Here is a 117583-nt window from a genome sequence, read left to right as displayed (position 1 = left end):
GTTCAGCTGGCGTCAGTTTTCTCTGATTATCTGAAAGACAAAAACAGAGGTCTACCCCTTCTGGGCAGTCAATTATTGCTTAAAATATACAAATACCCTCGTTGATTTCTGGCAAAATAGAGGAATTACCCCATATTTTATTGTATGTGTTTCATAGGCAGCCCAGGTTTCAGTGGCTTCTACCTTATCAGTTAGATAATTTGCATTAATACAGTTGCTTTCTGGCTTGCTTCTGGATCCAAAGCTATTCACAGCTTAAAGATTCTTACCTTAAAAGGGACATAATTAACTTTACCAGAATTTTGATGGCTTTTTTTTTTTTAGTTCTAACTCCTGCTTTCAAACACTGAAAGAAAAGCACTTCTTAGGCCTGGTCTACACTAGGGGAGGGGGTGTAACTAAGGTACGCGACTTCAGCTACGCGAATAGCGTAGCTGAAGTCGAACTACCTTAGTTCAAACTTCTTACCTGTCCAGACGCCGCGGGATCGAAGTCCGTGGCTTCCCCGTCGACTCCGCCACCGCCGTTCGCGGTGGTGGAGTTCCGGAGTCGACGGGAGCGCGTTCGGAGTTCGAACTATCGCATCTAGATTAGACACAATAGTTCGAACTCCGAGAAGTCGAACGCCACCCATCGACCCGGACGGTAAGTATAGACCTACCCTTATAAGGCCCCTTAGTGCCTAATAGGATTTCAATTACATAGCACTGTATACATTTCTTTAGCTAATTCGACTAAATTGTTCATAGCCAAATAATTGCAATCTAATAATTTCTTTGCCTGAATTTATTTACAAACATTTCAAAGACACCAAGAACTTTCCTCTTTAGCACTTTTACAAAGTACAACTGCTGTTCCCTCCAGCAACTACAGAGGTAACATCTCACTTCTTCCTTAAATCACTTGCTTGTCTCCCAACAGCCACTTTTATCAACTCAAACTACCATTTCAAGTATTGTCCTGGGTATTTGAAATCCCCATGCTTATACTTACTTACTCCTTCCTTCCACTACACCCTCAAAATTTTCCAACCTGTTTTCCAATCTCTCTGTCTGTTGCCTGTCCCTCCCTAGGCAATTTATTTCAGTGCTTAACCACTCTGACAGGGAGTTTTTCCTAATGTCCAACCTAAACCTTCCTTGCTGCAATTTAAGCCCTTTTTTTTTTTTTTTGGTCCTGTCTGCAGAGGTTTGGAAGAACAATTTTTCTCCCTCCTCCTTGAAGTGACCTTTTATGTATTTGAAAGTAGATCATGTCACCTCTCAGTCTTCTCTTCTCCAGACTAAACAAATGCAGTTTTTTCAGTTTTCCGTCATAGGTCATGTTTTCTAGACCTTTAATCATTTTTGTTGCCCTTCTCTGGACTTTCTCCAATTTTTCCACATCTTTCCTGAAATGTGACACCCAGAACTGGACACACTACTCCAGCTGAGGCCTGATCAGTGCGGAGTAGAGCGGAAGAATTACTTCTCGTGTCTTGCTTACAATACTCCTGCTAATACATCCCAAAATGATACTTGCTTTTTTTGCAACAGTGTAGCATTGTTGACTCATATTTCGCTTGTGATCCACTGTGACTCCCAGATCCGTTTCTGCAGTGCTTCTTCCTAGGCCGTCATTTCCTGTCTTGCATGTGTGCAACTGATTGTTCCTTCCTAAGTGGAGTACTTTGGATTTGTCCTTATTGAATTTCATCTTATTTACGTCAGACCATTTCTCCAGTTTGTCCAGATGATTTTGAATTTTAATTCTGTCCTCCAAAGCACTTGCAACCCCTCCCAGCTTATCGTCCACAAACCTGATAAGTGTAACACAGAGACTCTGTTACTGGGAGGGTTTCACCATGTCTCAGAGGGTTACACCCTGCTGGGTAGGGACTAGGCCTGTACTGGGATAAGGTCATTCTGTCCTTCACAGTGTGGCAGAACCTAGAATGTCCATTACCAGAGAAAAATCCTGTGGGGAATCGACATATGGAAAGGACAGAAACCCTGTCTGAATTCTCTCACATTGCCCTTCTCGCCCTGGCAGGCTACAGATTGTCCACGTTTCGCCCCAAATCATCCCCTCCTCCCGGCGGGAAGGAAATGGCTGCAATGGAGCTGGCTCAGGTAAGGGATTCTCAGGGAGCTGGTGGTGGGTTCTGCTTGGAGGGAGAGGAGCAGTAAATGTATAGGAGGGTGGGAGGCAGGAACTATCTAGAGTGCGGAATGGGAGGGGAAAGGATGTGACAAACCTGCTGAGACTTGTGTACTCTAGGGTGTGATGGGTTGTCACCCCGGGGTGCAGTCTGGGGAGCTTCTGGGAACCACTGTGCCCTCGAACCCTCAAGCTGGGCTGGCCCTTCTCACGCTGCTTTGCTGGAGATTCAGCCAGCTTCTCCAGGGCCTATCATCACCCAGCACGACAGCAGGTGGCGCCATGCATCCAACTAAGCTACCAGAGTGCTTTACCTAAGCCACTCAAGGAGAGAGAGAAGACAACAGCCAATTTCCCAGCGATAAGTGTTAGCAAACAGATCAAAGCAGATTATTTAGCAAATAACCAAAAACTCAAACTAAGCCTAACATACTATCTGGATAGAACTTGAATTAGCAATTTCTCACCCTGACTGATGACTGAAGCAGTCCACCAAGTTTCCATACACAAGCTAGAAATCCCTTTACCCTGGGACCAACGCTTCCCCGAGTTCAGTCTTTGTTCCTGAGGTGCTTCCAGGAGTTTTCTTGTGTGGGGAATGAGGCCAAGAGATGATGTCACACCCCACCTTATGTAGCTTTTCCATATGGCAGGAACCCTTTGTTCCAAACTCAGTTCCCAGTCCAGTTTGTGGGAAAATACAGGTACCAAAATGGAGTTTAGTGTCATATGGTCTGGTCGCATGCCCTGCTGAGTCATAGTAGCCATGACTCATAGGCTGGCTGAAACATTCACAAGAAGGCTCAGCTCTTCCACGGTCCATTGTCTTTGTCGATGAGCCATGAACACTGTCTGTCTTCTTTCTTGTACCTGAAAGTCTCGTTGTGGATGTTACCCAGAGTAAGCACATTTGAAATACAGATACAGAGTCAATATCCATAACTTTAGACACGAAAATGATACATGCACATAAATAGGACAATCCTATTCAGCAAATCATAACTTTTCCAATGACACTGAACATGACGCATCTTGCACAAAATGCATCATAATTATGTCCTAATCATTTGATAATCATACCACTAGGCTGCATGTGGGGTGTAGTGTCAGGGCCTAATTTCAAGGCACAGGTGTTGGGAATGGAACTTCCCCTCTTTGTGGAACAGGAAATAACCCTCCAGCCAGGGCTGGGAAAACTTCCCAGACTCCCAGTGCTGGAGCCTGAACCTAATGACACTTCATTAGTTACCATCAACCCCGATCTTTGTGGCAACTGCAAACTTTATAAGTGATGATTTTATATTCTCTTCCAGGTCATTGATAAGAATGTTAAATAGCACAGGGCCAAGAACCAATCCCTGTGGGAACCCCCTAGAAAGAAATATACTCAAGCATGGTTCCCCATTTACAATCATAGTTTTTAATCTATTTAATGTATGTTGTGTTTATTTTGTATCTTTCTAGTTTTCTAGTCAAAATGTTGTGCTGAACCAAGTCATATGCCTTACAGAAGTCTAGGTATATTACATCAATACTATTAGTTGCAACCAAACTTTTGATCTCATCCAATAAGGATATCCAGTTAGTTTGATTGGATCTGTTGTCTCTGAACCTTTGTTAATTGGTACTAATTATATTACCCTCCTTTCATTCTTTATTAATTAAATCCATATTCACTGCTCCATTATCTTGCCCAGTATCAGACTAACACTCTTGTAATTAGCTGGGTCATCTCTTTTACTCTTTTTAATATTGGCACAGCATTAGCTTCTGGAATTTCCCTAGTGTTCCAAGTCCTAATTAAAATCACCATTAACAGTCCTCCACACTCCTCCACCAGGTCTTTCAAAACTCTTGGATACAAGTTATCTGGACCTGCTTATTTAAACATGTCTAACTGTAATAGCTGCCGTTCAACATCCTCGTGAGTTATTGTTGGGATGGAAAGAGCGTCGTCAGCGTCTTATATGACTTACATCATCTGTTTTTCTCCAAATCCAGGAGAGAAATATTTATTGAACACTTTTACCTCTTCTGCATTATTTTGATAATTTTGCCATTTCCATCTAGTAATTTACCACTATCATTGTTAGGGATTAATTTTGTACTTAATATACTTTTTAAAAACTACCTTCTTATTTTCATTAATTGGTCATTGATTTCCGATAGCTTCCCTTACCAATTTTCTACAATTCTGACCTTCTAACTTCTATTCTTTACTATTGACTTCCCCTTTCTTCCATATATTTTATTTGGAGAGTGTTGGGATTCCTACCAGGGAGCCACCAGCAGGATCCAGGGACAGCTCCATCTCCTATATCTAGCCCTGGCTAGTGGGTATGTGATAAATGTGATGACCCTGCCTCCGTCTGTCAGCTGGGAGACACAAATGTTCTCTCTTTCTACCCTCTGATGCCACCTGGCTGCTCTAGGCAAGGTGAGGTGGGACTCTGTTAACATGTGCCTCCTGGAGCTTCCATTTACCTGGTGCTGCTGTTCTGTGAACAGTGGGGTTGTGAGTGGGGCAGCAGGTACTGAGTGTTGGACTCTCGCTCTTTCAGGGGCCGGTGACCTTCGAGGAGGTGGCCGTGTATTTCACCAGGGAAGAGGGGGCTCTGCTGGACCCCGCTCAGAGAGCCCTCTACAGGGATGTCATGCAGGAGAACTATGAGACGGTGACCTCGCTGGGTAAGGAGTCCTGTCCCCTGGGTTATTAGAAGCTGTGGGGTCTCTAAAGAACCTGAGTAGTAATAACTTTATTCATCATCCAAGTTTAACAAGTTTCTTTGCCACCTTTTTTTCCTTATCTCCCATAGACTAGCAGGCAGCAGGGAGGGAGGAGGTTGTGGGAGACGAGGAGGGAACAGAAGAAGCTCCCAAGGCGCTGGGAGGTGGTGCCGGCTGCCAGTAATGGGAAGAAGGAGAGGGGAGTGCGGGGGAAGGGCACCCAGGAAGTGGGCTGCGTGGGTCAGTGGGAGGGAGGAGAGGTTTGGGGATCTAGAGCTGTGGGGGATCCCAGACCTTTAACCCCGAATCCCTACCCAAACCTCAGGTAAATCCCAGACTTCAGCATAACCACACTCACAAAGCCTTAGCTTAATATAAGGCCCTGAACTGTAGCAAGCTTAGGCCACGTTTACTAAATCGACCACGGCTAGATCGATCTCAGAGCGTCGATCCCGGCTGTAGTGTCAACCTGCCTGGTAACGTGCACGGACGGAGCGGGGCAGCCGCGGAGAGAGAGAGCCCCCAGGAATGGGGCGGTGACCACGGCAGGGGGCTAGGGAAGGGGAGGAGGGGATGGGAGAGGGTGTGAGTTGAAATTAGAGGGTGGGGGCAGGTTCCCAGATCTCTGACCCCCCCCCCAGCACACTCACTGCAGCCTCCCTGACCAGGGTCACTTCCCTGTGACCGAGGTGAGGAGCAGAGAGAGGAAGAACCAGCCCCGGACTCTCCCTGTTCCCCCTGCGGCAGGAGTGCGCTGCCCTGGGGGCAGTGTCGGGGGATCCCCCCAAGGGGGCTCCTTTGGGTCTGGTCTGGTCCAGGGTTTGATTCACACCCTGTTGCTGGGAGGGCTTCAAAATGTCTTGGTTTGTTACTGCTGCTGGGGGGAGCACAAGGGGGAAAGGAGGGGCCAGGGGCCAGGTCTTTGCTGCACTGTGGGGACTGAGCATGTTCCCAGCCTGGCAGAATCTACAATCTCTGTCCCCAGGGAAAGGGCCTGGGGGAATCGTGATGTGAACTGAACTGAAGCCTGTTCTGAAACCTCCACAACTGCCCTTCTCGCCCTGCCAGGCTGCAGAATGACGCCCACCTCTCACTCCAGCTCGTCCCAGCCTCCCATGGGACAGGGAGGAGAAATGGCTGCAGTGGAGCCAGCTCAGGTAGGGGTTATTGGGGGGTTTCTGGTGGGTTCCTGCTGGAGGGGGAGGGGCAGGAAATACTGAAGATGTGGCAACTTCTGGGAGTTAGGTCTGGAGGGGGGCAGGGAATATCCTGGGTGAGGAAAGGGAGTGGGGACAGAGTGTGACAAACCTGCTGGGACTTGTTTAACATGGGGCTAGATCCTCGGAACAAATTCTTGGATGTTGGGGAAGAAAATTCCATAATTTGTGAAACAGGAAACAGACAAACCAACCCCCTGGGCAGGGCTGGGAAAATGGACCAGACTTCCAGTGCTGAACCCTCAGCCTGCTAGCCAGGGGCTGGTGTGTCATGGAAAGGGGTCACCCACCAGGGAGGCATAGGGAAGATGCCCCGGCCACATCCTGCTGCTGGCAGTGGGGAGGGTGTTGGGGTTACTACCATAGAGCTGTTCCTGGACCCTAGTGGGGGCTCCATCTCCTGTATCAGCCTCTGCTAGTTGGTGTGTGGTGGATCCGCTGGGAGAGACAAGGTGTCTCTCTTTGTTCCCTCACCCTGATGCCTTCTGGCTGTTCTCAGCAGTGTGGGGGTAGGACTCTGCTGACTGTCTCTCTCTCAGAGCTTCCATTTGATTGTCTCCTTTTGCCATGAATAGTGGGGCTGTGACTGGGGCAGCAGGTACTGAGCGTTGGACTCTTCCTCTTTCAGGGGCTGGTGACTTTCGAGGAGGTGGCTGTGCATTTCACCAGGGGAGAGGGGGTTCTGCTGGGCCCCACTCAGAGAGCCCTCTACAGGGATGTCATGCAGGAGAACTATGAGACGGTGACCTCGCTGGGTAAGGAGTCCTGTCCCCTGGGTTATTAGAAGCTGTGGGGTCTCTGAAGAACCTGAGTAGTAATAACTTTATACCTTTATTCCTCATACAAGTTTTGACAAGTTTCCTTGTCCCCATTTTTTTGCCTTTTCTCCCACCCACTAGTATAATTTTTGGACATGTGCCTTTTTGGTGCCATCAGACATTTTAAAATTGCATTGAATGTATCCTTATTGGCTACATTCATAACTATATTAATAATCGTAGCTTTCATGCCTTTTCCTCATTTTAAGAGGAAAATATGCTGCCTGTAGAATTCTAAATTGAGTAAATAGGTGTATGACTCATGCATGGCTTGTGTGACAGTCAGATGAGCTCCTCTTTTGATAGGAGAGCGTATAATGTTGCCATTCAGGACCCCACCGGTGAAGGGAGAACAGAGCTGTGGGAGGGGAGGAGAAGGGGGGAGTAGCTAATTCTGGGGTGCCAGGGTATGGGGAGGGTGTGTGCAGGGTTAGAGCTAAGAAGCAGCAGGGAGGGAGGAGGTTGTGAGAGACGAGGAGGGAACACAAGACTCTCCCAAGGTGCCGGGAGGTGGTGCTGGCTGAGAGTAAAGGGAAGAAGTGGAGAGGAGTGTGGAGGAAGGGCACCGAGGAAGTGGCTCATTCGCAGGTGTTGAAGCTAAGTGGCCTGTCCTTGTGGAAGAGTGGGACCCCTTAGGGGTCTAGTGCACTCAAGGGGCACCTCCCAAGGACTGTTTAAAAGCCAGAGCATTGCACAGATCCTATGGATCCATGACCGTGTGCCGGAGGTTCAGCCTTATGGGGAAAAGATATAAAACAAGAAAAGGATCTAAATGCATATTTACCATCAGCCCCTCATCAGTCCTCATGGGAATCCCTGATCCGTTCCAAAGTGTATTAAAACCTTCCTTAAAGGCTTACCTCTTGGTTATCAGGTCATGTCAGTTTTGTTACAGGGCTTTCCCTTCACCTTCCCACTTCCCTGGTTCTTGTCACGCAGACAGCAAGCAGTGAAAGACCAGAAGTCCAAAGCACAGATAATGCGATGTTTATTGGGGTTATTTCCAAGCAAGCATATTCCACTGCCCTAATGAACTTACACCTAGAAAAATTAATTATGCAGCAGACAGAAACAATTAGGAGCCGGGCAGTGTGAGTGCCACTGAAAATCAGCACCTGTGCCATAGGTTGCCTACCCCTGATTTAGCTTGTAAATTCTTCAGGGCATGGGCCATCTACTATTCTCTGTTTGCACTTTGCCTAGCACAATGGGGACCCACTGTTAGTTGGTCCTTAGGCACTAAGGTAGTGAATATGATTTGTTATAATAGTAACTCTCCTGCCACTTTGAGCCAAGGAAGATGGCCTTGGGATGCGTAGCCTTATTTGGGGTGTGTGAGTAATGTTGATTTGATTTATCAACTTAATTTAATTTGTATTGTAATTATTTTTAATTAATACTAATACTTAATCATTTATATTAATTAATATGGGTTTAAGCTCGCCAATTTGTTTGATCAGATCATAAAAGTTCGTGTTTCGAATCAGGTTCCACAGAATTGATAAAGGGACCTTCAGGGGTATGACAGGAAGCTCACAGGTAGAATTACAGAGTTACAATTGTATTACTGTTATTCAAGAGATTCATGTGATAGTACAATATTATGTGCTGCAAACTTTGGTTAATATTCACCTCCTGTTTTGATAAACGGGCGTTGACCTCGCCTCTGGCGGTTCTGGTTTCACAGCTCTTGCAAGGGAAACTAACCCAAAGAGCTGTCAAAGCTACTTTGGAATTTACTTTTTAGCTCAACTAAATCATCTAATACACAAACTAAAATAAAGTTTAGCGAGACCAAGCTTAGCCGAGTCCCTTTTGAACTTAAAGTTTGAAAAGAAAATAAGTGCGGCCTATTACTGGTTAATAGCCGTCGTAGATGGATAGCATGAATACGTAGCTGAAGATGGTGAAGTGTAGTGAAGAAGGAGGAGGTGGGGGTGGGGATACCATAGTGAGGTAGGTTACCTCTTTTTATAGAAATAAATGCCGGAAATCCTTCCTCTTATGCCCAAATTTCAGTCTTCCCCCATAGAAATGTTAGGGTACGCTTACTCCATAGGCTAGTATGTGTGTGCGTATGGATGGCAGGTATCTGCGCACTTGTGGGGTACTTGTTAAGTCTGTGAGTACAACTTTGAAAAATCCCTTTTGCTATTCTTCATTGTCTGTTGGTCTAGGTAAAGGGTCTTAGACCTAAGCGTAGGCACTTTATTTGGGTATAGGAAAAACAGTTCCTTTTCTGGGTAAAAGGGCACAGGATATAGCTATGCTAACTTTGCTTTAGCTTAAAATGCAGGTTTTTGGCCTGTAGGTTTCTTGCATTACAGCCAAATATTTTTTTAATATGAATTAATAAACCTATCACAATACTGTACTTATAAGAAAAGAGATATTGATGCAGGCAAGCAGATGAATCCTGAGGGCTACAGATGTTACTGCCTAAAAATGAGATGGAGTTAAACCATGGAATATTCTTTGTGACAAGTATCCCACAAATTCCACTGACCTCCCGCGTTTTCTTTGCCTGCAGTAGGGTTTCCAATTTCCAAACCTGATGTGATCTCGCAGCTGGAACGAGGAGAAGAGTCATGGGTCCCGGATCTCCAGGGCTCTGAGAAAGAAGTGCTCCTGAGAGCTGCCTTCGCAGGTGAGGAATTGGTTAAACAACTCAATAATTGTGTGGGAATGCAGGAAACATTTGGGATGCCCTACAAAGACCCTGTGAGCTCTCCAAGTTCAGGATTGTTCCCTGCAGATGTGGAATCATTATGGCAGATGTCACTCATGGCTTCCCTCCTATTCTGACTGACAACTGGCAGCAGGTCCCTCCCTGACCTCACTTTTCCCGACAGTTATGGTGCAATGAGGACCCAAAACTGATCCCTTCCTCTCTTCTCTGTGGAAGGGTTTGGGGAAAATCAGCACCTGATAGGTTTGATCTCTCCCACGTATATTTTGGTTTGTTCATCCCTTTTTCCATTCCTCTCTCTGACATTTCCTTTTTCTCAGGCACAGGGAGTGACCTATGTCTGGATTCTCTCTGTCTCCCATCCGGCGATGGGATGGTGAGTGAGAACGAGGAGGAGAAACCCCAGCAGGAAGACCCTGTGCAAGTAGAACCACATTGGATGTTATCAGGAAGATCCAAAGGGGATGTTTCCAGGAGTTGTGCAGTCCCAGAAAACACAAAAGCCTGTGAGACTCAGCAGAGGCCAGAGGAAAACTACAGTAGCCACTCAGACCTTATTCCACGCAACAGAATCAACTTGGAAGAGACACGCTACATGTGCCATGAGTGCGGGAAAAGCTTCGGGTGGAGCTCTCACCTTATCAGACATGAGAGAATCCACACAGGGGAAACGCCCTACATGTGCTCTGAGTGCGGGAAAAGCTTCAATCAGCGCTCAGACCTTATCAGACATGAGAGAATCCACACAGGGGAGACGCCCTACACATGCTCTGAATGCGGGAAAAGCTTCAGGCGGAGCTCTCACCTTATCAGACATGAAAGAATCCACACAGGGGAGATGCCCTACACGTGCTCTGAGTGCGGGAAAAGCTTCAATCAGAGCTCTATCCTGAGCGCACACAGGAGAATCCACACAGGGGAGACACCCTACACGTGCTCTGAGTGTGGGAAAAGCTTCAGTCAGCGCAGAAGCCTTATTAGACATCACAAAATCCACATGAGAGTGAACTGTTATAAACCCCTTGACTAGCGCTGGCCAAAGTTTTTGGTTTGGTTTTGTTTTGTTTAAAATCACATTTGCTAATTCCCACATAGTGATTTTTGCACCATCTTCACCGTGGTCTCTCAGCTCCACCAGATCAGTTGCCTGCTTCTGCCTTTTGCAGCTCACCCTTCTTTGGGGTCAGTCCTGTGATCTTTTCTATCAACTCCTTTCCTTTTGAGTCGTAGGAGTGTGTGTCCCTCCTGCCAGGAATGTTCATCACCTCCAGGTGGGGGAGAGGTTTGATTCCAACAAGCTACACTGAGGCTAAAACTACCTGTACCTTCCATCCACTAGGACTGTACATGGCATTGGCTGCTCAAGTTAGTGATCTTGGTGTAACAAGACAATTATAGTTGTAGAGCAGATGCAGCCCAGGTGCAGGGGTTGGCATTAGCTTTCCCCTTGACCTGACCTAAACTCCATCACTTTTCCTAGTCTAAACAAACCCTGAGCATCACAGTTATACTGTTCCCCCATTTCACAGCAATTGTTAGTCATCGAGTTCACTCTTGGGGAAGAAGTTGTTTCATTCCCAGTTGCTCTGATGTTGGTTCAGGTTGTGCTGCAGAGCAGATATTTTTACTACCATTTTTCTCACTTAAAATATATTGAACTATAACAAAGAGCAGGAACAGGGCAGGGATAGAGAGTGAAATGTCATTTCACCCTCTGTAACAACAGACGTAGTTAGGGTAAGTCAGAGGGATTCCCTTATTCCCCATCACCATCCCAGTTCCCCTGTTGTGCAGTTGGTTAGGTCAGTATTTTTTCTAAAGGGCTGGGAAGAGGATTCCCTCGTAAATAACTTGTAACTAAATAAAGTGTCCAGGCATTGGGCTCCCAAAGCAGTTGTGGCCCAGGCCCTGCAGGAAGTGGCTCCTGAAGAGATCTCCTTCCTCATTAGCTGCATGTTGCCTATTATTTGGGAAATACAATCCCTATCAAGGTAGAGATGGGAAACATGGAAGTGACTTTTCTCTTCAGCTCACCCCTGGGAGATGCTGCAAATGTGTAGAAAATGAAATCCGTGTTGAATGTGCTATTGCTGCAGTAATATCCTATTTTTAATAGAGACCTGACATTTGTTGTCTTACAGGGATTCTAAGTCGCACCTGAATTTAGTCCCTAATTTAAATCTGTGCCACCAGATTAAAGAAATAAAAGGGCATAGTTGTGGGAGCTGTACCTCACTGTTGCTACTGATCTGTTGTGCGGTTGATGAAGAATTCTACGCCAGAGAATTGTGAAATTACTCCAAGTAAGGTCAAAGATTTGACAAGAACTTAGGTAGAAATTCCAGTACTAGTGGTTGATTTTCACCCCCGAGATGGAAGCTATGGTGACCTGTGGCCCAGGTAAACTATTTTTAGAACGCTGCTCCCTAGTTAAGTGGCATTGGTCACACTCCTGAAGGATGCCATGATTAAATTGGGAAAAACTGTCTTACCATTTGGATCCAAAGTTAGATGAAGCACAGAGAGAAACAGCTGATTCCTTCAGAGCCATTCCATGCCTACGGGTCCCAATCTGGCTGCTTTGTTGGACAAGAAGCACTTCCCTGCTGGCCAAACAATGGTAGCCAATGAGGGAATGTATCAGATACGAAGTTCAGACTGCAGGATACTTGAATGCTGCGTCCAGAGTCTGTGGTTTAGTTGAGGCCTGCACAACTCGTAAAGTGGCAAGGGCAATATTACTCCAAAGAAAACAGCTGAGGGATGAAACCCCCCGGCCTCACCAAACATCACCCCCCAGCGCCGCCGAGCGCCTCCCCGAAACAATCCCCCGCCCAAGCGCCACCCGCCCCATGGAAACAAACCTTCCTTCCCTAGCACCGTCCCGCCAAAACTGTGGTATTGAACCTTGGTAATATGTTATAGCGGGCCTCTAAGGTAGTATAATTAAGGTAAAAGGAAAATGTCTTTTTGCTAGAAATAGAATAAGATCTTCCCCCCCACTTTGTAATCAGTTGCCCTGTGGAGTGAATGAGGTGGGACTGAGGAAGGCGTGGAAGGCAGCACCTCCAGACAGCTGCAACCCTTGGAGAGGGGCTGGGAGCCAGACCAGATCAGAACAGGTCAGCCACTGACTCATAGCTCGTCTCCTAGTCCCCTGCTGTCGGCTCACCAGCCCCTCCAACTCGCCTCCTCAGCCCCCCCCTTCCGTGCTGCTGGCTTACCCACCTCCTTGCCACTGCCCGCCCAGTCGCCTCCTCAGCCCCCCTCCCTCACCTGCTATTGTGTCATACAGGAGGCCTGTGATACGCAGGGGGTCAGATTAGATGCTCTAATGGTTTCTTCTGGCCATAAAGTCGACTAATTTCTGAAAAACTGAGTGTAGCTTTGGGAGCAGCGTCTGATGTTTCCCTGTCTAGCCGGCTTGCTGCCTAGAACGAACGCTCCTTGAGTGGGGTGATCCTCAGGGAGTAGCTCAAACCTCCAAAGTGCCTGGCCAGGGGCAGGACATTAGCCCAGCAAGGGAGGGGTGTGGCAGTGACATCACAAAGGCCTTTTGCAGGACCTCAGCCTATTGGTCAGAGGTGGTGGGGAGGTGGTGACCTCACAGAGAGATGCTGACATCAGCCAGGCAGGACAGGGGCGAGGGGCCAGGGAAACCTCAGAGACCCCTGTGGCTTTGCTTCAGCAAGTCTCCTTCTCCAGGTCTCTCTTTGAGGACTGAGAGTGTATTCGGTTTCACGGACGTGAGCGCTAGGAGGAACCTCTTTCGAGTTTTCTCCTTCCCTTTTAGTGATTTTACTAGAAAACAGCCGTCCCCGTTTAGAAGGTAAGAGCCTCCTGGAGGTTTGAAACCTGTTCAGTCTGATCCATGTGGTGACAGTTGAATTCTAGGCATGGAAAACACAAGCTGAAAGAGGCAGAATTTTATTGCACATCTGGGATTTTGTCCCTTAGAATCACTTGGGACATTAGGGTTTGTCCTTTTTGTTTCACCTTTTCCTCCATCCCTCCTTCTCTCCTTTCTCTTCGTCTCTTGCTTCTTTTGTCCTTTCTCCTGTTCTCCTCCCAACATTAGGAGAGGGGTGTGTGTGTGTGTGTGTTGCGGGGGAGGGCTCTGCAGTTCCCACTGTGGGAGGTGAATCCAAAAATGTGGGGCTGAAATAGTGCTCGGGCAGTGATCCCCACCAGTGACCTGGGCCATCCTTTGGGCTCTCTGGTGAGAACCCTCAGCCTCCCGTTCTCAGTCTCTACACTGATTGGCTGAGCAGGGGGTTATTGACAGGGAGGAGACTCAGGTCCTTGTTCTCTTTTAAGACCAAGGAAATAAGTCAGAACCAGTTCTATGTTTGATGAATTTTGCTGCTTCTCTACATTAATGGTCTCTCAGCAGTTCATGATTCTCTCAAATGTTGCAGTTCTCCTCAAATACTTGCTGAATAATTCCTGTGCACTGTTGTTGGTCTGGAGCTCATCTGTGAGCACTTTATTCAGGTCATTCAGTGTATGAAATTCAAGATCCGATGGTTAGATTGAAAATCAGGGCTTTTGGGTCCTATTCCCAACTCTGACCCTGACTGGCTGAGTTGGGACCTAAGACAAGTCAATTCTCCTTTCTCAGCCTGAGCTTCTCTCTCTTTCGAGTAGGGGTAATAATGATCCGCTCCTACCTAGCTCAACACAGTCACTCTTCCCCAGCACACACACTGTCTCTCCCCAGAACACAAACAGTCTCTACCCCGCCACACACACTGCAGTTGAAAAGCAGCTGGTAATCTAGTAAGATGCCCGTGGAACGGTGGGATAGAGAAACCTGCATCATGTGATGCTGTACCAGTCCGTGAGGCATTGCAAACCCTTCCCAAAACACCCTGCAGCCAGTTGCACAGTGGGATAGTTGCCCACAGTGCACTGCTCTCTGTTGCCATCCAAGAACTGCTAGCAGGGATGTGCTCTGGGGACACAAGGGGCATAGGGAGGACATTCAATAGCTGTTTTAACTAAACATTTTAACTAAAGCAGCAATGCCGGGGGGTTGGTGGCTTCTTTCTTTCCTCACCCTGGAGTAAACTCAGCTTTTTATTCCATTCTTGATGCTTCATGGAATAACAACAGACGACCGAAGAAAGACGTGGACAGGGTGGTCTCAGGGGAGGGGCAGAGGTTCGAGCGGTGGGCAGAGCAGGTCTCGGAGGTGGGGGCAGTGGGCAGGGCAGGTCTCAGGGGAGAGGCAGAGAGGTGTGGGTGGTGGGCAGGGTGGGTTGCAGTGACGGGTCAGAGAGGTGGTGGCTGGTGGGCAGACCTTGTGGTAGGGGGTGGAGAGGCACGAGCAGGAGGCAGGAAGGCCTTGGGGGAGGAGAGGAGCGAGCGAAAGGTGGCTCAGCTGTCCTCAGCCAAAGAGGAAGAGCGGGGGTGGGAAGTGGCCAAATAGGAGCAAGGGGGGAAGCACAGGTGGGGCCTTCACAGAGAGAGAAGGGTGGGGGGCAGTGCCATGGTCTGGGCACCAATGGGCCCCCCACTTCCAGGGAGCTTCCAGTGCTCACACCCAGCCTCCCCAAATGCAAGAGCCATGGGCCACCTATTCTCTTCATCTTCACTAACCAAGCCCCTCCCCAAGCTATGTTGATGGAAGAAGCCCTCCTGTTGGCACAGCGCTATCTGCACCGGGGTTAGGCTGATATAACTGCATTGCTTAGGGAGGTAAATTTTTCACACCCCTGAGTAATGTAGTTACACCGATCTAATTTTGTAGTGTAGACCTGTCCAAAGAACCTTGGGAGTAAAACTTCACCTGCTCCTCTGCTTTACTGAATCCAAACACCAGCAAAGCTTGTCAGGCCCAGATGGAGGTTGGCAGAGAGTCAGGTGTGTGCAGACATGATCCCTTCAGCAGCTGTAGGCACCATGGCTTAGCTGGCTAAAACCACTGTTTTGTATACAGGAGATCCTGGGTTCAAGTTCCAGTGGTACCTTACTGAGTTTCTTTTGGGGCACCTGGTACTGGCTACTGTCAGAAGACAAGATTCAGAGCTAGATGGACCGTCGGTCTAGCCTAGTGTGGTTTTTCTTATGGTTTAAATTACGCTCACAGGCACTGATGATAGAGTTACTGAAAGTTAGGAGCTGATAGGTCAGTGGTCCAGTCCCCTCACAGACGACCCCGTCCCTCTGGGACAGGGTCAGGTCTGAGCTCTCACACCAAATGCTCATTGTGGCTGCCAGAATCTGTGGGCAGCTCGTTTAATTTATGCCGAGGGTTGAGTCCTGTTTTGTGCACCGTGTCCGAGAATGAAAATCCTAAACCGCCCTTTGAAATAACAAAAGCAGCAGGACGTGTTTCTGTCCCTGCCCCAGAGCAGACAGACCAATGGAGAAATGCCATGAGTCCAGGGTAATACTCCCCTGCGGTTTTACCATTTCCACTTGCTAAACCCCCTCCCAACCTTCTGGGCTCCTGGAGCAGGGGACTGAGCCTGAGCCAAGACACGGACACTGCAACTTTACAGCCCAAGCCGCATGACCCTGATTAATGTGACACGGGCCAGTCGTGGGTGTTTCATTGCACTGGAGACGTAGCCTAATGTTATGTCTACACTGTGATTAAAACACCCAGGGCACCTGTCTCAAAGCCTGGTCAGCTGACTCAGGGTTATGGGGCTTGGGCTGCAAGACTATAAAATTACAGTGCAGACAGATGGGCTTGAGCCCAGTCTCTGAGACCCCACGAGGGGTGAGGGTTTCCGAACCCAAGCTTCAGTGTGAACACAAATATCTGCACCACAGTTTTTAGCCTCTCAGCTTTAGCTTCATGAGCCCACGTCAGATGGTCCAGGCCAGCCATGCTGCCATCTTTATCCCAGGAGAGATGGACTCTAAGGGTACGTCTCCATTGCAATGTCAGCCCAGGGGTGGCTCGCTGTGCTCAGAGCAGCACCCTGGAAGCCCCATATTCACCAGTCTCATATAATGATACGGTTTGTACAAAGTCTGCCTGGTGAGGTGTCATTTCAAAAGTCTTGGTCTGTTGAACCTTAATATTGTGTTGGATTGTGTGTGTAGCATTGGTTGGGAAGTTTTGCTCTGTGTGTGTGACTGAGATGAGGTTGGGAAATGCCCACCACCAGCCTTTCAGGTGTGACAATGGAGGAGCCAGACTCGCTGCTGGCCCATTAAAGGGATCCACACTCCCAAGGACTATCCCAGGAACCGGGTACAATGCAGACTTCTCCGAGATAGCATAGCGACAATGGGCACTGCTTGACTCACATCCTAGCAAAGGTACTTCCTAGCCAGTTGGAAGAAACTATAAAAGGGGAGGTAGAGACATGAATTGGCCTCTCTCCCCCACAACTCAACACCTGTAAACACATCTGGAGGACAAACACTGTTAGGTGTGAGAAGTATAAACTGTTCAATATGTTCAGTTAGTTGGTTAATAAGATGTTTATGAAGTAAATTGAAATTTAATGTGGATAAATGTAAAGTAATGCATATTGGAAAAAATAACCCCAACTCTACATACAACATGATGGGGGCTAATTTAGCTACAACGAGTCAGGAAAAAGATCTTGGAGTCATCGTGGATAGTTCTCTGAAGATGTCCACGCAGTGTGCAGAGGCAGTCAAAAAAGCAAACAGGATGTTAGGAATCATTAAAAAGGGTATAGAAAATAAGACTGAGAATATATTATTGCCCTTATATAAATCCATGGTACTCCCACATCTCGGATACTGTGTACAGATGTGGTCTCACCTCAAAAAATATATTCTAGCACTAGAAAAGGTTCAGAAAAGGGCAACTAAAATGATTAGGGGTTTAGAGAGGGTCCCATATGAGGAAAGATTAAAGAGGCTAGGACTCTTCAGCTTGGAAAAGAGAAGACTAAGGGGGGATATGATAGAGGTATATAAAATCATGAGTGATGTTGAGAAAGTGGATAAGGAAAAGTTATTTACTTATTCCCATAATACAAGAACTAGGGGTCACCAAATGAAATTAATAGGCAGCAGGTTTAAAACAAATAAAAGGAAGTTCTTCTTCACGCAGCGCATGGTCAACTTGTGGAACTCCTCACCTGAGGAGGTTGTGAAGGCTAGGACTATAACAGGGTTTAAAAGGGGACTGGCTAAGTCCATAAATGGCTATTAGCTAGGATGGGTAAGGAATGGTGTCCCTAGCCTCTGTTTGGCAAAGGATGGAAATGGATGGCAGGAGAGAGATCACTTGATCATTGCCGGTTAGGTTCACTCCCTCTGGGGCACCTGGCATTGGCCACTGTCGGTAGACAGATACTGGGCTAGATGGACCCTTGGTCTGACCCGGTACGGCCTTTCTTATGTTCTTATGTTCATGGGCGCCAACTTATATGGGCTCGTGGAGCTAAAGCCCCAGGAATATTCAAAATCAGGGGCTCTGCTCCACCAATATTTGGAGCTAGGTTTCGCCCCTTTAAATCCCAGCCGCGGCCGGGAATCAGAGGGCTCTGGGCTGCCCGCTGCTGCAGGGAGCCCAGAGCCTTTTAAATCCCAGCCGCGGCAGGGAATCAGAGGGCTCTGGGCTGCCTGCAACCGCGGGGAGCCCAGAGCCCTTTAAATCCCAGCCGCGGCCGGGAATCAGAGGGCTCTGGGCTGCCCACTGCTGCGGGGAGCCCAGAGCCTTTTAAATCCCAGCCGCGGCCGGGAATCAGAGGGCTCTGGGCTGCCTGCAACCGCGGGGAGCCCAGAGCCCTTTAAATCCCAGCCACGGCTGGGAATCAGAGGGCTCTGGGGTGCCCGCTTCTGCGGGGAGCCCAGAGCCTTTTAAATCCCAGCCGCGGCCGGGAATCAGAGGGCTCTGGGCTGCCCGCTGCGGCAGGGAGCCCAGAGCCCTTTAAATCCCAGCCGCGGCTGGGAATCAGAGGGCTCTGGGCTGCCTGCAACCGCGGGGAGCCCAGAGCCCTTTAAATCCCAGCCGCGGCCGGGAATCAGAGGGCTCTGGGCTGCCCGCTGCTGCGGGGAGCCCAGAGCCTTTTAAATTCCAGCCACGGACGGGAATCAGAGGGCTCTGGGCTGCCCGCTGCGGCGGGGAGCCCAGAGCCTTTTAAATCTCAGCCGCGGCTGGGAATCAGAGGGCTCCGGGCTGCCTGCAACCGCGGGGAGCCCAGAGCCCTTTAAATCTCAGCTGCGGCTGGGAATCGGAGGGCTCTGGGCTGCCCGCACGGGCAGAGAGCCCAGAGCCCTTTGAATCCCAGCCGCGGCGGCTGGGATTTAAAGGGCTCAGGGCTCCCCGCGGCTGCCAGCAGCTCAGAGCCCTTTGAATCCCAGCCCCTGGCCGCTGATTGCCCCCTCCCAGACCTCTGCCCCAACTGCCCCCAGGACCCCACCCCCTATCTAAGCACCACTGGTCCTTGTCCCCCGTTACCCACTCCCGAGACAACTGCCCCTAACTGCCCCTTGGGACCACAGCCCCTATCTAAGCCTCCTTTCTCCTTGTCCCCAACTGCCCCCTCCTGAGACCCCACCCAACTTTCCCCCAGGACCCCATCCCCTACCTGTCCCCTGATAAACCTCCTAGACTCCCATGCCTATCCAATTGCTGCCTGCCCCTGACTGCCCCTTCGAACCTCTGCCCCATCCAAACCCCCTGCTCCTTGTCCCTTGACTGGCCCCTGGAACCTCCTACCCCTTCTCCAACCTTGTACTCTTGTGGCACTGACGCGTTGTAGCTTCATTTTATATCGGCTTACAGGGCGGGAGTGGGGGGGGGCACCACCATTTTGGGCCCCACCAAAAATTATACAAACCTGCCGCCTATGCAAGTTATGTTAAATCACCGGCTTTAAAATAAGATCCAATCTGGAGCATATGAACTATTGACCCCTGGACTCCAGCTCTGAGAGGGGACTTGTTTACCATCAGGGGACAGGCTCAAACCAGTCCAAACCGGTTTTTCCCGCCAAAACCAGCCCTCAGCGTTCCATCTCCTCAGCACTTTTCCCGCCACAGAAGTGATATAAGGACGTGCTCAGCGCCTGCGCGGGGCCGTCCCCCCCCCCCAGCGACGGCCCCTCCACGGTCGGGTCTTCCCAGCGCTCCCGAGCCAGAGAGCGACGAGCCCCCTCGGTCCCGCCGTGAGACTGAGGAACAGGAGGCCTGTCACCCCCATTCCTGCCGTCCTGCATCCCTGGTGTCCAGCCTCCCACAGGGCCTCCCTGCCAGCGACGAAACCCACCCGTCGTCTGGACGCCCCAGGGCTCCTCCTCAACGGCTCTAAACCAGCCGGAGAGTGGGAGGTCCTGGGCCTCGCGCCGGCCCGTGGGACCCGCTGCACCTGCACAGGGGGGAAAGGTTTCTGTGCTGGGACATCGTTTAGTGTTTTCCGGTTTCCAAGGGAGGGTTTCTGGGCCTGAGTGTTAAGCTCCCAAAGCCAGTCGCTGTTTCATTGTATTCATTACGTTTGCATTTTCCCCTCTTCCCCCAGGTTTCTGTACCTTTACCCTGACTACACTTCCCTTTGTTTGTGCCAAACCCCCTTGTCTCCTCTTTATTGTATTTACAGTTCACAAGGAGGGAGGCTAAATCCACTGGTGATAGAGACAGGAGGGAGTCGAGTTTGTATCTTCTGAGAAAAGGGGCTTTTTCCTTTCCTATTTCTCCCCTGCCATTGCTAACGTTTTCCTTTTGAAGCGCTGCCTTATTCAGCTTGAGGTAACATTACCTTTTGAGATAAAAACTACGAAATACAGAACTAGAGAAATTTTTTAGAAATCTGGGATTTAGACATTTTATTTAAAACAAGGGGGGGTGTCGGAGTTTCTGAGAAGGTTTTTGTTTGCAAAAGGCAACATTGTTGGGTCCATTATTGTACCAAGGGGGAAGATGGTTATCTATAAAGGAGGGTGAAGACTAAATGCCTCTAACGAGGATGGGATTTGAACCCATGTGTGCAGAGTACAATGGATTAGCAGTCCATCACCTTAACCACTTGGCCACCTCATCTGAGCTGTAAGAAAAGGGACAGGAGGAGAAATCTAAGGCTGGCAGAGATAGGGACACTAAGGAGTTTCCCAATACTAAGCGTAAGCAGGGACTAAATGAGCTCCCCCCTCACATCTAGTGAGGAGCTGGGGGAAGACTTCAGGAACAGGCCGTGTTTGCATAGACACCCCTACTCTGCCTAGCTATGCAGCATGAGGGGGCCGCTTCCCCAAAATGACCAGTTTGGGATGGTGGTGGGTTGCAAATCACTTTAGCATTGAGTGGAATTAAATGTTATTCTCCTTCCTGTACGAGTGAAGGGCAGCAGAACGTACCTAGGCCGTCCTGATGGAGGGGTGGGTGGGGGAGGAATCGCTTTCATTGGACTGCAGAGAAGTGATTGAGGACGTCACCCTAACCCAGTGGTCCCCAAACATTTCACACTGTGCCCTCGTATCCATGGCTGTGGCCCCTCGGAAGCCACGGTTGAGAACCGGGGCTGGGAGTGGGGCCGTTGCTTGCTGTGGAGAGGGGTGCGGACAGGGGGTCGAGGCCGGGCTGGGAGCCAGGGGCCCAGGCTGAGGGTGGGGTTCGGGAAGAGCTGGGACAGAGTGGGGCTCCCTCCATGGGGGCTGGCTCAGGCCCTGAGGTGCCCCCATCAATCTTCCTCTGTGTCCCCCTAGTCATGTCTCTAACGAGGATGGGATTTGAACCCATGTGTGCAGAGCACAATGGATTAGCAGTCCATCACCTTAACCACTTGGCCACCTCATCTGAGCTGTAAGAAAAGGGACAGGAGGAGAAATCTAAGGCCGGCAGAGATAGGGACACTAAGGAGTTTCCCAATACTAAGCGTAAGCAGGGACTAAATGAGCTCCCCCCTAGTCATGCCCCACATTTTGGGGACCACTGAACCCTACTCGCTAAGCAGGGGCTAGTGATGCCAAAGCCCAGGGAAAGGGAGAACAAGTGCGGGGGCCCCAGCACCGCAACCATGACCCCCCCCACACTTCTGTGTGTGGCTCCGCCCCCTTCCACACCTTCCACCCACGGCCCCACCCACTGTCACCTCTGTTCCACCCCTTCCCCCACTGGCCCCACCCGGTCACTCCTTTACCCCTGCCCCGCTGCGGCCCCGAGACCAGAGAAGCTCTGTGCCCCTGCTGCAGCCCCCGGGCCGTAGCAGGGAGTGGGAGCTCCTCCAGGCCTGGGGCCACCGTGGGGGAGACTTTCCCAGGGGAGCCCAATTTGGCCAGGGCCCCTAGTCATGGGCCCCACTGTCCCCTTGGCGACGCAAGGTTTGGGGAGGCTGAGCCCCCCCCCGAGCCTCCATTACGAGCCACCCAGGCTACCTCTGCTCAGTGGGTGGCCAGTCTCTCTGTTCTCTGCTGTTCGTGCTGGGGAGTCTGGCCGGCCTTACGGGTGGGGCCCCCGGCAGCCGCCCAGGGCTCCAGGGGGTCAAAGGGCACCGTGTGGCCGTGCAAAGGTGCTCACGGCTCTCCCCTGCCCCAATGCTCCTCCGTGGCCCCACAGAGGGTGGGGGGAGCGAGGAGCAACACTACGTGCTCCCTGCGTCCTGGTCACTTTCCCCACCGGGGCTGGGCTGTGAGGGGAGCATCAGAAGCTGCTGCTCTCTGCCCTCCCCTGATGCAGCCCGGCTGAGGAAAGTGACCTGGATGCAGGGAGCTCGGATGATGTCGCTTCTCGCCCCCCTGCCCCTGCTAGGCAAGGCTGCTGTGTGGTGTCTCCATGGCTGCACTTTCAGTGATGCAGGTTTCTCAATCCCATTGTTCCAGGGGCATCCTACTAGATAAAATTGAGCAAGAAATGCTTCCCAGTGGTTTTTAGGACTGGAATTGCTATTTTCAACAGCCATTGCCATTTTTTTTCTAGTTTTGTTTGTTTAAAAGGAAGACAGTGATATTGCACTGGCAAATTCCCCATAGAAACAAAGAATAATAAAGGCACCTCAACTTTTCCTCATTTATAGAGGACAGTCTGATAATATGCATCCAGATCTCCTCCAATCACACAAGCTGAAAATTGTTCCACTTTACTGCAGCTCTGTAACCATGCGGGACCCAGTCCTGTCTGTGTTCTGTGCACATCCAAAATTCCTGCTGAATGATCCGTCCTGGGAGCAAGTTACCAGTGACCCAGGACAGGGGCAGAAGGAGGGTGCAGGTGGTGGGGGGAGCCCAGGGCTGGGGCAGCATGGGGTGTGTGTGGAGGAGAGCCCAGGGCTAGGGCAGCATGGGGGTAAAGGTGTGGGGGGCAGAGCCCAGGGCTGGGGCGGCAGGGGGTGCGGGTGGGGGGGAGGCCCAGAGCTGGGGCGGCAGGGGGGTGCGGGTGGGGGGGCAGAGCCCAGGGCTCGGGCAGCAAGGGTTGTGGGGGAGAGGCCAGGATTGGGGTGGGGGCAGCCAAATTTTTTTCCTTGGGGCGGCAAAAAACCTAGAGCTGGCCCTGCCTCCACCCACCGTGAGGTAGGCAGGAGCAGATCATTATTATCCCTACTCGAAAGAGGGAGAAGCTAAGGCTGAGAAAGGAGAATTGACTTGTCTTAGGTCACACACCCAGCCAGTGGCAGAGTTGGGAATAGGACCCAAGAGCCCTGATTTTCAATATACCTGTCCCTGGAAATTCCCACTACATGCATCCGATGAAGTGGGTATTCACCCATGAAAGCTCATGCTCCAAAACATCTGCTAGTCTATAAGGTGTCACAGGACTCTTTGCTGCTTTTACAAACTAACCATCAGATCTTGAATTTCAGACATTGAATGACCTGAATAAAGAGCTCTGTGATGAGCTCCAGACCAACAACAGTGCACAGGAATTATTCAGCAAGTATTTGAGGAGAACTGCAATGTCAGAGAGAATCATGAACTGCTCAGAGACCATTAATGCAGAGAAGCAACAAAATTCATCAAACATAGAACTGGTTCTGACTTAGTTCCTTGGTCTTAAAAAAGACCAACAAGGATCTGAGTCTCCTCCCTGTCAATAACCCCCTGCTCAGCCAATCAGGGTAGAGACTGAGGACGGGAGGCTGAGGGTTCTCACCAGAGAGCCCAAAGGATGGTCCAGGTCACTGGTGGGGATCACTGCCCGAGCACTATTTCAGCCCCACATTTTTGGGTGGACCTCCCCCAGTGGGAGCTGCAGAGCACTCCCCTGCAACAGATGGATCAGACTGAACAGGTTTCAAACCTCCAGGAGGCTCTTACCTTCTAAACAGGGACGGCTGTTTTCTAGTAAAATCACTAAAAGGGAAGGAGAAAACTCGAAAGAGGTTCCTCCTGGCGCTCACGTCCGTGAACCCGAATACTCTCTCAGTCCTCAAAGAGAGACCTGGAGAAGGAGACTTGCTGGAGCAAAGCCACAGGGGTCTCTGAGGTTTCCCTGGCCCCTCGCCCCTGTCCTGCCTGGCTGATGTCAGCATCTCTCTGTGAGGTCACCACCTCCCCACCACCTTGGACCAATAGTCTGAGGTCCTGCAAAAGGCCTCTGTGATGTCACTGCCACACCCCTCCCTTGCTGTGCCAATGTCCTGCCCCTGGCCAGGCACTTTGGAGGTTTGAGCTACTCCCTGTGGATCACCCCACTCCAGGAGCGTTTGTTCTAGGCAGCAAGCCGGCTAGACAGGGAAACATCAGACGCTGCTCCCAATGCTACACTCAGTTTTTCAGAAATTAGTCGACTTTACGGCCAGAAGAGACCATTAGAGCATCTAATCTGACCCCCTGCGTATCACAGGCCTCCTGTATGACACAAGAGCTACTTTTGGGGCAAACACATTCCAGAAAGGCATCTAGTCTTCATGAAATGACATCAAGAGATGGAGAATCCACCACTTTCCTTGGTAGCTTGTTCCTGTGATGAATCATCCTTGCTGTAGAATATTGTTGCCTTAGTTGTAATACGAATTTGTCTCTTTTCATCTTCAAGCCATTGGGTCTTGTTATTCCTTTCTTTGCTAGATTAAAGAGCCCTTTAATACCCAATCTTTTCTCGCCATTAAGGCACTTAAACATTTCAATGAAGTCACCTTTCAATCTTCTTTTGATAAGCTAAACAGGTTGAGCTCTTTCAATAGCTCACTAGAAGGCATTTTTCTCCAACCCTCAGAACCTTTGGTGGCTCTTTGCTGCCCCAGCTCCAATTTCACAATATCTTTTTCAAATGAAGACACCAAAATTGGAGGCAGTATTCCAGTATCAGTCTCACTGATACCATGTCACCTCCTGTGACGTTATTGACATAATCTGTAACTGTATAGATCACCATTGCGACCACTGTTCTATATTTGCAGCCAATATTGTAGAAAGGTTGTCGTGTAAGGGGTCTACGGAGAGGTTATGATTGGCTGATTATAATGATGCTATCTCTAGATGTGTATCATTTTTGTAGTTGATGTTATGAATATTGGCTCTATGCTGCCCGTATTTCAGACTTGTGCTCTGCTTCTGGGGAACACCCCAGATAAGTTGGTGTAAGTTCTGCCTAGACTGCTTAATGGCCCATTAAGGACCATCAGCTCTACAATCGACCCATTGAGAGAAGGCAGATACGCCTTGTGACTCAGCAAGGTCTGCAGGGACCTGCCTATGGACAGAACTCTAAGGTTTTTCTGTGCCCCGTGATGGATAGAGTGTCCTTGGGACAAAGAAAGCAAAGACCACATGGCAAGAGCCTATAAAAGGCTGATGCCTCGTCTCCATCTTATTTTCAGTCCTGCTTCATGTCTCTGGAGGGACTTTGCTACAAACTGAAGCTCTATACAAAGGACTGAATGACCCATCCCAGCTGTGGATGGACTCCAGAGACTTGATTTGAACCTGCAGTTTATTCCATCACTGCTACAAGCCTGAACCAAGAACTTTGCCATTACTGTGTGTAATTAATTGCTTTAAAATTTTTAACTCTCACCTATATTTCTTTCTTTTTATGAATAAACCTTTATATTTTAGATGTTGTAAGGGAAAATCCAGTGTTATCCAAGGCCTTGTAGGCCCAGGCCTCATGTCAAGCTGCCAGGGCCAGCCAGACAAGCCAAGTAGGGGAGCATGGAGGAGACAGTGGAAAGTCCTAACAGTCCCCAACTGAAAAACAATTTTGTAACATCCCCTACTGTCAACACGTAACCGCATAGAACAGATAAGTAACAACAGGAAAAGCCTAATATGGAAGAAATTTACTCCTGCTCCAATCAGCATTAACTTTGCAATATTTTTTTAGCAAAATAATAAGGAAATTATGTGTGTAACTTGCATATTACGATTGTGGTTTTAAGCTTTATAAGGCTGTCTGTAACCAGCTTCAGGGAGGCCGTTTCCATAACGGTTCTCCCCTGCGTGCTTCTAATCAATAAAAGGCCTCAGGCTGATCTGATTGAAAACACAACACATGGATCAATTTTTCCATAACAATGCTAAAGGATTTGCAAAAGCGTGATTTGTGGGTAAGATCTGACTCATCTATTGACCTGCATCTGGGGCTTGGTCCTTTAAGAGAACCTTTTTTCTTTTACTGGGGTATTGGTTTTCATAACCATTCATCCCCATAAAGAGCGGAGCTGGTGGTGATAGAAGGGAACTGGAATAGCTGAGGGAATTGGTTCTATGACGTCCGATTGGTCAGTGGGGTAAAACCAAAGCCCTCTCTGCATGGCTGGTGTGACGTGCTTTAATAGTAAAGGGCACCCAGCCTCGGGCTCTGACTGCCCTGCTCCAAGCAATTTGTCCTGAATTGATACTCTCAGCAGTGTCCCGCCAGTGGTTGCATTGTTACAGGGGTCGTCTGGGATTACAGCTGGGAACTCTCCGAAGCTCAGGATGCGCTTCCTCAGCTAGGGGAAGTATGTAACCGACACACCTCCAGGGTGTGGTGGTGTGTCCCAGCTAGTGGCACCAAGATCACATAGAGGGAGCAATAGAACATGTTTTCTATACAGCCTTCGCTAACAGCCGGGTGGCTTTTAGTTCATGCTGTAGAGGCCCACACACTAAACTCCAGAGGTCCCCGGTTCAATCCCGCCCACCACTGCGTCACCAACCTGGATCTGTCAGCATAACAGAGGTAGCTGCCACCCCAAGGAGAGAGCTGCCATGCCACGCCCGGCTGAGAAGAGTACCAAGCAGTGAGTTGACACCCTTCAGAGCTTCCTGTGATAAACTGTGAACTTAGGACAATAGGGGGGTGGTAGGAAGTGTTGCCCTCAGAGTGGCCTGGGTCAGAGCCCATGGGAGGCCCTGGGCTCCCCCCCCCCACGCCATCTGCTGCATCCTTCCCCCCAAAAGGGCCAAAACCCTGACCAAGAGGCAACATTCCCAAGAGCGAAGGCCATCACGAGGCATCTGTCTTCGAAAGTTTGCAGAGGATGCGGGAGCAGAAAGGGGAGAGAGGATAAGGGTGACTCTTGGGAAGAGGGAGGGAGGGAGCCTTATGGGAATCTCTTGTTTACCGCCATCAACCCAATGATCAGGTCATTGATGCCTAGAATCTTCCCTGACATGTTGTAATTGATTGGATCTAGGTTTTAAAATGGGTACCACATTTGCAGACGGAGAAATGTCAGAGAGTTGAGTGGAAGGCCATTGCAAGCTCAGCTAATTAGGCAATGTGGCTTATGCCCCATCTAACAAGCTCCTTAAACAATAGCTCCCAGTTTTCATTCGCATTGTTCTGTTTAGTGTTTTTCTCCAAAACACTTTTACTAAACCTTTGGGTCAGCTTTGGAAAGTTAGCCCTTTCAGTGCACCAAATATAAATATTACTGGTGGGGACTGCCCTCTATTGGTCACAAGAACGGCCATACTGGATCAGACCAATGGTCCAGCCAGCCCAGAATCCTATCCTCCCACAGTGGCCAATGCCAGGTGCCCGCGAGGGAATCGACAGAACAGGGAATCATCAAGCGATCCATCTCCTGTCGCCCATTCCCAGCTTCCGACAAACAGAGGCTGGGGACACTTCAAGAGCATGCTTCTGTATGCCTGCCCATCCTGGCTAATAGCCAATGATGGACCCGTCCTCCATAAACTTATCTAGTTCTTTGGTGGACCCTGTTATAGTCTTGGCCCTCACAACATCCTCTGGCAAAGTTTCCCCAAGCTGACTGTGTGTTGGGTGAAGAAATACTTCCTTTGGTTTGTTTTAAACCTGCTGTCTATTCATTTCATCGGGTGGCCCCTAGTTCTTGTGTTATGAGGAGTAAATAGCACTTCCTTACAGATCCAGACTAACACGGCTACCCCTCTGATACTTCCTTATTTACTTCTCCAAACCCGTCATCATTTTATAGACCTCTATGCTAGCCCCCCCTTAGTCATCTCTTTTCCAAGCTGAAAACTCCCCTCAGTCTTATTAATCTCACCTCACATGGCAGCTGATCAAGACCCCTAATCATTTTGGTTGCCCTTTTCCGTACCTTTCCCAACTCCGATATATCTTTTTGAGATGGGGGCCAGCTCCAGTATTCAAGATGTGGGCATACCACAGATTTATACCCAGGCAATATTATATTTCTGTCTTGTTAGCCATCCCTTTCCTAAGGACTTCCCGACATTTTGTTCGCTTCTTTGACTGCCGATGCACATTGAGTAGATCATAGAATCATAGAATCATAGAATTCAAGATCAGAAGGGACCATTATGATCATCTAGTCTGACCTGCAAGATGCAGGCCACATAAGCCGATCCACCCACTCCTTAAGCAAGCGACCCCTGCCCCATGCTTTGGAGGAAGGCGAAAAACCTCCAGGGCCACTGCCATTCTACCCTGGAGGAAAATTCCTTCCCGACCCCAAATATGGCGGTCAGCTGAACCCCGAGCATGCGGGCAAGACTCTCCAGCCATACCCTCTGGAAAAAGGCTAACAATATCCTATCATTGACCTATTGTACTAATTACCAGTGTGGCACTTAATTGACCTATTGACTAAGCCCGTTATCCTATCATACCATCTCCTCCATAAACTTATCTAGCTTAATCTTAAAGTCATGGAGGTCCTTCGCCCCCACTGTTTCCTTCGGTAGGCTGTTCCAGAATAGATGTTTTCAGAGAAGTATCCACAGTGACTCCAAGATCTCTTTCTTAAGTTGTAAGAGCTAATTTAGACCCCATCAGTTTAGATGTAGAATTGGGATCATGTTTTCCCATGTGCATTACTTTGCATTGATCCACATTGAATTTCATCTGCCTTTTTGCTGCCCAGTCACTCAGTTTGGTGAGATCCCTTTGTCACACTTTGCACTCTCTTTTGGACGTAACTAACTTGAGTTGGTTTGTATCATCTGCAAATGTTGCCACCTCACTGTTTACCCCTTTTTCCAGATCACTTAGGACTATATTGAACAGTGCTGGTCCCAGTACAGACCCCAGGGGGACACCACTATTTACCTCTCTCCATTCTGAAAATCAGACCCTTTCGTTCTTGTCTTTGAACCAGTTACCTATCCCAGAGAGGACCTTCCATCTTATCCCATTTTGCTTCAGAGCCTTTGGGGAGAGACCTTCTCAAAGGTTTTCTGAAAATCTAAGTATACTATATCCACGGGATCACCTTTATTCACATGCTTGTTGATTCCCTCAAAGAATTATAGTAGATTTGTGAGGCATGATTTTCCTTTACAAAAACCATGTTCATTCTTCCCCAATGTAAGCGGGGGCAGACTCACCTGACGGCGCCTCCTGCTGGTCATTTTGGGAATTAGCTCTCCAGCCGTCAGAGCACCCTCTTCAGGCCGGTGATCTGCCTTACCGCAGCTGGCCCCCTGTCCCTCCCAGGACCCCGGTGCCCCTTTTACCCTGGCAGTGCCCCCTGGCAGTACCCCCCCAGTTCTGGGTCTCCCCCACCCACTATCCCCACATCACCTCAGTCTCGGCTACTGCCCAGTCTCCATCCAGCCCCCGTTCACTGGGGAAGACTGCAGTATGAGCCACTCATCACAGGCAAAGGGGTTTGGACCTGCCCCCTCCGCTTCCCCCTGGGCTGCCCCATTGCAGCCCTGCACCTATTCAGCCTAGAGTCAGGCCTGCAGCCTGGGGTTTTCCAGGCCAGAGCTCCCAGCTCCTCTGGCCCTTCCCCAGCCCTGCTCCCACTCTAGGTGTCTTGCTTGGGTCCCTGCAGCCAGGCCCTTCTCTCGCTACAAGCAGAGGGAGACTGACTGGGCTCCTGGCTCACAGCCTCTTCTAGGGGCCAGCTGGGCCTGACTGGGGCATGGCCACAGCTGAGCCTGCTTCCCCCAATCAGCCCAGGCTCCTTGCCCCAGCCCCAGCCCTCTCCTGGGCTGCTTCAAGCCCCGCAGGGCAGGAGCAGGGGACCACCCCACTACACCCAACAAAGTGGAGACCCTGGCACACATTTATTTAGAGTGCGCCAGGCTGCAGCCCCTATACCGGCTCCTCACCAATATCCTATTGCGTTTCTGGCTGCACTTTTCCCCCTACCTCCTTCTCCATGCACTCCCTATCCCTGGCCCCACAAAGTCGCGGGACCTCCTGGTCAACCTCCTCCTCGCCCTGGCTAAAATGGCCATCTACACGACCAGGGAGAGGCGGTTGGCCAACAGAGACTCCTGCGACTGTGGGGATTGTTTCCGGTCCTTAGTCCGTTCACGTTTCCGGGAGGAGTTCCTCTGGGCGGCGTCCGCTGGCTCCCTTGACACCTTCGAGGAGCAGTGGGCGCTGTCCGGGGTTCTCTGTTCGGTGTCCCCATCAGGCTCCCTTCTTATGACCCTTTGACCGCACTCCTGTCCCTGTTATTTTCTTAGTTGTCCCCCACAATTAGTGGGTTTCTGAGGCCCTGTGGATCCTCCCCTTAGGCTGAGGGGGGGATCCATTAGCATTGCGTGGGCTTCCGCCCGCCCCGTTTCCCGGAAACCCAATAGATACACCCAGCAAATCCTGGCTAGCTATGAGTCTAATCATTGGGCTCTACAATTCCACCCAATTTGCCTGGTACTGACGTTAGCCTTAGTGGCCTGTAATTGCCAGCTGCGTCTCTGGAGCCTTTTTTATACACTGCTCCAGCTAGGGACTAAAGGCAGCCCCAGACTTTCCCTTTCTCCCTTCTGGGAAATCAAGTTCATGTTCTACAAGTTGCTAAAGAAGCCTCAACCCTGCATCTGAATTAATGTCACATTTCTCACTACCTGACGCAAACAAATGTCATTTCAATCCCAGGTGAGTCCACTTCAGTCATTCCTCAGCCCCATTCCTTCACCCTCCTGCCTTAGCTTAGGGCATTGCGCCCCCCTGTGGGCGTTTCATGTCCCTCCTCAGTTTCACATACAGACACAATTTCCTTTGCTGTTCAACGAACTGCAAAACCTTTGTGTGTCTCTAGTCTGAGCCAGGGCATTCAATTCCATTGAAACCTTCTCTCCTGCAATGGCAACGGTCAGACAGAGGGGACGTGGCCACCTTCAGCCCTGAGAGTGAGATATTCACTCTCCTCTTTCTTCAAGCTGCTGTTGTTAGTCCATAAAACATGTACCATGGAATAAAAAGCTGCATTTACTCCAGGGTGAGGAAAGAAAGGAGCCACCAACTCCCCAAAAAATCTCTGTGCCTCAGAGAGAACCTGCCCCTGCTATTGGAATCACTGATGTGCTTCAGCTACAATGGGGAAAGCATCTGCTCTCAGGGGGGTATAGCTCAGAGGTAGAGTGTTTGACTGCAGATCACGTGGTCCCTGCTTCAAATCCAAGTGCTCTCTAATAAGCCTCTTATTTTTTTATTTTTATTTTTGAAAAAAAGGGAAAACATTTTGATTTCCATTCTCCATTATGTTCAGGAGCTCCACTATACGGGGATGCTTGAAATGAACGTAACACTCAACATTTCACTGTCCAAATGCCTAAAAACCTAGCAAACCTGCCCATCAGCTGAAATCAGTTCCAATCCTCTAAGTGTCTAGTTTATGTTTTCGTCAATTAAACAAAGGGATCATATGAATGTACATTTGCAGATCCCTCCTCTCCAGGGCTGTGCTGTGCAGAAGAACAAGAACCACATCCAGTTGGGGTTCAGGAGTCTGACGAGCAAAGGCCACTTGGTGCAGGGTAAAGTCACCAGCACTTTGGCTCCTTCCCATTCAACCAGCAGCTGGGCCCCCAGGACAAGGCATGAGAAGAAGACAGTGGCGGTGAGCAGGAAAATAGCCACCAAGAAGCTGGCTAAAGCTGTCAAGATCCCCAGGGAGGTCACCATGCCCATGTCTAGAATGTACTGACTGCAGCAGGGACCAAAAAGGCAGAGAAAAGCCCTCAAAAGTTCTAAGCTGCCAAGCCCCAGAAGGTGATCAAAATCCTACCTAAAATCAAGACAGGATAAGGCTAATGTCATCTCCAAAGCCAGGGCTAAGAAGGTAACACTGAGAAAGAAGTGGAGAGATTTCCATTGGGATGACTCCTGCTCCCCTAATGGCTCTGTTATGAATCACCACGGACCACCCGGAGAGATCAAAGTCCTGCAGGACAAACAGCCGCATGGACAGTATAATGAAGTGGTGGCAGTGGGGGGAAGTGCTGTGTTGTGTGTAACACCTGCCAGGTGAGTGATGCACTGACAGGGCAGCTGCCCATGAGCTCATTCTCTTTGATCTGCTTCTGCTGTTATTTCAGAGCCAGCACTACTGGGAATGTGTCCCTGTCACTTCACCAGCTCTAGAACAGGCTCTGTCTGCAGCCCAGCTCTGATTAATCCCACTCTTTAATGTATTCCTACTGCGATACTTTCCCAGTTCTCTGCCTCATTCGAACATTCCGGTCAGAGACTGAATATGGGGAGGGATGGACTAATTTGTGTGACATTCGGTAAGTTGCCATCGTATGTGATTGAAACCTCTGCTGCAGGTGAGCAGGAGCCTGTTACACACATAAAATAGCTAAGCTTTACCAAACTACCTGCTACACATTCAAACCTTCCTGTACACACACAACAGAAATTGGGGCTCTGAGAAATGGCAACTTTTCTTTAACACAGATCATTGTTTTCTGTACTTTCAGAGGCATTGAAATAGCAGCTGTTTAAAGGTAATGTGCTTCTATTTCATGATCAGCAGCAGAGCCTCTGTCAATTTACCACCCGTAGAGCTGATTGTTTCTAACTGCAGGGTTAGCCAGACCATTCAGTAACATTATCGCTCTGTTCACAAAGCCTTTGGTTAGTGACGAATCATGAGACTTATCCCTTCCTGCTGTAATTCCACTGACTCCAGTGTCTCTTTCCCCATTTCTGGTTCCAAGAAAATAAATTAAAACAATCTTCAGAACTAACATACTGTGGGAAAGTAGAAATGTTGATAGCTCAAATAATTCAGTTTCTTCTGTATCTTGTGTGTGTCTATCTGCTTTGTGTGTGTGACCAGTGGGGCTTTTTGTTTGCTCCTGGCAGGTGCAACCATGTCAGATTTGTCTGTGGGGAGGGGCCAGAGAAAACAGACACCCTGGCCTTCCAGCTTGGGGTTAGGCAAAGGAACAACAACCCTGTCCCATAAAAAAACAAAAAATGTTACAGAAACAGTGGTAGGAACAGTGCTAGAGAAACTGGTAAATAATCACAGTGCCCAGGCTTGAAGTAATCGGAAACACAGAATTCAAAAAGCAAAGCTCAGGGGCTATTTGGGATTTATTCTCTGAGCTTAGCCATGTGCTATAGCACAGGGAGCACTTTTGGAAGTCTCCCATCCCACAACGGGGGAAAGGAAAAGGATTCTTAGGCTCTAGCACGGATTGAAGGAGGATGGTGATGGGGAATAAGGGAATCCCTCTGACTTACCCTAACTACATCTGTTGTTACAATGGGTGAAATGACTTTTTTCCCTATCCCTGCCCTGTTCCTGCTCTTTGTTATAGTTCAATATAGTTTAAGTGTGGAAAATGATCGTAAAAATATCTGCTCCCCAGCACAACCTGCAGCAACATCAGAACAACTGGGAATGAAACAATTTGTTCCCCAAGGGAGAACTCGATGACCAACAATTGCTGTGAAATGGGGGAACAGTATAACCGTGATGCTCAGAGTTTGTCTAGACTAGGGAAAGTGATGGAGTTTAGGTCAGGTAAAGGGGAAAGCTAATGCCAACCCCTGCACCTGGGCTGCATCTGCACTACAATTTTTTACATTAAGATCACTAACTTGAGCAGCCAACGCCATGTACAGTCCTAGTGGATGTCAGGCACAGGTAGTTTTTGCCTCAGTGTAGCTTGTTGGGATCAAACCTCTCTCCCCCCACCTGGAGGGATGAACATTCCTGGCAGGAGGGACACACACTCCTGTGACTCAAAAGGAAAGGAGCTGATAGAAAAGATCACAGGACTGACCCCAAAGAAGGGTGAGCTGCAAAAAGCAGAAGCAGGCAACTGATCTCGTAGAGCTGAGAGACCACGGTGAAGATGGTGCAAAAATCACTATGTGGGAAATGAGCAAATATGATTTTTTAAAAAAAATTTTTTTGGCTAACCCTAATCAAGGGATTTATTACAGTTCTCTCCTGTGGATTTTCTGATGTCTAATGAGGCTTGAGTGCTGATTGAAGCTTTTCCCACACTCAGAGCATCCATAAGATTTCTCACCCATGTGGATTTTCCTATGTTTGATAAGGTGTGAGCTCTGATTAAAGCTTTTCCCACACTCAGAGCATGTGTAGGGCCTTTCTCCTGTGTGGATTCTTCGATGTTTGATAAGGGCAGAGCTCTGACTAAAGCTTTTCCCACACTCAGAGCACATGTAAGGCATCTCCCTTGTGTGGATTCTCTGATGTAAGATGAGGCCTGAACGATTAAAGAAACATTTCCCACACTCAGAGCATCCATAAGGTTTCTCACCTGTGTGGATTTTTCTATGTTTGATAAGGTTTGAGCTCCTACTGAAGCTTTTCCCGCACTCAGAGCATGTGTGGGGTGCTTCTCCTGTGTGGATTCGCTGATGTGAGATGAGGGCTGAACTATCGATGAAGCATTTCCCACACTCAGAGCATTCATAAGGTTTCTCTCCAGTGTGGATTCTCTGATGTCTGATAAGGGCAGAACTCCGACTGAAGCTTTTCCCACATTCATGGCATGTGTAGCGTGTCTCTTCCAAGTTGATTCTGTCACTTGTTATAAGGTCTGAGAGGCTACTAAAGTTTCCCTCTGGCCTCCCCTGAGTCTCACAGGCTTTTGTTTTTTCTGGGAGTGCATAACTCCCGGAAACATTCCCTTTGGATCTTCCTGATAAAGTTCCATGTGGTTCTGCTTGCTCAGCATCTTCCTGCTGGGGTTTCTCCTCCTCATTCTCACTCACTCACCTGATGGGAGACAGAGATAATCCAGACATAGATCACTACCTGCACCAGAAAGAAAGAAAATCTCAGAGAGAGAAATGGAAAAAGGGATGAACAATCCAAAATATGTGTGGGAGAGATCAAACCTATCAGGAGCTGATTTTCCCCAAAACCTTCCCCAGAGGAGAGAGGAAGGGATCAGTTTTGGTCTGCATCTCATGAGAACACTCAGGGGAAAGAGAGATCGGGGAGCGACTGCTGCCAGTTGTCACTCATGGCTTCCCTGCTATTCTGACTGACATCTGCCATAATGATTCCACATCTGCAGGGAACAATCCTGAACTTGGAGAGCTCACAGGGTCTTCATAGGGCATCCCGAATGTTTCCTGCATTCCCACACAGTTGTTGAGTTGGTTTAACCAAGTCCTCACCTGTGCAGGCAGCTCTTGGAAGCACTTCTTTCTCAGAGCCCTGGAGGTCTGGGACCCATGGCTCTTCCCCTTGTTCCAGCTGGGAGATCACATCAGGTTTGGAAACTGGAAACCCTACTGCAGGCAAAGAAAACCAGGGAGGTCAGTGGAATTTGTGGGATACTTGTAACAAGGAATGGTTTTAACCCCAGCTCATTTTTAAGCAGTAACATCCCAAGACCAACTTCCTTGGCTCAAAGTGGCAGGAGAGTTGTTGTTATAAATCATATTCATTACCTTAGTGCCTAAGGAGCAACTAACAGCGGGTCCCCATTGTGCTAGGACAAGTACAAACCCAGAACAGTAAATGGCCCATGCCCTGAAGAATTTACAGTCTAAATAAGGCCTTTGGCTAAGCAGCAGGGGCAGCCATAAGCTGGGAAACGAAGGGTCACATCCTCACGTCCCAAACCAGTCACACTGAAATAAGGTGCTATTGGGCTGTTAGGAAGACGATCCTGTCCTGATAGTGCCCATCACCACCAGATAAAGATACAGATCTTAAGATGGTTAAAGAAAACTTAGTTTGACAGCAGCCTGTCTGGCAAGAAATCACTTCTCAATGCTTGTGGCTGTGAAACCCTCATTTCTGTATTATTTTATCTTTATGGCCACCACTCTTCTATTGTTAATCTGTCTGGTTCTCTAATTGTTTCATTAGGGCAGTGGAATATGCTTGCTTGGAAATAACCCCAATAAACATCGCATTATCTGTGTTTTGGACTTCTGGTCTTTCGCTGCTTGCTTTCTGCGTGACAAGAACCAGGGAAGTGGGAGGGTGAAGGGAAAACCCTCTAACAAATGGACATGACCTGATAACCAAGAGGTGAGCCTTTAAGGAAGGTTTTAATACACTTTGGAATGGATCAGGGATTCTCATAAGGACTGATGGTAAACACACATTATGCTGTATAATTAATTTTGCTAGGTGTAAGTTAATTAGGGTGGTGGGATATAATTGGTTAGATAATTATGTTACAATATGTTAGAATTGGTTCGTTACATTTCAGTAAAATGATTGGTTAAGGTATAGCTGAGAATATTACTATATAAACGGGGTCAAACAGGAGGGGGAAGGGAAATTGGAATCATGTTTGTTAAGGTGTGTGGGGGGGGAACAGGAACACAGGCCAGGCTCAGCTGCATCAGAGCTGGGAAGGGGGACACGGGATAAATGCTCTGCGGCATCAGAGCTGGGAAGGGAACACTGGGGAACAGACTGTATCAGTAGATCGAGATAAGCCCGACCGGTGTGAAGGGCTTCAGAATATGCTTCCTTGGAAACTAACCCCAATAAACATGGCATTGTCTGCGCTTTGGACTTCTGGTCTTTTGCTGCTTCCTGTCTGCGTCACAAGAACCAGGGAAGCGGGAGGGTGAAGGGAAAACCTCTAACAAAACGGACATGACCCGATAACCAAGAGGTGAGCCTTAGAGGAAGATTTTAATTCACTTTGGAACGGATCAGGGATTCCCATGAGGACTGATGAGGGGCTGATGGTAAACACACATTTAGATCCTTTTCTTGTTTTATATCTTTTCCCCATAAGGCTGAACCTCTGGCACACGGTCATGGATCCATAGGATCTCTGCAATGCCCTGGCTTTGAAACAGTCCTTGGGAGGTGCCCCTTGAATGCACTAGACCCCCAAGGGGTCCCACTCTTCCACAAGGACAGGCCACTTAGCTTCAGCACCTGAGACTGAGCCTCTGGCTTCAATACTCCTACTTCAACCTGTGAGCTCTGCCAGCAGGTCCAGCTGAACGACACTCCTGTTCAGAGACTGTTCCTCATTCATGCTTCAATGCACCTCAGCAAGTTTTTGCTGTGACACTGGGCAGACTTTTAAAACATTGCAGGGTTTATTAGTCAACCGAGACACAGCACTGGAAAGTCTTTTCATTAGCACAGCGAAGCAATGAAGACAATATAGTCCACACTGGCCAATGCCCTTGAGCCAGGCTGCTGTAGAAAACAGTTTGGTTTCTTTTCACTGTGTCTGTCCATTTGTCTTCACTCTGGCAAAGCTCCCTGTGTCCGCGAGCCCAGGTCTTCCTGCTCTCAAAAACATAACGAGTCCATGTGTGCTTCACTCAGCCAAGCTGAGATCCTCCCATGGACAGGTGACAATTATTCCCTTGTCTCTGTCGGGTATCCCATTGATCTAAGTTGGCCCCAGCCAGTCCTTAATGACCCATTCATATCACCCCATGACAGCTGTGTGACAAAACACCTTATGTCTCCTGCTCGTTCTAATCATAGCAATACCAATCACAGAGGGAAACTGAGATGCGTATTGGCAGGGCCACCCAGAGGATTCCGGGGGCCTGGGGTCTTCGGCGGCGGGGGGCCCCCGCTTCGGCAGTAAGTCAGCGGGGGTCCTTCCGTTCCGGGACCCGCCGCCAAAGTGCCCCAAAGACCCACGGCGGGGACCCCCCGCCGCCGAATTACTGCCCAAGCGGGACCCGCCACCGAGGTGCAGCCCCCACCGCAGGTCTTCGGGGCACTTCGGTGGCGGGTCCCGGAACAGAAGAACCCCCCGCCGCCGAATTACCGCCGAAGACCCGGCGGCGGGTCCCGCTTTGGCAGTAATTCGGCAGTGGGGGGTCCCTCTGTCCCAGAGCGGAAGGACCCCCGGCCAGCGAAGATCGGGAGCGAAGAAGCTCCGGGGGCCCGGGCCCCGCAAGAGTTTTCCGGGGCCCCCGGAGAGTGAAGGACCCTGCTCCAGGGGCCCTGAAAAACTCTCGTGGGGGCCCCTGCTGGGCCCGGGGCCTGAGGCAAATTGCCCCACTTTCCCCCCCCCCCACCCCGGCCCTGCGTATTGGCATCATACAAGTATCACCAAAAGTCCCACCTCTGTCTCAGACACACTGCTCACAGCCCCCGGAGAGAAAGCAACGCACAGGAACTGGACGTTAGTCCAGCAAACACAGTGGAGGACAAGCTGCAATCCTCACACACTGATCAAAAAGGAGAGACATGTGGGTTCCTGCCCATAGAGAGGGGCTGGCTACAGGCCTGACACCTGAGGGGCCATTCCTTGAGCAGACCATGGAGGCAGGTCAAAGGCTTCGCTACCCCAGAACTGTGACATTGCAAAAGCACATTTTGGGGAATTAGGAAATCTAGTGACTCAGGGGTAATGGGAGGGAGAATTAAACTCCCCCAGTGTGAGGAGAAGGCTGGGGAATTACACACTAACATTCAGGAGCAACAGCCTCTAATTCTTCCGGAAAAGGAGAAGGTCAGAAACAAGAACTGGGCCACACAGCCTCAGGAGGGACAGGCTCAGAGATCCAAGGAGCCGGGAGGGAAGACAGCTTGTGGCTGCTGCAGATGGGGAGAGGGGGGACAAGACTCTCTCCAAACTCTCACTCTTCTTGACCCCGACCTGATTTTACGATCTATGACCCAGTCTCACGTCTTGTGGGCAATTTCATACTCACTAGAGGTAAGATGTCATGATCAGAGTATTGCTTATTAGCTTGGACCGTGTGTGGAGGGGCAAGGAGGTGAACATAGATAAGTGGGTTATTCAGCTTGCTACAGTTAAGGGCCTTATATTAGGCGGAGGCTTTGTGGGAGAAGTTATGCTGAAATCTGGGATTTACCTGAACAGGCCCCTAAGGAGAGAATCCCAGGTCAGATATTTTACATCCTCATTTTGACAGACTAACGAGGAACCACAAACAGGTGCAACACGCCACAGGATTCTGAAAGAAGGAAGTTTGGGGCGGGCTTTAGCAGTTAGGTTGCTATGCAGGATCTCAGCAGTTGGTCGCATTCATATCTTGGAATTAATAACTAAGTGATGTAAATCATGAGTATTAATGCTTGATGCTTAATTATGGACTTTCCAAAGGCCACATACGGGTTGGGGCAGCTATTGACATTCTTGTAATTACAGTTAAGGAGCAGATATGGTATATAGCCATCCTATTACCATAAGGAAGTGGATAAATTACCTCGCCTAGTGACCATTTTTTCATTTTGTCAGGTCCCCGAGACAGTGTAAACTGAAGCAGGGCCTCCCTTCTGATGGGCTCCTTGCCCCTTGATCTTTGTTTCCATTGGTGTCATAACTTGCAAGTCCGCACAGTGCAAGCCCCTCTTTACTATACTTCTCTAAGGGCTAGTCTACACTTACCAGCCGGGTCGATGCGGTGAGTTCGACTTCTCGGAGTTCGAACTATCGCGTCTAATCTGGACGCGATAGTTAGAACTCCGGAAGCACCAAGGTCGACTCCGGTACTCCACCACTGCAAAAGGCGGTGGCGGAGTCGACCTTGGAGCCGCAGACTTCGATTCCGCGGCGTCTGGACGGGTGAGTAGTTCGAACTAGGGTACTTCGAGTTCAGCTACGCTATTCACGTAGCTGAATTTGCGTACCCTAGTTCAACCCCGCTTCTTAGTGTGGACCAGCCCTTAGTCTAACTGTTATGTGGATTGATCCTTGCCTGTGATTTCAGTTATAACTGTCTGTATTAAATCAAATTTCAGTGTGTTTCACCAAATTTCATCTTCTCAATTAACTTTGCGTAGCCATGTACAAGGGTGAGCTGAATCCCAATACGTCATCTTATAGGTGTAAAAATTGTACAGGCTACACCACCAGCCTGTGACATCATCAACAAAGTGCCCATTTGTGTCTGGGAAGGGGCCCTGCTCTGGGAGGGAGGATGCAGCAAGGACTCAGGATCGGTGGCCAGGGTCTCTGTGCATAGAGATAGGGAGGTTATGTGGGAGGGGGTAATGAGCGGAGAGGGAGGTCAAGAGTTAAAATAATAATATTTGGGGGAGGAAATGTATAATGAAGTGAAACTGAACAGAAAGAAAACTGGAGTGGAGGCTCTAGAACAACAAGGCTTGGGTAGGGATTCGGGGTTAAAGGTCTGGGATCCCCCACAGCTCTAGATTCCCAAACCTCTCCTCTCTCCCACTGACCCACCCAGCCCACTTCCTGGGTGCCCTTCCCCCACACTCCCCTCTGCTTCTTCCCATTACTCTCAGCCAGCACCACCTCCCGGCACCTTGGGAGCTTCTTGTGATCCCTCCTCGTCTCTCACAACCTCCTCCCTCCCTGCTGCTTCCCTGCACACACCCGCCCCATGTCCTGGCACCCCAGGATTATCTACCCCCCCTTCTCTGCCCCTCCCACAGCTCTGTTCTCCCTTCACCCGTGGGGTCCTGAATGTCAATGTTATACTCTCTTCTATCAAAAGATCAGCTCATCTGACTGTCACACAAGCCATGCATCAGTCACACACCTATTTTTATTAATTAAATTATTTTTTAATAATTTTAAAAATATTTTTTTTATTTATTTATAATTTTATTAATTAATTAAAAAAACATTTATTAATGTAGTTACTAATATAGCCAATAAGGATACATTAAATGCAATTTCAAAATGACTGATGACAAATGTCTAAAAGTTATTCCAGTAGGTGGGAGATGAGGCAAAAAAGGGGGGGCAAGGAAACTTGTCAAAACTTGAATGACAAATGAAGGTATAAAGTTATTACTACTCAGGTTCTTTAGAGACCCCACAGCTTCTAATAACCCAGGGGACAGGACTCCTTACCCAGCGAGGTCACAGTCTCATAGTTCTCCTGCATGACATCCCTGTAGAGGGCTCTCTGAGTGGGGTCCAGCAGAGCCCCCTCTTCCCTGGTGAAGTACACAGCCACCTCCTCGAAGGTCACCGGCCCCTGAAAGAGCAAGAGTCCAACACTCAGTACCTACTGCATCACTCACACTTTCAATCAAATGGAAGCTCTGGTGGATGATAGTCAACAGAGTCCCATCCCACCCCGCTCAGAGCAGCCAGGAAACGCCAGGGGGAGGGACGAAGCGAGAGCCCCTTGTCTCTCCCAGCAGATCCACCCCCCCCCACTAGCCACAGCCGGACACAGGAGATGGAGGCCCTGGCAGGGTGCAGGGAGAGCTCGCTGGCAGGGAGCCCAGTGCTGTTCTCATTGTGAAGAGCTGGACGGGGCCAGACTCAGTGGGGGGCAGATGACACGACGGTCCAGGGGGGCCGTGCTGAAGGGGTTCCTCCAGCAGGGGTGTCCTGTCTCTCCTCCCCCCACTTCTCTTCACCTCATAGAATCATAGAATTCAAGATCAGAAGGGACCATTATGATCATCTAATCACCTGCCTCCCCTGCAACTGTTCCTGCAGCCCTGCCCCCCCCCCACTTGGAGCTGCCCCGACCAAGCTGCTCCCAGGAGCCTCCTGTGCTGTGCGGGGGCAGGGGGGGGGTTGCTGATGTCGGGGTGGCCCCACCCTCCTGCCTCTGTGCCCAGTCTCTGCTGAGCTGAGGTGGGGGGACAAGATTCTGTGCTGCTGCCTCTGGGTCAGGAGTGGGAGCTGCTGGCCCCTGCTGCCGTGTGAACGAGCCTTCGGACTAGTGAGTGCCGCTGGGCTGGAAGTGACAGCGGGTGTGTCTCACACTCCCCCACCACACACACTTCAGTTACTGTTGTTACTTCCTTTTACCTCCTGTCAAAATGCACAAAGTACATATAGTCTCTGTAATTTTATTCTTTCACATTCGGTCAGGATGACAGTGCTGGTAGTTTAGCTTTTTAACTGATCTCTGAATTTCATCATTTTATTTCTGTCTTATGCTTAAATTCAGTTCTTTGAGTAACGAGTTCTAAAATGCCTCACCTGGCCTGGCTGGAGTAATTATCATTATTACTGTTATTGCCGTATTGTGCTTTGTCATTTGCTATTTACAATATTTACAATCAAATAACAGACTGTACATTTTGCTTGTACTTACCTTCATGAGGGCTCGTTTGAAAAAAAAAATAGCTAAACTCAAAACTTTAGACACTGTGCAGATGAAGATCATTTATCTTCAAACTGTATTTTTAAATCTGTCTGTAAAGTAACTTAAAATTTCTATGAAAATAAACGCAGCTCCAAGTATGATACTAATAGCAATGATGGAGTCAAATCTTAGTGAATCACATACATGATCGTGATATGCAGAGAACCAGGCACATGCAGGGCCGTGGAGTTTTTATAGCACGTTGGGGGCCTTAGAAAGAAAAAGGTTAAGAACCTCCCCCCCCCCAGCCTCCCTGGCGGGTGTCCCCTCACATCTCACAGCAGCCGCTGGTTAATCAGGTCAGGCTCCAGCCCTGGGAGTCTTGTCTGTTTTCCTAGCCCCACCTAGGCAGGTTGTTTCCTGTCCCACAAATTTTTCCATGTATAAGACGCCCCCACATTTCTAACCCCAAATTCAGGTTTTTGTTTTTTTTTCTCCCCTGCTTTGCCGCTCCGGCCATGCCCCAGGTTTTTTTGTTTTGTTTTCTTTTCCCTCCAGCCGCACTGCAGCTGTCCCCCCCGACTTTGCTGCTCAGGCCCAGGAAGAGGACGCGGAGGTAGGGGTAGAGGGAAGGAGGAGGGCCGTGCGCCCGGCTGGTCTCCGGCAGCAGCCCTGCCCGGCTCCTGCCGCATCCCTCCCCGGCCGCGCAACTCCTGCCGCCCGGCTCCCCGGCTCTCCCGGTCCCCAGCCGCCCGGCTCCCCGCGTCCCCAGCCGCCGCTGTGCCCGGACCGCACTACCTGAGCCGGGCAGCCGGGGACGCGTGGAGCCAGGCGGCTGGGGAGGCGGGGAGCCGCCTGGCTCCCTCGGTCCCCAGCCGCCCGGCTCCCCGTGTCCCCGGCTCCCTCGGTCCCCAGCCGCCCGGCTCCCCGTGTCCCCGGCTCCCTCGGTCCCCAGCCGCCCGGCTCCCCCAGTCCCCAGCCGCCGCAGTGCCCGGACCGCACTACCGGGCCGGGCGGCTGGGACGCGGGAGCCGAGGAGCGGCTCCTCCCGCGTCCCCAGCCGCCCGGCTCCCGGCTCCCCAGCCGCCCGGCTCCCCAGTCGCCGCAGTGCCTGGACCGCACTACCGGGCCGGGCAGCCGGGACGCAGGGAGCCGAGTGGGCAGCTGGGGAGCCGCCCGGCTCCCTGGCTCCCCAGCCGCCCGGCTCCCCGCGTCCCCGGCCGCCCGGCTCCGGTAGTGCGGTCTGGGCACTGCGGCAGCCGCGACCCCGGATGCCCGGCTCCGGACACTGCCCGGCCCCGCGCTCCCAGCTCCAGCCGCGGATTGATTGTAGTGCCACCAGCCACGTGCAGGCAGCGCGGTAAGGGGGCAGGGAGGGGGTGTTGGAGAGAGGGCAGGGGAGTTCCGGGGTGGGGGGGGTGGATAGGGGTTGGGGGGGTCAGAGAGCAGGGAACAGGAGGCTTACTTCCGTGTATAAGACTACCCTCTATTTTTAGGCTAAGGATTTTAGGAAAAAGTATAGTCTTATACACGGAAAAATACGATAGAGCATTTCCACCCTCTAACCTCATGGGTCTGTTCCTAGAATGGAAACCACATATTAAACAAGTCCCAACAGGTTTACTACACCCTGGCCTCCTCCCATTCTCCACCCTGGGAATTTCCTGCCCCGCTCCAACCTCCAAACCAGACTGCCCAAGCCTCCCTCCTCCGGTGCATTTGCTGCCCCTCTCCCTCCAGCAGGAACCCACCAGCAACCCCCCCAATAACCCCTACCTGAGCCGGCTCCACTGCAGCCATTTCCCTTCCCTGTCCCATGGGAGGATGGGATGAGCTGGAGCGAAACATGGACGACATCCTGCAGCCTGGCAGGGCGAGAAGGGCAGTTGTGGAGGTTTCAGAACAGGCTTTAGTTCATGTCACATCACGACTCCCCCAGGATCTTTCCCTGCAGAGACACAGCCTAGGTTCTGCCATGCTGGGAACATGCTCCAGCTCTTTATTGCAGGGGAGACCTGGACCCTCCTGCCAGGCTAAGCCCACAGGGAGATTTTTCAGCCTCCCCAGTAATAAAGTCTCTGAACAAAATGCTGGAAAGGAGCAGAACCAAAGGGGCTGGGCAGGCTCCATAGGGACACTGGCTCCTCCCTTCCCCTCCTGTGCGGCCATGTCCTGTCGCTGGCAGAGACCGGCCCCCCCATCTCCCCCCCAGAGGCAGCCGTGTCTGCGGGCTCCCCCAGCCAGCACCTACTAACCACCACCCACGCTGGGGGAGTGACACAGGACAGCAAATTGCACCTACCCAAGGACAAATTGCTGCAGATAAACGGGCTGGGTTCATGTCCCAAAGCTGAGGAGAATTTAAGAATTACAGAGAAAATAAGGAAAATAAGAGACTAGAGAGTCAATAATTTTAGGGAAAATGAGGGAATCTCCTTGGGTTTTCTAGCCACATGTGGGGAGGGGAGAGAGAAGGGGAAGAACTAGAGAGAATTGTTCTCAGGTTTGAGACGGAAAGAAATGGCACAAACAGGAAAAGGATGCAAGTAGCTCACCCCCGTGACCATAGGCGTGTGCAGCACATTTCATTAGGGTGTGCACCCAGGGAGCCCCCCCCCAGCCCCACCCCATCCACTGCCTCCCCCTTCCTGCCCCCTGGCTGCCCCTCAGAACCCCCAACCCCTGCTCCTTGTCCCCTGACTTACCCTCCTGAGACCCCCACTGTAACTGCCTCCTAGGACCCTACCCCTACCTGTCCCCTGACCCTTATCCACACCCCTGTCCCCAGACAGACCCCCGGGACTCCCACGCCCCATCCAACCGCTCCCCGCCCCCGGACCGGCCCCCCAGAACTCCCGCCCCCTCCAACTCCCTCTGCTCCCTGCCTGCCCCGACCCCGCTGCACCTCCTGAACCCTCAACCCATCCAACCCACCTGCTACTTGTCCCCTGCCCGCCCCCTCCAGAAACCCTCCCCACCCCCCCAACTATCCAACCCCCTTCCCCACCTCCTGGCAGCTCTGTCTAGTGGCTGCTCCCACCCACACACTCAAAGTGGCGGAGGAGGTTCCCTCTCCTTCGGGGGGAAGGTTGCCTAGTGGTTGAGGAACAGGACTCAGGGTCAGTTGTTCTGGGTTTGAGTCTCTGCTCTGCCACAGACTCCCTGCTCAGCCTTGGGAAAGTCACTTCACCTTTTTGTGCTCTCGATCCCGCCTGCCCAATGGGGCCAACACTGACCCTGCCTCCTGGGCTAAATCCATTCATGGCTGGGTGATGGTGGGGAATGGAGATACCAACATGGGGAGAGTTGGGCTGAATTTCTCCACAGCCAGAGAGTGGGAGCCAGCTCCACAGGGGGGATGGGAGCGAGAGGGGCTCAGGCCAGCTCCACACAGAGGGGGGGGGGGGGGTCAGGGCTTCAGCTCTGCAACTTCTGCCACTACGGTGTCTGGGGCTCCCGAGCCGGGGACTTCAGCCCCGCATCTTCTACCAGGGTCCGGGGTTCTCCTCCCAGCCCCAGGGTGGCTCCTCTCCCCCTCCATCCCCCCCGCGGCTTCTGGCGGTATCTGGAGCTTCTCCTCCCCCTGCCCCAGCCCCAGCCCAGCTGGGCTCCCCGGGGCACCCGCCGCTGCTGTGGCCGGAGCCGAGCCTGGCGGGCAGGGAGCAGCGATTCACGCGGGGGCCCTGGCAGAGCCCCCAGCCCGAGCGGGGCGGGGCAGCCCCAGAGGAGCGGGGGGGCTCTGCTGCTGCTGGCCCCGCCCCCCCACCGACCCCTGGGGCTGTTTGGGGGGGGGTCACTCAGCCCCCCAGGAGCGGGGGGGGGGGGCAGCGGAGCGGAGCCTGCCCAGAGAACAGCTGATCGCAGCTGCGCCCAGGCCACCCCCGGGGAAAAGCTCCACGGAGGAGGCGCCACAAGCTGCCGGCAGCGGGTCATTCCCGGGGGGGCCGAGCACCCGCCTGCAGCCGCCGCAGCCTCCCTCCCCCGGAGCCCCCACGGGAGGGGGGGAGCAGCCTCCCCAGACGGGGCTCAGGGCATTGGGGTGCCGGGGCTCCCCCCACGCGCACGCCTGGGCCCGGGACACTCACACACACTCTCTGCCCCGGGGCTCCCCTGGGGCCCAGAGACCGATCAACCCCCCGCCTGCCCCCCCGCCCCGCCAGCCGCCCCCAGGGGAGCCCCGGGCCCCAGGCTCTGTCCCCCCCTGGAGCCCAGCGGGGCCGGGGGCAGCTCCTGCTGCAGCTGAGAACAGCGGCTCCGCTCCGGCCCGGGCGGCTCCAGCGCTGCTGGCAGCACGTGGCCACCAGGGAGCAGCTGCTGGGCCCGGGCTCCTGCGTCACAATGTGCCAGAGCCCCGCCCCCAGGAGCTGCCCCGCCCCCAGGCTGTGCCAGAGCCCCGCCCCAGGAGCTGCCCCGCCCCGGGCTGTGCCAGAGCCCCGCCCCAGGAGCTGCCCGCCCCCGGCCTGTGCCAGAGCCCCGCCCCAGGAGCTGCCCCGCCCTGGGCTGTGCCAGAGCCCCGCCCCAGGAGCTGCCCCGCCCCGGCCTGTGCCAGAGCCTCGCCCCAGGAGCTGCCCCGCCCCGGCCTGTGCCAGAGCCCCGCCCCAGGAGCTGCCCCGCCCCGGCCTGTGCCAGAGCCCCGCCCCCAGGAGCTGCCCCCCCTCCGCGGGATTTGTTCTCCTGCCTCCTACTTCCCAGCACCCACCGCTCCCAGCTGCTCCCTTCCTGTGTCTGCAAACACCCCCCCCCCCGCACCCGGGGCGGGCTGCAGCGCTCGCTGGGGCTGTCTCCAGTGGCTGAAATTGCCTCCATCTCTAATCACCTGGGGCGGGGGTAGAGGGAACGAAGGGAGGAGATGGGCCCAGGGTGTGAAAGCAGAATTAGGGGGCAGGGAAAGAAGGACTGTTTGGAAAGGTGGAAAGGAAACCCTGTCACCGCTCCTGGGTGATCCAGATGGAGTCAGAAGAAGTTGGGCAGCAGAGGCTCAGATAAATTGAGGAACCCCTGGGTGTCCCAGTGTTGGCCAGGGATTGTACAGCACCTAGCGCAATATGGGGTCCCGATCTCAATCATGGTCTGTGCAGCACCTGGGAGCCCTAATGTCTGTTTCCTGATCACAGGCACTGGGGATGGAGTGAGGGAAACCTCAGCACCTGAAGGGTTAATGCAGCCCTGTGTACAGCCCCTGCTAGGGTGACCAGACAGCAAATGTGAACAATCGGGACAGGGAGTGGGGGTAATAGGAGCCTATATAAGAAAAAGGCCCAAATTTCGGGACATCTGGTCACGCTAGTCCCTGCTGCTCTGATGAGGGGTTGGCTTAGAGAGTTGTAGTAATAACAGCAGCAAAGAGTCCTGTGGCACCTTATAGACTAACAGACGTATTGGAGCAGGAGTTTTTGTGGGTGAATCCCCACTTCGTCAGCTGCACCAATAGTCCCATATGGGCTAGTGGTCAGGATTCCTGGTTTTCATCCATGGGGCCTGGGTTCAACTTCTGGTGTGGGAACAGTGCAGAGCTTTTGCCCAGAGTGGAGACAGGAAATGAAAGGAACAGGAAGGGATCCTGCCAGCAGGGGAGTTAGACAGTGTGGGGAGGGGATCCCAGAAGTGGGGTGGGGGGCAGAGGTCTGAGGGGAGACCAGGGAAGGATCCCAGCAGTGTGGGAAGTTGAGAGCACAGGCCTGACCTGGAAGAGTGAATGTGTCCCTCTAAACCCATCAACTGCAGACTAGGCAGGACTGGAAGAATTACGTATTTATTGGTAAATGTCAATTTCTGTGTAAACGCACAACCCAATGGCAAAATATTTCCATCGATAATCATCAAAATTGGCAGATGGGCAAAGTAAGAAACATGCTGCTTGAGAACTTACCCTGTTGTAGGAGCAGCAGTGATCTGTGTGCTCCATATAACCTGTATGCCCAAAAGGTCGGTTACACTCCCCCCCCCCGCCCCGCCCCGCCCCATCTCCTCTCCCTCTCTGAATGCCTGTGAAGTGGCTTTCCCCCTCCCCTCCCTCCTGCAATGCTTGTGGGATGAAGGGGCTGGTTGAACAGCTGGAAGATCAGAAGAGCTCCTAGATAGACAAGGTGTCTGGGACTCTCATTAGGCAGCATTGTGAAAGCACAGCTGAGCATAGAGACCCTTCCCCTTTTAAGGACCTGAACCTCATGGCCTGTTCAGTCTGATCCATCTGGTGACAGTTGAATTCTAGGCATGGAAAACATGAGCTTAAGGAGGCAGAATTTTATTCTGAATTTTATTTGATCCCCACCAGTGACCTGGGCCATCCTTTGGGCTCTCTGGTGAGAACCCTCAGCCTCCCGTCCTCAGTCTCTACCCTGATTGGCTGAGCAGGGGGTTATTGACAGGGAGGAGACTCAGGTCCTTGTTCTCTTTCAAGACCAAGGAAATAAGTCAGAACCAGTTCTATGTTTGACGAATTTTGCTGCTTCTCTGCATTAATGGTCTCTGAGCAGTTCATGATTCTCTCTAACATGATTCTCCTCAAATTCTTGCTGAATAATTACTGCCACTGTTGTTGGTCTGGAGCTCATCTGAGAGCATTTTATTCAGGTCATTCAGTGTCTGAAATTCAAGATCCGATGGTTAGTTTGAAAATCAGGGCTCTTGGGTCCTATTCCCAACTCTGCCACTGACTGGTTGTGTGACCTCAGACAAGTCAATTCTCCTTTCTCAGCCTTAGCTTCTCCCTCTTTCAAGTAGGGATAATAATGATCTGCTCCTACCTACCTCACGGTGGGTGGAGGCAAGGCCGGCTCTAGGTTTTTGCCGTCCCAAGCAAAAAAATTTTGGCTGCCCCACCCCAGCCCTGGGCTCCCACTGCACCTCCCTGCCACCCCAGACCTGGGCTCTGCCCCCTCCACCTGCACCCCCTGCCACCTCAGGAGGTGGGGAAATTCCAGATCTTTCCACCTTCTTCCAAATTCCTCCTAAGGCGCCACTTTGGGTGAATGTGCTCAGTGGGGTAGCGTCAGCCCCCCTGCTCCCCAATAGCTACGCTCCTGCTTGTGGGGGCCCCTGCAAGACCCAGGGCCTGGGGCAAATTGCCCCACTTGCCCCCGCCTCTGGGCAGCCCTGCTAGCAGCTCTTCTGGGAGCGCAGGGAAGGAATGACTCCCCCTTCTCTAGCTTCTCCCCGTGGGGCTCTGGGGAGCAGGGAGGGTTGGGTGATAAATTCCATCCAACTCCCCCTTTGATCCAAGCCGAGGGGCGTCTCAGCTCTGCACGATCCCCTTGGCAGGGCCAAACAAGGGATGTTTTCCACTGCCCAGGAGACCCAGCCAGGGACTCAAGGCCGCCCCAGACTTTCCCTTTCTCCCTTCTGGGAAATCAAGTTCAAGTTCTACAAGGAGCTAAAGAAGCCTCAACCCCGCATCTGAATTAATGTCAATTTCTCACTGCCTGACAGAAACAAATGTCATTTCAATCCCAGGTGAGTCCACTTCAGGGCCGGCTTTAAGCCGATTCGCCCGATTCCTGGGAATTGGGCCCCGCGCCTAAGAGGGCCCCGCACCTTTGGCGCCTTTTTAATTTTTTTTTTTTTTTTACTTACTCCAGCTGCCGTCTCTCTGCTCCGGGGTCTTCTGTGGCCCCGCTCCCCTGACCAAAGCGCAGGCGGGAGAGCGGCTGCCCCACAGCCTCGCTCTCCCGGCTGCAGCTCCGGCCGGAGCGCGGCAAGCCCCGCGGCCCCGCTCTCCCAGCTGGAGCTCCGTCCGGAGCGCGGCAAGCCCTGCAGCCCCGGCTGGAGTTCCGTCCGGAGCGCGGCAAGCCCCGCAGCCCCGCCCTCCCAGCTGGAGCTCCGGCCGGAGCGCGGCAAGCCCCGCAGCCCCGGCTGGAGCTCCGTCCGGAGTGCGGCAAGCCCCGCGGCCCCGCTCTCCCAGCTGGAGCTCCAGCCGGAGCGCGGCAAGCCCCGCAGCCCCGGCTGCAGCTCTGGCCGGAGCGCGGCAAGCCCCGCAGCCCCGCTCTCCCAGCTGGAACTCTGGCTGGAGCGTGGCAAGCCCCGCGGCCCCAGCTGGAGCTCCGGCCAGAGTGCGGCAAGCCCCACGGCCCCGGCTGGAGCTTCGGCCGCAGTGCGGCAAGCCCTACCCTGCAGCCCCGCTCTCCCAGTTGGTGCCCTGGGGTAGCTCCGGGGACTATTTAAAGGGCTGGGGCTCCAGGTGTCTCTGCCACCCCGGTCCTTTAAATAGCCGCCGGAGCCCCGGGTTGCCCCTATGCATTCATCAGGGCTCCCGCGGCTATTTAAAAGGTCTGAGGCGGGGTAGAAGCAGGGGAGCCCCGGGCCCTTTAAATAGCCCCCAGAGCCCTGGGATAGAGGGGGTCTTGGGGGCTATTTAAAGGGCCAGGGCTCCAGCTGCCTCTGCTGCAACCCTTGCCTTGCCCTGCCTGCACCAGCTCTGCCCCCCCATGCCTGCAGCCAGCTCTGCACCCTGTGCCCACAGCCAGCCCCTGCCAAACCCCCTGCCCTGTCTCCAGCCAACCCCTGCCACACACCCCTGTGGCCCTGCCCAAAGCCGGCCAGCCCTTCACACACCCCTGCCCGCACCCAGCCCTGCACCCCCTGCTCTGTCTCCAGCCAACCCCTGCTGCACCCCCCTGCCTGAAGCCAGCCAGTCCCACAATCCTCTGTCTCCAGCCCTGACAACCCCTGCTGCACTCCCCTGCGGCCCTGCCTGAAGCCAGCCAGCCCACCCCACACCCCCATCTCCAGCCAGCCCCACACCCCTTGCCTTGCCTGCAGCCAGACCCTACCTCCAGTCAGCCCCTGCCCTGCCTCCAACCAGCCCCATGTCCACTGCTGCCCTGCAGTTCCCAGGGCAGTAACCCTGCATACCTGCTTCAATGAGGGAGGGCAGGGAGCAGCTGGGACCCACACATGTGCACACCCCCAGGGATTGGCGGTGACCCACACATGTGAAACGGCGTTCATTAATAACCAATCAACAGCATATATGAAACAATGTACATAATATATAATTTTATTATTTATATAGTTATGGAAAGTAAATAATAGAAGGAAGAAATGAAAGGCTTTTTTTTTAGTCATCCCTGCCAGGGCCCCGCCAAAAATGTTCGAATTGGGCCCCGCACTTCCTAAAGCCGGCCCTGGTCCACTTCAGTCATTCCTCAGCCCGATTTCTTCACCCTCCTGCCTTAGCTTAGGGCATTGCACCACCCTGTGGGCATTTCATGTCCCTTCTCAGTTTCACACACAGACACAATTTCCTTTGCATGGATCCATGAACAGCAAAAACTCCCTGTGTCTCTTGTCTGAGCCAGGGCATTCAATTGTATTGACACCTTCTCTCCTGCAATGGTAATGGTAAAACAGAGGGGACGTGGCCACCTTCAGCCCTGGCAGTGAGATATTCCCTCTCCTCTTTCTTCATGCTGATGTTGTTATTCCATAAAACATGAACCATGGAATAAATAGCTGAGTTTACTTCAGGGTGAGGAAGGAAAGGAGCCACCAACTCCCCAAAAAATCTCAGTGCCCCAGAGAAAAGCTGCCCCTGTTATTGGAACTAATGATGTGCTGGAGATATGTTGGGAAAAGGGACTGTCTGAATTGCCAAGGCAGGAAACGAACAATCTACAGCAACATCATTAACCACAGACACACTCTAGCCATGCTCCAGCCAGTGGGGAAATGGGCAGGAATTCATAATGTCAACTATAAAAATGATACACATCTAGAAATAGTATAATTATAATCAGCCAATCAGAACCTCTCCATAGACCCCTTATGCGACAACCTTTCTACAATATTGGCTACAAATAGAACAGCGGTCGCAATGGTGATCTATACGGTTACAGATTATGTCAATAACGTCACAGGAGGTGACACGGCATCAGTGAGACTGATATTGGAATAGCCTCCAGTTTTGGTGTCCTCATTTGAAAAAGATGTTGTGAAATTGGAGCTGGGGCAGCAAAGAGCCACCAAATGTTCTGAGGGCTGCAGAAAAATGCCTTCTAGTGAGCTACTGAAAGAGCTCAACCTGCTTAGCTTATCAAAAGAAGATTGAAAGGCGACTTCATTGAAGTGCTGAAGTGCCTTAATGGAGAGAAAGGACTGGGTATTAAAGGGCTCTTGAATCGAGCAGAGAAAGGCATAACAAGACCCAATGGCTGGAAGGTGAAAAGAGACAAATTCATATTACAACTAAGGCACAAATATTCAACAGTCAGGATGATTCACCACAGGAACAAGCTACCAAGGAAAGTGGTGGATTCTCCATTTCCTCATGTCATTTCATGAAGACTAGATGCCTTTCTGGAATGTGTTTGCCCCCAAAGTAGCTCTTGTGTCATACAGGAGGCCTGTGATATGCAGGGGGGGTCAGATTAGATGCTCTAATGGTCTCTTCTGGCCATAAAGTCAACTAATTTCTGAAAAACTGAGTGTAGCATTGGGAGCAGTGTCTGATGTTTTCCTGTCTAGCCGGCTTGCTGCCTAGAACGAACGCTCCTGGAGTGGGGTGATCCCCAGGGAGTAGCTCAAACCTCCAAAGTGCCTGGCCAGGGGCAGGAGATTAGCCCAGCAAGGGAGGGGTGTGGCAGTGACATCACAAAGGCCTTTTGCAGGACCTCAGACTATTGGTCCAAGGTGGTGGGGAGGTGGTGACCTCACAGAGAGATGCTGACATCAGCCAGGCAGGACAGGGGTGAGGGGCCAGGGAAACCTCAGAGACCCCTGTGGCTTTGCTTCAGCAAGTCTCCTTCTCCAGGTCTCTCTTTGAGGACTGAGAGAGTATTCGGGTTCATGGACGTGAGCGCCAGGAGGAACCTCTTTCGAGTTTTCTCCTTCCCTTTTAGTGATTTTACTGGAAAACAGCCATCCCTGTTTAGAAGGTAAGAGCATCCTCGAGGTCTGAAACCTGTTCAGTCTGATCCATCTGGTGACAGGTCACTTCCCTTCTCTGTACCTCAGGCTCCTCCCCATCTGCCCTATGGGAACAGGGAGAGTTCTCAAACTCTGGTCAGTTGTGAGCCTGGTTCTGACCTGGGTCCCACCTCCTCTAACACAGGATCATGTGCAGAACATGGGAGCTCTGGCTTGTCCTAAATGCTGTAGAGTGTGAGTTCCTGGGAAAGGGCAGGGGGGTGGGAGCAAGAGGAGAAAGGCAGAGACATTGGAGACGAGGAATTGGGGGGGAGAAGAGAGAAAATAAATGATTGAAGCAGAAGAGGTGTCCCAACTCCATCAGGCTCATCACAGGTGTTCACAGAGCTGGGTAGCTGCAGGTTTTCCTGTGTCAAGTCTGAACTTTGATTCTAACAATGTGCGTTGAAATATCAAGGGGATCTCCACATACCTGATCTCTTCCCCCCTCCCCTTTTTTGTATTAATTTTTATTTTTACGTGTTTGGCTTAACTGTGATCGTCTCTTTCCCCACCTGTATTGCAATTTGGGGGTTATGTTTATTGTGCCTCCCTTTTGTTCATGTCATCATAACTGTAACAGCAAAGGAATCTGCAGGAGCAAAAACTGACTCAAAACTTCATTTCCCCATCATGCCGGAACATCCTACAAACAGCTCACGCAGCTGGAATCATAACACGCAAGGCCAGGGGATGGGAGATGCAGGTTTCCAAGTGTTCTGTCTTTCTCAGATGACACATTCCAGCCCCTTGTGTGCCTCCATCCTGTATGACCTGCTGGACTTCGACACATTTATTGTCTCATTCTCTAGATAATGTGATTGTAACACAACGTGACTGAAATTAAACCACTTCTAGATGAGAAAACAACAAAGGAGAAAAGCCATTATTGCATTGGCTGGGAATCAAACCCAGATCAACTGCTTGGAAAGCACCTACGCACACCACTATACCAATGCATCGGGCAGGAGTAGCTTTCCTGCAGGTTGTGTGTGCTGGCAGAGGGAGTAACACATGACCACAGAGTTAGTGAGCAGGGTGGATGGGCTGGAAGCTGCCTGACAGCTGGGAGCAGAGTTACCATCCCAGAGTGACTGAAAGGGGGCAAAGGTGAAAACAGATCTCATTGGGAGCTGGCCCCACACCCGTCCCACCCCTAGGAGAGGGGAACTGAAGCTCAACTTCAATCACAGAAAAATCTTCCCTGAGAAGGAAGGGGACAGCTTGTGTTAAAGACCAGGTTTGTGTTTGTTCCTGCTACATACGGAGGGGCTGGGTAGTGCTGATTCCAGCCCCCAGACTCTGGGAGGATAAGGAACAAATTCAGGCTGCCAGTGAGGGAGGGAGATGATCTTTTGACAGTGACGGACGCCTTGTCCTAAAGGCCTTTGTCTGCCCCCTTCCAGTGACTGTTTGGTACTGGAATGCAGCCCCCACTCCTGGGTCTCTCCTGGGGAAATAATGTTTCTGTGCAAAACACCAAAGCTTTTAACAGAAAGGAAGAAAAGGAAATGGCCACATGATGGGACTAGGACATAAGGAATGAAACACACATGGGCGGCGAGTTATATACCCACGTGGTGCCCGGGCACCAGCAATATTCAGAGCCCTGGGGCCCAGCTCCACCAAAGTTTGGGGCCGGGTCTCCCCTCTGGCCCCACCTGCCACCCCCCGTGCTTCCCCCGAGTGTCCCCCGGACCCCCTTGCTGGCCCCATGCATGTCCCTGGGCCCTGGAGGGAGCAGAGCGTCCCTGCCTCTTCCATGCAGCTCCATGCTGCCTCCCTGCAGCAACTGCTGCCACAGGGTCCTAGTGCCCCCCCTTCCAAACTCACTGCCAGGGCAGACTGACTCTGAGCCTGCCCTTCCACCTCAGACCCTTCCCTTTTCCAGCGGGACCCTCCACCATCACAGCCCCCCCCCCCTGCAGTCACCACTCCTGCCCCATGCTGGGCAAGGAGACAGCCCCATCCCCCACCCCCAGTGAGGCTACAGTCAGGGGCAACAGCAGGGGAGGAGGTGCATGCAGCACCCCCCAGCCCCCATAATGGGGGAGGCAAGGGAGATTCCTGGACCTGAGAAGGGCCCTAGGAGCACCTGCAGTGACAGTGGTGGGAGTGAGTGTGCTGCTGGGGGGGGGGGGAGAATGAGGGGTTCCTCCCCCAGAGCTTGCTGCTGCCAGCAGGGAAAGGGCTGGGGGGAGTCCTCCTTTCTGGCCCTTGTCCCGGAGCAGCCTGCCTGCACCCCAAACTCATCCCCAGCCCTGCCCCACCCCAGAGCCCACACCCCCAGCCAGAGCTTTCACCCCCCCCACCACATCCTCAACCCTCTGCCCCAGCCCTGAGCTCCTCCCACACCCCAAACCTCCCATCCCCAGTCCCAGCCAGAGTCCTCATCCCCCCCGCACACCCCAACCTTCTGCCCCAGCCCTGAGCCCCCTCCAACACCACAAACCCCTTATCTCCAGCCCCAGATAGAGCCCTCACACACCCCTGCACCCCAACCCTCTGCCCTAGTCCTGAGCCCTCCCAAACCCCAAACACCTTATCCCCATCCCAGACACAGCCCTCATCCCCCTGCACCCTAACCCTCTGCCCCAGCCCTGAGCCTCTCCAACACCCCCAACCCCCAGCCTCAGACAGAGCCCTCACCCCCCACACCCCTACCCTCTGCTCTAGCACTGAGCCTCTCCCACACCCCAAACCCATCATTCCCAGCCCCAGCCAGAGCCCTCATCCCCCTGCACCCTAACCGTCTGCCCCAACCCAGAGCCCCCTCCTGCATCATGAACCCCTCATCCCCAGCCCCACCACAAAGCCATCACCCCACACCCCAACCCTCTGCTATAGCCCTGAGCCCCCTCCCACACCCCAAACCTCTCATCCCCAGCCACACCCCAAACTCCCTCCCAGAACCTTGGGCGGGTGGAGGGCGGAGTTTGGGCAGGTTCTGGGCACCACCAAAATTTCTACAAACCTACCGCCCATGGAAACACAAGATGCTTCTCCCATGTGCATTGACTTTTAACCTTCTTTGTGGTGGTGTTGTATCCATGTTGGTCCCAGGGGTCCTCTGGAGCGCCGGGCATTAGCCACTTTCGGGAGAGTGGGCTACATGAACTGGTCTGACTCAGTGTGGCTGTTCTTATGTTCTAACTGCTGGTTATGGAGGAGACGACCTTCCAGGCTACACAGAACTGAAGAAGTGTGTGGGGTTAGCTCCACAGCTTGTCTCTTTCACCAACAGAGGTTGGTCCTCTGCAAGCTCTTACCCTCACCCGCCTTGTCCCTCTTGGACTCTGAAAAGTGTTTTCTCTCCACTCCCCTTGGAGAGACGTTAAGTTTCCCTTTGGGCAACTATCAGGCTGAAGCAATTGTATTGACTGTGACACTAGAATTGAAGATTTAATATTATAAATAAATGAGTCTAAACCTGAGGTTCTGGTTTTCATATTGGTTTTTCTAACTCTGTTCCCAGTGCTCTTCTAGAAAGGCCTCCAGGCTGCCTGCCCAGCCCAGCAAAAGTGGCCAGGAGAAAGCCCACACTGCTGCTCTTTCAGGTAGTTGAAGGCTGCTATCAAACCCCCCTCACTCACTCAGTCCCCAAGCTGTGGCAGTGCATAGGATTCTTCCATCCTAAGTGCAGCACTCTGCACTTCTCCTTGTTGAACCTCCTCAGATTTCTTTTGGCCCAATCCTCCAATTTGTCTAGGTCACTCTGGACCCAAACCCTGTCCTCCAGCGCTTGGATTCTTTACCTGCTTTCACAGAGCAAAGAGCACATGTTCCATGATTTCATAGGGCAGAGTTTTGTGCTATCGGGAGCTTTCTCTGTGTGGATTTGACAGGTGGATCAACACAGAGACACATTGTGACCCTTCTCAGGGTGCTGAGGACTGTGAGTCTCCTTGTTGCCACCTGCCACAAGGAAGAGGGAGTTTTGCATTTGGCAGCTGGATGTTAGTGACCAAACTCACCAGCCTGCTGGAACTCAGGGACCCTCCTCTGAGCTACAGCAGCGACCTTAACCCTTGAGTTCCTTCAATATGTCCCCCTCTGGGGTCTAGCCCGGACCACCAGATCCCTGGTGAAATCCCAGATCCTCTCTTCCCCAAGTATCCCAGGTTACTAGTTTTACTGTGGACCATTGCTACTGTATCTCACACAGCACCTAGTACAGTTATCAAACAAGCAAAAAATTTATTTCACAGTGGATAGAGATTTAAACAAACAAACGTGAGTGATGGAAACCAACTGTTACCAACTAAACAAAGGCAGAAAGTGATAGAATAGAAAGGCCAGCACAAAAAACAGAGAGAGGAACAATAAGATACTAAAAGGATAATGGTTGGAACTCTCCATTTCTTTCAGTCTTTGGACTGATGGGTAGTAGAGCTGTAGCAACAGTTGAGGAACTGTTTAATTAGTAAATTAAATCTAAGGTTTGAGCTGCTAGTGAAGCATTTTCCACACTCACGGCATTCCTAGCGGCTCTCTCCTCCATGGATTGTTTGATGCCTAATAAGGTGCGAACTGCGATTGAAGGTTTTCCCGCACTCAGTGCATTCGTAGGGCCTCTCATCTGTGTGGATCCTCTGATGTACAGAAAGGGCTGAGCTGTGAGAGAAGTTTTTCCACACTCAGGGCATTCAAAGGGCCTTTCCCCTGTGTGGATTCTCTGATGTTTAGAAAGGTTTGAGCTGCTAGTGAAGCATTTCCCACACTCACGGCATTCAAAGGGCCTCTCCCCTGTGTGGATTCTCTGATGTTGAGAAAAGTTTGAGCTGCTAGTGAAGCATTTCCCACACTCACGGCATTCAAAGGGCCTCTCCCCTGTGTGGATTCTCTGATGTTGAGAAAGGTTTGAGCTGCTAGTGAAGCATTTCCCACACTCACGGCATTCATAGGGTCTCTCTCCTCTGTGGATTGTTTGATGACTAATAAGGTGCGAACTGCGATTGAAGGTTTTCCCACACTCAGTGCATTCATAGGGCCTCTCCCCTGTGTGGATTCTCTGATGTACAGAAAGGGCTGAGCTGTGAGAGAAGGTTTTTCCACACTCCCGGCATGTATTTTTTCTCTTTCGCCTGAGGATATCCTGCTGTGTTGTGGTTTCCATGAGGACCTTCTGAGTTCCCCAACAGGAAATAAATTTATCCACTTTCTTCCCTGGCTGGTTTCCTTGATCTGTTTTTGGTCTGTGCTGAATCTCCCAGGATCTTCCCTGCTCATGACTCCTAGACACATTCCTTTTCGATCTTTGAGATAATGCTCTGTTTTTACCCACTCAACATTTCCAGGCTGAGAATTCCGCTCCTCTTTCTCACATGCCATTGCATCAACAGCTGTGATAGAGACAGAAACCTCAAACAGGGATGGAAAGGGGAAGACCAAACAAAAACAAGTGCTGAGGACAGGTCAAATAAAAATCAGGAGCTGAACTCCCCCAAACTCTTCCCCCAAACAGGAGAGAGGAGGGGGATGAATTCAGCCTTCACATCCCATCCAAATACGCAGGGGGAAGGGAGGAAGCTACTGCCTGGTGTCTGCTAGGAGCTATAGGAAGCCATGAGCTATATTTATCCTGAGGATATGACCCCTGCTAGGGACAATAATGAACTGAGAGACCTCCCCAAGAGCTTTGTAGGGCATCCCAGATGTTTCCTTCAGGCACTTACAGATTCTGAGGTGGTTTAATGTTTCCTCACCTGTGCAGGAAGATCTCAGGATCTCTCTTCCCTCTGAACCCTGGAGGTCTGGGACCCATGGGTCTTCCCCTTGTTCCAGCTGGGAGATCACATCAAGTTGGAAAACTAGAAACCCTGCTCAGATGAAAGAAAACAAAGGAGTTCAGTTGATTTCATAAGACTTGGTCATAAAAAAACAAACATTCTATTAATTTAACTTCAGTGCTTAGTGTGACCTGGTGGGCCAGGGGAAGTTCTCACTGAAAATGCCAAAGTTAGGACAGGCTGAAAAAGGGAGAGCAGATGCTCCCAAAACTGATGGTTAACACTGAAGTTAAACTCACCGACCAGTCACAAACTGTGCTTCTGATCCCCCACACGGTTTATCGAGAAGCTGAAAAAAGAAATCACAAGGCCCCCTTTATTGCATCCCTGTTCTCTGACTCCCAATCAGCAACTAGGTCCAGTACAGTGAGAGGTTATTTAAAAACTCTGCTCACATAAACAGTGTTCCTCTGACCCCAAAGAGTCACCCACATCACCAGGTCAGTATAGGTTTGGATAGTACCCAAAATTCCATCCTTCCAGCCAATCCTTTAACATCTAAACTAAAGGTTTAAACGAAAGAAAGACAGAAAGAAGTTAAATGGGAACGCAGTCAGATACATTCCAAAATGGATATATCAGGTTCTTAGCAGTATTGGTGAGTTGCTGGCTTGAAAGTCCGTCTGGAACACATCCATAGCTTGGATGGGTCATTCAGTCCTTTGTTCAAGGCTTCAGTTTGTAGAGAAGTTGCTCCAGATGTAGAAAGGGGGATTGAAGACAAATGGAGATGATGCAGCTGCCCTTTATATTCCTTTTGCCATGTGGCCTGTACCTCCTGTGTTCCAAACACAAGATTCACAGCACATGGCATGGAAAAGCCTTGGAGTTCTCATTACACAGGCATACCCCGGCATGTCTTGCTGACTCAATAGGTGTATCCCCTTGGTCCTTTCCATGGGCTCATTGTACAGCTGATGATCGTCAATGGGCCATCAAACAGGCTAGGCAGTGTTGATCCCAATATGTCTGGGGGTGTCACCCAGAAACACTGCACAAGTCTGGAAATACAGACTACATATCTATAACTCACAATACAAAGGTGATACAAACATAGAAATAATATTATCATACTTGGCAAATCATAACATTTTTACTGACACCTTACATGGCATATCTAGCACGATTCATTGCAATTTTATCAGATTATATTATTATTTTATTATTAATACCAAAGTGTCTCACAATTCCATACAGTGTCACACTTGGTAAACCAGTGAATTCCCAGGACCAGTTCCCTAGGGCCTTGAAGATGCCCAACACTATGCTTATAAGGGACTGAAATACCCACATATCTGCTGGGAACACACACACAGACACTGTGTCAGTCTACACCCCTGTGTTCACTCTTCTAGAAAATTATGATCAATTTTGTACGCAGTATGGCTTGTGAGGTATCATTTGAAAACGCATAATCTACTGAATATTATCCTCCTGTTAAAATGTGTAGTAACACTGTATGTAAAGTTATGAGATTTTACAGTATGATATTACTGAAAATGTTACAATTCTGGGGAACACCCACAGAGCAGTTCCTCAGAGACAGCAAGGCAAACAGCTGGTCAAACAGCCAGTCTCCTGCAGGGGGAAGGTGGGAAGAAGACATTTACATTCCATCACAGGGACCTCTTGAAGCTGTTGTGGAAAACGACCACACGATTGATTTTGAATCAGCTCAGCCTGAGGCTCTTCTCTTAGTTAAAAGTGCGCAGGGGGAGACAGCTATTGGAATACTGTCCCCCTGAGCTAAAAATCACACAAGCCTTTTAAAGCTTAAAACCCCAAACAACGACACATATGTTGCACGTTAATTACCTTATTTGGAATATATTGCAAAATATGATGCAAGCAATGTTGGAAATAATTAAGAAAGGGATAGATACGACAGAATATATCATATATCATAATTGTAAGAACAGCAAATAAATCCATGATAGACCCACATCTTGAATACTGCATGCAGATGTTGTCGCCCCATCTCAAAAAAAGATATATTGGAATTGGAAAAGGTTCAGAAAAGGGCAACAAAAATGATTAGGGGTATGGAACAGTTATGCCAGACCTAACCCCCAGTTTCACTTGAGCAAACAGGAGCTATTTGACACTGTGCGATACGGCTCCTGTGCTCTGTTCCCAAAGTGTTCTGCAGCAGGGGAGGGTCTCTGGTAGTGTGTGTGTGTCACTGGCATATTGGGGTGATGCTGCAACAGGACAGAGTAGAGGTGGCATTGTGGGGCTGGCATGAACCTTTTCTCTTCATTTCCCCTTCCAAGAACCGAGGGGACAGGAACCCTTACCCAGTGAGGTCACAGTCTCATAGTTCTCCTGCATGACATCCCAGTAGAGGGCTCTCTGAGCGGGGTCCAGCAGAGCCCACTCTTCCCTGGTGAAATGCACAGCCACCTCCTCGAAGGTCACCGGACCCTGAAAGAGCAAGAGTCCAACACTCAGGACCTCTTTCCCCACTCACAACCCCACTATTTGTGGCAGAGAGGAGCCAATCAAATGGAAGCTCTGGGTGGAACCCACTCAACAGAGTCCAACCCCCACCCCGCTCAGAGTATCCAGCAAATACCAGGATGAGGGGTCGAAGAGAGAGCCCCTTGTCTCTCCCTGCAGATCCATCACACACCTAGTAGCCACTGACCGATACAGGAGATGGAGCCCCTAGCAGGGTCCAGGGAGAGCTCCCTGGTAGGAAGCCCAACACCCTCCCAATTGTGAGGAGCGGGATATGAAGGGAGAGGCAGCTCCAATAAGCCTGACTCATGGGTGCCCCCTTCATATCTCACAGCAGCCGCTGGTTAGTGAGGTCAGGCTCCAGCACTGGGAGTCTGGTCAGTTTGACTAGCTCCATGTAGGTGAGCTATTTTCTTTCTTCACAAATTAGGCACTTCCACCTCCGAACCTCCTGGGTCTGTTCCTAGAATCTAGGGCACTTATTAAATAACTCCCAGCAGGTTTGCCACACCCTGGCCTAATCCTTTCTCCACCCTGTGCATTTCCTGCCCTGCTCCAACCTCCAGACCAGACTGTGCAAACCTTCCCATCTCCGGTGTATTTGCTCTCCCTCTCCTCCAGCAGGAACCCACCAGCAACCCCCCGATAATCTCTACCTGAGTTGGCTCCACTACAGCCATTTCTCTTCCCTGTCCCACGCCAGGCTGGGATGAGCTGGAGGAAAACATGGACACCATTCTGCAGCCTGTCTGGGGGAGAAGGGCAGTTGTAGGCGTTTCAGAACCGGTTTTAGTTAACTTCACATCAGAATTCCCCCAGGCCCCTTCCCTGCACACAGACACCCTAGATTCTGCCATGCAGGGAAATGCTCAGTCTGTTTATAACAATGTAGACCTGGCCCCTCCTGCCATGCTAAGCCCAGACACATTTTTAACCTCCCTTCTCCCTCCTCACCCCTAACAAAGTCTGTGAACACAAGGCTAGAAAAGAGCAGAACCAAAGGAGTCACTGTGGGGGATTCCCTCAGACACTGACCCCACAGCAGCTACACCCCAGCAGGGGGAATATGGAGTCAGGAACTGGCTTTTCCTCTGTCTGATCCTTGTTTTGTTCACTGGAAAGTGGTTTTGCCCAGGATGCAGCAATACATGTGTCTGGGTGGAAATCTCTCCCCCCTCATTTCTCCCACTGCCCCTTTCAGTCTCTCCTTCCCCTGTCCTCTCTCCCTGCCCCTCTGGCTGGGAAAGTCCCATTCTTGGGGGCTTTGTTCTCCCACGGCTGGATTTTCTCCTGGCAATTGCTAATGGGAGGAGAAATAGGGAGGGGCTGTTTGTGCAGAGTCACTTTCTTGCCAGACCCGAAGACTTTCCCTGAGGTCTTTCAGTTACCTGGAGACTCTGGCTCAGAATTTAGTATTAACAGGGCCCAGGGCTGCCCTAGGGGGCTAGGACCAGCTGGAGAAAGTCATCCCCTGGGCCAGGCAGAGAAGCAGCTTTAATTCAGGTCACTTCCCAGCACAGAACCCCGCTGGGGGAGCAGCAGCTGCTAAGCCTGGTCTCCCAGATCACAATGGAGGCTGCAGCGTCTGACCCAGGAAGCTGAACCCCAGTATCCTGAGCAGAGAGGGACAGAGCGTTTGAGCAGCTTCCCTCCTTTAGCTCTCTGGGGAGATCAGCTAATGAGAACCCTCCTCACAGGGAGAATTGCTGATCTCATTTGCCCCATTGTTGATCCGGAGTCACTCCTTGTCTTTCCATACAGTGACTCTGGATTAACAATGGTCTCAATGAAACCAGAGTTCAGAAAGAATGAGTCCAGAATGCTGTGGAAGGGACCATTGTGCGGCAGTGCTGACCCCCTTCCCACCTCCCTCACCCCCAGATCCAGGACAAGGACTGGACAATCTAGGAGAATGGAACTGGAACTCCCACCTCTTGCATCCGACGAAGTGGGTATTCTGACTTGCATCCGAAGAAGTGGGTATTCACCCACGAAAGCTCATGCTACAAAACGTCTGTTAGTCTATAAGGTGCCACAGGATTCTTTGCTGCTTTTACAGAACCAGACTAACATGGCTACCCCTCTGATGAGTGTTTGATAAGTGGCTAGAAAGTTATCACAGTGACTGGACCTGGCCGGGGAATGTCGGGCAGTGCTTGGAGCCAGGATTCTGGCATAAGCTAATCACGGAGAAGAAGATGGGTCAGGAGCAGCCCCCAGCGCCCCAGCCAACCCCCCCCAGATATTCCCTGGGACCCAGCCCCCAGAGTCCCTGGCCAGGGACCTCAGATACCCCTCATACCCCCACCGGCCAGAGAACCCCCACCAGACCATCACTGCCAGGTTGGGAATCCCAAAGGGTTCCCCCCACCAAAAGACCCCAACAGCCAGAGACCCCCCAAAAGGGACCCCCACTGGGAACTCAGTCCCACACTGCCTACCTAGATCCCCTCCCCCCCACCCTCCAGCAGGATCTGCTCTGCCCTTTGCCTGGCACCCCCTCCTCCCCCCTGCGGGATCCCCTGATGCTTTACAGGGGCACCCCCTGGCCTAGCGCCGGGATTCTCCCACACACACTCTGTGCACTGGGGACGGCAGCGATCCCAGGAGTCTGCGGGGAAGCCCAGACAGAGCCCTGGCACAGCACCAGGCTCCCTCTAACCCCCTGTCCTGCCTCCCCAAGAGACGCCCACCCCGGCTGTTCTGCAGCCACCAGGCCCCCAGCGATACCCACCTCCAGGACCCACAGCCTCAGGGCTGGGCACATCACACCCACCCCCTGAAACCCCAAATCTCCAGAACCCACCAACCGCACAAGGGTACCCCCGGCCCAGCCCCCCCGAGGCCCCCGCCACAATACCCCATCAGCTGCTATCTCCCCACACAGCCTCACCCCCACCCTGCAACACTGTTACCTCACAGTGCCTGAGAAGTGGATAGAAAGTGACCACCGCCCCCTGCTGGCCAGTCACACAGGCAGAGGGAGCCCTGGGGGATGCTTCTTGAACAGGAGAATGGAAGGCCTGGAGGGACAAAATAGATAAGAAATGTCCATGCCTGTCACTCGCAAATAATGACCACCCTGGATCCACCCCAGAGGTGGCTGCATCTTAGCACTGCGGGAAGCAACCCCTCACCGAGGCCATTTGCCATGGGGTTTGGGATACTTCTCAACTCACACTGCACTCAGAGTGACCTCATCATCCCGTGCCAGCTGGAGAAAAGAAAAGGGTCCAGCCAACTCTCCCGTTACCAGCAGGGAACCACTGATCCCCAAACAGGGGGAGGCCTCTGGCTTTGATGGCTATTAAATATCTGGCTGGTCTCCTTCTTCGGCAAACATTTTAACAGAGGTAAAGGAGGGAACAAATGATTCTCAAAGGAGTCGGGAAAGATGATCTCTGGGCAATTTAACCCCCTACAACATCCAGGATGGAGAAGAACTCAGGGCAACAGGTTCCCTCGAAGGAAGAAATTGCTGGGATTTAGAAACACGGAGAACAGCCCCAAACCCGATAGGATTTTTAACTGACATTTGATAATGACACAGAAAGAGGCAAAACCTGAGCTTTGAGAGCAATGTTCAGAAATGAAAGAGTTCCCAATCTGAGACATTTTGGATCCACTTTGCAAATTATAGAGAGGAAAGTGGAAAATCAGAGGGATTTTATATCAGTTGTTGATAGGAGGTAAAATCTGAGTGTTTCACATGAATATCTGATAAATGAATAAAGAGGAAATGGGCAACATTTGCAAACATTTTATATCCAGGTTCAAGAATCTGAGCAAAGGTGTAAACCTGAGATTTTCTTGGTATTTTATAATTAGAGAGACAGGGGAAAATCTCAGGGCATATTCAATTAGAAACAGACAACTAGAGAGCAGTGGGGCAAATGTTTAGGGTATTTTATATGAACCTTTGAGATTTGCACAGAAAATGTGTCACAAACTGCGTATTTGATAACATGAGAGAAAAACACCAAGATCTGAGGGGATTTTATATTGCTGTTAACGAACTAGTGGTAGAAGATGACAGAACAAGGAGTAATGGTCTCAAGTTGCAGAGGGGGAGGTTTAGGTTGGACATTAGGAAAAACTTTTTCACTAGTAGGGTGGTGAAGCACTGGAATGGGTTACCTAGGGAGGTGGTGGAATCTCCTTCCTTAGAGGTTTTTAAGGTCAGGCTTGACAAAGCCCTGGCTGGGATGATTTAGTTGGGTTTGGTCCTGCTTTGAGCAGGGGGTTGGACTAGATGACATCCTGAGGTCCCTTCCAACCCTGAGATTCTATGATTCTATGAAAACGGGAACTGTTGGACTGGATTTTATACGACTGTCCAATACATAAACACAAAGTGATGGTTCCCCCACCCCCACTATTGCCATGGGCAGCAGGGAGCCCTTTGAGGAGCTGATTAAAAGGGCAAGGGAGGGGGAGCTGGAAGGTCCCTGGATAAAGGAAGGGGGCAGCAGTGGGGGACGGGTGGGTGACTGGCAACTGATGGTTGGGGGTTACTGTGTTGGTAGTTAGGGGGAAGCAACTGGGAGTGGGAAACGGGGGTCTGGGCAGTCCCCATGGGGGACACGTGCGCCTCCCTTCCCTGCCCTGGCAGAGACCCGGCATCTCCTAGAATATCAGGGCTGGAAGGGACCTCAGGAGGTGTCTAGCCCAACCCCCTGCTCAAAGCAGGACCAATCCCCAACTAAATCCCCAAATGGCCCCCGCAAGGAGTCAGCTCCCAGCCCTGGGTTTAGCAGGCCAGTGCTCCAACCACTGAGCCATCCCACCCCCACTCCAGGGGCAGCCATGTGCTGGGGAATGACTCAGGGCAACAATTTCCCACCTGAACAAGGACAAATCGCTGCAGATCAAATGGGTGGGAAAATGCCCCTCACTAGAGAAGATTTTAAACTGATGTTTGAGACTCATGGGGAGAACGGGGGAAATCGGGGGAGACGGGAGAGCTGATCATTGGAGGGGAAAGGGGGGGGAATCGCCCCAGATTTTATAGCCCGTGTGAGATACTGAGCGAGAAAAGGGGCAGAACTAGAGAGAATTTCTATCGGGCGCGAGAGGCAAGTGACACAAACAGGGACAGGATCCAATTAACCCCCCTCCCCCCTTCCCCCGCCCGCCACTCCCGGGAATTTCCTGGCTGCCCAGAGACAGTTCAAACCCCGCATCCCACTGACCTTCCTCCTACAACTCCAGCTTCTCCCCTCCCTGCCTGATACCCCCCATCCCCCCCACACCACAGGGGATCCCCCCCCGCCAGGCCCCAGTCTGTGCCCCCAAATCCCACTGGGGCTGAGGCAGCTCTGAGGCTTCTCCCAGGTTCCCCGGGGCAGAGTCACTTTCCTTCCCAGCCCCAGTGCCCCCCCCGGGGTCTCTCACTCCCCGGGGGCTCCGTGGGAGGCTGGACACCAGGGATGCAGGACGGCAGGAATGGGGCTGACAGGCCTCCTGTTCCTCAGTCTCACGGCGGGACCCAGGGGGCTCGTCACTCTCCGGCTCGGGAGCGCTGGGAAGACCCGACCGTGGAGGGGCCATAGCTGGGGGGGGCGGCCCCGCGCAGGCGCTGAGCACGTCCTTATATCACTTCTGTGGCGGGAAAAGTGCTGAGGAGATGGAACGCTGAGGGCTGGTTTTGGCGGGAAAAACCGGTTTGGACTGGTTTGAGCCTGTCCCCTGATGGTAAACAAGTCCCCTCTCAGAGATGGAGTCCAGGGGTCAATAGTTCATATGCTCCAGATTGGATCTTATTTTAAAGCCAGTGATTTACTTCAGCAACATCTTATTAACCAACTAATTGAACCTATTGAACAGTTTATACTTCTCACACCTAACAATGAGATAATAAAAGAACACAGACAAACCTTGTCAGTAACGGCTAATGTCCCAACTCTGCGCTTGTTGCAGGGCTGCTGCTCAGGGACAGGAACCTCCTGGCACCCAGCCTCCACAATCACTCAGGCTGCACTTTCTGCACGACTAGGTGCTGGCTGAGGGGGGCATGAGAATTGGTGGCCTCTGCTGCAGGTGATGGGAATCTCAGGTATTTAAAGCCATGGCCTAGAGGAGGGAAGTGCCTAACTCCAGAGTCTGCAGCTGCCTAGGGCCAGGGCTGAGGATTTAGAGTCCCTAGTGCTGCCGTTGCAAGGTTGAAGCAGGCTCAGCCCTGCCATTGCCACCCCTCCTGCGGCTAGTAGCTGCAGCTGGCTAAGGCTGGCCTCTGGGACCTGGCCCCATGGCCGTAGCCAGAGAAGCTACAAGTGGCTCTGTGACTACTGGGGCCATTAAGCTAGAGCAGCTAAAGACACTGGAGTTCACCTCAAGGAACAGAGGTCACCAGTAGGACAGGAATGTCAAGGGGAGCAGGGAAAGAGGGAGCAGGTCAGGCTGGCAGAGGGAGCTTCCAGCTGGGTGGGAGCATGTCCAAAGTAGAAAGGAAACAAGGGTGGGGAGAGGTGGTGGTGACCAGGTAGCAGACTAGCATGTAGATGGGAGCAGAGGGAGAGAGGCTGGTGGCTTCAGATTCCCAAGGGCTAAGTCCTGACTTTGGGGAGATGGTGTTTGCGGGTGGCTGGCTCACATGGCAGGATGGAGGCTGAGGGGGGGATCTGTCAGAACTGAGCAGGTATCTGCTGGCTTTAGAACTGTGAGCTGAGACTAGGACCACATGCCGTGACTGGTGACATGGGGGGTACTGGAGACATGGCTAGAGAAGGTCTGAATGAGGAAGGAGATAAATCTGTGGGGAGTTTCCTTGATCACTATGAAAGTTCTGCTCACTGTGGACACTGGTAAACCCACATGGGTGTACAGCTCAATAAGAAAACCCGGGGGCTGAGGGAGCTGTGTATGGCAATGCGTACAGTCATGGAGAGGTGTGTGATCAAAATGAAAAATGTCTCTGAGGTTCAGTAGCGGGTATGCTATGGCACCAATGGCACTGCCCCACCAGGCCCACACTCGGAGTCCACAGTGACTACATACGGCCTACAAATATGTTTGGTACCAGGACCCACAGAAGGTTAATCTGGCGCTGATTGCCCGAGCACTATTTCAGCCCCACATTTTTGGGTGGACCTCCCACAGTGGGAGCTGCAGAGCCCTCCCCCGCAACACACACACACACACACACACACACACACACACATATCCCTCCTGGTGTTGGGAGGGGAACAGGAGAAAGAACAAAATAAGCAAGAGAAGAAGAGAAAGGAGGGAGGGATGGATGGAGGAAAAGGTGAAACAAAAAGGACAAACCCCAATGTCTCCAGTGATTCTAAGGGACAAAATCCCAGGTGCGCAATAAAATTCTGCCTCCTTAAGCTTGTGTTTTCCATGCCTAGAATTCAACTGTCACCACATGGCTCAGACTGAACAGGTTTTACACCTCGAGGAGGCTCTTACCTTCTAAACAGGGACGGCTGTTTTCTAGTAAAATCACTAAAAGGGAAGGAGAAAACTCGAAAGAGGTTCCTCCTGGCGCTCACGTCCGTGAACCCGAATACTCTCTCAGTCCTCAAAGAGAGACCTGGAGAAGGAGACTTGCTGAAGCAAAGCCACAGGGGTCTCTGAGGTTTCCCTGGCCCCTCGCCCCTGTCCTGCCTGGCTGATGTCAGCATCTCTCTGTGAGGTCACCACCTCCCCACCACCTTGGACCAATAGGCTGAGGTCCTGCCAAAGGCCTTTGTGATGTCACTGCCACACCCCTCCCTTGCTGTGCCAATGTCCTGCCCCTGGCCAGGCATTTTGGAGGTTTGAGCTACTCCCTGGGGATCACCCCACTCAAGGAGCGTTCGTTCTAGGCAGCAAGCCGGCTAGACAGGGAAACATCAGACGCTGCTCCCAATGCTACACTCAGTTTTTCAGAAATTAGTCGACTTTATGGCCAGAAGAGACCATTAGAGCATCTAATCTGACCCCCTGCATATCACAGGCCTTCTGTAGGACACCATAGCTACTTTTGGGGCAAACACATTCCAGAAAGGCATCTGGTCTTCATGAAATGACATCAAGAGATGGAGAATCCATCACTTTCCTTGGTAACTTGTTGCTGTGGTGAATCGTCCTCACTGTTGAATATTTGTGCCTTTGTTGTAATATGAATTTGTCTCTTTTCACCTTCCAGCCATTGGGTCTTGTTGTGCCTTTCTCTGCTCGATTAAAGAGCCCTTTAATACCCAATCCTTTCTCTCCATTAAGGCACTTCAGCACTTCAATGAAGTCACCTTTCAATCTTCTTTTGAGAAGCTAAATAGGTTGAGCTCTTTCAACAGCTCACTAGAAGGCATTTTTCTCCAGCCCTCAGAACATCTGGTGGCTCTTTGCTGCCCCAGCTCCAATTTCATTGATGCCGTGTCACCTCCTATGACATTATTGACATAATCTGTAACTGTATAGATCACCGTTGCGACCACTGTTCTATATTCGCAGCCAATATTGTAGAAAGGCTGTTGTGTAAGGGGTCTATGGAGCAGTTCTGACTGACTGATTATAATTATGCTATCTCTAACTGTGTATCATTTTTGTAGTTGATGTTATGAATATTGGCTCTATGCTGCCTGTATTTCAAACTTGTGCTCTGCTTCCAGGGAACACCCCAGCCAGCCAAGTTGGTGTCAGTTCTGCCTAGCCTGCTTGATGGCCCATTACAGACCATCAGCTCTACAATCGGCCCACTGAGAAAAGGCAGATACGCCTTGTGACTCAGCAAGCTATGCAAGGACCTGCCTATGGACAGAACTCTAAGGTTTTTTGATGCCATGTGCTTAGGGAGATGTATTTTCCATGCCCTGGTTCCTCGCTGACCCAGAGAGAACAAAGGAACACGAGAACAAAAACCTTCCCCCACAGATTTGAAAGTATTTTCTTCCCTTATTGGTCCTTTGGGTCATGTGCCAACCAGGTTATCTGAGCTTTTTAACCCTTTACAGGGTATTTTATGCTACCTGTAGCCAGTGGTGAGCTGCAGCCGGTTCGCACCGGATCGCGCGAACCGGTTGTTAAATTCAAAAGCCCCCTTTAGAACCGGTTGTTCCCGGAGGGACAACTAGTTCCAAAAGGGCTTTTAAATTTAAGAAAAGCTGTAGCAGCTCCCTGCCCTTCCCCCAGCCCCAGCTCACCTCACTCTGCCTCCTCTTCAGAAGCTTCTGGCTTCTCCTCCCCCTCCCAGGCTTCCCACGAATCAGCTGTTTGCGTGGGAAGCCTGGGAGGGCTGAGAAGAAAGCAGCGGCTTCCTGCAGGTGAGCTTGAGCTGGGGCGGGGAGCGGGGATGCCAGCGGGAGGGGAGGGCTCCAGGCGCTGCGCCGCCCGGTGAGGTCGCGGCCGGACCCTGGGGATGGGCGGCGCAGCTCCTGCCTGCCGGGGTCGGGTCCAGCGGGGTGGGGCGCGGCTCCTGCCTGCCCGGGTCTGGGTCCAGCCGTGGGGTGGGGGCTTGGCTCCTGCCTGCCCGGGTCCGGGTCCAGCCAGGGGGGCCCGTGGCTCCTGCCTGCCCGGGTCAGGTCCAGCGGGGGGGGGCGCGGCTCCTGCCTGCCCAGGTCGGGTCCAGCCGGGGCGGCTCCTGCCTGCCCGGTCAGGTCCAGCCGGGGCGCGGCTCCTGCCTGCCCGGGTCGGGTCCAGCCGGGCGGGGTCGGCTCCTGCCTGCCCGGGTCCGGGTCCAGCCGGGCGCGGCTCCTGCCTGCCTGGCCCCCGGGTCCGGGTCCAGCGGGGGGGGGCGGCTCCTGCCTGCCCGGCCCCCGGGTCCGGGTCCAGCGGGGGGGGGGGGGGGCTCCTGCCTGCCCGGGTCCAGCGGGGGGGGGGGGGCGCGGCCTGCCTGCCGGGCCCCCGGGGATGGGGCCACCCGGGGGGTGCAGGACCTGCCGGCCCGGCCCCCGGGGCGGGCACCGGGTCCAGGTAGGACGGTAAGGGAACAGGGAGGGTGTGTTGGATAGAGGGCAGGGGAGTTGTGGGGGGGAATGGATTAGTGTCAGAGCGGTCAGAGGGCAGGGAACAGGGGGATTGAACGGGCAAGCGGGGAGGCAGTCAGAAAGGAGAAGGGGTTGAATGGGGCAGTTAGGGGTAGGGATTCCCGGGACAGTCAGGGGACAGAGAGAAGGGGTGGTTGGATGGGGTAGGGGCCCAGGGTGCCATCACAAATCAGAGAAGGGGTTGGATGGGGTGGCAAGGGGCAGTCGGGACAGGGAAGGGGGTGGATAGGGCATGGGTCCTGGGGTGGGGGCTGTCAAGGAACATGGGGGGGTTGGATGGGGCAGGAGTCCCGGGGGGGCATGACCCCTCATGGGGTGAGGAGGAGGGAACCGGTTGTTAGCATTTTGGCAGCTCATCACTGCCCGTAGCTATACATTTATGACACCCTGTAAATAGCAATCTGCAGAATCTGATTCTGAGAAAGGGCAGGGTGAAGGGAAGTGGCTTCAGCAGATTTACTGAGCATGCTCAGTGCACCATAAGTAGCAAATTCCTACACGCAGCAGTTTCTCACACTACACCTGAGGCAGCATGAGGCAGGGGCTCCATCGCTGTCCAGACCCCACCCAAGAGCAGATCCCCAGGGGCTGCGAGACCCTCAGCTTCTGGGACCTGTGTGTGGAGTCTCTCTTCTGCCCACCCAGGGCTGCCCCTGGGATCCCTCTGGCCCCTGGTGCCTGCAGCCTCTGGCCACTGCTCCAGCCCCTTCCTGGCTCCTTCAAGCCCAACCCAGGCTGCAGCTGCCACACTCACCGGGCCAAGGACTTTCTGAGGTGGGAACTAGCCCCATCTCTGCCAAAGCCCCGCCCCCAGGAGCTGCCCGCCCCCAGGCTGTGCCAGAGCCCCGCCCCCAGGAGCTGCCCCGCCCCCGATCTGTGCCAAAGCCCCGCCCCCAGGAGCTGCCCCGCCCAGTTTGGTTTGTTTTTGCCGGGTGTGTGTGTGTGATCCAGATGGAGTTAGAAGAAGTTGGGCTGCAGAGGCTCAGGAGATGGAGGGGAACCCCCTGGGTGTCCCAGTGTTGGCCAGGGATTGTACAGCACCTAGCGCAATATGGGGTCCCAGAGCTGTAACTAGCTATTTTTGCACTCAAAGCAAGAATATAAAAGTGCCTCCCCCCACTGTGCCACCCAGCCCCCTTGAAACACCTCCCCAGCACTGCCCAGCCCTGTGGAAACAATGTCCCCAGCACCGCCCGCCCCAAAGAAACAAACCCTCCTTCCCCAGCACCGCCCCACTGAAACAGGTGTGGGCCAAAAAGGAAGGTTGGGGGGAGGGGGAAGAAATGGCCCCCATAGGGTGACCAGATCACAGCAGTAAAATAGGACCTGCCCCCTCCCTGCTCGTCCCCATCATCACACCCCTCTTCAACCCCTAGCTCCCCGCTGGCCTGCTGCGTTCCTCCTAGTCAGTCCCCCACCCACCACTCGCCTCCTTTCACCTCCTCCCTCCCCGGCCAGAAACCCCCATCCCTGCCCCTTGAGCCCCTGCTGGCTCACTGCTCACCTCTGTGCCCACCTGCCACTTGCCAACCCGCTCGCCTCCGACTCGCCCGCCCCCCAGTATAAAGCCTCATTCAAAGACCCAGGGGTCACCATATTACTGCACCCAGCAGTCACTCAGTGCAGTTGTAGATAAATCTCTGCATTATGCATTTTTGTATAACTTGCCTATGACTTTGTATTGAACCTTGGTAATATGTTATAGCGGGCCCCTAAGGTAGTGTAATTAAGGTAATAGAAAAATGTCTTTTTGCTAGAAGTAGAATAAGATCTTCCCCCCACTTTGTAATCAGTTGCCCTGTGGAGTGAATGAGGTGGGACTGAGGAAGGCGTGGAAGGCAGCACCTCCAGACAGCTGCACCCCTTGGAGAGGGGCTGGGAGCCCGACCAAGGCCAATCAGACTTGGCAAGTGGGCTGGCTAGAGAAGAGCTGACACACTGACGGCCTCGGGGGTTAGGAGCAAGCACCTTCCTGTGGGAACCCCCTCTGTGCAGCACTGGGACAACCCCCAGCCCAGAGAAAAGCAGCAAAAAGGACCAACAGACACTGTCCCAGATTTTGAATCTGAGAGATTTGCCCCTCTCCATCCGCCGACTCGCAGCTGACCTCCTCACCCCCCCCCCCGAGTATGGACCCCCCAGGGGTCACTATATTACTGCACACAGCAGTCGATCACTGCAGTACCCAACAGTAAAATACTGACAATGGCGCCCCCTCCATCCACCGACTACGCTCGCCTCCTCAACCCGCCCCACGTATCAGTGGCAGCAGGTTTGTAGAAGTTTTGGTGGTGCCCAGACCACTCAGAGCCTGCCCCCCCCCGAACTCTTCCCCACACTTGCCTAAGGCTCTGCAAGGGAGTTTGGGTTGGGGGAGGAGGTCTGGGGTGCAGGCCCTGGATTGGGGCAGGGGTTTGGAGTGTAGGATGGTTGAGAGGTTGCGCTCTGGGATGGAGTCAGGTGCAGGCTCTAGAATGGAGTTTGGGTGCTGGATGCAGGCTCCGGGCAGGGGCACAGGGTGGGGGTGGCTCTAGGCACCAGCAAAGCAAGCAGGTGCCTGGAGCAGCCCATTTGCAGGGGCGGCAGCCAGCAGGGATCGAGCCTGGGAGCGGAGAACCAACAGGGAGCCCTGGGAGCTGTAGTTCCTTGGTTAGCTCCCTGCCTATAGAGCCAGCCCTGGAGCAGGGAAAGAACCAAATTTCCCAGCATTCCCTTGGCTGCTATCACCTGGAAAGGGAGGGGGAGGGAGTATGGTAGCCGAAACCTCATGCTGCACCTCGCTGTGAATGGAGAGGGGGGTGGCACTGTGAATGGGGAACAAATGTGCCCAAGGAGTAGGCGGCTTTGGCCCAGAAGCAGCAAAATTCATCAAACATAGAACTGGTTCTGACTTATTTCCTTGGTCTTAAAAGAGAACAACAAGGACCTGAGTCTCCTCCCTGTCAATAACTCCCTGCTCAGCCAATCAGGGTACAGACTGAGGACGGGAGGCTGAGGGTTCTCACCAGAGAGCCCAAAGGATGGCCCAGGTCACTGGTGGGGATCACTGCCCGAGCACTACTTCAGCCCCACATTTTGAGCACTCTCCCGCAACACACACCCCTCTCCTGGTGTTGAGAGGGGAACAGGAGAAAGGACAAAAGGTGAAACAAAAAGGACAAACCCCAATGTCCCCAGTAATTCTAAGGGACAAAATCCCAGGTGCGCAATAAAATTCTGCCTCCTTAAGCTCATGTTTTCCATGCCTAGAATTCAACTGTCACCAGATGGATCAGACTGAACAGGTTTCAAACCTCCAGGAGGCTCTTACCTTCTAAACAGGGACGGCTGTTTTCTAGTAAAATCACTGAAAGGGAAGGAGAAAACTCGAAAGAGGTTCCTCCTGGCGCTCACGTCCGTGAACCCGAATACTCTCTCAGTCCTCAGAGAGAGACCTGGAGAAGGAGACTTGCTGCAGCAAAGCCACAGGGGTCTCTGAGGTTTCCCTGGCCCCTCGCCCCGGTCCTGCCTGGCTGATGTCAGCATCTCTCTGTGAGGTCACCACCTCCCCACCACCTCTGACCAATAGGCTAAGATCCTGCAAAAGGCCTTTGTGATGTCACTGCCACACCCCTCCCTTGCTGGGCTAATGTCCTGCCTCTGGCCAGGCACTTTGCAGGTTTGAGCTACTCCCTGTGGATCACCCCACTCCAGGAGCGTTCGTTCTAGGCAGCAAGCCGGCTAGACAGGGAAACATCAGACGCTGCTCCCAATGCTACACTCAGTTTTTCGGAAATTAGTCGACTTTATGGCCAGAAGAGACCATTAGAGCATCTAATCTGACCCCCTGCATATCACAGGCCTCCTGTATGACACAATAGCTACTTTTGGGCAAACACATTCCAGAAAGGCATCTAGTCTTCATTAAGTGACATGAGGAGATGGCAAATCCACCACTTTCCTTGGAAGCTTGTTCTTGTGGTGAATTATCCTCGGTGTTGAATATTTGTGCCTTAGTTGTAATGTGAATTTGTCTCTTTTCACCTTCCAGCCATTGGGTCTGGTTAGGCCTTTCTCTGCTAGATTAAAGAGCCCTTTAATAGCCAATAGTTTCTCTCCATTAAGGCACTTCAACACTTCAATGAAGTCACCTTTCAATCTTCTTTGATAAGCTAATCAGGTTGAGCTCTTTCAATAGCTCACTAGAAGGCATTTTTCTCCAGCCCTCAGAACATTAGGTGGCTCTTTGCTGCCCCAGCTCCAATTTCACAATATCTTTTTCAAATGAAGACACCAAAACTGGAGGCAGTATTCCAATATCAGTCTCACTGAGGCCGTGTCACCTCCTGTGACGTTACTGACATAATCTGTAACTGTATAGATCACCATTGCAACCGCTGTTCTATATTTGCAGCCAATACTGTAGAAAGGTTGTCGTGTAAGAGGTCCATGAAGAGGTTCTGACTGAATTATTATAATGATGGTATCTCTAGATGTGTATCATCTTCATAGTTAAAGTTATGAATATTGGATTTATGCTGTCCCTATTTCAAATTTGCTCTCCTTCCGGGAAACACCCCAGCCAGACAAGCTGGTGTCAGTTCTGCCTAGCCTGCTTGATGGCCCATTAAGGACCATCAGCTATACAATCGACCCATTGAGCGAAGGCAGATACACCTTGTGACTCAGCAAGGTCTGCAGGGACCTGCCTATGGACAGAACTCTAAGGTTTTCTGTGCCACGTGCTGGATAGAGTGTCCTTGGGACAAAGAAAGCAAAGACCACATGGCAAGAGACTAGAAAAGGCTGATGCCTCGTCTCCATCTTGTCTTCATTCCTGTTTCATACCTCTGGAGGGACTTTGCTACAAACTGAAGCTCTGCACCAAGAACTGAATGCCCCATCCCAGAGGAGGATGTACTCCAGAGACTTGATTTGAACCTGCAGTTTATTCCATCACCGCTACAAGCCTGAACCAAGAACTTTGCCATTACTGTATGTGAAGGGTTAAAATCCATGTGCGTTTTGTATAACAACCTGATCTATGGAGTGTGCCAGCTCTTTTCCAGACCCAAAGTCCAGAGTATGGTCAAGGGACCAGAGGCCTAGCAAATAGTGATCAGCTAAGAGAAAGCTGGGTAAACAGAAAGCCTTGCTTGCTAAGATAGGGCTGGTCAGCAAATTGCCAGGTGTTGGAGCTAAGAACTAAAGAATTGTGTCTTATTCAGAGTTGCAGATTGAACAAAGAATCCCTATTCCTATTGTGTTTGTTTCTTCTGTAGGGAGACGTTCTTCCCACAGATCCAACCTCGAGTTTATGAAAAGTTGGCACACGTCAGTATAAGATATGGCATCCTTCCACCTCCCTTCCAAGGGACCAATGCCTGCCTTAAGACACACAGAAAACAATCTTTATTGCCATATACTTTAACTGTTTCTTTTCTGTAACCCCTAGGAATGTACCTGTTGGACAATCAAAGGAGTTGCTCCTTCCTATGGATCCCAAATCAGAATTCAACATATATATTTTATACTAATAACATTTTATCAAAGTATTAATGAAATGTTAACTTGCTAACTTGAGACCATGGGTGGAGACATTATCTAATCTGTTAATCATTGGCTAATGTGCTTATCCTGTCTTGCAAAACCTGTCCTGGGGTATGGAACTACCTAGCCTCTCACTTTCCCCCGCCCGTGGAAAATCTATATATTCTATTGTAATTAATTAATTACCAGTGTCTCTGAGCCTAATATGCCCACTCCGCCAGCACTGTGTGTAATAAACTCCTATTCTTGACCTCTACACGGTGGAGATTTGTGTCCTTCACAGACACCTGCTGAATAAAGAGGAGATTCAGCATCCATCTTGGCTGAATGTGTCTCCTCTCCCCACAGCTTGGTGATTTTGAGGAAATGGAGAAGACTGCTGTACATCGCTTGCAAAAGAAACAGGTCTTTTGGTGACAAGTGTTGAAAGGAGCCATTAGACAAATCTGGAGACAGTAAAAATGTCCCCCAATTGAACTGGCATCTGTGGATGCTGAAGCCACAACACAGAGCACTAAACACTATATGAGAACGGGTGGTGTCAGCAGAGTCTCTACCAAAGCCTTTTCCCACCAGCAGGGGCCTCTCTGTGCACAGAACTCCTGGTAGCGTGATGGCTGCAGGCAATGGAGAACTCCATTTTGGCATCTCTTTTGTGGTGAACATCTGCAGTGGCTATTAAAAGGTCTCTAGACAGTGATCTTTGTGAAGAGCTGGCTGAAGAACCTTCCTACTAACCAGGAGAGCCTGGCTTGGCCTGCCAGTTCTTCCTCGCCAAACCTAGTGTGTCTGTTGGCTCCTTTTTTTGTATCTCTTTTCAGAAAAAGAAAAGATCTGTCAGCAGAATCCTTCTAAGTGCTTGTTCAAGACAGAGAGAGCCTTCCTTGCGGCTAAGTCTTGGTGCCATGGGGCATGCCTCACTGCTGCACCTCCTGCTGACCATCCTAGCAATTAGCTCTGGTTCACCGGTGCGCCTTCATCTAGTAGCGTCTGGCCACCATCGGTTCTATCATTAGGACCCATGTTGCTCTCAGGACTTCAGTGTCCTCTTACGGACACAGCCCTCTGGCTGTGCCCCACTCAGTTCTCTCCCCCCTGCTGGGGGGGGGGGGGGATGTCTTCTACCCAGACACTTGCCTCAGTGGCCGGCTGCAGTCCAGGGTGTAGCCACCTGTGTCAGTGGCTACTGAGGCAAAAGGTGTGAACCTCCAACCCTGCCATCTGTTCCCCTGGACCATTTCCCAACAGACCTAGAACCTTCCTCCACCTTTGTATAGGGCCTTAGTCTGGCAGTAGTCAACCAGGAGGTCACTCATGTACCCCTTACCCCAGCACTACTCTGATCATGGTGCCCTCCCGGCTCCTTCCTGGCAGCCAATCCTCCCTCCTCAAACTCCAAGGAGTGACTAACTCTTGCTGTGCTGAGCAGCTCTTTATATATGGGCTGCTCCAGCAAGCCTTCTCCTGATTGGCTCTCCCAATAAGCCCTTTCTTGATAGGCTGGGTTCTGCACAGCCTCTTCAAGGCTGCCTTAATCTTTCTCCTGCTTGTTTCAGGCAGACAGCCCACCACACATGGAAAGTGGCAAATGAGAAGTCTGGAGCTGAAGGAAAGGTTACCATGACTCAGAACTGAGCCGAGGTTGCTGCAACTGAAACACAGATCACTAACCATTATCTGATCACAGTGACTGGTGGGAGAGGCACATGTTAGAAGCCCTCTGTCTACTCAGCTGTGGCTTTGTGTGTACAGAGAGCCAGACACCTCAAGGTCTGCAAGTCTTGAGGGAAATGGGGAACGTCTGTACTTTCAAATTTGCAGGTGTTGACTTGAACCATCAAATGAAACAGTTGCAAATACTTTCTTCAGGCAGGCACCATGGCTTAGCTGGCTAAAGCACCTGTCTGGTAAACAGGAGATCCTGGGTTCAACTCCCAGTGGTGCCTTGGTGTATGGCTTTTGTCTCCTCTGCTCACATTTTCCTGCGTCTTCCTAGGAAACAGAAGAGGCCTCCCTTGGTATCCAAGTCATTGCTTGCTAAGGAAAAGGCTTCTTTGGAGAGAAGCATTGGAAACAATCAAATCACAAACCTGGAGTTGATGAAAACACTGCTATGACTGGCATTGGCATGGCGGTTGCTTCGACTGCAATTGCTGCAACACGAGAGCCTGCGCCACACATCCTTGTGATTCCCTGGAGATGTTCACACACACATGTCATGTCACCTTCCTTTTGATTGTCATTTGATGAAAAATGGAGCGGTTGGGAGAAAAGTCCCAGAGAGTCACACCGTGGCTAAGCTGGGTGACTCACCTGCTGGGTGGAGTTAGGGATGCAGCTCCCAGTAGTGCCTTAACAAATGTGTCTGCTCTTCCCACCTTTTGGTGAATCTTTTGCGGAAACAGAGAAGACTGCCTCTGCCTTGCAATGCAAAGGCTTGCAAAAGAAACCAGTTGTTTTTTCTGACAAGTGTCAGAAGGAGGCACATAAGAAATGTGGAGACAAGGAAAAGGTCATCGTAACTCAACATGCATCCATGGCTCTTGAGGCCAGAACGCAGAGCACTAAGCACTGTATGACCACAGCAAAATCTAAACTTTACACCTTATTACACTAGGCTGTAGTTAGGTCAAGCAATTTTCTCATCCTACTGGATGTTACCATCCTTAATACATAGAATTCCCCTAAAACCTGGATTACTGTCCTCAGATGACCTTCATTTTCTCAGGATTCCTGCTGCTTCCAGCATAGGTGGGGGAGGAGAAAGGCAAAAACATGATGCCACAGTCTCCTATTTTATATCCTTAGTTCAAGTGTCTAGAAGACACTTGCCCAGACGTGTCCGGGTGGGCTCTGCTGAGTCACTAGGATGGGGAATCCTCCTGGTGTGGTCTCATAGACTTGAGCGGTCCCCACAGTGTTGTGTTTGGGCATCTGTCACTGAATTGGAAATCCCTTAATTACAATTCCTCTGCTGATTCATGGCTGTTGAACACCCTCCTCGGCAGGGGTCACTAGCAAAATTATAGCCTATTTCAGTAACAACCATACAGCAAAATGCATAACTTCACACACCCTCATGCTATACACATTTGGACAGAATAACCGATTTCAGCAGATCATGACTTTTCATACGATAACTTACATGGAATGGTTGGTAGGACATATCACAGCCATATAGGAATGATGACTATGTGAGCTACAGGGAGCTATTTTGAAGTACATCATGTCACAAAAGCCGATAGAGACTGGCCTTTGGGAAGAGCTGGCTGAAGAGCCTTCTGAGTAACTGAAAGATCCAGGCTTGGCCCTGCCTGTTTGTGCTTGCGAACTAAACTTGTCCGTTGGGCTCCCTTTTTTGTGTCTCTTTCACAGAAACAGAGCAGAAGTTCTTGGCCAATCCTTGAAAGTGCTTGTTCAAGACACAGAGAGCCTCTGTGCTGGGGCAGGGGTAGGGCTGCAGGAGGTGGTCGGGGGTGGAGGTGCTTACCTCGGGCAGCACAGATCCCAAAGTGACTGGCACACACTCCCCTCTGGCAGTGGCTCCTAGGCAGTGGGATACGGGGGCGGGTCAGCTGTGGCGTTTGCACTCAGGGCTGCAGAGATATGCCGGCCACTTCCAGGAGCAGTGTGGCAGGGAGGGAGGGGGCAGAGTGGGCAGGGAGCCACCTTAGCGTTGCTGGCACATCTCCGTGTATCACTTGGGGAGGCATCAGGTCTCTGTGGGCTGCCTGGGGCAGGGGCAGTGGCCAAGGGGGCTCAGCCACCCCTTTGCCTCCTCTCACCAGGCTCCCAGCCCATCTTGCCGGCCGACAGGGATTTTAGGGTGCAGCAGCGCGAGCAGGAAGGGCGAACCACAGCGGCTGCCTGCCCCACATGCAGGAAAATGGCTTGACCTGCTGGCCCCACGGACTAAGGCACCAGGTCTCCAGCTTGCCCCATTCGACCCAATGGGTTGATCTTGTGGCCAGAATTATTTGCAGTCGGGATTTCCCCCAACAGTGCCCCACAGGGGTCCAGGGTCAGCTCCAGCACAGGCCGCACAGGAAGGCTTAATGCTTGAGCTGCAGTGCATGCTGGGCAGGCTCTAAGCCGGGCTCCCCATGGCAGGAGAGAAGAAGACTGGGCCCCTGGAGGGGCAGGCTGGGGCTTCCTGGATCCCATTTGCTCACAGCCAGCGCCCTGCCCCCACTCCCATGTCATCAATGGCGCCCCCAGGTCAGCCAGAATGGAGCAGCGGTTTTCACTGCACCAAGTCCACTTATGGCTTACAGGCAACTCCCAGACCCACCACAGCCCACCATGTCGGCCAGAAAGGAGCCCACTCAGCCTCGCCATTGCTGCTTTTCTGTCCCCCCAGAACCCCGCTTCTCCTGGGCTGCAAGGAGCCACCCCTGGGAAGCCAAGAGGCAGGCACATGATTCTGCCTCCCAGCAGCCAACCGCACCTCCCCCGGCTTTGCAGAACGAATGGTGATGCTCTACTAACCCCATTTAGCCGCAATGAGGTGCTTAGCTTCTGCCCTGCCTTCCTCAGCTCGACTTTCCTCTTTTGCCCCATTCCTGCCTCACTTCCTCCTTTGGCAAGTCACGCAGAGGAGGCCAGCAGGAAGAGCCGGCCTCCACCGGCCAACCTCCAACAGCAGAGGAGGCCGAGCCACAAGCCTCCAAAAGGTGACACGCCGCACTCCTCTAGGTTCTCCAGCCTGATGCCAAGGTGCTTTCTCCACTGCTGTCAGCACCCTCTGTCATGCAGGGGTTGGAGTTATCCCAGGGACAGGCCAATAGGAGGAGGAGGAGGCCTTCCTGAACAGCAAGGGGATCTGGGAAAAGGAAGCCAGCATGTTTCTGTCTGGTTTTGAACCAGGGACCTTTTGCGTGTTAGGGAAACATGATAACCACCACACTACAGAAACTCCACCTGCTTGGCTGTTGCTCACTCTGGCACAGACCGATGGACAAACCTGGAGAAAGTGGTGGCAGCCCTTCAATGGGTCAGCTGGCAGAGCAGAGGACTGGAGCCGGCACTCAGGAAGTCGTCTTACGTCACCCTTGTGACTCCAGCTTGAGGGAGAGCTTCTTTTTCTTCCCCTTGCTGACAAAGAGCAAGAGAAGAATGAAAGGTCAGGTGGGCCAACTCGGTGCAGAAGCCCATGCTGCCTTTTCCTGCTGCATAGCCTGAAATGAGGGACTCGTGGCAGTTAAAGAAACTGCTGCACTTTCAGAAAACGTCCCACCCGTGCACAAAGGGGTATAGAACAGCCTGTTAGTCTCGCACGCTCCCACCTGAACTACTTCAGCAGCTGCTCGGTTTCATTTTGGCCTCCTGCTTTTCTGTCTGGGATGTTGTTGTCAGCTATGGCACAGAAAAAGGACGCCATTGCGAGCGGCTCATGAAGACAAGATTCACTTTTGCCTTCCTTGCTCGGCTTTACTCGCTTCCTCGCCCTATTCCTGCCTTAGTTCCTGGGTTACTTGAAGGCGACGGGGGCCAGCAGTACCAGGAGGAAGTTGGGCAGCTAGACCATGGTGGCAGAAGTCCTGCCGCCACTTGCCACCCCACTCTCTTCTCCCAACCAGGGCCGGCTCCAGACCCCAGCGTGGCAAGCACGCGCGTGGGGCGGCCTTTTCCCGGGGGGGCGGCAGGCTGGGCCGGCGGACCTGCCGCAGTCATGCCTGCGGGAGGTCCACCGGAGCCCCGGGATGACCGGACCTGCCACAGGCATGACTGCAGACGGTTCGCTGGTCCCGCGGCTCGGCTGGACCTCCCGCAGGCATGACTGCGGCAGCTCAAGCAGAGCCGCCGGACCTGCGAACCGTCCGCAGCTGCGGGAGGTCCAGCTGAGCCGCGCGACCAGCGGACCCTCTGCAGTCATGCCCGCGGGAGGTCTGCTGCTCCCGCGGCTCCGGGGCACCTCCCGCGCATGACTGCTTGGGGCAGCCAAAAAGGTAGAGCCGCCCCTGCTCCCAACGTCACATATTGGCCACCAGGGACTTGGGGCCCAGCAGCGCAATGGAAGGCAGTGGACAGAGCCACCCTCACCTTGAAGCTCCGGCTCATTAAACCACATCTTCAATTGCTGATGGCCAATGAGAGACCGACATCGCTTGCTATTTTAGCACTTGGAAATGCCATTGGCCAATCTTTGGATCTCTGTAATGCTGCGCTTCAGTTCATGGGGGAAAGGTGAGAGAAGCGACCTTTGAACAAAGGGCCTGGGGTTAACATCCTAACGCTGTCTGTCTCCGACTGTAACACTATTTAATACTGGCCCACGCTGTGCTAGTGACAGTTCCATTTCTAGATGTTAGTACATTTCAGTTACTGTCAAAATTAAAAAGTTTCTATATGCTCAGAGGAAATGCATTTGTTTTATTTGCTTATATATGGCATGAATAAATACAGGTTTACAGAACCTAGCCTGCAAATTTATCATCTTATATGACAGAGAAAATCATGCGTCGAAATTGTGCGTCAAAATCATGAGCTGAGCTACAAATGCAATGAAAAATAAGATATTCAAAATTTTAACATATGGGGGGGGGGCACCGAAGACACGTCTTGCCTGGGATGCCACTTGGTCTAGGGGAGGCCCTGTCAGGGAGAGCAGGAGTTAGTCTCACACGCCTATTTCCAGGCTGTAATCTGTGGGCGCCCTGCTCTGGGGGAGGGATCGCAGCAGCCCAGTCTCAGGACTGGAACAGGCCCCGGATTGAGGTGGTGGCTGCAGGGTTTACAGCGCTCTGATGTCTCAGACAATGTGTCTCTCCCAAAGCCTCAGATCTGCATCCCCAGAAGGCTCCTGCGCTGCCTCCGCTCCTTTCACAGTCTATAGCAAGGAGCAGCAGCAAGGGTCAGGGATGAGCCATAGGGCACTAGGTGGGGGGCAGAGGGTTCAGGAGCCCAGAGTGTTTGCCTGTCTGGGCATTTTGGCTGAGACCTCAGGGACACATTGTGAGGCAGAATCCCAGGCATCTTATGAAAGGAGCATAAGGACGTAAGGACATACGAACGGCCAGACTGGGTCAGACTGGGTCCATTTAGCCCAGTATCCTGTCTTCCCATAGCGGCCAAAGCCAGGTGCCCCAGAGGGAATGAACAGAACAGGGAATCACCAAGTGACCCATCCCTGTCACCTATTCCCAGCTCCTGGCAAACAGAGACTAGGGACACCTTCTCTGCCCATCCTGGCTCAGAGCATGTCCTCCATGAATTGATTTAGCTCTTTTTTTGAACCCTGTTATAGTCTTGGCCTTCACAACCTCCTCTGGCAAGGAGTTCCCGCAGGTTGACTGTGCGTTGTGTGAAAAAATACTTCCTTTTGTTTGTTTTAAACCTGCTGCCTATTAATTTCATTTGGTGACCCCTGGTTCTTGTGTTATGAGAAGGAATAAGTAACACTCCTTATTTACTTTCCCCACACCAGTCATGATTTATAGACCTCTAGCATATTTCCCCTTAGTCAGCTTTTCTCCAAGCTGAAAAGTCCCAGTCTTATTATTCTCTCCTCATATGGCAGACACTCCATACCCGTTTCTGAACCTTTTCCAATTCCAATACATCTTTTTTTAAGATGGAGCGACCATATCTGCATGCAGTATTCAAGATATGGGCGTACCATGGATTTATACAGTGGCAATAAGATTTTCTCTCTTATTCTCTATCCCTTTCTTCATGATTCTCAACATTCTGTTCGCTTTTTGCCTGCCACTGCCCATTGAGTGGATGTTTGCAGAGAACTATCCACAGTGACTCCGAGATCTCTCACTTGAGTTGGAACAGCTATTTTACATCCCATCGTTTTATATGTGTAGTTGGGATTATGTTTGCCAATGTGCATCACTTTGCATTGATCAACATTGAATTTCATCCGCCGTTTTGTTGCCCTTTCACCTAGTTTTGTGAAATCTCTTTTTAGCTCCTCCCAGTCTGCTTCGGACTTAACTATCCTCTGTAGTTTTGGATCATCCGCAAATTTTGTCACCTCGCTGTTCAGCAGGTCGTTTATGAATATGTTGACTAGTCCCAGTACAGGCACCACTAGTTACCTGTTTGCATCCTGAAAACTGTCCATTTATTCCTACCCTTTGTTTCCTGGTTTTTAACCAGTTATTGATCCACGTGAGGACCTTCCAGAAGTGAACGTAAGCTGGTACATTCCGGTATGGGGTACTGGCAAGAGCGGGTACGCTGTGCCAGCCCAGCCCGGCTTCCCCAGGCTGGTGATTTAAAGGGCCCAGGGCTCCCTGCAGCCTCCCAAGCGCCCCTGGCGGAGCCCCGGGGAGCAAATCACTGCCCCGGAATGCTGCTCTCTCCCGTGCTACGAACACAGAGCAGGGGCGGCGGGAGCTTCCTTACAGTGGGGGGGTCACTATTGTCTGAACTGTGACACTCCCATGAAAACCCTTCCCCAAGGACCCACACTCACACCACCTCTCCCCCCGAGGCCACTCCCACAGAATTCCTCTCCCTCCCCAAGACTCCCCCTTTCCCTCCTCCATCATTTGTCCTAACAGCCAGTTAAGAGTGGTGGAGCCACGGCCCTCTAAACCCCCTGTTCCTGCACCCCTGACACAGAGCTCAGCAGCAGCGGTGTGTGTGTGCGTGTGACAGAGGCTGCTGTGCTGAGCTGAGCCAGTGAGGGAAGCGGGGGCTGATGTTGGGGCTGCCCCCTCCCCCTGCCTCAGGCCTGGTTGCTTGCAGCAGCTGTCTGAACATAGAGACAGTGTGCCGACACACTCACTCTCCCCCCACACACACTCCCTCTCCCCACACACACACAGTCTCTGCCCCGCCACGCACACTGCAGTTGAAAAGCAGCTGGCAATCTAGTAAGATGCCCATGGAACGGTGGGATAGAGAAACCTGCATCATGTGATGCTGTACCGGCCCATGAGGCATTGCAAACCCTTCCCAAAACACCCTGCAGCCAGTTGCACAGTGGGATAGTTACCCGCAGTGCACTGCTCTCTGTGGCCATCCAAGATTCTAGCGTGGATGTGCTCTGGTGACACAAGGGGCATAGTGTGGACATGCAACATCTGTTTAATTAAAACACTTTAAAGCCACATTACTGAATAGTGTAGACAAAGCTTGAGAGTGAGACAAGACCCAGCTCCCTTGAAACTAAAGAACCACAACTTTATCCGAAGTTGGCAGGAGTCAAACCTGCGCAGGGAGACCCCAATGGATTTCTAGCCCACCACCTTAACCACTCAGCCACAACTACTGGGTTGAGATGTGTCTCTCACTGCACTCTAGTTCTGTTCTCACTGAGTGATCAATTCCAGTTGTTTCCTCAGACCAGCTTCCACAACACACACACTGCTGTGCCATTGTGTAAGTGTGTCCATGCCTGAACTGCAAGAATTCCTGCTCATTTCCCTTCTGGCTGGAGCATGAGGCGAGTGTGTTTGTGGTCAAAGACATTGCTGTAGATTGTTGTCCATTTCCTGCCTTGATCATTCAGACAGTCCCTTTCCTGCCATATCCCCAGCACAGCAGTGATCGCAATAGCAGGGGGCAGGTTTTCTCTGGGGCACTGAGATTTGTCAGGGGGTTGGTGGCTCCTTTCTTTCCTCACCCTGGAGTAAACTCAGCTTTTAATTCCATCCTTGGTGTTTCAAGGAATAACAACAGACGACCGAGGAAAGAGGTGGACAAGTGGGTCTCAGGGGAGGGGCTAAGAGGTGGGGCGGTGGGCATGGCGGGTCTCAGGAGGGGCAGAGAGGGGGGGGCGGTGGCCAGGGCGGGTCTCAGGGAGGGGCAGGGAGGTGGGGGTGGGCAGGGAGGGTCTCAGGGGAGGGGCAGAGAGGTGGGGGCGATGGGCAGGGCGGGTCTCAGGGGAGGGGCAGAGAGGTGGGGGCGGTGGGCAGGGCGGGTCTCAGGGGAGGGGCAGAGAGGTGGGGGCAGCAGGCAGGCCTTGGGGTAGGGGGTGGAGAGGCACAAGGAGGCCTTGGGGAGGAGGAGCGAGCGGAAGGTGGACCAGCAGGCCTCAGCCACAGTGGAAGAGCGGGGCTGGGAAGTGGTCAAATGGGAGTGAGGGCGGAGCACAGGTGGGGCCTCAGAGGGAAGAGAATGAGTCAAGGAGGTGGAGTGGGCAGGGCCGCCCAGAGGATTCAGGGGGCCTGGGGCAAAACAATTTTGGGGGGTCCTTCCATAAAAAAAAGTTGCAATACTCTAGAATACTGTATTCACATGGGGGCCCTGCAGGGCCTGGGGCAAATTGCCCCCCCTGCCCTCCCTCTGGGCGGCCCTGCCCTCAGCCTCTCCTCGTAAGTCCCCTGCCCCCTAATCATTTTTGTTGCCCTCCCCTAGACTCTCTCCAATTTGTTTCTGTAGTGGGGGGGACGAAAATTGGACTCAATGCTCCAGATGTGGCCTCACTAGTGCCGACTAGAAGGGAATAATCACTTCCCTCGATCTGCCAGCAATGCTCCTACTAATCCAGCCAATATGACCAGGTACACATATTGAATGCAGACCCAGCAATATTTGATAAATTGGTTACTGTCCATTCAGGAGTTTATTTCCCACCTATTCATAAATAATGAAGATGCTCTAAGCGGAGGGGAGAGAGCTGTCCCGTCCGTGTAGTTAATCCATCTCCCCGAGAGGTGGTAGCTCTGTCACTGGGGGAAGCTATGGGGGTGGGTGTGCAAGCTGTGGTGTTTACATGGATCTATAAATTTAATCAAACTCCATTTTTAAAAGCATTGTGGTCTGGGAACAGAACAGGAGATCTCTGAGGCAGGGCCTGTCCTTCAAAGTCTTTAAGATCTCTGACTTACCTACACAGCAGTCATGGGGGTATAGCTCAGTGGTAGAGTGTTTGACTGCAGTTCAAGTGGTCCTTGGTTCAAATCCAAGTGCCCCCTTACAAACCTCTTCCCTCAACAAAAATAATGGCATTTCCATTATGTTCAGGAGTTCCACTGAATAGGGATTCCTGAAATGAATAGAAACACTCAATGTTTTCCTGTGCAAATGCATAAAAACCTAGCAAACATGTCCCTTCACTAAAATCAGTTCCAATCCTCTAAAGGATTAAAGAATCCTTATTGAGGTTGCAGGAAAAAACCATCCCGATGTGTAGAAAGAATAGTAAATATGGCAGGCGACAAGCTTGGCTTAACAGTGAAATCCTTGCTCGTCTTAAACACAAAAAAACAGCTTACAAGAAGTGGAAGATTGGACAAATGACCAGGGAGGAGTATAAAAATATTGCTCAGGCATGCAGGAGTGAAATCAGGAAGGTCAAATCACACGTGGAGTTACATCTAGCAAGAGATGTTAAGAGTAACAAGAAGGGTTTCTTCAGGTATGTTAGCAACATGAAGAAAGTCAAGGAAAGTGTGGGCCCCTTACTGAATGAGGGAGGTAACTTAGTGGAGAGAGGATGTGGAAAAAGCTAATGTACTCAATGCTTTTTTTTGCCTCTGTCTTCAAAAACAAGGTCAGCTCCCAGACTGCTGCACTGGGCAGCACAGCATGGGGAGAAGGTGACCAGCCCTCTGTGGAGAAAGAAGTGGTTCAGGACTGTTTAGAAAAACTGGACGAGCACAAGTCCATGGGGCAGCAAGGGTCAGGGATGAGCCATAGGGCACTAGGTGGGGGGCAGAGGGTTCAGGAGCCCAGAGTGTTTGCCTGTCTGGGCATTTTGGCTGAGACCTCAGGGACACATTGTGAGGCAGAATCCCAGGCATCTTATGAAAGGAGCATAAGGACGTAAGGACATACGAACGGCCAGACTGGGTCAGACTGGGTCCATTTAGCCCAGTATCCTGTCTTCCCATAGCGGCCAAAGCCAGGTGCCCCAGAGGGAATGAACAGAACAGGGAATCACCAAGTGACCCATCCCTGTCACCTATTCCCAGCTCCTGGCAAACAGAGACTAGGGACACCTTCTCTGCCCATCCTGGCTCAGAGCATGTCCTCCATGAATTGATTTAGCTCTTTTTTTGAACCCTGTTATAGTCTTGGCCTTCACAACCTCCTCTGGCAAGGAGTTCCCGCAGGTTGACTGTGCGTTGTGTGAAAAAATACTTCCTTTTGTTTGTTTTAAACCTGCTGCCTATTAATTTCATTTGGTGACCCCTGGTTCTTGTGTTATGAGAAGGAATAAGTAACACTCCTTATTTACTTTCACCACCAGTCATGATTTATAGACCTCTAGCATATTTCCCTTAGTCAGCTTTTCTCCAAGCTGAAAAGTCCCAGTCTTATTATTCTCTCCTCATATGGCAGACACTCCATACCCGTTTCTGAACCTTTTCCAATTCCAATACATCTTTTTAAGATGGAGCGACCAGATCTGCATGCAGTATTCAAGATATGGGCGTACCATGGATTTATACAGTGGCAATAAGATTTTCTCTCTTATTCTCTATCCCTTTCTTCATGATTCTCAACATTCTGTTCGCTTTTTGCCTGCCACTGCCCATTGAGTGGATGTTTGCAGAGAACTATCCACAGTGACTCTGAGATCTCTCACTTGAGTTGGAACAGCTATTTTACATCCCATCGTTTTATATGTGTAGTTGGGATTATGTTTGCCAATGTGCATCACTTTGCATTGATCAACATTGAATTTCATCCGCCGTTTTGTTGCCCTTTCACCTAGTTTTGTGAAATCTCTTTTTAGCTCCTCCCAGTCTGCTTCGGACTTAACTATCCTCTGTAGTTTTGGATCATCCGCAAATTTTGTCACCTCGCTGTTCAGCAGGTCGTTTATGAATATGTTGACTAGTCCCAGTACAGGCACCACTAGTTACCTGTTTGCATCCTGAAAACTGTCCATTTATTCCTACCCTTTGTTTCCTGGTTTTTAACCAGTTATTGATCCACGTGAGGACCTTCCAGAAGTGAACGTAAGCTGGTACATTCCGGTATGGGGTACTGGCAAGAGCGGGTACGCTGTGCCAGCCCAGCCCGGCTTCCCCAGGCTGGTGATTTAAAGGGCCCAGGGCTCCCTGCAGCCTCCCAAGCGCCCCTGGCGGAGCCCCGGGGAGCAAATCACTGCCAGAATGCTGCTCTCTCCCGTGCTACGAACACAGAGCAGGGGCGGCGGGAGCTTCCTTACAGTGGGGGGGTCACTATTGTCTGAACTGTGACACTCCCATGAAAACCCTTCCCCAAGGACCCACACTCACACCACCTCTCCCCCCGAGGCCACTCCCACAGAATTCCTCTCCCTCCCCAAGACTCCCCCTTTCCCTCCTCCATCATTTGTCCTAACAGCCAGTTAAGAGTGGTGGAGCCACGGCCCTCTAAACCCCCTGTTCCTGCACCCCTGACACAGAGCTCAGCAGCAGCGGTGTGTGTGTGCGTGTGACAGAGGCTGCTGTGCTGAGCTGAGCCAGTGAGGGAAGCGGGGGCTGATGTTGGGGCTGCCCCCTCCCCCTGCCTCAGGCCTGGTTGCTTGCAGCAGCTGTCTGAACATAGAGACAGTGTGCCGACACACTCACTCTCCCCACACACACTCCCTCTCCCCACACACACAGTCTCTGCCCGCCACGCACACTGCAGTTGAAAAGCAGCTGGCAATCTAGTAAGATGCCCATGGAACGGTGGGATAGAGAAACCTGCATCATGTGATGCTGTACCGCCCATGAGGCATTGCAAACCCTTCCCAAAACACCCTGCAGCCAGTTGCACAGTGGGATAGTTACCGCAGTGCACTGCTCTCTGTGGCCATCCAAGATTCTAGCGTGGATGTGCTCTGGTGACACAAGGGGCATAGTGTGGACATGCAACATCTGTTTAATTAAAACACTTTAAAGCCACATTACTGAATAGTGTAGACAAAGCTTGAGAGTGAGACAAGACCCAGCTCCCTTGAAACTAAAGAACCACAACTTTATCCGAAGTTGGCAGGAGTCAAACCTGCGCAGGAGACCCCAATGGATTTCTAGCCCACCACCTTAACCACTCAGCCACAACTACTGGGTTGAGATGTGTCTCTCACTGCACTCTAGTTCTGTTCTCACTGAGTGATCAATTCCAGTTGTTTCCTCAGACCAGCTTCCACAACACACACACTGCTGTGCCATTGTGTAAGTGTGTCCATGCCTGAACTGCAAGAATTCCTGCTCATTTCCCTTCTGGCTGGAGCATGAGGCGAGTGTGTTTGTGGTCAAAGACATTGCTGTAGATTGTTGTCCATTTCCTGCCTTGATCATTCAGACAGTCCCTTTCCTGCCATATCCCCAGCACAGCAGTGATCGCAATAGCAGGGGCAGGTTTTCTCTGGGGCACTGAGATTTGTCAGGGGGTTGGTGGCTCCTTTCTTTCCTCACCCTGGAGTAAACTCAGCTTTTAATTCCATCCTTGGTGTTTCAAGGAATAACAACAGACGACCGAGGAAAGAGGTGGACAAGTGGGTCTCTGGGGTGGGGCTAAGAGGTGGGGGCGGTGGGCATGGCGGGTCTCAGGGGAGGGGCAGAGAGGTGGGGGCGGTGGCCAGGGTGGGTCTCAGGGGAGGGCAGGGAGGTGGGGGGTGGGCAGGGAGGGTCTCAGGAGGAGGGGCAGAGAGGTGGGGGCGATGGGCAGGGCGGGTCTCAGGGAGGGGCAGAGAGGTGGGGCGGTGGGCAGGGCGGGTCTCAGGGAGGGGCAGAGAGGTGGGGGCAGCAGGCAGGCCTTGGGGTAGGGGTGGAGAGGCACAAGGAGGCCTTGGGGAGGAGAGGAGCGAGCGGAAGGTGGACCAGCAGGCCTCAGCCACAGTGGAAGAGCGGGGCTGGGACGTGGTCAAATGGGAGTGAGGGCGGAGCACAGGTGGGGCCTCAGAGGGAAGAGAATGAGTCAAGGAGGTGGAGTGGGCAGGGCCGCCCCGAGGATTAAGGGGGCCTGGGGCCAAACAAATTTGGGGGGTCCTTCCAAAAAAAAAAGTTGGAAAACTCAAGAATACTGTATTCACATGGGGGCCCTGCAGGGCCTGGGGCAAATTGCCCCCCCTGCCCTCCCTCTGGGCGGCCCTGCCCTCAGCCTCTCCTCGTAAGTCCCCTGCCCCTAATCATTTTGTTGCCCTCCCTAGACTCTCTCAATTTGTTTATGTAGTGGGGGGGACGAAAATTGGACTCAATGCTCCAGATGTGGCCTCACTAGTGCCGACTAGAAGGGAATAATCACTTCCCTCGATCTGCCAGCAATGCTCCTACTAATCCAGCCAATATGACCAGGTACACATATTGAATGCAGACCCAGCAATATTTGATAAATTGGTTACTGTCCATTCAGGAGTTTATTTCCCACCTATTCATAAATAATGAAGATGCTCTAAGCGGAGGGGAGAGAGCTGTCCCGTCCGTGTAGTTAATCCATCTCCCCGAGGTGGTAGCTCTGTCACTGGGGAAGCTATGGGGGTGGTGTGCAAGCTGTGGTGTTTACATGGATCTCTAAATTTAATCAAACTCCATTTTTAAAAGCATTGTGGTCTGGGAACAGAACAGGAGATCTCTGAGGCAGGGCCTGTCCTTCAAAGTCTTTAAGATCTCTGACTTACCTACACAGCAGTCATGGGGGTATAGCTCAGTGGTAGAGTGTTTGACTGCAGTTCAAGTGGTCCTTGGTTCAAATCCAAGTGCCCCCTTACAAACCTCTTCCCTCAACAAAAATAATGGCATTTCCATTATGTTCAGGAGTTCCACTGAATAGGGATTCCTGAAATGAATAGAAACACTCAATGTTTTCCTGTGCAAATGCATAAAAACCTAGCAAACATGTCCCTTCACTAAAATCAGTTCCAATCCTCTAAAGGATTAAAGAATCCTTATTGAGGTTGCAGGAAAAAACCATCCCGATGTGTAGAAAGAATAGTAAATATGGCAGGCGACAAGCTTGGCTTAACAGTGAAATCCTTGCTCGTCTTAAACACAAAAAAACAGCTTACAAGAAGTGGAAGATTGGACAAATGACCAGGGAGGAGTATAAAAATATTGCTCAGGCATGCAGGAGTGAAATCAGGAAGGTCAAATCACACGTGGAGTTACATCTAGCAAGAGATGTTAAGAGTAACAAGAAGGGTTTCTTCAGGTATGTTAGCAACATGAAGAAAGTCAAGGAAAGTGTGGGCCCCTTACTGAATGAGGGAGGTAACTTAGTGGAGAGAGGATGTGGAAAAAGCTAATGTACTCAATGCTTTTTTTTGCCTCTGTCTTCAAAAACAAGGTCAGCTCCCAGACTGCTGCACTGGGCAGCACAGCATGGGGAGAAGGTGACCAGCCCTCTGTGGAGAAAGAAGTGGTTCAGGACTGTTTAGAAAAACTGGACGAGCACAAGTCCATGGGGCCGGATGCGCTGCATCCGAGGGTGCTAAAGGAATTGGCAGATGTGATTGCAGAGCCATTGGCCATTATCTTTGAAAACTCATGGCGATCGGGGGAGGTCCTGGATGACTGGAAAAAGGCTACTGTAGTGCCCATCTTTAAAAAAGGGAAGAAGGAGGATCCGGGGAACTACAGGTCAGTCAGCCTCACCTCAGTCCCTGGAAAAATCATGGAGCAGGTCCTCAAGGAATCAATTCTGAAGCACTTAGAGGAGAGGAAAGTGATCAGGAACAGTCAGCATGGATTCACCAAGGGCAAGTCATGCCTGACTAACCTAATTGCCTTCTATGAGGAGATAACTGGGGCTGTGGATGAGGGGAAAGCAGTGGATGTGTTATCCCTTGACTTTAGAAAACCTTTTGATATGGTCTCCCACAGTATTCTTGCCAGCAAGTTAAAGAAGTATGGGCTGGATGAATGGACGGTAAGGTGGATAGAAAGCTGGCTAGATGGTCGGGCTCAACGGGTAGTGATCAACGGCTCCATGTCTAGTTGGCAGCCAGTTTCAAGCGTAGTGCCCCAAGGGTCAGTCCTGGGACCGGTTTTGTTCAATATCTTCATTAATGATTTGGAGGATGGCGTGGACTGCACCCTCAGCAAGTTTGCAGATGACACTAAACTGGGAGTAGTGGTAGATACGCTGGAGGGTAGGGATAGGATACAGAGGGACCTAGACAAATTAGAGGACTGGGCCAAAAGAAACCTGATGAGGTTCAACAAGGACAAATGCAGAGTCCTGCACTTAGGACGGAAGAATCCCATTCACTGCTACAGACTAGGGACCGAATGGCTAGGAAGCAGTTCTGCAGAAAAGGACCTTGGGGTTACAGTAGACGAGAAGCTGGCTATGAGTCAACAGTGTGCCCTTGTTGCCAAGAAGGCTAACGGCATTTTGGGCTGTATAATTAGGGCATTGCCGGCAGATTGAGGATGTGATCATTCCCTCTATTAGAATCATAGAATTCAAGATCAGAAGGGACCATTATGATCATCTAGTCTGACCTCCTGCAAGATGCAGGCCACATAAGCCGATCCACCCACTCCTTAGCAAGCGACCCCTGCCCCATGCTTAGACATTGGTGAAGCCTCATCTGGAGTACTGTGTCCAGTTTTGGGCCCCACACTACAAGAAGGATGTGGAAAAATTGGAAAGAGTCCAGCAGAGGGCAACAAAAATGATTAGGGGGCTGGAGCACATGACTTATGAGGAGAGGCTGAGGAAACTGGGCTTGTTTAGTCTGCAGAAGAGAAGACTGAGGGGATTTGATAGCTTTCAACTACCTGACAGGGGTTCCAAAGAGGATGGATCTAGGCTGTTCTCAGTGGTAGAAGATGACAGAACAAGGAGTAATGGTTTCAAGTTGCAGTGGGGGAGGTTTAGGTTGGATATTAGGAAAAACTTTTTCACTCAGAGAGTGGTGAAGCACTGGAATGGGTTACCTAGGGAGGTGGTGGAATCTCCTTCCTTAGAGGTTTTTAAGCTCAGGCTTGACAAAGCCCTGGCTGGGATGATTTAGTTGGGGATTGGTCCTGCTTTGAGCAGTAGGTTGGAGTAGATGACCTCCTGAAGTCCCTTCCAACCCTGATATTCTATGATTATATGATTAGATGCTCTAATGGTCTCTTCTGGCCATAATTTCTGAAAAACTGAGTGTAGCATTGGGAGCAGCATCTGATGTTTCCCTGTCTAGCCGGCTTGCTGCCTAGAACGAACGCTCCTTGAGGGGGGTGATCCACAGGGAGCAGCTCAAACCTCCAAAGTGCCTGGCCAGGGGCAGGACATTAGCCCAGCAAGGGAGGGGTGTGGCAGTGACATCACAAAGGCCTTTTGCAGGACCTCAGCCTATTGGTCCAAGGTGGTGGGGAGGTGGTGACCTCACAGAGAGATGCTGACATCAGCCAGGCAGGACAGGGGCGAGGGGCCAGGGAAACCTCAGAGACCCCTGTGGCTTTGCTTCAGCAAGTCTCCTTCTCCAGGTCTCTCTCTGAGGACTGAGAGAGTATTTGGGTTCACGGACGTGAGCGCCAGGAGGAACCTCTTTCGAGTTTTCTCCTTCCCTTGTAGTGATTTTAATAGAAAACAGCCGTCCCTGCTTAGAAGGTAAGAGCCTCCTCAAGGTTTGAAACCTGTTCAGTCTGATCCATCTGGTGAGAGTTGAATTCTAGGCATGGAAAACACGAGCTTAAGGAGGCAGAATTTTATTCCACACCTGGGATTTTGTCCCTTAGAATCACTGGGGACATTGGGGTTTGTCCTTTTTTTTTACCTTTTCCTCCATCTCTCCCTCCCTTTCTCTCCATCTCTTGCTTCTTTTGTCCTTTCTCCTGTTCCCCTCCCAACACCAGGAGGGGTGTGTGTGTGTGTGTGTTGCAGGGGAGTGCTCTGCAGCTCCCACTGTGGGAGGTCCACACAAAAATGTGGGGCTGAAATAGTGCTCGGGCAGTGATCCCCACCAGTGACCTGGGCCATCCTTTGGGCTCTTTGGTGAGAACCTTCAGCCTCCCGTCCTCAGTCTCTACACTGATTGGCTGAGCAGGGGGTTATTGACAGGGAGGAGACTCAGGTCCTTGTTCTCTTTTAAGACCAAGGAAATAAGTCAGAACCAGTTCTATGTTTGATGGATTTTGCTGTTTCTCTCCATTAATGGTCTCTGAGCAGTTCATGATTCTCTCTAACATTGCAGTTCTCAAATACTTGCTGAATAATTCCTGTGCACTGTTGTTGGTCTGTAGCTCATCTGAGAGCACTTTATTCAGGTCATTCAATGTCTGAAATTCAAAATCCGATGGTTAGTTTGAAAATCAGGGCTCTTGGGTCCTATTCCCAACTCTGCCACTGACTGGCTGTGTGACCTCAGACAAGTCAATTCTTTCTCACACGTAGCTTCTCCCTCTTTCAAGTAGGGATAATAATGATCTGCTCCTACCTAGCTCAACACACTCAGTCTTCCCCAACACACACACTGTCTCTCCCCACACACACACAGTCTCCACACTGCAGTTGAAAAGCAGCTGGCAATCTAGTAGGATGCCCATGGAACAATGGGAGAGAGAAACCTGCATCACTGAAAGTGCAGCCATGGAGACACCACACAGCAGCCTTCCCTAGCAGGGGCAGGGGGGCGAGAAGCGACATCATCCGAGCTCCCTGCATCCAGGTCACTTTCCTCAGCCGGGCTGCGTCAGGGGAGGGCAGAGAGCAGCAGCTTCTGATGCTCCCCTCACAGCCCAGCCCAGGAGGGGAAAGTGACCAGGACGCATGGAGCACATAGTGTTGCTCCTCGCTCCCCCCACCCTCTGTGGGGCCACGGAGGAGCACTGGGGCAGGGGAGAGCAGTGAGCACCTTTGCACGGCCACACGGTGCCCTTTGACCCCCTGGAGCCCTGGGCGGCTGCCGGGGGCCCCACCCCTAAGGCCGGCCGGGCTCCCCAGCACGAACAGCAGAGACACAGGGAGACTGGCCACCCACTGAGCAGAGGTAGCCTGGGCGGCTCGTAATGGAGGCTCGGGGGGGCTCAGCCTCCCCAAACCTTGCGTCGCCAAGGGGACAGTGGGGCCCATGACTAGGGGCCCTGGCCAAATTGGGCCCCCCTGGGAAAGTCTCCCCCATGTCAGCCCCAGGGCTGGAGGAGCTCCCACTCCCTGCTACGGCCCGGGGGCTGCAGCAGGGGCACAGAGCTTCTCTGGTCTCGGGGCCGCAGCGGGGCCGGGGTAAAGGAGTGACAGGGTGGGGCCAGTGGGGGAAAGGGTGGAACAGAGGTGACAGTGGGGGGGGCCGTGGGTGGAAGGTGTGGAAGGGGGCGGAGCCACACACAGAAGTGGGGGCAGGGTTCGGTGCTGGGGCCCCCGCACTTGTTCTCCCTTTCCCTGGGCTTTGGCATCACTAGCCCCTGCTTAGCGAGTAGGGGTCAGTGGTCCCCAAAATGTGGGGCGTGACTCCTAGGGGGACACAGAGGAAGATTGATGGGGGCACCCCAGGGCCTGAGCCAGCCCCCATGGAGGGCGGGGAGGGAGCAACACTCAGCCCCACTCTGTCCCAGCTCTTCCCCAACCCCACCCTCAGCCTGGGCCCCTGGCTCCCAGCCCGGCTTCGACCCCCTTACCCCTGTCCGCACCCCTCTCCCCAGCAAGCAACGGCCCCACTCCCAGCCCCGGTTCTCGACCGCGGCTTCCGAGGGGCCACAGCCATGGATACGAGGGCGCAGTGTGAAATGTTTGGGGACCACTGGATTAGGGTGACGTCCTCAATCACTTCTCTGCAGTCCAATGAAAGCGATTCCTCCCCCACCCACCCCTCCGTCAGGACGGCCTAGGTACGTTCTGCTGCCCTTCACTCGTACAGGGAGGAGAATAACATTTCATTCCACTCAATCCTAAAGTGATTTGTAACCCACCACCATCCAAAACTGGTCATTTTGGGGAAGCGGCCCCATCATGCTGCATAGCTAGGCAGAGTAGGGGTGTCTATGCAAACACAACCTGTTCCTGAAGTCTTCCCCCAGCTCCTCACTAGATGTGAGGGGGGAGCTCATTCAGCCCCTGCTTACGCTTAGTATTGGGAAACTCCTTAGTGGCCCTATCTCTGCTGGCCTTAGATTTCTCCTCCTGTCCACTTCTTGATAGCTCAGATGAGGTGGCCTAGTCGTTAAGGTGCTGGACTTCTAATCCATTGTGCTCAGCACGCATGGGTTTGAATCCCATCCTCATCGGATGCATTTAGTCTTCACCCTCCTTCATAGACAACCATCTCCCCTTTGGTACGATGACAGACCCAGCAATGTTGCTTCTGTTACCCAAAATAGGGCCAGCTAGTAAGTGTAGGGAGAACTAATAACCCCCAGAGTTTGGCAAAAAGCAGCATGTTTATTATACTGACAGCTAAGCTCAAAAGAAGGGATAGGGGGGTGTCATACTCACGCTCCCAGGACAGGCCTGGCACTGGAGATGTCAGGATCCTTTAAGGTAAGTGTCCCCCAGCGCCGCGATGGACGGTGTGATGAAGGTAAGTCTTCCCGAGGCACGATGAACTGCAATGCAGCGAACCACTGGCCAGGCGGTCGGGGCGAAGGGCATTCACTGGAGGTACAAGCTTGTGAGTGACTCCTGAGCACAGGGCCCCTTCCCCTTTTAAGGACCTGCTCCTCATGGCCTGCGACTGGAGATGACTTGGCTGCATCTGGTGGGTCACACTCCACCTCGGCCAGTGTCCATGCAGTGTCCCTGCTCTGGGTGTGTGAGTGCTGCCTAATGAGAGTCCCAGACACCTTGTCTATCTAGGAGCTCTTCTGCTCTTCCAGCTGTTCAACCAGCCCCTTCATCCCACAAGCATTGCAGGAGGGGGGGGAGGGGGAAAGCCACTTCACAGGCATTCAGAGAGGGAGAGGAGACAAGCAGGGGATGGGGAAGTGTAACAGACCTTTTGGGGATACAGGTGATACGGAGCACACAGATCACTGCTGCTCCTACAACAGGGTAAGTTCTCAAGCAGCATGTTTCTTACTTTGCCCATCTGCCAATTTTGATGATTATCGATGGAAATATTTTGCCATTGGGTTGTGCGTTTACACAGAAATTTACATTTACCAACAAATACGTAATTCTTCCAGTCCTGCCTAGTCTGCAGTTGGTGGGTTTAGAGGGACACATTCACTCTCCCCACCCCCCAGACCAGGCCTGTGCTCTCAACTTCCCACACGGCTGGGATCCTTCCCTCATCTCCCCCCCGCCCACTGCCCCACCCCACTTCTGGGATCCTCCCACACTGTCTAACTCCCTGCTGGCAGGATCCCTTCCTGTTCCTTTCATTTCCTGTCTCCACTCTGGGCAAAAGCTCTGCACTGTTCCCACACCAGAAGTTGAACCCAGGCCCCATGGATGAAAACCAGGAATCCTGACCACTAGCCCATATGGGACTATTGGTGCATCTGATGAAGTGGGGATTCACCCACGAAAGCTCCTGCTCCAATACGTCTGTTAGTCTATAAGGTGCCACAGGACTCTTTGCTGCTGTTATTACTACAACTCTCTAAGCCAACCCCTCATCAGAGCAGTAGGGACTAGCGTGACCAGATGTCCCGATATTTGGGCCTTTTTCTTATATAGGCTCCTATTACCCCCACTCCCTGTCCCGATTGTTCACATTTGCTGTCTGGTCACCCTAGCAGGGGCTGCACACAGGGCTGCATTAACCCTTCAGGTGCTGAGGTTTCCCTCACTCCATCCCCAGTGCCTGTGATCAGGAAACAGACATTAGGGCTCCCAGGTGCTGCACAGACCATGATTGAGATCAGGACTCCATATTGCGCTAGGTGCTGTACAATCCCTGGCCAACACTGGGACACCCAGGGGTTCCTCAATTTATCTGAGCCTCTGCTGCCCAACTTCTTCTGACTCCATCTGGATCACCCAGGAGCGGTGACAGGGTTTCCTTTCCACCTTTCCAAACAGTCCTTCTTTCCATGCCCCCTAATTCTGCTTTCACACCCTGGGCTCATCTCCTCCCTTCGTTCCCTCTACCCCCGCCCCAGGTGATTAGAGATGGAGGCAATTTCAGCCACTGGAGACAGCCCCAGCGAGCGCTGCAGCCCGCCCCGGGTGCGGGGGTGGGGGCTGTTTGCAGACACAGGAAGGGAGCAGCTGGGAGCGGTGGGTGCTGGGAAGAAGGAGGCGGGAGAACAAATCCCAGCGGTGGGGGGCAGCTCCTGGGGGCGGGGCTCTGGCACAGCCCGGGGGCGGGGCCGCTCGTGGGGGCGGGGCTCTGGCACAGCCCGGGGGCGGGGCAGCTCCTGGGGGCGGGGCTCGGGCACAGCCCAGGGGCGGGGCAGCTCCTGGGGGCGGGGCTCTGGCACAGGCCGGGGCGGGGCAGCTCCTGGGGGCGGGGCTCTGGCACAGCCCGGGGGCGCGGCAGCTCCTGGGGGCGGGGCTCTGGCACATTGTGACGCAGGAGCCCGGGCTCAGCAGCTGCTCCCTGGTGGCCACGTGCTGCCAGCAGCGCTGGAGCCGCCCGGGCCGGAGCGGAGCCGCTGTTCTCAGCTGCAGCAGGAGCTGCCCCCGGCCCCGCTGGGCTCCAGGTGGGGACAGAGCCCGGGGCCCGGGGCTCCCCTGGGTGCGGCTGGCGGGGCGGGAGGGGAGAGGCCGGAGCTGCCGGCGGGGGGTTGATCGGGCTCTGGGCACCAGGAGCCCCGGGGCAGAGTGTGTGTGAGTGTCCCGGGCCCAGGCGTGCGCAGGGGAGCCCCGGCACCCCAATGCCCTGAGCCCCGGCTGGGGAGGCTGTTCCCCCCCTCCCGTGGGGGCTCCGGGCGGGGGGGGGGAGGCTGCGGCGGCTGCAGGCGGGTGCTCGCCCCCCGCCCCGGGAATGACCCGCTGCCGGCAGCTTGTGGCGCCTCCTCCGCTGAGCTTTTCCCCGGGGGCGGCCTGGGCGCAGCTGCGATCAGCTGTTTGCTGGGCAGGCTCCGCTCCGCTGCTCCCCCCCCCCCGCTCCTGGGGGGCTGAGTGAGCCCCCCCAAACAGCCCCAGGGGTTGGTGGGGGGGCGGGGCCAGCAGCAGCAGATCCCCCCCGCTCCCCTGGTGCTGCCCCGGCCCGCTCGGGCTGGGGGCTCTGCCAGGGCCCGCGCGGGAATCGCTGCTCCCTGCCCGCCAGGCTCGGCTCCGGTCACAGCAGCGGCGGGTGCCCCGGGGGAAGAAGCTCCAGATACCGGCAGAAGCCGCGGGGCGGGGCGGGGGGGGATAGGATCCGCGCTGGGGGGGGGGGAGGAGCAGCCCCGGACGGGGCTGGACCCACGCTGGGGTTGGGGTGGGGAGGACAAGCCCCGGGCCCCTGCAGGAGCTGGGAGGCGGCGGGGAGAGAAGCCCCGCTGGGTTGGGAGGCGGGAGCGGGGGGGAAGCCCAGACCCCAGCAGGAGTTGCGCTGGGCGGGGGGTGGGGGGGAGAGAGGAGCCACCCTGGGGCAGAGGGGAGAACCCCGGACCCTGGCAGAAGATGTGGGGCTGAAGGCCCTGGCTCGGGAGCCCCAGCCACTTTAGTGGCAGAAGTTGCAGGGCTGAAGCCCTGACCCCCCCCCCTCTGTGTGGAGCTGGCCTGAGCCCCTCTCGCCCCATCCCCTGTGGAGCTGGCTCACTCCGGCTGTGGAGAAATTCCGCCCCAATCTCCCCATGTTGGTATCTCCATTTCCCCCCCCCCCCCCATCACCCAGCCATGGATGGATTTAGCCCAGGAGGCGGGGTCAGTGTTGGCCCCATTGGGCAGGTGGGATCTAGGGCACAAGGCGGTGAGGTGACTTGCCCAAGGCTAAGCAGGGAGTCTGTGGCAGAGCAGAGACTCAAACCCAGAACACCTGAGCCTGAGTCCAGTGCCTTAACCACTAGGCAACCTTCCCCCCGAAGGAGAGGGAACCTCCTCTGCCACTTTGAGTGTGTGGGTGGGAGCAGCCACTAGACAGAGCTGCCAGGAGGTGGGGAGGGGGGTTGGATAGTTGAGGGGGCTCTGGAGGGGGCGGTTAGGACAAGGAGTGGGGGGGTTGCATGGGTTGAGGGTCTGAGGGGTGCCTGTTGGGGTGGAGCGGGGTCAGGGCAGGCAGGGAGCAGAGGGAGCTGGATGGGTCGGGAGTTCTGGGGTCCTGTCAGGGGCGGTGTTACCAGATTTGCCCATTACTTGGGGTACGCTCATTTATTCGGGTTACTTTTCTGGGAGGGATTCTGTGATTCTATCAATGTGCTGCTTGTCTCACGTGTGTTTTCACACGGAGCTCTGCTCCTCCCTTCTGCACGTCCCTCCCAATGGAGCTCTGCTCCTCCCTTCTGCACGTCCTCCCAATGGAGCTCTCCTGCAGGACCTCGGTTCCCTAGGGCTGGGTTTTCCAGCCCCAAAACCGGATGAGCCCCACCCACCCACCCGCCCCTACGGTAACAGAGCAAGTCTGAGCGGACCGGGTCAATCAGCACTGCCACGCTGACCCCGTATCTGCCCCTGGACTCACTGGGCTGGATGAAGCAGCACTTTCAAGCTGTTACCCATATGTGTCCCAGATTCAGCACGGCCCTATCCCCACCTTCACATCACAATTGTACTGGCAGGAACCTCCTTGATGAGCAAACCCCACAGGATTCTGGGCGCTGCAGGGATCTGTAGCTTAGGTAAGAGACGCGTTGCTGCAGAGTGACTGGGGGAAGCTAAAACACAAAAGAGTGAGGTTCAGCAAGAGAGAGAAGCAGCCAGCTGAACCATGCAGGTTATGTATTGAATACTGGTGATCACTGCACAAGGAGCCTAAACCAACCTAACATCCACTATTAAAGGTTAATAGCTACGGTAGAAAGGAAAACAGAGAGAAAGTGGGGGGGGTGTCTCTCCCACTCCATGAGGCTTGAACTGGTCGGGGTTCCCAGGTGATGCTGGTAGCTCAGGGTCTTGAGGGCTGGAGACAGGCAGAGCCCCCAGCACGATCAGCCAGGAGAAGATGGAGTCCCAGTGGAACTGATGCCTAGTTTGAATCTAAGCATCAGCACCCTGACTGGAGGGTGAGTGGGGATTTTTGTAGAGAAAATACAGTGGTTCAAGGGAGAACAATGCATTTGTTTATAGGTAAGGCTGATAACTCAAGGGTTTTCTGTAGACTAGACAATAGGAGCTGATCACTCTTGGCTATGGGTGGTGTTTTCTTCCAGGGAGCTCACAATGCAACTAGGCAGCTTCACTATTTGGACATCAATTAAGGATCCATTGCGATAATTGGTCTGATAATTGCTGAGCTGGGTGTGGGCAGGTGTAGGTTCATTAGCATCTGGAGCAGAGATTCCCATGATGCAGTGCTTCCCTGCTTTTTCTGGTCCCAGAATTCAGTGTGGTTCTCTGCTCTCCATTCTGTATGTAAATTGAGATGGCTTCCTGTCCCATCTTTCATGCAGATGAGGCTAGGGGAGTCGTCTCCGCTCTCCATTCTGTATGCTAATGGAGATGTCTTAATCTTGTCACCCTTGTCAGGAGGGGTCTAGGTGTGTCTCCCAACGCCCTTCACTGCTCTCTGCAAGTGTTTTTCTCTGATGGGTTTTGGTTTAAGCAGAGGCTGGGGGGTGTCTTTCATAAGTCAGGCTGGATACTGCACCCTGCTTCCCCAAGAACACAGAGGTGTCTGGGATCAGCGGGGAGCGGTTGGATGGGGCGTGGGAGTCCCGGGGTCTGTCTGGGGCGGGAGGGTGGATAAGGGTCAGGGGGACAGGTAGGGGGTTGGGTCCTAGGGAGGCAGTTACAGTGGGGGGGTCCCAGGAGGAGGCAGTCAGGGGACAAGGAGCAGGGGGGGTTGGGGGTTCTGAGGGGGGCAGGAAGGGGAAGGCAGTGGATGGGGTGGGGCTAGGGTGGACACCCTAATGAAATGTGCTGCACACGCCTATGGTCACGGGGGTGAGCCACTCGCATTCTTTTCCTGTTTGTGCCGTTTCTTTCCATCTCAAAACCTGAGAACAATTCTCTCTAGTTCTTCCCCTTCTCTCTCCCCTCCCCACATGTGGCTAGAAAATCCAAGGAGATTCCCTCATTTTCCCTAAAATTATTGACTCTCTAGTCTCTCATTTTGCCCTATTTTCTCTGTAATTCTTCAGTTCTCCTCAGCTTTGGGATGTGAACCCAGCCCGTTTATCTGCAGCAATTTGTCCTTGGGTAGGTGGAATTTGCTGTCCTGTGTCACTCCCCCAGCGTGGGTGGGGGTTAGTAGGTGCTGGCTGGGGGAGCCCGCAGACACGGCTGCCTCTGGGGGGGAGATGGGGGGGCCGATCTCTGCCAGCGACAGGACATGGCTGCACAGGAGGGGAAGGGAGGAGCCAGTGTCCCTATGGGGCCTGTCCAGCCCCTTTGGTTCTGCTCCTTTCCAGCATTTTGTTCAGAGACTTTTTTACTGGGGAGGCTGAAAAATCTCCCTGTGGGCTTAACCTGGCAGGAGGGGCCAGGTCTCCCCTGCAATAAAGAGATGGAGCATTTCCCAGCATGGCAGAGCCTAGGCTGTGTCTCTGCAGGGAAAGATCCTGGGGGAATTGTGATGTGACATGAACTGTTCTGAAACCTCTGCAACTGCCCTTCTCGCCCTGCCAGGCTGCAGGATGTCGTCCATGTTTCACTCCAGCTCGTCCCATGCTCCCATGGGACAGGGAAGGGAAATGGCTGCAAAGGAGCCAGCTCAGGTAGGGGTTATGGGGGGGTTGCTGGTGGGTTCCTGCTGGAGGGGAGGGACAGCAAACACACAGGAGGAGGGAGGTTTGGGCAGTCTGGTTTGGGGGTTGGAGTTTGCCAAAAAAATCACGGGGGGAGAATGGGAGGAGGCCAGGGTGTAGCAAACCTGTTGGGACTTGTTCAATATGCAGCTTCCATTCTAGGAACAGACCCACGGGGTTAGAGGGTGGAAATGCTCTAATTTGTGGAACAGGAAACAACCCCCCTCGGTGGGGCTAGGAAAACGGACCAGACTCCCAGGGCTGGAGCCTGACCTGATTAACCAGCCGCTGCTGTGAGATGTGAGGGGGCACCCACCAGGGAGGCTTGGGGGGGGGGTTCTTAACCTTTTTCTTTCTAAGGCCCCCAACGTGCTATAAAAACTCCACTGCCCTGCATGTGCCTGGTTCTCTGCATATAAAAGCCAGGGCTGGCGTTAGGGGGTGGCAACCAGGGCAGTTGCCTGGGGCCCCATGTGACAGGCCCCCCCCCCCCCCCCCGCAAAGCTAATTGCTCAAGCTTTGGCTTCAGCCCCTGGTGGCAGGGCTCATGGCCCCAGGCTTCAGCCCCAGGCTGGGAGGTTTGGGCTTTCTGCCCTGGGTCCAAGCGAGTCTGACACGGGCCCTGCTTGGAGGCCCCCCTGAAACCTGCTCACAGCCCCCCAGAGGCCCAGGGACCCCTAGCTGAGAACCACGGCCTTAGGGGATGTGCCCCTCCCCCACACCCAGCTCCAGGGCTGGCCTTAGAGAAAATGGTGCCCTGGGTGAACTTGTATTTTGGTGCCCCCCATCCCCCCTGGCCCCCACGGGCTCCCCACCATCATGTCCAGACCCTGGTGCCTCCCTCTAGGGCTTAGTTTGTATTGAAAGAGGCGCCAGAGCTCAGCCGTGGCACAAATTCAGCACTGGCTGGGCGGCCTCACAGCAGCGGCTGCTGGCCGAACGCCCAGCTCTGAAGGCGATGCCACCGCCAGCAGCAGCGCAGAAGTGAGGGTGGCCTGGTGTGTGGTGTATTGTGCAGCCTTTGATTTTATGTAAAGTGCAGTTTGCAATGTGGCATTACACCACCGCGGGGTCAGCTCTGGTGGCGACAGTTTCAAACTTAACAGAGTGAAAGTCGCCTCTGCTACTTGCTTAAAATGTACAGTCTCTAGGAACACACAAAGACCAAGGGTAGTGACCCCACAGACATTCACAAGCACAAGGTCTAGTCGGTTTTACAAGTTTTATTAAAGTTACAGTTAAGGTTATGACGCCCCAAGCGCACAGAAATTCTATAAAGAACTGTGCAAAAGTTACAACTCTAGTTCCACTCACATCCTGACAATAGTATTAGGGTCTGATGTGTCTCTCATGGATTGATCGTCAGTAGAGGGATGGTTCCTGCTGGAGTTTCCCACAGGGAGCTCAATTTTCCCGCTCTGGGCACCCCCTTTTTATAACGTGATTCTGATTATACCTCATTAGCATTGACGCACCACCTGTATCCTGTGGTTAAGGCACATTTGGAAACAGGTGTCTTTACAGAATTTTTTTATTTAAAATTAATCTTCCGGCTAATTGTTCAGCCTGTTACCACTTGGTACCTCTTTTCCCATAATCTTAGGGCATCGGGTTTTTCCTCAGCCATTTACTTCTGTCAGCATTTCTTAGCTCCAAGGCCTAAAACAGTGAAGCTAAAATCTTGCAGGTCTCAGCCTACAGGCCTTGCGTGTCAGCCCTATTTACGTAGATACCTAATACATGATTATTCTCGCTACAGACCGATCAATCGATTCTCTATTTAGCATACAGTGATTCCATGTGACATAATGTGTTAGTTATTTATAACACCACACAATAAATGAACGGTAAACTAAAATCACTGGCTGCCATTCCCACCCTTCCTCCTACACTGCTGCTGTGGCCTGTGGTGCCCGGCGCTCTGCCTGCAGCTCAAGATGAGCTTTGCGCGCTCACACGGGGGCTGCATCTTGCTGGAGCCCCACATACCCTGCAGCCCTGTGGCCGCTCCTGGCTCACCAGGGGCCACTTCAGATTTTGGGGAGGGTGCAACTTTAACTGTGATCCCAGGGGCTACTGAGGCACCTGAAAACTGGAGAGTTTTTTGCAGAAAATAATTTAGAAATTCACTGATGAGCTCTGTATCTAATTGTTATATAAAGAAAGATAAATATATACTGACTCCAATTACAGCCACATATTCAATTTAAAAGTAAATTTAGAACAATCAGCAGATAATACAGGAAGATATTCCCTATCCCAAGCCTTGAGGTATCAGTTCTGGAGCTTTGATGCAGGTATCAGAAACACAAGTTGGATACTTTGCACCTTATTTTATTTAACAGACACACTCTGTGTTACTGCCATTATCTCCTCTATTTTAGTCAATTGTTTTTCACTCCACGGACAACATATTTATTTAATTTTATATACGTGATTAAGGTTTTTTCTCTTTTACTAAGAACAGGAATTTATTTTCTAGTTATTTTAGCCTTTATGTTTACTGATCACAATCATGTATGTGACTCACTAAGGGCTAGTCTACACTTACGAGCCGGGTCGATGCGGTGAGTTCGACTTCTCGGAGTTCGAACTATCGCGTCTAATCTGGACGCGATAGTTCGAACTCCGGAAGCGCCAAGGTCGACTCCGGTACTCCACCACTGCAAAAGGCGGTAGCAGAGTCGACCTTGGAGCCGCGGACTTCGATTCCGCGGCGTCTGGCCGGGTGAGCAGTTCGAACAAGGGTACTTCGAATTCAGCTACGCTATTCACGTAGCTGAATTTGCGTACCCTAGTTCGACCCCGCTTCTTAGTGTGGACCAGCCCTAACATTTGACTCCATCACTGCTATTAGTATCATACTTGGAACTGCATTTATTTTCAAAGAAATTTTAAGTCACTGAAAAAAAACCCTCCAGCTGTCTCCTCCAGCCACACACCCCGGCTCCTCCTCCAGCCTTTGTCCAGTTTCCCGGGCAGAAGGTGTCACCTGGCCTCATCCCTCTTCTGGGCTCAGGTCACATGCTCAGCTATTGTCCCTCAAGTGAAGTCACACCCTGATATCCCATCCCCAATGCAGACAGTCCCAGTAAAACTCCCTCGCAACATCCCCAGCTCAATCCTCCCCACTCCCTGCTTTGTCACAGACTAAAAATACAATCTGAAGATAAGTGATCTTCATCTGCAGTGTCTGAAGTTTTGAGTTGAGCTAATTATTTTTTTAAATGAGCCCTGCTAAGGTAACTATATGCAAAATGTACATTCTATTATTTGATGCAAAATGTACAGTCTGTTATTTGCTAGTACCATTTCAATAACGAATGACAAAGCACAATACGGCAATAACAGTAATAATGATAATTACTCCAGCCAGGCCAGGTGAGGCGTTTTAGAACTCGTTACTCAGAACTGAATTTCAGCATAAGCCAGAAATAAAATGATGAAATGCACAGACCAGTTAAAAAGCTAAACTACCAGCACTGTCATCCTGACCGAATGTGAAGAATAAAATTACAGAGACTACATGTACTTTGTGCATTTTGACAGGAAGTAAAAGGAAGTAACAACAGTAACTGACGTGTCTGTGGTGGGATGAATGTGTGTGTGTGGGGGGAGGGTGAGACACACCCGCTGTCACTCCCAGCCCAGCCGCACTCACTAGTCCGAAGGCTCGTTCACACGGCAGCAGGGGCCAGCAGCCCCCACTCCTGACCCAGAGGCAGCAGCACAGAATCTTGTCCCCCCAGCTCAGCTCAGCTCAGCAGAGACTGGGCACAGAGGCAGGAGGGTGGGGCCACACCCCCCCACCCCCGCACAGCACAGGAGGCTCCTGGGAGCAGCTTGGCCGGGGCAGCTCCAAGTGGGGGGGGGGCAGGGCTGCAGGAACAGGTGCAGGGGCAGACAGCTGAAGAGAAGTGGGGGGAGGAGAGACAGGACACCCCTGCTGGAGAAACCCCCTCAGCAAGGCCCCCCTGGACCGTCATGTCATCTGCCCCCCACTAAGTCTGGCCCCGTCCAGCTCTTCACAATGAGAACAGCGCTGGGCTCCCTGTCAGCGAGCTCTCCCTGCACCCTGCCAGGGCCTCCATCTCCTGTGTGCGTCTGTGGCTAGTAGGGGGGGATGGATCTGCTGGGAGAGACAAGGGGCTCTCGCTTCGTCCCTCCCCCTGGCGTTTCCTGGATGCTCTGAGCGGGGTGGGGTGGGACTCTGCCTGTGAGCCACCCAGAGCTTCCATTTGATTGAAAGTGGGGCTGTGAGTGGGGCAGCAGGTACTGAGTGTTGGACTCTTGCTCTTTCAGGGGCCGGTGACCTTCGAGGAGGTAGCTGTGTATTTCACCAGGGAAGAGTGGGCTCTGCTGGACCCCGCTCAGAGAGCCCTCTACTGGGATGTCATGCAGGAGAACTATGAGACGGTGACCTCGCTGGGTAAGGAGTCCTGTCCCCTGGGTTATTAGAAGCTGTGGGGTCTCTAAAGAACCTGAGCAGTAATAACTTTATACCTTTATTCATCATTCAAGTTTTGACAAGTTTCCTTGCCCCCCCTTTTTTGCCTTATCTCCCACCCACTAGAATAATTTTTAGACATTTGTCATCAGTCATTTTAAAATTGCATTTAATGCGTCCTTATTGGCTACATTAATCACTGTAGCTTTCATGCCTTTTCCTCATTTTAAGAGGAAAATACGCCTCCTGTAGAATTCTAAATTGAGTAAATAGGTGTGTGACCGATGCCTGGCTTGTGTGACAGTCAGATGAGCTCCTCTTTTGATAGAAGAGAGTATAACATTGTCATTCAGGAGCCCAAAGGTGAAAGGAGAACAGAGCCATGTGAGACGAGGAGAAGGGGTGGGGGGAGTAGCTAATTCTGGGGTGTCTGGACATGGGGAAGGTGTGTGCAGGGTTAGAGTTAAGATGGAGAAAGGAGAGATGAGGTTGTGAGAGACGAGGAGGGAACAGAAGAAGCTCCCAAGATGCCGGGAGGTGGTGCCGGCTGAGAGTAATGGGAAGAAGGGGAGGGGAGTGTGGGGGAAGGGCACCTGGGAAGTGGGCTGGGTGGGTCAGTGGGAGGGAGGAGAGGTTTGGGGATCCAGAGCTGTGGGGGATCCCAGACCTTTAACCCCGAATCCCTACCCAAGCCTTGTTCTAGCGCCTACACTCCAGTTTTCTTTCTGTTCAGTTTCACTTGTATACATTTTTTCCCCAAATATTATTTTAACTCTTGACCTCCCTCTCCCACTCATTACCCCCCTCCCCATATAACCTCCCCATCTCTGTGCACAGCAACCCTGACCACCGATCCTGACTCCTTGCTGCATCCTCCCTCCCGTAGCAGGGCCCCTACCCAGGCACATATGGGTACTTTGTTGATGATGTCACAGGGTGGTGGTGTAGCCTGTGCAATTTTTACACCTACAAGATGACGTATTGGGGCACAACTCGCCCTTGTACATGGCTACTCAACGTTAATTGAGAAGATGAAATTTGGTGAAACACGCAGAAACTTGATTGAATGGAGACAGTTATAATTGAAATCATAGCCAAGGATCAATCTACATAACGTACCCGTCACCGAATTGCCGCCGAATCCATGGGACCGGCGGACCTCCTGCAGGCAAGCCGGCAAAGGCTGCCTGACTGCCGCCCTCACAGGGACATCCAGGGCGGCCCCCGCGGCTTGTCATCCCGGACACACGCTTGGATAGGGACCCACATGCCTCTCCTTTTCCACCAGGGTTTGAGGATTGCAGCTTGTCCTCCACTGTGTTCACTGGACTAACATCCAGTTCCTGTGCGTTGCTTTCTCTCCAGGGCTGTGAGCCGTGTGTGTGTGAGAGGTGGGAATTTTGGTGATACTTGTATGATGCCAATACACACCTCAGTTTCCCTCTGTGGTTGGTATTGCTATGATTAGAACGAGCAGGAGACATGAGGTGTTTTGTCACGTAGCTGTCATGGAGTGATATGAATGGGGCATTAAGGACAGGCTGGGACCAACCTACATCAATGGAATACCCCACAGAGACAAGGGAATGATTGTCACCTGTCCATGGGAGGATCTCCGCTTGGCTGAGTGAAGCACACATGGACTCATTACATTTTTGGGGGCAGGAATAACTGGGCTCGTAGACGCAGGGAGCTCTACTGGAGCAAAGACAAACGGACAGGTGCAGTTAAAGGAAACCAAAGCATTTTCTACAGCAGCCTGGCTCAAGGGCATTGGCCAGTATGGACTATATTGTCTTCTTCACTTCCCTGTGCTAATCTAAGGACTTTCCAGTGCTGTGTTTCGGTTCACTAATGAACCCTGCTATGTTTTAACAGTCTGCCCAGTGCCACAGCAAAACTTGCTCTGTGCATTGACTGAGGAACAGTCTCTGAACAGGAGTGTCGTTCAGCTGGACCTGCTGGCAGAGCTCACAGGTTGAAGTAGGAGTGTTGAAGGCAGAGGCTTCCCAAGCACTGTTTAAAAGCCCAGGCATTGCACAGATCCCATGGATCCATGACAGTGCCAGTGTGCCTAATGGGGAAAGGATATAAAACAAGAAAAGGATCTAAATGCATATTTTGCATGGTCCCCTCATCAGTGCTCATGGGAATCCCTGATCATTTCCAACGTATATTAAAATCTTCCTTAAAGGCTCACCTCTTAGTTACCAGGTCATGTCAGTTATGTCAGAGGCCTCCTGCTTCCCTGGTTCTTGTCCCGCAGACAGCAAGCAGCAAAAGACCAGAAGTCTGAAGCGCAGACAATGCCATGTAAGAGAAGGCCCTTACAAATACAGACAGTGATTTTGATTCTCTCTTTTCCCACTCCTGTAAGTAGCTAAGTGATAAAAAATACCCCTAAGTTCTTAAACTATAGGCTTTACAGGCAGGCCTGAATATCTCTATTCTAACAGTGGGTTCTACCCCTTCCCCCATTCTGTGTCTGTCTGGTCTATTTAGATTGTAAATTCTTCAGGGCATGGGCCATCTACTATTCTCTGTTTGTACTTTGCCTAGCACAATGGGGACCCACTGTTAGTTTGTTCTTAGGCACGAAGGTAATGCATATGATTAACAACTCTCCTGCCACTTTGAGCCAAGGAAGCTGGCCTTGTGATGTTACTGCTTAAAAATGAGCTGGGGGTAAAACCATGGAATATTCTTTGTGACAAGTATCCCACAAATTCCACTGACCTCCCTTGTTTTCTTTGCCTGGAGTAGGGCTTCCAGATTCCAAACCTGATGTGATCTCGCAGCTGGAACGAGGGGAAGAGCCATGGGTCCCAGATCTCCAGGGCTCTGAGAAAGAAGTGCTCCCGAGAGCTGCCTTCACAGGTAGGGAATTGGTTAAACCAACTCAAAAACTCTCTGTGAATTCAGGAAACATTTGGGATGCCCTACAAAGACCCTGTGAGCTCTCCAAGTTCAGGATTGTTCCCTGCAGATGTGGAATCATTAGGCAGATGTGACTCATGGCTTCCCACCTATACTCTGACAAGTGGCAGCAGGTCCCTGCCCAATGTAGCTTTCCCCAGAGTGTTCTGGTGAGATGCGGACTAAAGCTGATCCTTTCCTCTCTCCTCTGGGGAAGGGTTTGGGGAAAACCAGCTCCTGATAGGTTTGATCTTTCCCACACATATTTTGGTTTGTTCATCCCTTTTTCCATTCCTCTCTCTGACATTTCCTTTCTCTCCGGTGCAGGGAGTGACCTATGTCTGGATTCTCTCTGTCTCCCATCAGGTGATGGGCTGGTGAGTGAGAATGAGGAGGAGAAACCCCAGCAGGAAGATGCTGAGCAAGTAGAACCACATGGAACGTTGTCAGGAAGATCCAAAGGGAATATTTCCGGGAGTTGTGCACTCCCAGAAAAAGAAACAGCCTGTGAGACTCAGCAGAGGTCAGAAGAAAACTTAAGTAGTCTCTCAGACCTTATTCCACACGAGAGAATCAACTTGGAAGAGACACGCTACACATGCCATGAGTGTGGGAAAAGCTTCAATGGGAGCTGAGACCTTGTCACTCATCAGAGAATACACAGAGGAGAGAGACCCTACATGTGCTCCGAGTGTGGGAAAAGCTTCAGTCAGAGCTCTACCGTTATCACACACTGGAGAACCCACACTGGAGAGAAACCCTACATGTGCTCTGAGTGCGGGAAATGTTTCAATCAAAGCTCTGCCCTTATCACACATTGGAGAATCCACACAGGTGAGAAACCTTATGGATGTTCTGAGTGTGGGAAACACTTCATTGATAGTTCAACCCTCATCTCACATCAGCGAATTCACACAGGAGAGAGACCCTACACGTGCTCTGAGTGTGGGAAAAGCTTTAGTCGGCGCTCACACCTTATCACACATCTTAGAATCCACACAGGAGAGACGCCCTACACATGCTTTGAGTGCGGGAAATGCTTCACTGATAGTTCAGCCCTCATATCACATCAGAGAATACACACAGGAGATGCCTATACATGCTCCGAGTGCGGGAAACGCTTCAATTGGAGCTCACACCTTATCACACACAGGAGAATCCACACAGGTGAGAAACCTTATGGATGCTCTGAGTGTGGGAAAAGCTTCAGTCAGCGCTCCCACCTTATCACACATTGTAGAATCCACACAGGAGAGAAGCCCTACACATGCTCTGAGTGTGGGAAAAGCTTCAATTGGAGCTCACACCTTATCAGGCATCAGAAAATCCACGTAAGAGAGAACTGTAATAAATGCCTTGACTAGGGCTAAGCAAAGATTTTTTTAAATCACATTTGCTAATTCCCACATAGTGATCTTTGCACCACCTTCACCGTAGTAGCTCAGCTCAGCTCCCCCAGATGAGTTGCCTGCTTCTGCCTTTTCCAGCTCACCCTTCTTTGGGGTCAGTCTTATGATCTTTTCTATTGAGTCGTAGGAGTGTATGTCATAGAACCATAGAATATCAGGGTTGGAAGGGACCTCAGGAGGTATCTAGTCCATTCTCCTGCTGAAATCAGGACCAACCCCAACTAAATCAACCCAGCCAGGCTTTGTCAAGCCAGGCCTTAAAAATCTCTCAGGATGGAGATTCCACCACATCCCTAGGTAACCCATTCCAGTGCTTCACCACCACCTTAGCAAAATTAGTTTCCTAATATCCAACCTAGATGGCTCCCACTGCAACGTGAGACCATTGCTCCTTGTTCTGTCATCTGCTACCACTGAGAACAGCCAAGCTCCATCAGCTCCAGGTGGGAGAGAGGTTTGATTCCCAACAAGCTACACTGAGGCAAAAACTACCTGTGCCTGACAGCCACTAGGGCTGTACATGGCATTGGCTGCTCAAGTTAGTGATCTTGGTGTAAAAAGACAAGTATAGTTGTAGAGCAGATGCAGCCCAGGTGCAGGGGTTGGCATTAGCTTCCCCCTTGTCCTGACCTAAACTCCATCACTTTCCCTAGTCTAAACAAACCCTGAGCATCACGGTTATACTGTTCCCCCATTTCACAGCAATTGTTAGTCATCGAGTTCCCCCTTTGGGAACAAATTGTTTCATTCCCCGTTGCTCTGATGTTGCTGCAGGTTGTGCTGGAGAGCAGATATTTTTACTACCATTTTCCACACTTAAACTATATTGAACTATAACAAAGAGCAGGAACAGGGCAGGGATAGGGGAAAATGTCATTTTACCCTCTGTAACAATAGAAGGAGATAGGGTAAGTCAGAGGATTCCCATCACCATCCCAATCCCCCTGTTGTGCAGTTGGTTAGGTCAATCTTTTTTCTAAAGGGCTGGGAAGAGGATTCCCTCGTAAATAACTTGTAATTAAACAAAGTGCCCAGGCATTGGGCTCCCAAAGCCATTGTGGCCCAGGCCCTGCAGGAAGTGGCTCCTGAAGAGATCTCCTTCCTCATTGGCTGCATGTTGCCTATTATTTGGCAAATACAATCCCTATCTAGGTAGAGATGGGAAACATGGAAGTGACATTTCTCTTCAGCTCACCCCTGGAAGGTGCTGCAAATGTGTAGAAAATGAAATCCGTGTTGAATGTGATATGGCTGCAGAAAGATACCTATTTTTAATAGAGACCTGACATTTGTTGTCTTACAGGGATTCTAAGTTGCACCTGAATTTAGTCCCTAATTTAAATCTGTGCCACCAGATTAAAGAAATAAAAGGGCATAGTTGGGGGAGTTGTACCTCACTGTCGCTACTGATCTGTTGTGCGGTTGGTGAAGAATTCTACGCCAGAGAAGTGTCAAATTACTCCAAGTAAGGTCAAAGATTTGACAAGAGCTCAGGTAGAAATTGCAGGTACTAGTGGTTGATTTTCACCCCAGAGATGGAAGCTGTGGTGTTTTTAGAATCCTGCTCCCTAGTTAAGTGGCATTGGTCACACTCCTGAAGGATGCCATGATTAAACTGGGCACAACTGTCTTTTACCATCTGGCTCCAAAGTTAGATGAAGCACAGAGAGAAACAGCTGATTCCTTCAGAGCCATTCCATGCCTACGGGTCCCAATCTGGCTGCCTTGTTGACAAGGAGCACTTCCCTGCTGGCCAAACAATGGTAGCCAATGAGGGAATGTATCAGATGTGAAGTTCAGACTGCAGGATACTTGAATGCTGAGTCCAAAGTCTGTGAAAATAGAGCACAGGTGGTTCTAATTCCTCAGCATCTTCCTGCTGGGGTTTCCCCTCCTCATTCTCACTCACGGTCCCATCACCCAATGGGAGACAGAGAAGAATGAGACATATGTCACGCCCTGATCTTGTGAGAAAGGTTATCTATGTAACTGTTTGCTTAACTGCAGCTACAGTTCCTACTCCAGGTGAATCCAAAGCCCGAGAGGTGCAGAGATCCAACCCCTTATTATCTTAGAAACGTTTTGTTCCTTTTTCTATTTTTTGTCTTTCTTTTTATGAAGTTGGAGAACTCCCAGTCTTTCTATTCGATTGGGGTGTAACAGTGCGGCTCGGTGAGGTGTGAACACCTCTGAAATCTACAAGGGAAGATGCTAGGAAGAATAGTTCCCAAATCTTAATAGCCTTAAAACCCTGCCCTATGAAATGACTGAACGCATGCTCCTCACCTGTACAAGCATTGCAAGGAATTGAGCGGTCAGATACGTATTGTTCAGCGAGAGCTGTTTGAATTCTTTTACTAATGTGTCTCTTAAGGTCTGTATGTGTTTTGGGGCGAGAGGGCGAGGAGAAGTATTAGCTACAGAATAGTGAAATCTAAGGAGAAAACTGTAATTAGCGTTGAGGTTGTGGGCTAAATGTCAGCAATAATTAGGTTTCGGCATTGAAATATTCAGCTGGCTAAATCTGGGTTGCAAGGCCTGGGTGAAAAATCTCTGGGGTTTCGGCATCACTAAATGTGCACCTGCCTCCTTGGGTTGCTCTTTTAGGATTTACAGGGGTTGGTTTTTCTGCTGTATTAATCTGATGGTTGGACTAAATTGACGACTTGATTCCAGCACAATATCCTTGTTAACTCATTGATTTCCTGATTTGACCTGAACTTTATCACTATGTTTAACTCTTAGCGGAGTGGTGTCTATAGTCATTTAGCCTTAGTGACGTGCACTCTTGGGATTATTTGTTCATGTTAATAAAACCTGTAACTGGGAAATTGAGTCATTTCTTTCAATAAGCAACAGGGGCTGGAACTTTTCTTTGTGTATTTCCCTTTAATTCACTCTCCATTTTCTTCATTTCACACTGTTCTAAGTTAAGGAATGAGGAGCAACAAAAACTGACACAATCCTGTTGCTGCCCCATTCTGTGCCCCTCCAGCAGGAGCAGAGAACAAACCCCTCCTGGAGCTAGGATTGTCACACTGGACTGGAAATACAGACGCGTGTTCCCAAGCTTTGCTTTCTCCAATCCTGGCATAAGGGTGACACCTACACCTACTTGTAATCACGCCTGGCAGGAAGGAGACCCCTATGTGCATTGCCTTGGGAGCAGGGGGATCTGGGAGACACTGGGGGCTATTTACCCAGAGCTCAGGAGCAATCTACTCAGGGGTGATGCAGTAGAAAAGAGCTGGGTGCTGCTTTTCTCACTTATTTCTCCTTAACCCCTTTCAATCTCTCCTCTTTCCCTTTCTTCCTCTTCCTCCACCCTCTGGCAGGGAGACTTGGTCACTTCCCTGCTCCCAGGGGCGCTCACTCTCCCGTAGCTGGATTGGCCCCTGCGAGTGCTAATAGGAGCGAGAGCCTGGGTGCGGGTCAGTCCCTGCAGCGGCTCTGGGACACACGGGGGCAGGAGGAGGAGCAGAGATGGGGCTAGTTCCCACCTCAGACAGTCCCTGGCCCGGTGAGTGCGGCAGCTGCAGCCTGGGTTGGGCTTGAAGGAGCCAGAAAGGGGCTGGAGCAGTGGGGGGCTGGTAGGAAGGAAGCAGGGAAAACAAGATAAAGAGCCGTGGGGCAGCTCCTGGTGGCCGGGCTTTGTAAGGTACCAGACACTGCTGGTGCTGCTGCCTCCAGTGTGCGCTGGGAGCCGGGGCTGAGCTCCGGGCAGCTGCGGCGGTGCCAGAGGGGCTGAGCCAGGGACAGACTTTCACTGAAGCACTTTCTGTGCCCATCTGAGGTGGGGCAGCCCTGGGTGGGCAGAAGAGACTCAACACAAAGGTCCAAGAAGCTGAGGGTCTTGCAGCCCCTGGGGATCTGCCCTTGGGTGGGGTCTGGACAGCGATGGAGCCCCTGCCTCATGCTGCCTCAGGTGTAGTGTGAGAAACTGCTGTGTGTAGGAATTTGCTACTTATGGTGCACTGAGCATGCTCACATGAACTGAGCATGCTCAGTAAAACTGCTGAAGCCACTTCCCTTCACCCTGCCCTTTCTCAGAATCAGATTCTGCAGATTGCTAATTACAGGGTGTCATAAACATATAGCGACAGGTAGCATAAAATACCCTGTAAAGGGTTAAAAAGCTCAGATAACCTGGTTGGCACAGGACCAAAAGGGAAGAAAATACTTTCAAATCTGTGTGGGAAGGTTTTGTTCTCGTGTTCCTTTGTTCTCCCGGGTCAGCAAGGAACCAGGGCAAGGAAAATACATCTCCTAAGCGCATGGCATAGAAAAACCTTAGAGTTCTGTCCATAGGCAGGTCCTTGCATAGCTTGCTGAGTCACAAGGTGTATCTGCCTTTTCTCAGTGAGTCGATTGTATAGTTGATGGTCCGTAATGGGCCATGAAACAGGCTACGCAGAACTGACACCAACTTATCTGGCTGGGGTGTTCCCTGAAAGCAGAGCACAAGTTTGAAATACGGGCAGCATAGAGCCAATATTCATAACATCAACTACAAAAATGATACACAGTTAGAGATAGCATAATTATAATCAGCCAGTCAGAACCTCTCC

At 51.9% G+C, this 117583-nt stretch overlaps 1 protein-coding gene and 6 non-coding genes across 7 annotated transcripts; 5 read left to right on the top strand and 2 right to left on the bottom strand.

The window, feature by feature from the left end:
• Positions 1-10185: 10185 nt before the first annotated feature.
• LOC120381873 (zinc finger protein 250-like) lies at positions 10186-112940 on the top strand (the record flags this gene model as incomplete). The annotated part of the gene is made up of 2 exons (XM_039500033.1): positions 10186-10587; positions 112353-112940. Coding segments are annotated over exons 1-2 (990 nt in total), but the record flags the coding sequence as incomplete, so codon positions are not given.
• TRNAS-GCU lies at positions 20486-20567 on the bottom strand. Its single transcript has one exon. It is a non-coding gene; the product is annotated as a tRNA-Ser (tRNA).
• TRNAS-GCU lies at positions 21239-21320 on the bottom strand. The gene has a single exon. It is a non-coding gene; the product is annotated as a tRNA-Ser (tRNA).
• TRNAT-GGU lies at positions 78595-78668 on the top strand. The gene has a single exon. It is a non-coding gene; the product is annotated as a tRNA-Thr (tRNA).
• TRNAC-GCA lies at positions 87528-87599 on the top strand. Its single transcript has one exon. It is a non-coding gene; the product is annotated as a tRNA-Cys (tRNA).
• TRNAC-GCA lies at positions 92237-92308 on the top strand. Its single transcript has one exon. It is a non-coding gene; the product is annotated as a tRNA-Cys (tRNA).
• Positions 97673-97754, top strand: TRNAR-UCU. Its single transcript has one exon. It is a non-coding gene; the product is annotated as a tRNA-Arg (tRNA).
• Positions 112941-117583: the final 4643 nt, after the last annotated feature.

Source organism: Mauremys reevesii, linkage group 14, assembly GCF_016161935.1.
Source record: "Mauremys reevesii isolate NIE-2019 linkage group 14, ASM1616193v1, whole genome shotgun sequence".
NCBI lineage: Eukaryota > Metazoa > Chordata > Testudines > Geoemydidae > Mauremys > Mauremys reevesii.
The sequence above is the reverse complement of the archived record's forward strand: the minus strand, read 5'-3'. Positions and strand labels throughout refer to the sequence as shown.